Source organism: Acanthopagrus latus, chromosome 23, assembly GCF_904848185.1.
Source record: "Acanthopagrus latus isolate v.2019 chromosome 23, fAcaLat1.1, whole genome shotgun sequence".
Classification (NCBI taxonomy): Eukaryota; Metazoa; Chordata; class Actinopteri; order Spariformes; family Sparidae; genus Acanthopagrus; species Acanthopagrus latus.
Window position 1 is genome coordinate 19451461 of NC_051061.1, and position 144179 is coordinate 19595639.

The 144179-nt window shown below is 43.3% G+C and overlaps 1 protein-coding gene across 1 annotated transcript; it reads right to left on the minus strand.

Moving 5' to 3' along the window:
• Positions 1-27421: 27421 nt before the first annotated feature.
• hs3st4 (heparan sulfate (glucosamine) 3-O-sulfotransferase 4) lies at positions 27422-111382 on the minus strand. Its single transcript, XM_037087573.1, has 2 exons — positions 109933-111382; positions 27422-29654 (listed from the first exon to the last, which is right to left on the minus strand). Exons 1-2 carry the CDS (start codon positions 110535-110537, stop codon positions 29000-29002), a joined length of 1260 nt encoding a protein of 419 aa, XP_036943468.1. The 5' UTR covers positions 110538-111382; the 3' UTR covers positions 27422-28999.
• Positions 111383-144179: the final 32797 nt, after the last annotated feature.

Here is a 144179-nt window from a genome sequence, read left to right on the forward strand (position 1 = left end):
AAACCAACGTTATTAATATGAAAAGTACATCAATGCGACCGTGCAGCGTTTCGGATTTCGATGCGACAAATAAGCTTTGAGAAGGAATATAAAAGCCACAGCGACGATGTGAGGATTTCATTTCCCGTCTCCCCCCCAAAAAAACATTATCTTGTCAAAGCTGTGTTCGTACGAGACGAGAGGAAACCGCCAGCAAAGCACCTGAAATCGGGGATGTGTCCTTGAATAAGTGTCCTGATAAATCCCAACAGCATAAAAAGCGATTCACGCTGGGTTTACATGCAGGAAACCCCGCTGAGTTTCTGTTCTGGAGCTGCGCTACTGTAACTCCGAGACGCTGTCAACAGTCTGACGTTTTCAAAAGAGGGAAAAATCTCAGTGACTACAGCAAACATTAGCCGACTTTCAGGCCTGTCTTCTATTACTGGATGTGATCGCTGCTGCAGGGGTCACTGAAGTGTAGCAGTGCAGCATCACAACAAAACTCAAGAGGATCTGCTGGCAACTCTGCAAACCTCAACCACACTGTGAAAGGTTTCGATGTGCCAGATACACGTTGTGTTCATGTGTCTGTGTGCTGAACCCAATTAAAACTAAAAGACAAAATGTATTCAGATGTTGTGCATTCAGCATTTTCCTCCTCTTTTCTTCATTCTTTTGTATTTTGTCTTTTTTTTTGTGTGGCAACTCTTCAGTTGGTGGTGTTGCATGTGGAAATGAAACAACAAGCCTGCAGTCATGTGGAGGTACAGGCAGGAAAATACTTTTAAAAAAAAATCCTAAAAACCACATAATATTAAACAAAAGAAAATTATATGTATTTGTGGGGAATGGCGACACTCACCAATACTTAAATAATATTGAAATAACATCCTCTCTAGGGGATGATTAATCTGAAATATACATTTTACCACCTTTAAAGTCCCAAATGACAGAACAAACTGAAGATGTACAGAGGGGTTCAATTAAAAAGGTACAATATGTAAGAATGTTAGTTAAATTAATAACAGAATGTGAATAACAGCTCTGAAGCTAACCAGCTAGCCCAGCACTGTCCAAAGCTACTGTGGAAGCAGTTTAAACAACAGTTCACTGCTAGCTACACAGCTAACTGAGCTAAAAAGCACATGGCAGCTGCAGTTAGCATCCACACAGGTGGCCAATTCTTACATACTGCACCTTTAGACAAACACCAAAAGAAAACCTGCAGGTGTATTGAAAGACAAGTGAATGCAGGTAATCTAGTAGAACTGTGACTTCTGACGTTCACTCAGTTTCCCTCAACTAGAAAAAAAGAAGGCAGCAAGGAAATCTCAACAGAGGCCTAAAACAGAGCAGAGTTTCTGCCTGATGATCTAATGAGATGAAGTCTGCAGTGTATCAACGACAGAATGAGAAGGATGTGGGCGCGTCATTCCCCCACCTCTCTTAAGCGCTCACAACAGGGCGTCGTCACACCCTGATTGGCTGTGAGCTCAATGCCCCAAGCTGCTCTCACTCATTAACAAGGAGCCAGTCTTCACACCCCGATCACAGGTGATCTCAATCCACCTGAGGGATTTTGATCCGCTTAAATTAAAATAATTGCAAGTACTTTCTAGGTATAAAGTCGCGGTTTGGTTCATTAACAGGTTGAGGTCTCATGTCAGTGCATGTTGTGTTCAGTGGGTAGAAAACACAAATGCATGACGATCAGTTGCTTTTCATCTGTGCTGTAGTGCTGTTGGTAGAGCAACACTACAGCTCACAGCTCAGTTTTGTTCTCAAACAACTAAAAGGATGCAGGAAGGTCTTCATCTCTGGCCATCTGACACATTATTTTCATTTCACTGTTTCCTTGACTGCTAATTAAAAGTTGTAAAGACAACGGATAGTTTAATCTGGAGGGACATCAGACCATATCTCAAGATAAAACCACATAACAGATAACAGATTAGCTTCCATTAGACAACAGCAAATGTTTGCAGCTGAGGCTGATCGAAGCCTACTAATGAACCAAAGCATGGGAAAAACTACATTTTTGACCTGATGAAGATCGCCTTAGATGTAAAGTGAAAACGGTTCATCCTAACGGGACCATAAATCTGTGTAACAAATAGCTGCTGACACCCTTCATTCAAAAACCACGAGTATCAACCTCATGGTTCTAGAGAGAAAGTCAGAGAGGAACCAAACACAAGTTAAGACAATCATCTGGGGACCATGAACGTCTGAACAGAATTTCAAGGCGATCCGTCTTAAAGCTCTTGAGTTGTTTCAGCGCCACTGACACCGCTCTCTGTCTCTCTCTCAAAAGCGGCGCTGCTAGCATGGCTAAAGGGACTGTAATTCCTACTTGCGTCCCATCCATGTGTTTTTCTTTGTATTCTCAGAGAACATCTTCTAGAAAATATATATAAAATCAGCCGATATGTTTTTCATTTTGGTTTGAATTGCCACAGTAACAGATGGTGAAAATGCCCTTCACACTGAAAAACAATTTCCACCACTGAGCCTCAAACACCTCAGGTACATGCCCTTGTCAACAAAGGTTTGGAGCTCAATTGCCAACATTCCCTTTTTTTTTTACCCCCCTCACACAATATTAAAATCATTTACATTTTAAAAGACCATTGTGACACAGCGGAGTAGAAATATGAGGGGCAGAGCATGAAAGAAGGGCGAGGAAATGAGCTATTGTCGTCCGTTATCGGGGGAATATATTTTAATCCTACAGCGAAACACAGAACAGGCCTGTCAGTCCGCTCTGATTGTTTCTACGAAGCAGGAAATGCTCAGATTATGGAAAAAAAAAAAAAAAAAACACTTTTCATGACTGTGATTAAATCATTAGGACTTTAAACAGGAATAGCACTCTATGCCTCCAGTACAAAGCAGAACCCTCAATTTGTCAGCTGTGGGTTGACATGACCGGTGTGCAGCAGCGACTGTGCTCAGGGCCGATAATGCCACCTTTCACACTAATAGACAGAACAAAGGTCACATACGGCGGTTTTCTTCTGCTCGGTCTGAATATATGCTGCGGATTAGACTTCAAAAGGGTCGAAGTCAGCCACAAAACACTTCCCGTAATTGCCTGAGTCGTACTGGAATTACTGCTTTTTGATTGTTAACTGTTTTCATGCCGCAGCACGATAATAACAGTGTTCAGACTGTCGTAACTCTAAACACTTTGCGTTTTGTGTTGTGGCTTAGAAATCAAATATAATGTTTCCTTTATTCAACATGTATTTGCCCAGAGAAGACACACATGCATGCACCTGCCCTCCGCACACATCCTCCACTGAAGCTTCTGCTTGTGATATGAAATGCCGGCCTGTGATATTACAAGAAAACAACGTGTTACGACGCCGGAGCACAGACATTTAAAGGAATGCTTCTAGAAAACATATACGGTGCATGTAAAGAAGGTAAGCTATAATTGTTCGCTGGCTAAAGGAGAGAGGCAGAAGATTTATTGCAGGGTTTTAGCCGATTTACAACAAAGGGATGAATCATTCTACATTCTCTCCTGATTTAAAATTAGAACTATATAAATTGTACATAAAGAAGCTGTTGCATTTTGCTTATTATTGTGCGTCATCACTGTTTAAAACACCAGACCATTGGAGACAACATCTCTGAGACTCACATCTTTCTGCGAGAGGACTCCCAGTTTTAAAATCCTCCCTCCAGGTCAACCAACATGAGTAAACCTTCTGTTTTTCAGCCCAGTCACCAGGATATAATGTTAGCAGTTAGCATGTCTGATAATCACAGACAAGGTTGACATTCATAGCAGACGTGGCATATCGCTTTCACATTATATGCTTATTAGCTGACTGTGTCATCAGGAGGAGGGAGGGATGGAGGCGCCGTCATCACAAGCCAAAAAGACGAGAGTTTGAGTCACGCCGGAGGATATTTGTGAGGACACCTGGGGATATTTTCCAGCAGTTTATGTGGCCACCAGTATTTTAAGCTAAACCGTGATGTTTTCCTAACCCTGACCAAGTGTCAGGGTTAGGAAATGAACCTTCACGTCAAGTTGCAACATAAAGAAACGTAGAGTTTTAGCTTATCTGTGGTTTTACAGAAATGTACTTTGCTAACATTGATTCTGGAAACTGCGCTGCACAGCAGCTCCTCCTACATTTCTGATTTGAGGCCTTCTGGGCAGCTCGAGCGTCTTTCAGAGGAGATGAGCTCTCCTGTAACTCAAACTCTGAAAACATCAAGAGGAATGGCAGAACGTGGCCTGCTACATCGCTGGTTTCTCCCTGGACATATTAGAAAGAGAAATGATCATTAGATGTGAAATATGTGAAGTGTAAACCCGAGGAAATCCTTCATAAAACGTGTGATTTAATGCTACGTGATAAAACAAACCAAGCTTTATTTTCACTCATGTATTTGTCACATTGTTATGACAGAAGACACATATTTTTTTATCATTAGTAGTAAAACCAGGGAGTGCGACGATCACGGGCAGTGATGTATGGATCCAAGGCTGTTATGAAGTCCGGTGACCCGGGTGTCCAGAGGACGTAAAACCAAACACGGTCTTCGATACACTTTCACTGTATTGTTCCAGCGTTTATTGCCCTGTGTGCGCCGCTGCAACGAGCTCCGGTCACCCTTTTGCAATCTATTCATCAATACTTAAATGCTGCAATACAGAAATGGATTTTTTTAAGCAGAAAAATGTTCACTAGACCAATACATCATTACAAATAACAGTGGTGTAGCGGCGCGATGAAAAATGCTGCTCTGACCGACAACTGCCCAGCTTTGAATGTTAAACACAAACCTGGTCGCTGCTCTATAAAGCACGAGCCTCCCTCCAGCATACTGCCAGTCGCTTTTTTTTCCTTTTTTTTTTTTTTCTCCCTGACATTGTGGGTAAAATGCAGGTGCATTCATTATCCTGTAATTACCCTGCTGTTAGTCTCCTGGTATATTATTCATTACATGCATTCTCCACACGGCGTTTGTGACAGGAAAGGTAAAATGAACGAGCGGCTGTAGATAGGATCAACTACAGCTGCCTGCGCCGCCATCATTAATACTGCTGCAGCCAGGAAGGAACCCGCTCTCAAGGCCACCGCTAAGTGACCGCTCACACACACACACACACACACACACACACACACACACACACACACACACACTCAGCGAACCTTGGCAATCTAATACTGCAGGCACATGAATGCTTGTCTAATATTGGTCTGTGATAAAAAACAAATCTCAAAAATCTTTTTCTTCTCATCACGGCGAGACGATAAGATTTCAGTATATTACGGCGGGTACAGGTGGCACTCCATTCTTGGAAGTTTCTTCATTCCAGCGCAGGAAAAGCGCCAACAGCTGGAAAATGTAATGTTCCCGTAAATGATGCTCGGCGCTTGATGGCGAACACGACGCCTGCAGACTGATAATGTGTCGGGGGGTGTTGGTGGGTTGGTGGGTTGAGAGTGCACCATCTTATAGAAGGATTTGGGAGGATGTAGAAGAGAGAGATGGGGACATTGAATCACTCTGTGGGGATCACTGCACAAGAGGAGCAGCTCACCTAAAATGCAAGCAAAGCTGGGCAGGCTAGATCCCTGCGAGCGAGGCGAGCGTACACATCCACGTCGTATTGATCCGGTGGTGATCCCCGCAGTGAAACAAGCACAGAGAGAAGTCTCATGGAGAAGTGACACAACGCTCTATAGAAGGAGGGGGAGATCAAGGGTCCAATTGGAAAATGTTAAGAAACAGAGAGAGTATGGTATACAGCACATGTTACAACATCTGTACAGAGATTCTCATGAACCGGTCCTGATCACAACAAAGTAACAGACATAAGAGTGTGTGGTAGAATCCAAATTTCAAAATCAAGTGAATAAAAACAGATGAAATCATTTCATGAACAGAACCCAGGTGAACCAAGACACGACCTCAGCTGAGGGGTCTCTGCCTAAACCGAACGCTGAAAGTAAAACATAGAGCTGCAAGAAAAGAGAAACCCATAAAGCTTCAACAAGCAGACGTGACATTGTCAACATGTGCTGGCAGAAATAAACCATTTGGAGCTGAATGTTAGAAAATGGAATCCCAGGTTTTAGAGAATCATCCAGTATCAAGGTTTCTGACGGGTGATAGAAACAGTACAATGTGTGTCTGTTCCTTTTCTCACACTCCCTCCAACAAGAGACAGGCAGCATTCTCAGACCCTGGAGAAGCTCAGGCCGCTGTGTCTTTTCCTTGTTCCTCGACTCGAGTGTTCTGATATCGTCTTTGTCAGGCGTGTGACCTTCTTTCATGGTTGGACTACACCAGCTACAACACAGAGTGCGCCACTTTTTCATGGGCATGTCTTTGGTCTGACAAAGCAATCTTCTTCTTCTTCCGCTTTTTCTTTTTTTTTTTTTCCCCCTTCAATTTTCCAAACTTCACTAGTAATCTTTCCCCTTAATTTAAGAGACTGTTATAATTAACGAGATCAAAGTTTCTTGGTGTAAGCGCCTGTAGACGGCGGTCCACACGGAGCCTGTTTGCCCAGACAACACGTGCTCAGACGGCTCATCAGCGCGTCGCGGCAGCAACAAAATGATTACAACACATTTCCACATCTCAAATCTTTTTTTTTTTTTCTTTTACGAAGCGCTTGCTGTGCCTTTCATATCTTATCACTTACTTGGAATCTTTTTTTTTTTCGCTAAAGAAACATAATCTGAATGACAAAAAAAAAAATGGTTCGCGTAATGGCCAATTAAATGACCGTCGCTGTTTATCTGTTCCCAGCGTGTCTCGGGATGACATTCAAAATTGATTTCACTGCAGGTGATCCAGAACCGTCCTCCGCCGTACGATTTTTTTCTTTTTTCCCTTCCTCCAGCCTTTTGGTCCCACTTGAGGTTTGGCCCCGGCCCCCCTCGCCTCGTGCCTCGGCCTAGCAGAGTTTCTGCAACACAGCAACATTCATATTTCAGCGGCTGAATATGAATTATGCACAATAAGCAGTGAGAAGGAATTTAATGATGCCTCGCTGGTACAGTCTGCCTCAACAAACGAAGAGTGATTCCCCCTGTCTTAGCTGCGGGGATGGAGGTGCTGATTTGAACAAATCTTTGACCTCATCCCTCTTGTTGCTCCAGGTTTGCAGTCGATGCACAGGTTCGGAGAGAGGGAGCCGGGAACGAGGGTACCTCACCCTGTCAGAATATTGATCCCCGCTGACATCTAATGTAATGATTCTTTGTCAGCGGAGAAATGACTGGACAGGCTGAATTTGGGTCGTATCGCCAGCGACTTTTAATTAAGACTCCTCTGCCATCTCCTCTTGACCTCGTCATCCATATCACGCCGCAGCCAATGAGAGTTGATTTCTTTGTCATCCGAGGAGCGATCCCTCCCTCCACAGAAATTGGACGCGTTATCCTCTGTCGCTCAGGATAACCTTGATTCGTAAGGCAGATAAATTTCTCAATTTTTTTTTTTTTTTTGCGCCGGCGTAAACACGTTCTGGTATGCGTGCTGCGTTTTTTTCCCCGTTGGAAGTCTTGAAACGCTCCGTTCTTCACATCTCTGAGCCTCGTCAACAACAGACGGACTGTTTGAGCTTCCTGCGCAAACATCTGATTTAAGCTGCGGGATAGATTTAAACATTTACACCTCCACGTATGCCAACGCACACTTCCACCGGCAGCATTCGTCAAAGACACAGAGATGTTGTGCTCGAACAGATAAAATGACATATATATTCTATAATCAGATTATTGAGCACGATATATGATGTATCTCCTTATCTGTTCTTCAGCCGTATTCCTTAATCAGAGTTTATTGTAAAAAAAATAATAATTTGCCGTCTTCTGAAACCAAATGGGACTCTTCTTCATTTTCATAGACGCACATTTACATTTGATTCAACACAGAATGTAAAGGCTGCTCAGCCTCTCCGCTGTGTGTGAGCGCATTTATTTTTCCATCTATTAACGGTTTGACCCCTTTGACTCAATATTTGTGTGTATTACTGTCGGTTGGCAATGCTTCAAGTACAATTTATTTTTTTTATCTATCTATCTGGCAGGAGTTGATTTGAACCGAGAGAGTCCGGTCACAAGTACACGAGCAGTTCATCTACATATATCAGAAAATATAAATATGAAGTGTTATGTTGGTCCAGCAGCGGCTCGACAAGATCCAACCCCCAGTGATAAAATGCAACTAAGTGCATCATTTACTTCAGTGAGATCTCAAGGTACTTGTACTTTATTTTATTGAAAGGGCCTGAATGCTTTAATTAACTCTGCAGCGTTTTTCTGCAACTTTACACAACAACTTATGAGACGCACAGGGAAAATTCACCGTAGGTCCTTGAACATCACATTTTGGTGATTCTCCAAATTAAATTCCTTTAACGTTTTGACCATATTGAGATTTCGCTGAACAGCGTCAGTGTGTTGTGTTTTGTTGAGCATTGGGTTTTGGCATCGCTGCAGATTGTTCTCTCCACATTTATCAGATCAATATTTTCTAGATTCCATGTTGGGTAATTCTTCACCCCTCATCAGCATAAAAAAAAAAAAAAACGATTTTCTTACATTCAGCTTGAAGAGAGGCCAAAAAAACTCCACATCATTTATTCTGAGCTCATTTATCTTCTTTAAGAATATTATTCAACATCGGTGAGAAACCTGTTTTTAACGACCAGATGATGGACTTCTACAGGTTTACAGTACAGTGAGATACACGGCTCGTTTCAGAGTTCATCTCAAGTTACAGAATGTTAAGTACAATTGTGAGGCATTTCAAGTATTTCCAATTACCTTCCACATTTTAGAGGCAGAAGTTAGAACTTTATACACTGCTACATTTATTCCTTAACTTTATTTACTAGTTACTTTGCAGATTGTTGCATCATAGCCAAAGCAGTGCATTTTGAAATCCATTCATTTTATCAGCAATCAGATCTTTTTTAAAAAAGAGAATCTCCCCTGAGAGTCTGAATCCACTGGCCGGGCCGTATATACTGTGCACGTGACGTGATTGTAATTTTGATTGCAGGAAGCTGCTGTTTATTTTCAATATCATGTGTTGTAAGACTTTCCCTGAAGTATTGTTCGTATAGGTAAGTTTCAGTTTTACCAGACTGCTGTTATTCATGAACACGATATCTTTACTTATTCTCAATTATGGCATTTGAGCGCTACTACAACACTGCCGAGTCCACACAGACGTTTTACGTCAATAGGGCATGAAATGTCAAACAGTTTCAAAGTGCATTTATGAATCGATACACCAGGTAAACAGACCATTTATCGAATTGTGGCTGTTCACAGGTCAGATTATTTCTTCTTCTACACTTTGTTGATTTTCTCTCTGCTGAGGCGTTCGCTGCTGTGGTGTGGGAACACGTAATCTCCGGAAAGACTTTGTATGTTTCATGAGTGGTCTGCTGCCGACACTGACAGTAAATCACACACAGATTAAACAAACTTCTCCTCATCAGTCATCAATCGGGGGTTTAGAGAAGGTGAGCTCAGTCGCTCGGAGGCGAACACGAGATCATTCCTGCGTCAGCCGTTGTTGATATGCAATTATGAACTCTGACGACTCGGACGAGAAATATTAAGGGAGCCGACGGCAGGAAGTGGATGTCTGAAGGAGGATCCCCGGAGTTTGAGTCTCAGCCAAATCAAACACGTTTAAAATTAGACGCTGCTGCTGCCTGGGAGTCTGTCCTGAAATAGAAAGGTGAAAGGCTGCCTGTCGGCCTGGTGTCGTGTTTTTTGGGGGTGGATGTCTTTGCTAACCTGTGTTGCCACACTGATACTGAGTATTGTCTGTAACATAATACATAGAGCTGTGCTTATAATTATTCTAACACCCTACAGGGGTGAATAAATTCATAAAATGTGTTGCTCTGACGTGCTTCCTCATTGATTTCTTTGATGTGACGTACGGAACACCGCGTCGCGGGGCTGCAGCCATCAAGTCGTTTTGTTTTCGCTCAAATAGGTCGGGAAGTAAAATGCATCTGAAGGTGTGATGTTGAAGGGCTCTTCATATTTTAGTGTTTTTTTTCCGAATGTTTTCGTTTGCCTGCGCCTGGCCTCGGGCCTCCATTTGATTCAAGTCACAACACTGCGAATGCCTTTGGACATCCGGACATAGTGGCGAGCTATATTCAGCTCGCCGCAGATCGACTTTTTCTCTGAATGAATTTGTGTCTCGTTTTAGGGGCACGTTCTCCTCGCTGTGTGTCTGGTTTGCATATCACTGAAACAACTGTTTATGCTCTGGATGAGGATTTTTTTTTTGTTTCCTCTTTTTCTTTTTTTCCAGTCTGGTAGCCTACGCATAGCAAATCTCCTCCTGAAAACAGATCAGTGACTCAGACACTGAGAGCTGTGCATCTAATTATGATTGGGAGGTATGCATGCTGTAGTACTCTCTGCGAAAAACACTCGGTCGGCCGGTCTTTGGAATATTTCTGTAGCGAATGAATCTTTCCTCAGTGGAGTTTCCGCCAGCGATGGATCAAAAGAACGTATTCCTCCGCAATAAATCTAGACACATGAAGGTCTAAATTCCATTAGACCTCCATGGGATGCAGTTATTTTGCCTTCTGCCCAACTATCTTCTGTGATTCCATATGCTGTCAATTTCCCCTTCAATTAAATGATAAGCCTCTGTTTCCCCCCCCCTCCCACTATTCAAATGAAGGTAGAGTGTCGGAGCAGTTGTCAGGGAACAGAGGTTATTCTACTACAGTTTAAGGTCTTTTGTTCCAAAAGGAAAATATTTACCTCTGAACCCCCCCAGAAGTTTCTCCATCACTCTCACCTGTAAAAGACTTCATGTCTGCTCTCTCAAGAAAAAGAAAATATAATCAATATGTTTTGCAGAGTCTGTGTGCACCTCTGGTAATATGAATCCACTCCCCCCCCCCACACACACCTGCGATTGCAGACTTGGTCTTTGAGAGCCGGGTTTTTCTGCTCCACAAATTGGCAGTATTTCGCAGCAGACGGGAGATTGCCTTATTTGCTGGAGACATTAACATATCGCTTGTTGTTTGACAGCGCGGACAGCAGGCTGGGAATACCTGCGTACAGCAGCGTAATCCCAGGAAGGTTCATTACACTAAACCTGCTCAAACCTTATTCCCAGGAGGACTCGGCTCAAAAAAAACACACACACACAGCTGCTCGATATCTGAAGCTGTGCTGTCTTTACATTACTTTTGTGGATAGGAGTTTTTTTTCCCTCTCTCACTGTTATCCACCTCACATCCCAACTGTGACATATGACGCTAAATAATGGAGAGAATACCTTTAGTATAAGCCACTGTGTGTCTCAGAGACGTACGGGTCCCAGTTGAGACTAATGATGTTTTCATCCACCGGCTGTATTTTTTCACTTTAGCATCGGCACTGTTTTGCTCAGGAGTTGGATCGCTCGAGGCGAAAAAGCCGGACATGGCTTCGAGTCCTGCATCATTTATGCATTGTCAGCATCAGGATGCAACGGTTGCAACAGACTCAGTCCAGTGAACAAACATATTGACGTGTTGCCGCCCTCTAAAAGATTAAATCAGTGCAATTGTGTGCGCTCTGTAGCGTTCCAGTGAAAACAAATCAAATTTTTACTTAAAGTGCGTTTCACACTGAAGTCTGTCTGAACTGAAAACAAAGAAATTAATTAAACGGGGATGGGGGGGGAGTAGTGTTATTAAAAAGGGAGGATGGAGGTAGAAAAAAGGAACAGAAAAACAAACGCCACCTGCAGAAAATAGACGCAGAAAATAAGTGTTTGGGAACATCACGTCCTGCATAATAAGAAGCCGCACTCGTGTGTTTGTGAGCTGCGGGCCTCAAGATGAGAACTTCTCTTTGTAAAGTGGAGTGATTATGGCAGGTACTTACTACTTCGAGAGGCTTTTCTGGGGTTGGGGCATCGGTTAGGGGTTGAGGATAGAATTGGAGTTTGGGAAAAGGATTAAGTTAAAGGTTAGGCATGTAGTGCTGATTTTAAGTGCTTGAACTGTAATCCCCCTCTTCAGTTTCCCCTGAAGTGACAGGAAAGTTTGCGAAACCATTTTCCACACTGTCACATTGTATTATCTTTATGTGGTTGGCTCCGGTGCTTTAGTTTTGTAAGTGTATACAGAAGGAAATTAATCATTAAAGGGCAGTCAGTGTTATGTGTTATGCCTTAAGAGTGTGCTTACAGGTCTTACTGTTACACATGTGGAAGCTGCATGTGATCTGATAAACCGCCTCCAGTGATGTCAGCCAGTTGCACTGTGGGTAATGTAGGCAGCTGGAGCCGGCATTACCCACAATGCAACTTACCCACTTAGCGACGCCACTGGAGGCAATTCACCAGATCACATGCAGCTTCCTGCGGAGCTCTAAAAGGCTTTATATTACTTTATTCCCACATATGCAGTAGCACTCCCCCAAGGCCTGCAAACACACTTTAATGTGTAAAATTGGTGGAGTTACTCAAAGTTTAATGGAGTGAAATATTTGCTGTGGCTGCACCATTACAATCATTTTATACAAATTAGCTTGTAACTTAGCGCCTCCTCCTGCGTCTGGTGTCTCTGAAAAAACCTCAGAATATAGTAGAGAACTTAAATTAACTCTAAGTCTGTTTGCACTATACTTAATATAATAATGAGTGAGTTCCTAGATCAGCGATTCGTCCGCTGAGGGCCTTATGTTTCTGTGTGTGTCACTGGAAGTTAAGAGAACATTCCCTCGTTTGTGGATTGTGCAGAGTTAACTAAAGCCTTCACGATAAAATGTCTAAACCTTAAACTAACAGACTACAGCAAGTTTTTACTGTAGTCTTTGTGCACGACCCATAAACTACAAGTAATGTGGAAGAAACATCCTTGATCCTTTTGGTGACGTTGATAGCATCATGTGGCGAAAAGATGCTCAAGAAGTCTTTGGGCCGACCTCCAACAAACTTAATTTTTCGGACCAGAGAGCAGAATGGTTTTTCTGGGTTGAAAAACAGTGGAAGGTGCAGCGAGACCTAGTTTAAGACAGAGGAACACATTCAGTCTGAGGTCATCACTGCGGCCGTCGGGTGTGAAAAATACTACCGCTAGTCAGATGTGCAGGTTCTGCATCTCTTGCAGGCCTAAAAAAAAAAAAATCACGATCCGGCTCGTATTTGCATTCAGGTCCACAACACTTTTCATCATCCGAAGATTTATGCCTGCCACATGTCGGGTCAAGTGTACTCCTTCAAACTTTATCTGCGGGCTGACAGAGGCAGTGCCGGTGCAGGAGGGGATAGTTTATCATTCAGTAACATTTAGGGGGAAAAAATTTATGTTGATAGGAAATGTAAACCGTTGTCATGACCAGCTGGAAGAGGCAGCAATCAAACATGATGAAAAGATGCAGCTGTCAGCATTCCTGAGCAGCTCTGACTCAAGTTAGATTTAATATAGAGGGAAATAATAAGACGGCGTATTTCATTCAAGTATTCACCCGGCTGTGCTATAGGCTGCTTTGTTTTGTCCCTGCGTCATGTTATGTATCAGAAACATTATTGTCTTAAATCATTCCAGTGATGAACTTTATCGAGATTCAGGCAAACATTAACTTCATTTTAAGATAAAAACTTAAAAACTGGCCTCTGACAACTGACATTTTCCTGAATCCACACTTCATTTTCATAATGAACGACACCACAGACGGAGACGTAACGCTTTTTACACAAGGGAAGAGAAAACTTTACGTGTCACAGTTGCTGAATTTAAGAGAAGACTGAAATAATGAAGCGTTTGTCTTTTAAAGCATTTCACAAGTTTGTTACGTTCCACCTCACTCGAAAAATCGCAAAACTGAACAATTTCTTAAGGGAGTCTGGTGTTTTTCCTCGCACTTTTTATCCCTGTGTAGTCACCGTGGCTGTTTGTGTTCAAGTTTACTGTCTTGAATCGGAATTAACTGTTTAAAATTATCCCGGCCTATTTGATTATTAGAAACAAAACACAAATGTCACATACCATTTATGATGACATCATCGTATAGACTACCCTCTGAGCGCCCCTCGCTGTAACTCACATCCAGCGTCCCTGTAATGTACCGAGTCTTTTCTCAAATATTTCATCTTTTCACATTCCCGCATGTTTTAATGACAAAAGCTCAGTTTGGAGAAAAAAACACGTACACTTTTGACACTCTTCCCCCACACTTAGTACCCTCATTAGTGCCAGACAATGGGCCACAGGGTGTTGATTCCCTGAAGTGTGAAACTTTCTGCCTGCCTTTTAGTGCTGCGCTAAAGCAACACGTTCGTTTCTTTCCTCTACCTACGCAAAGTATTCAGCCTCTCTCAAACACTGTCGTCTGGTTCCTTTGAGCATTAAACTTCATTTTGATTTCAGCTGAGACGCATTCAGCATACAGCAGCTTCCATCTCCGCAGAACCTCCTGCAGTTTATAAGCACAAAGATGATACTTGTTATTACTTTGTGTTCTCATGTATGGAAAAACTCTATTTGCATGTAAGATATGATGCTCACATGTTAAAAATGTAAATGTTCTTAATTAATTTCTTTTTCAGTAACACCTTTTGGTAACTATCACTAATAAATGGTGATTTTATAGTTGATTAAGAGTTAATAGTAATTTGTTGATGACGACATGCTTCATAAATAATTTATCAATTTAGAAGTTGTAATTGATGTTTATAAACCTTTACAATTCCTTAACAAATGCTTAATAAAGCATGTTATTGTTAACAGTGAACTAAAGTTTGATTAACAAGACATATCATTTTTATCGACGGTTATTACAACGTGTTACTTTGCAGAATTGCAGGTAAAAAATGCGTAATTTACACGTGAAGAGGCAAATCTTATTGGCCATGATTTGTTCCTACAGCTGGAAATGCTGATCCAGATGTGAAAAAAAATATTCACTTGTAAAAATGTAATTTTCACATTTGGAAAAAAGGCAATAATGTGTGAAAATGTCTTATCGTCTTAACATTTGAGTTCACATATGAAAACCGACAATATGCAGTAAATATTCAGTTCCCATGTGAATTTATGATTTTTATGATGTGTTATTTTGATAATTGAGTGGAGATCTTCCAGCATGTTGCATCCACTGGTGCTCAACACAACTCGACTGCGGCGCATCAGGCCTCACCATTCTGATCACATACACTTTATGCACCTCTTTTCCAGTTGTCTTGCTCCTGTAAAACCCCCTGTTTGCTGGAGGATTTACTGGACTCCTGTTGTTGGTGTCTTTCAGTGCAGTCAGTAAAAATGAGTGAGTGTGACACTCCGACGTGGGAGCCTATAAACTGAAGTGAGGCTCGTGTGAGGAGGGGTGCTGAAACCAAAAACAGTGAATGTAAATCACAAACAGTATGAGGCGTATGAGCCAAAATTCAAAAGCGCGGCTGGGATACGAGGGAAGGAACACGGCACCGGCCTGTGTTTACTTTGCCAAGAACATCTTAACATTAGAGAGTGAACTGAGTTGTCAGGGAGAGACTGGAGGAGCCGATGTGGACTGGAGAGTCACTTTAGTAACTCTGGCAACTGTAATTACTATCACTTTAAAAGTCACTTGCAAGCTGGGCAGTGTGCTTATACAGACGTAGTGACAGGAAGTGCCAGTAATGGCGCAGTTTGACAGAACCTTGAATGCCGTTTTAGAGTAAAGGATTCTTTATGGGATTACTGCTGCTGGCGACTTCTCACGGAAACACAAACTTTGATGTGATGGTTTTTTTTTTTAAGTGTTGAAAGTGAGAGCTCAGTTAGTGATCGATGGGCCTCTAAAAAAAAATCCTCATCCCGCCTTTAAACTTGTTCTATGGCGGTTTCAGAAGATGACATGGATGTTTGAAGGACGGTCCTAACAATGATTCTGAAGGGGGGGATGAGGGAATAATGCGGGAAGATAAAAGGAAATCATCATTAAGTAGCACAAAGCCATATAACTCTATACAGACCATAAACACATATAGAAACTTCCCTAAAATCTATGACAGCCAATTAAATGGAGACACTACAGCTGAGAAAGGACACCATGAAACTTTACCAGTTGGATCAATCCATGCAGGTAAAAAATATCATTATTATTTTTTTTGTCTCACAAGCTTTCCGGAATAGTATGTGCTACTGTATATGCAAAAAATAAATACATTAATAAAAATATGACGTATGAACACCCGACCTTGAGAATACAGACAGAAAGAAAACTGAAAATGTCCTGCTGAAGCAGAGATTTATGTGAAAAAAATCCTTTTTAAAGATACAATATGGAGGAATTGGCCACGTCGGATTCAAATAAATGGGGGGCAACAGGAATGTCTAACAGCTGCTAGCTTTAGCTGCCCTTAGCTAGTTAGCACAGCTAGCAATGTGCTGATGAAATCGAACGATATGAACACCTACATGTGTTTTTAAAACTCTCCACTAGTTGTACATAGGCCACACAGTAATATAGATTTTGTTTAGTAAATCTAGAATCAGTAGAGCGTATACGTCACCCCCGAGGCCCATCATTCCCACTTTTGTACTCACTCATAGATACCAGCCGCCAAAATATGCCTGATTTGTTTTGATAAGGATCCATTCCAAAAATCATCGATAGGTAAGTCCTTTTATCTGGATCTGCACCAAAAGTTAATGGAGTCTATTCTGGGCCAAGACCCGTCCTCCATCTGAGTTTCGTGGAAATCCGGTGAGGAGTTTTTCTGAAATTCTGCTGACAAACCAACCAGCCAGCCAACGAACACACACGGGTGAAGACATAACCTCCTTGGCGCAGAAAAAAAAAAGCACAATAGCCGAAAATCTCAAATCTGACCAGCGCATGAAACTGCTCTTTTTCCTTGTTTTTACTTGAAAGTGTCTCCTCTTAAAACTTTGTAACCTTCAAATGATCAATAATCAGGCCGTTAGTGTCAGCAGACTTCAGCCTGAGGCAGGCTGGGAAACTGTGACCAGGTGCTGCTGTACTGTACACCCTGATTGCCTGCCTCCAAAGATATGAGTATTCAGAGCATGATAATTGTCCTTGTAATACATGCATGACTACACAAAACAACACAAATAATCCCCCGCGTCACTTCTGGGGCAAAACACACCCTGTGCGAGGTGAGGGACTGGAGCGGTTCCGGGGGGCGTTGGCGGTTGTTTGGGGGGAGTGGATCAATAAATCGATCATCTGAGCGTAAGAAGTCAGCTGGACATCGTGAAGGAGCTCGAACGTCTGGAGCCTATTAATTGTTTTGTTTATGCCGCTCCAATCACAACATACCACACCTCTCCCACAGAAAATTAATGATTACTGGCAAAAGGTTAATATCCACTCAGCTGAAAATGAATCAACAGTGAATTAATGAGATCATTACCTGCATGGATTGATAACGAAATTAGTCTTCTCTCAAAGCGGGAACTTTCTGGGATGTGGAGGTATTGATTTGAAAAGTAATGCATCTGCTGGCGAAGCCCTTGACCAGATGGCCTGTGCTGTGCGATCCTGACTGTGGGAGGATGCAGCCACCGAGGAGTTGTAGCGAAATGTCTTTTATACCTGGAGAGTTTTGTCTGTTTTCAACGTCTAACGCTCGATCGTATTTCAAATTTTGACCCCTGACCATTGTTATCGAGTGCCCCCCCCTTGCAGAATGACACGGGGCCAGTTGGTGAATTTTGTTATGGTTTTTTTTTGTTAAATATAAATTTGTTGAGTCTCATTCCAAGGTCGTCTGACGCGGACGTGCTGGGTTTCAGGGCCCGAACGCCGACCCAAAGCATCGTGTTTTGACGACCTGGGGATGACATTTGGTAATCAGCTGCCTGTCTCCAGACTTGAAGTGAGCAGACGCGACCTGATGTTTCTAACATGCCTGGATGCTCACAAGTGGTATCAATCAAGTCATCAAATAACAAGAGAAGCCTGCTTTATTACTTGGCCATTAGCGGCGGTTTACAGGCTAACATTCCTCTTACTCTATTCGGATATCAGAGGAGGGGAACCAGCTGCAACATCGCTGCTGGACTTCAGTTGGGTGTCACGTGCCATCAGAGGGGGGATGCAGCATTCAAATAGGTCAAAATGCAAAACTGTCACACACAAGTTAGCAATAAGAACGTAAGGTTGGGCTAGCTGGCCAGTTAGCTACTGAGATATTAGAAAACTAGTAGAACCTGCAGAGTTTTCATGACCCTCAGTTTAAAGTGTGCGATGTGGCCCACCCATCTGTCTCAACAAGAACCAGGACACCCTCCCGCTGTCGGCAAAATGAGCTGAGTGGTAAATGGGGACGTGTTGAGACTGATGTTAAGTTTCAGAAAAAAAGAAAAAAACCCAAAAAACGTTAAGAAGCGGCTGTTTTCTCCTAACAGCGTAGAAGTCAAATCATCAGACCGGCTTGAGAGACTCAAGGTTTCTCTAACACCACCGTGTTTTTTTGCAGTCTCGAGGAGCGAAACTATCAGCAGAGTCCCCACAGTGATTTCAAGAGTGATTCATACACATGAAATATGTCTCTGCAGAAAATTGTGCTGGGTTATTAATTGGCAGGGAGTCAGACAGTACTTAGAGAGGGCTCTAGAGATGGGTTGATTCATGTATCAATTCTTCATTTGAACAGCACTTCAAAGTTAACCAGTCAAACTGAATCCGCAGCAGAACTGGAATTTCAAATTAGCACCAGCCTGTTAGCTGGAGTGTGCTGAGCAGCTCCTCACAAGATCACAAACACAAACCAAATGTTTGTGAGAGACACAGAAAGAGCTTTCATTTCTCCATTTTCCATTAAATGTGCAACCTTTCTGTCCTTTTCAGATTTTTGTACAAATTTGTTTGTTTGTTTGTTTGTTTGTTTGTGAGACCTTCTGGAAGTGTAGACCTTCATATCGGTGATGCTTTATTTTTTGATTTCAATATTATTTTCCTTTTTAGTTTCCAGGGAAGAATTCATGTTATTAGCGACACATATTTACTGATGTATAGATTATAAAATGAAGGCTCTGGGTGACAGAAAACGTGTTCATGTAAAGCTGCCAAAAATAGGTGCTTGACCTATTTTCAATAAATTCAAAATACATGACAAGTTTACTTATTAGTTTACTTTACGTGGTCATTTTGAGGTAATCAGCTGACTCGAGTCACTCTGTCAGATTTCACAGTTTCTTTGATGAGGTTATTTCATTTCTTTTTCTCCAGGTAATTGTAATGCAATTTTAAAGTGAACGCATCAAACAGCAGGTAGCGATGAAGGCGAGCGCAGGTCTCCGCCCTCCTCTGCCCGCTGCATCTCACCCCATTGTGTGCATTTATGTAAATGACGTAACAGCGGCGCCGGCGGAGCGGCAGCCGAGCGACGCCGACTCTTTGAGACGAGCAGCCCACAGAGAGGAGTGAGGTGTGATGTGATCGCAACACACACACACACACACACACAAAATAAAAGCTTCTAAAGAAAGAAAAGCTAATGTGTTAAAAGGTGCCTCCATTCTGACAAAGTTCAGAACAAGGTTCAGCTTTCAGAAGCAGGAAACAGAGAGGAGGTGAGACAGAGGTGTGTTCAAGCTGCTGGGTGCGTTTCAGACACTTTTTCATTTAGCTTGTTATTTATTTAGTTGAACTGGTCTCAAAATTGGATTATAGATATTAAAACAATGCATTTTTGTGAAAAATCAACTGAATGAATGACTCAGTAACACAAACTTCAGACTAATTTCATTGTGTGAATCGTATTTTTTCAGCATTTATCAGGGGAAGAACAAGAGAGGAACAATTCTTAGAGGAACGGGGGAATAAAGTATTTTAGCACCAGGTGCCTGTTGGGTTCAGTAGAGTGAAACAGAAGTGATGTTTGGGGAAAACGTTGTCAACACTGACGTTGTGTATTACATAACTGCCATTAGCAGACGGAAAAGGCATCTGTTTGTACAGTAGTCAATACAAACACTGTGAACTGGTTGGCTAGACTGTCTATGCAGATGGGTTAGTGTACCCCAGCATTGGTGATGTGTCACCCACATGTTTAATATGCTCTTCACTAACAGAGTTTGCAGAGTTTTTACTCAAAAGCCCCTTTTGTCACCTCTTTGTATCTACATTATAATACTTTACTCCGTATTTGCTGCTTCTACTGTTGTTTTGAGCTCTAATCTCTGTCCGGCTCCCACATCTGGTTCATTTGAGGATTTATTTTGTTTCTCTTCACAACTCTGAATGATTCAATGAGCAATAATATCCAAGACGCCAAGAGGGCGACTAATCCTGTCCGAAAAGGGCTCAGAGGTTCACAAAGAACATGGCATGAACAAAAGTAAAAAGCACGTCTTAAATTCTCCGTGGCCGTCTGGCGTTCTCCAGAGTTTCTGCAGCGTTTGTCTTTTCTTGAACCTTGAAAAAACTAGACTACTACGCCTTTGCTTCTCCTTTGCTGTGTGGAGCGCCTCGATTCAAGGTGACTCAGGACCACCTTGGAGGAGCTTTTTTTCTGCCATTCGAGTGCTGAGCTCCATGTTTTGGCCTGCAGCCTAGACACTGAATTCTGCTCCTCAAGGGTTCGTGTCCTTCAGGTTTTCTGATCCTCCTTCCTGATAGTTATTGTGCTGCACTTTGTGCCAAGTAGATTCAGATCCAGGTGTGGCTTGTAAACTGTCAGGGTGGATCAAACACCTGCAGGACAGCGGTCCCAGAGGAGCAGAGCTGGGAAAACTGTGGCTAGAGCTGTAAAAACTGTGTGGCAGAAATAATAGTAACATGTCTTTTGCCAGCTCGTTTGGTCTATTTGCATATTCTTCTTCATGGGTGTAAAATGTGTACATATATACCCTAACTCTATATGTTGACTGAAGAACTGATCATCCTGCCTGATAAGTGGTTTTCTTAAATTGTTAAAGAAAACATTGTGTGGCTCGGTGAGGCCCTGCAAGGAAAATGTGTAACCTTCGTTCGGACTAAGTAACGATATATCTGCAAACACTTTTCCCCCCTCAAGTAATGTAGAAGACTTTTCCAAAACATTTGAGTAAATTACACTTTGTGAACATATTCAGAAGAAAGTTCTGTGCCCTTGTATTAAGTTATACACGTTTTGATCATTTTGTGCCTTCAATGAGACTGATAGACTGAAAATGTCCTTGGATTTCACCTTATTTTAAGTTTTTAATTATGCACCAAATTGTTTCAGGGGAAAGATATTTAGGGGAAACTGCAGCACACTGTTCGTAAAAGCAATGTGGAGCTGCTCCTGCACCTCCCTGTGCACCTGATCACCTGGATTAGTGTCGTCTCACAGCTGTTCCAGTGACATTTCTGACTTAATAATCATATTAAACGCAATAAATACATTTTATTGAGTCACAGTCACTAGCAGTATTATAAACAAACAAGCAAGCCACAGACTGGGCTCATCTGATTTGTATTCATGAAGCGTTTTCACTGTTCAACCAGGAGGCTTTTTCATTTTTCACCAGGCTTCTTTATTAGAAACAGGCAGCAACAGTATAACTTTTGGGGTGTTAAATTTTGTACCTCAGTGCAATTTTATTTTATTTTATTTTTTTTTACCTTTTTTTTCTACATTGATATTCCAGGACTAAAGATTATACTTCCCATTACTGAAAAGTAAAACCAAGCCAATAACTGCACTATTTTTCTGAAGAAGCACTTGGTACTTCTTGAAGCTGATCTTAGAGCCCCTCCAGTGAGTCTTGTCTTCTTGTTCCTGCGGTTGAATGTTTGAGCTTCACTGTGTAGGATGATGTCTGTGCAGATTTTGACATTTCAAGGCTGTTTTCACATTCATTGTTCAAAGTGTAAGTATATTTACAAAATATAACATTTGCATATTCATGAATTTTTACGAGGGCGAAGGAGTAGGCGCCATTAAATTTGGTAATTATACTTATGTGAGACTTCAAGTCGATTGCCAGAATAGATGTTGGCAATGTGCATTTATGCAAACCACAACCAGTCGAGCAAACAACACAAAGCTCACATGACTTTATGCTCACATATGAACGAATCAGTGGTTTGCAGAAATGTTTACAGCCAACATTTTACTCAGGGGTAACAGATGTACGTTAGTGAATGTTTGAAACACAGGAATCAGGTACCTACCGGTGAAAATCCAGCGTGTCCCAATTGTTAAGAGAATTGAGCGTGGAAATCACCACGCTGTCGCATTCAGGGATCTATGATGAAACGTCTTTTGCGTCTCTGATCGGCGCATTATGTTGAGAAACACTGTGTGAAGTCAGAGAAAAAGGCTGCAGAACACCTCAAATCGTCCGTGTTCTCCTTTTTTTTTCCTCTGGGTGGGAATGAAGACTGATTTCTTGGGGTGAGGTTTCAGGAGAAAAGAGCATTGAAACCCTGCGTGTTGAGGCAGAATGCAGCACTCAGAGAGAGATTTCCAACCAACCGTCTAGTTAACTGCACTCACCTGGCTCTCTCTGATTAGGACTGAAAAAAAAAAACCAGCTGGGTCCTTCAGACGGGGCCTGAGAGTGGGAGCTTTAACCAGCCATGCAAGAGAATCATCTAAAAGGCTGACTTACATCTTAAACTCAACGCAGCTGAATCCCTTCCTGTGGTGTTGTTGTTGCTGCTGTGAGCATTAATAAAGGAGGAGGGGTGCGCGGAGACGATACTGGGTTAATACTATTCAGTCGCGACTGGATTACTGCATATCATCACAGCACAGTTTGAGCAGCCAAAGTGATTTTCTGCTGATTTCATTAAACATACATTAATTATGTATGCCTAATTTATTGGTCTACATTATCAACAGGTTTATCTTTCACTGATTACTGTTTAATTGGTGATTAGGTGATAACTGTGAGCGCCGATGCTGAGTGGCATTTCAATTTTTTATTTAGTTTTAATTTTTTTTTGCTTTTGAAGTCATCTTTGCTCGAGCGGACCTTTTCAACATCCCACAATACCTGCACGGCGCCTCATTAATTAACAGGAGGGTGAGCTGAATTAATGGTAAACAACGCGAAGAGGGTAAAAATAGCGCTGTAACAAATCCTGAGTGCGCCGGACCATTTCTACGTCAGCTGTGAGAAGGAGCTGCCCTGTAATTTTTGCAATGGAACTGGTGCTTCGGTCACTTTCAAGCGGCTCTTCTTTGCGTCCGACGTCAACTCTAACTGTAATGCTTCTGATCAGAAAAACTCGCAGAGGTATTCTAAAAATCCTTCGGGCCGTGGCAAGGCATTCACAAGAAACACACAAGATTAAATTACAATTTTTTTTTGTCCCTGTGAAGGATTCATGCAGGCCTGTGTGTAGGCAGGCATCAGAGAGGGTGTGAAGGAGGAGGAGGGGGCTGCAGCACAGAGAGGTTTTCAGTCAAGATTCATACGGAGGACGGTTCGCCTCTCCTGAGGTGGCTGGAGAGGAAGTTCATGATTCAGGAAGCGGCAGCGGTTGTAATGAGGACTCCTGGTACCGACTGTGGTCTGCGGACAGCACAATCACCAGAATAAATGTTGGCAGGCTGCATCTTCTGCAAACCGAGGATACGTTGAGACTTTATATTCCTTAATGTTTGATTCTGAATTTTATTCAAAGGTCCACATGTAAGAGAGCTGATTCTTCAGAACAAAGGCGGCTGGAAATTGTCCGATTTTGCATTTAAAATTCAAAAAGACCAGCAAATTGTTTGGAGGACTCGTGGTTTATTGCAGCCGTCTCACCTGTCTGTCATCAATATGAAGTTAATCTGAATGTGAAATAACACCTATCTTCCAAATGTTGATGATGCAGACACATATTTGAATATTTAATATGTAAGAATTGAGCATTAAAATGTCTAAAAAAGACATCTGATGTATATTTTTGTGTTGTGTAGTTCATGATCCTAAATAATTCCAACAATATTTGAACCCAGAAAAATCCTCAAGTTTTACTCGAGGTGATGTTGTGAGGTGGCGTTTCATTTGATCGCCAGCCGCTACCTCGGGATAAGGAAGTTGGCGAAGGAGACTTAACTTAAATAATATATTAAAGCATTACCTCCTCTTTGAGTTTTTGAGCTTGAGTCACGTTAGATAGATGTTTTATCGGCAACAGTGCTGTATCGTCAGCATACAGCAGAAGTTCATGACGACTCTCACCAGAAACTCCGGTTCTCTCTCTTCTTGTTCCCCTCTCCTCTCTGTGATGAAGCTCATGACATGAAGTACTCTTCCCCTCCAGCTCCACCTGGCAGTCAACATCACAGTGTATGTACACCGACGAGGTAGGTGATCTCCTCCGATCACTGAGTCAGGCTGATACACCGGGGTGAAGATAATTACACTTTTAATCCCAAAAGTTGAAAAGTCAACTGTGAGCTCCCCTGTCCTCGGGAAGTGGTTTAAAATCAGAGAAGGATCTAATGTGTCTCAGAGCGTTAACATAATATATATAGTAATATATCTATAATATATTATATTATGCATTCAACATAAATCCGTCTGCAGGAACTAATAATGCCATCATTTATTCTGGAGACTGTATTGCTGTAGAAATGGCAGGATTCGGAGATCTGAGGATATGGTGATGTAAATTAAGATATTTAAAAATAAAGATTTTAGTCATGTTGTTTTGGACCTTTTAACAGTTGTGACAGCAACTTTTGTCCGCATGTCACCAACAGTTTCAGCTTGGAAATGGGGCAGTTTATCATTCATGCAAAAAGCAGGGCAGCACTTAAACACATTTAAGATTCATGGAAAATTTAGAGAGTGTGTAAATGAGCGGAGGGCTGTGGTTCTCCCTCCTGCTGAAGGAAACGGAGGAGATGCATGTGTTATGTTTTGGCTGCGAATCTCAATGTGTTCAGCCACCAACGTTCAGGTTGTCATTGGCAACCAGTGGATGCATTGTCCTCATTTTCCTGACACGCCGTCACCCCTCCACACACCTGAAGACAAAGATATTGAAAAACAGAGAAACAAAGATGAGTCTAGAGAGCGACGCCGGGATTTTGCTTAATCCTTAATTTGGTGATCAATACGATTCTGGTGCATGGGTAGCAGCTAAATTCAATGAGCGACTAAGCCACCTCGGGAACATTTCCATGCAGATACAATTGCAGTATGGGTAAATGAATGATTTTGTTTGGGGATAAAAAAAGATGAGCGCGTTGGGAGCGCGTATAGTTGCATCTCATTTTCGGCTTATTTATTTTCTGTGTGTGTTTGTTCTGCAGTTATTCGCAGCTGTTGGAAGAAGAAAAAAAACCCCTTCCCTGTTTGTTACCGTTTGACGAACACACATTGTTTTTCTGATGGGATTTCTTCATGCATTTGTCTTACTAGGGATTCGAATGTCAGCGGACATTAAAGGGACGATTCACCCCGCAATTAAAAGTACTTACTTGTCCTCTTTTTCTGTAGTGGTATCTATCCATTTTTTGGAGATGCTGGCTCTGGCAAAGTGTCTGCCTACTGTCAAATACAATCACACTCGAAGGACCCCAAATTAATTCATTTGAAACGCTATAATGCAACATCTCTTTCCACAAATCATGACCCGGTTACTCAAGATAATCCACGCCGCGTTGCGGGCAGCTTGAAATAGGCCCTCTTTTCCTTTCCCATCACTATGCATTTACACACATCCGAGCCAACGTTACGGCCGAGGAGGACACCATTCATGTTTACATCCCACACAGTCAAGAGCACAAATCCCTCATCTGCGAGTAGACGCATGTTTCCTATTGCACGGCGATACAGTGTTGTTTGGCTAAAGAGATTATCTCGAGTAACCGGGTCATGATTTCTGGAAAATAAAAAGACGCTGCTGTTCAGTATTTCTAAATGTTCCTTCTTCTAGTGGCACAAGCCGAGGTGCTGTCTAGTTCCATTTCATCTCCAGGGGCAAAATATCACAAACTCAGCGACTCACATCTAAACAACTGAGGTGGATAAATAGATCTACAGGTGGAGGTACAAAAAAACTAACGGCCTTCATGATTTTGGGATGAGCTGTCCCTTTATACGAAGGACATTTAGAGAGGATCAGTGCGAAGTTTTTCAGACACCATTGTGCCTCTTTGAGCAGATAGTAATCATTCACTCAAATGAAGTGAAAATCCAATTAGTTGGTAGTAATGGAGACTTCACTGAAGGTTTTCTCTTTTTTTTGTGCTACAAACATTCATTTCTCTACAACACAAACTACTCACAGTGCTTTGTTTGAATCCGAGCCTGCGGTAAACCTTCATTATGCCCCTCAGCAGTAAAGCATATAATCATAGATCATGAAACGAAAAAAACAAAACAAAAAAACTTTAAAGCACCTCTCGTACACAGATTACAGCCCTTCAACCAAACATAAACACGAGCAGGAAAACTGCAAATCACTTCATGCAGGTAGCTTTTTCACGCCACGAATTATCGCTTCAGCTCTTGCCAAATTGTCAGTAATGACTGACAAATATGAATTTGTACTTCATTTTGAAGTGGCTGCACTTTGGCGGTGACAGTTTGATGAGCGGGCGACGCTCATTCATCGCTACAGTCTTCTTGAGTCGTCGCTGGGAAAAAAAGCGCTGATGACCCCCCACTGGGAGGAACACATGAAGGACGTCTTAGCGTTTCTTTCATGCATCCTAATCCTCGCAGGATGCATCACAGCACTCTGCCCGTACCTGAGCACGAGCACGAGGTACAAGAGAGGAAGGTGTGCGTGTGTTTTGGTTAATGAGAGGTTGGATCCAAGTTTTGAGCGTTGGAGGGGAATTCCCTCACGCGTGTGATCCTGGAAATGCAAATGACAGCGCGAGTGCATATTCATAGATGGAAAATGGAGTCCTCATCTGTCCCGGTAACACTGTGGGGTGCCTCCTGTGGGTTTCTTTGAGCATCTCTACCCCGTGTAGGAGGGACCGTCTGGTTGTGAAGGTGGATTATACATGGCTCCGAAAGCTCGGGGGCGAAAACGTGCATTAATAAATAACGATAAAGGCTTTTTTTCTTAAATGTATGATTAGCATGTCTTGCTTGCGGTTATCTTTATACAGAGTGCCGCGCCTTTGTGAAACAGCCTCCTACAACAGCTCAGAGGAGGGTGAGGAGGGGAAGAGAGGGGAGGTAAAAGTGCAGAGAGACAGAAAAAAGAGAGAGAGAGAGATTGTCAAGAAAACACCGAGGGATGGCTGCAGAGAAAAGCCTCAAAGTGGAAGTTGTGACTCTGGGATAGCGAGACTCAGGGGTAAGTGTTCGGGCTTGGCGCTACAAAGGGCAGTATAGTGCTTACTTTGATTGAATCAATTGCTCTGTGTAAGTAGCTGCTGGTGCCGGCCTCCCCAGGGTGACAGAGAGGTCTGCAGAGAGTGAACCAATCCAGCCATCCATGGCCGGAGAACAGGGAGGATTAACAGAGCAATGCATCATAGCTGCAGCAACCAGTGATGTGTAGCAGACTGTATTTATTGACTCATTGACTGTATTGATTGTCTCAATTGATGAAAAGTCCAGAGACAACAGACAGACGCACAGCGAGTTATGCAAAATAAAATTAAATAAAAAATAAATAAGAACAATGGAAGAGAAAGATGATGGGTCATGTAAAGGAGCATTTCACAGCAAAGAAAAACACAACCCTGTTATGTTCAACACAAGCCGGCTCAGTCCCGCTCATCACAAGTGTTTGGTAGTATAAACCTCTGGTTACAGCACATTTCCCTGGCACACACATCATCATCACATTCAAGTTAAGAACACACAGTAATGGCTTGGTAGTTTACCTGGGCACGTATGTAGCTTTTTTTCCTTGACAGCAAACCCTCTCTGACATTGACATTGTTGCAGCGGCGGCGACTTATTTAACACGCCATTAATCTCCCAACGACAGAAGACCGTGCCGCCGCAGCAGATGTTTGTTAACAAACTCCTGCTCGGTCCTTTCCGCTGTTTGTTCTTCACCCTCGTTGACATGTATTACTGTGACTAGAAGGGGGTCCCCGGGGGGGGGGGGATAACAAAAGGCGCTCTGCAAGAGTTAACTCATATGATTTTGGCGACAGGAAAAGTTTTTTTTTTTTTTCTTTTTTTGTCAAGAAGCAGGATTGTTTGATCGGCGGCTCACCTTTGATATTTGTTACACGGATTCAGTAGTCAAATTATGCCAAAAAACCACTGATACTGCAGCACATCTGAGTGTGTGGTCATCAGTATGCTAATGTCCAGCTATGCAGTGAAACAATCCAATTATTGAATGATGGCCACCGTACGTCAGCTCCCTTATTGAATGCGTGTGCAATTAATGAGCGCAGAGCAACTAGAATACTGACACTGAGTAAATGAACACTTTGGTAAACTTAGACTGACAGAAACAAAAAAGAAAAAGAAAAAAAAAGGATTGTCTCCACTCAGAATACGGACAACTGAAAAAGGATGAGCACATGTCGAAGGATTACTCTACTATACTGCGTGTCTATCATTTCATTTTCTCGTTTTTGTCTTTTCTTGTAAAGCAGCGGGACAGCGTGTGAGAAAAGACATAATACAGAGCGCCGCGCGGCCTTAGCCACTGAAACAGAATATCTTCTTCTCGTTCCGGATGCTGGTGAGTGGGAGTGAGGGCAACAAACGGCAGGAAAGTAAAGGGAGAAGAAACAGGCAGAGTTTACCCTTAGGGCTCATGAGGTAAGGACACTTAACTCATCGCATGCATTGCCATAGTCAACATGATATTTTTTTTTTATATCAGCTCTATGCTTTGAAAACAAAATGGAATAAATCATCTCCTTTTCACAAATATAAATATATTTTTATGTTTAGTATATACAATAATGACTTGCCATCATCAACAACATTAGTATTGAAGGGGGGAGAGAGAGAGAAAAAAAGCATGTCAGTAAACTCTTGCTAATGGATACAGACACTGCAAAGACGGCCATGATTGACTGGCGTGCTCAAGCGCTCGCTCTGAAGACGAAAGCGGTAGACAGTAAGTAGTTCCATCGAGAAGGCTGGTGGTGTGGCTGCGCCGCGCCGTGCCGCAGTCTACTAGTCCTGAGAGCTACGGGTTACACTGTCCTCCTCCAGCTCCCACTCAAAGTTCTGGCCGGTCATTTGGTAGAACATCATGTTAAAGGGTTTGTAGAACTTGTGCAGCCGCCGAATCACGTCCGGGTCTATTTTGGGGTGAGTTCTCCCTTTGGACTTGCCGAGGCACCTGGGAGTGCTGCTGTCCTCGGGCTTCTTCAGACACGGAAATCCTTTAGTTTTGTTGAAGTAAAAGTGTTTGTCTGTGACGATCCGCTTGAGCCCCAGGAAGTCCTGCACTTTGGCCATCTCACCGGCGGGATCCACGATGAGCCTCTCTCCGCTGACGAAGTGCATCTGCGAAAGGGGGAAGTACTGCATCCAGCTCTCCAGGTGGAGCGCATATATTCCGATACGCAGCGCGCTCCACGAGGCGTCTATGAGCCCCAGCGTCCGGTTCTTAAAAGCCAGAACCTCAAAGGTGGGGATCTCGGGTTTCTTGGATAAAGTCTGCGTGTAGTCTGAAATGGCTCTGGTGACAGGATTACGCACCACGATAATAAGCTTGATGTCCCTGGCCATGGAGTGGATGCGCTTCGGGGCATGGTTAGTCACAAAGTAGCTGGGCGTCTTCTCCATGGTGATCTGCCCCTCCAGCGTCGAAGGCATCAGGTCTCTGGGAACACAAACAAGGAGAGGGAAAAGAGAAAAACAGCGGCTTAGCTCGGTATTATCCTCAACACCTCCTCGCAGTGCACACAAAATACCCAAGGACGCGGTGCGAGCAAATCTGGTACATTTATTAAGCAGTGCATTACTTGAAATTACAAGTGAAAATAACTGTTATTATCACTGGACATTATGTTGCGAGGGAGAAACATACAGCTAATTACATCCATGGAGTAATGTGCGGGAGATAAAAGAACGGAGATGAAACGGCAGGCAAGCAAGTATGCTCATTGCTTAATTGACTCCATCTGTGTTACTCCAGGAGCTGTTTTGGAACTTTAATAATGAGTTCGCTGCATATCATTAATACCGGGGCGCCTGGGGTATTGTTTTGTCATACATTTATTATGCATGCAAGGCTCACACTCTGTGTGTGTGCAGGCAGTTCTTATTTCTGAGGCACATGCACTTCCAATGCGACGGGGCGCGGGCAGCTCTTTTTCTTCTACCCCTTCGTCTGGTATGTTTAAGGTCGGGGGGGTTCATTTGAAGGGAGCGGTGATTAATTATGAGATTCAAGGTGATAATTTGTAGTACAATAGAAATGTCCCCCCCCCGCCCCGACTTGAGAAATTTATCCCCATGAATAGCGGGGAAGCCATTTGCCACCGTCACGAATATTATGTTCGACTTTGGTGCGTGTGAGAGAGAATGACTTGTGGGGATGTGACAGTGCAGAGGCAAGTATATCATAGGCGCACAGGAGCGAGGTCGTGTTTCTACGGGTGCTATTTTGGTATCAATAATAAAGCATAGCGCTCGCCTCCAGCAAATCCTTATCAAATGTTTACACTGACGTTCACTCCAATCCGTGCTGTTTCTTCTTTGTTTGTAGGCTATGTGATTCAGTGCTAAATTGGTACATTAAATCCTCGGTGAGACACGCCGTTTATTTAACTACTAACAAATACGAGCACAGCAGCCCCACAATACGAGGCAGGATCCAAGCGTGCATGCTGTTTTTCTTTTCTATTTTTTTTTTTTGCCTTCCCCCCAAATTAAGTAATATTTACTCAGGAATTAATGTATAAACAGCCCGACCGAAAAAAAAAAAAAAAAAAAAAAAATCCAGAATCATTCCAACCGGAGACCACAGAAAGACTCTCCATACGTTCCAGGATAAAAGCCATTTCCTGCTCCTTCCTGCGAGATTATTTTTTTTTTTTCCATTAGGCCGCCCGGCACCCCAAACCTACAGTTGTAACGATATAGTCACATCAATCATTTGCATCTTGGACATATTCTAAATTAACTGTTCTCCTGCAAAGAATCCAATTTACTCTGCAAAACATAAGAGCTGTTATGCACATATCGACCGGCCTCACACACACATGCACCCATGGATACTGGGCTGAAAGTCTCACAAGTGGCCTGGTAATTGCATCTCAGTAACAGTATTGCCTTCCTGATGGGTAATTTCCCTCCGGATTATGTTTGTCTCTTGACAGTATAGAACTGTGGTTACTTCTGGGCCTGTAATGGGATATTAAACATTTCTTCAGATAGCACAGTGACGAGACAGAGTATTAGTTTTCATTATTTTCCATCACTTTTTTTCCCCCCCACTTCCTCCCTTACAGTAATGAATGGCTAAAGATTTTTTCTTAACCTTTCAAGGACTTCGGCGCTGTCTGCCGTTCAACCCAACGCCGAGGTGCAGGTAGGTGGTCTGAGGGTGCGGCATCGCCACAGCTCAGATATACCACAAAAAAAAAAAAAAAAAAATCACCTTGAAACAACCGGCATCCTACTGTATATAGACACTGGCCCCGGCGTCTCCCCCGGTAATGTGCTGTGCATCTTTGGAGCATGTCCAATTGACAGGACAGATGTGCAAGCGTCCAAGGTTACCTTTCTGAAGGTGTGCACATAACAGGCTATTGTCCTCGACTGGGTCTCAACGCTAATCATCACACATTTAATTATGAAACAATGAAAACGGCACGAGCCAAATACATTACTCCGTTGGCGCCCGCTTGGTTTTGATTGGGAATCAGTCATGGATCATGTAGCCTACGTCTGAAATGTCAGCGGGATGGTGAGGCGGGACGGAAATCAAAATGCTGATAAACAAGCTAATTTCTCTGTGCATGGCAAATGACTCCTCTGGCCTTGCAATCTACTGGAACCGGAGTAAACAAGAGCAAACTGTTAACTCTCGCTTTTTTTTCTTTCTGTCTTTCTTTCTCTCTCCGCATCAGCTGCACAGCTCAGCGCGGGTCATTCAGGTGGGTAGGTAAATAAAATCCATAGCGCTAAAGAGGCCCTGCCAACCATCTGCTGTTTACTTCCTCACACCGAGGACACGCCGCACAACGTTCACTGATTCTCTCTCGCTTCTCAGCCACATGTCCACAAAGGGGAAAAGCAGGGGCGCACCTCGCAACCCCGGAAGCGTGGAGTAACTCCGGGCGATTCCTGCCAGGAGAGTAAAAAGTTCCAGCGTGCCTACAGGAGTGTTACCTTTGTTCCAGCGAGAGTGTAAATAATACAGACGGATTAATAGCAGCTCGAGCAGAATGTGACTCTGTGATACTTCACTGAACAGAAAAGTAGTTGAGGCCCATTAAGCGTCCCCCGGAAAAAAAAAGAAAAAGAAAAAAAAAGTCTCATTACTGTTCTGTAATTCAGAAAAAATGCTAACAAAATCCCCTCGTGAGCGGATCCGTTCGGTGTCGCTTAAAAAACATTATCAAAGTGAGACAAAATAAATAACACAGCAGAAAATCAACATCTCAAAAAACTAATTTCTCCGGTTTTATTGAGGTCGTGTTCTGTAACTTAGGGACGCCTCATCGTCCAGAACGCAGTGGTTCTTCAGAATCGCATCAAGAGCGTCGTGTTGCTAAGACACTAAAGTAATCTTCGCAGATAATCACAACTCTTCATGCCTAAACGCCCGCCGTGGAAGTGCTCTGGAACATGCCCAAGCGTTTCATTACGTTCTGTCAAATTAGCGCACAGGGAATATTTTGAGGCGTGATGAGGTGAGGGATCGTGCTCATTTAGATTCCCAGATACTAAATGGTTCCAAGCTGTTTTCTGGAGGAAAAAAAAGTGCTTTCTCCAGAGAAGCTAAGTTCTTCCTAATAAAGTTTGGCAGAGGAATAAAAGCTCCCACACACACACACACACTCTCATTTGGATTGATCATGGCCGCCGCCACTGAGTATCAATCCACCGAGCTTCCTCCATGTCATGTCAAATACAATCAATTATTCTAAAGGAGTCCGCTTATAATAAGCTCCCGAGTCCTCGGAAAGCACATTGTGGAGACAGCGGCGGCGTCGGCGGAGATGTGGGCGGATGACTGTAATCCTCAAAATAATACTTTAAAAAAAGAGTACTGAGGTAGAAATATAGAATGAAAAAGAAAGTAATTTAAATGTCAATTTTTTTTCCTGCCATCATAGGCCACCGGACTAATCCTGTCAGGAAGGGGTGGCAGGGAACATATTTTATTTCGAGCCAAGTCACCAGAATAACATGTCATTTTATCTGTCGGCAAACCGAGAATATGTTCAAATATCACACGTACCATGTTGACATTTCTACTATATGTGCTACGTTCACATCATCCATCGTCCGTGGGCCATCGTTGGGGTTGGAGCGGATGGCGGTAGCATTTAAGCTAGCCGAGTCAGCCGCCAAGCCAGAGACCACTGTTCCAGACTGCGTTTCAACATCCACTTTGCCTAAAACAGCGACCTGAAGTGTTTAAATTACATTCTCCATCTTATTTTATTACATAAGCTCCATGTGAGGTTTCTCATTTAGTTTTTCTATCACGTTGTATCAGTGTGTGCTAATTAAATAACTCAGTCTGATTAATTTAAATCTGTGTGGAACTGTGATAAAAAAAACAATTATGTGTTAAAGTGAAAAATAACTTCTACATAAACATAATGTGTTTTTCAAGTGTCTGTTACTCAGTTATTAATAATACAATTTGATGTCAACTCATATTATTCTGTCTCCTGCGATACATCCAATACTTTCTATCAGATGATTCTCTTAAGGCCTGAAAATGTTCATTTACTTGATTCTTCTGTGTTTGTCTCTGGAAAGAGTCTTAAAAAAATGCTGCCTGCTGTCTAAAGTTTTGATTTAGAACAATAAAGATCACTCCTCAAACTTCAATATACATTTAAATTCTTTTCTACCACATGCTCTCACTTATTTCTTTATTTTTTTATGGTTTCGTATTCATGCATGTGGAACAAATAAACCCAACCATGTGATTCTGACACTCAACGTGATGGGAAAACGATCATTTTCCTATTAGCATGAAACCATCGGGACAGTTTCCAGCTGTATTTGTGGGGACGGAACCAGATGATGCAAAAAAAAAACAAAAGAACATGCCGTTTTCAGAACCATCCAAGTGGTTCCTGTACACCTAAATCAAACAAGAGCATGTGAACACAGCAGTGTCACGACAGCAAGTTGAAAAACAAACACAGATAAATGGGAAGCTCCAACATAAAGATGTCAACATATTCATTGTTTGCCAGTATTTATTCTGGAGATGGGGTTGTTGATTCATTTCAAGTATCAGCCGCTTTCTGGCCTCAACAGACAATAGAAAGAATAAAACAAAAAAGGGTAATTGTGCGGCGTTGTGACTGAGTCCGACTGCAAACATCAACCGAGGGGTGTGAGCGACTATTCATCAGCAACAGCCAGTCAGGACATTTGAAGTGAGAGATACTGCGGTCAGCGCGCGATGAATAATCCCATCATTACACCCTGAGTGACATGTTTGTGATTGCAGCAGGGCAAAGAACAAAACGCATCGGTTCACTGGGAAGTGGAGAAAAAAAAGAGAGAAAGCAAGAGAGAGAGAGATTAAAAAAAAAAAAAAAGCCTTTGGTCAAATGAGTCATTCCTCACTCCTGCCCTCAACAAGTGGATGCGTACATGTTTGGCACACACGGAAAACAAGCCCACGGGCCACAGCGCAGGGTCTTAGCGGGGTCTGTTATGGAGTGGGAGGCATTGTTTTGTCACGGTTAAGGTGCAACTTTCAGGAGGAAAAACAAATACAGAGGATGCTGCTGTTCCCCGTGATCGGATCAGGCGCGGTAATGGTGGAGGGTTTTCTTTTTTGTTTTTGTTTTTCCTCAGTCTGACCTCCACCGCCGAGCACGCGGAGCGCTCCGCTTTGATGCTCCGCGGGATCTAATTATGTAACACACACTTACTCTCAAACACGTTGTGATTTTTGGGACTTTTTACTTATGTGTATTTACACATAAATGGCTCTAACTATAGCGGTGTAAGTAAGTTGTAGCTGCACTTCCGTCCTCGCGATCTCATTTTTATACGCCGCACCTGTAATGAAGCTCAAGCGGGAATTCGACCGCAGAGGCCGCCTCACCCCGACACTTCTCACTCAGGCTCCCTCCAATTAGTTTACTTCACATTCATCACACATTTATTCCCAAACCAGTCAGTCCATTTCTTTGCTTTCCCGTGCCTTCCTGCTGAATTATTTATCTGCCCATTTCCTCCAAAGTCCTCTAAACTAAATGGCAAAAAATGCTTTCCTGCTGCCAGTTTATTAGACGCACATACTGTATAGCAGGAACTGGTGCGACGTCCTGGAAGTGTTTGGTTCTTTGTTGACACCCGTCTGGATGGATAAGTGCTGAGGTCACTTTGAGAGTTCTGTGTCATGCTGAAAGGTGTTTCTGATATTTTGTCCACAAGATCACACAGTTTACACAAGTCTGTGTAAACGCATGAAAAACATACTTCCCCACTATTATAGTCTTTTTTTTTATTTGCTTGACTCTTCTCGCTGGTTTGAAGTAGATGAGCTCAAATGGACGAAGGTGACGTCACTTACAACTTTGCACCAATCAGGGTTTCGCAAATACATGAATCAGAATCCGATTAGTAATATGACAAATCTCACTTCCAAGTTGAATTGAGTTGAAACGGCAAGATACCCGTGTGCTGCAAAAAAGTGTCTTCAACTCGCTGAGGTCACTGAAACACCATTTTCTGATTACAATTCTGACATTGCCGAGGCGACTCGTTTCGCTCTTCCTCTACGTTTACCTCATCTGAGTTGCACATGTGGGTTGGAGTCCATTACAGGAAGCTCCCCTTCTGCAAAACATGCAGCGATGGATTGTCCATGTGGTGTTGTCATACCTAACCGTCTAAAATGGCCAATCCAGTGAATGGGGCTCAGATCGGCACGTGTTTAGCCATGTGGACAGTGTAAACCATCAACCCTTTGGCAAAACTCTGCTCTACTTGCTTGCTTGTTTGTCCATTGAGAACGCTTTTAACTTACATGTCCTTTCCATCATATGTGCCTTTCACAGGACTCTGCTTTCTGCTCCTTCTGGTGTCTTGTACCTTTATCGATCGCCGACTTTACACCTCAGAGTCGTCACCACCACCGACTCACACTAACCTACAGATCCGCCAGCGGTGAAATACAACACGTCCGAGCCCGACGCAGGGTTTTACTCCGCCCTGTCATAAACAATGTCATTAATCTACGTTATTGTTTCTGGTCTCTGCTGAGTGCATTTCGTTTTCAGCGACAGGTAAAGCACGTCTGTTGAATGCATGAAGCACAGCACAGTGAGACTAATTAAACAGCCTCCCCGCACTTTAAATGAGCCCCATTATTAGGTGCAGTTCTGCAGGACTGTGGGCTTCAACAGAATAGCTGAGGACAGAAGTGACAGCTGGTCCTGATCAAAACCTTATTCCCCGCTCTCTTCCCGCGATTCCCCAGAAGACTGTCCCACTTCCAACAGTGGGCGAGCCAGGTACTTCTCTCTCCCACATCGCCAGACTGCAGCGCCGAGATCTGAAGCTGCGTTCAGATGCCCTTTGGACATAAAACATCATGAAATAAAGCGTGGCGATGAGGGGAAACTATGAGGATGTTTGGACTCCCGCATCATTAGTCCATAACAGTGCATATAAGCCGGGAAAATTAGCCTATTTTTAACTGGTTTAAAGTCCGGGGAGAATATGGAGGCAATCTATTCTCAAATCAGAGACTCAAAAGGAGGATATTGCTTTTTTTTTTTTTTTCCTAACATCAGTGTCTCGTTTGAACTTTACCGGCTATAAAAAGGCTCCAATCTCTCTTCACAAACCTGGAGATAAATATATAGCACAAACCTTAAAAACCAAAAATAAAAGTCTTACATAATGGCTCATCTGTGATTCAATAAAGCAACAGCAGTCCGCCGCTCCTCTGACAGATGATTTCATTCTCTTATTGTTCTTTTCTCTTGTTTGTTTATTTCGCCGTTTGGATGAGCTGATGAGAGCACTTCAGGCCAAACTCGTTCAATTTGATCACAATTGCCCTCAATATTCCGCCACTGATGTTGCCACAACAAACACGAGCAGCAGTCGTGATGCGCCGGTCGCCGCCACAAAGCAGCAGCACACGCATCATCGACGAGATGAGCTCCTCGCCGGTGTGAGTGTCAGCTATTGACTCAGAACAGAGACAGAAAGTGCACACATGACATGCCGGTCGATCCCTGAGGAGGTAAATATCATGTCAGCTGTGTTTCAGGTAAAAGTGAGTCAGAGGTTCGACTCGAGTCCATGTTGAACCACATGTGATTCTGCAGTCTGATCTAGAGCAATTATTAAATTAGCAAATGTTATTTTCAAAATAAGAGCATTCCTGACATATGGCAAAAGTAACTGGCTTCTCTGAATTCAAGTTGTCCTCATGTGACATTTAGATTTTCACATGCGAGCTACAGACAGTCATCCGCGATTTTCTTCTTCTCACGATGTGGATGCGATTTTCAACATGTGGACACAAAACATGGCTGTTGAATTGTGTGAAGTTTGCTTCACATCACATTTTCACATGCAATTGGCTTTCTTCAGATGTGAACAAATTCCTTCATCATGTGATAATGGAATAACAGTCTAGAATATAGAGTAGAACAGAATTTGCTTCTTCACAGATGAATTCCACATTTTCTCATGTGTTTGCCAATTGTCACATTTTTCACAGGTGAATGAAATTACCACACGTGATATCACATCTCCACATGTGAATTACACGCGTCCACATGTGATTGGTCGTCTTCGCGTATAGAATTCCCACATGTGGAAAACACGGAGTGAAAACACCCTCAGAATGTGCGTCAGCTCCAAGTGAAGCACAAAAACTGCTGGCTGTAATTGGAAGTCACACCTGAATACGTCAGAGTCAAAGGCTAAAATTTACATCCTGGTAATGTTGCAGATCTGGCTCAGTTAAGCAGAACCAATTAACATGACAGTCTGAACATGATAGATTTCCTCGCAGGAGAAAAATGGCCGACGCTTCAGGATCTCGCCGAAGTCGGTCACAGACAGAACTCGGCCGATCAGAACATATGGGGCAACTTCTTACACGAGTTCTCCTTCAGCGGTCATCCACGCTCGCTCGTTACACGACATATCCACGAGGATCGATAAATCGCTCAAGAGGTCACATGAGGCAGCTGAAGTCAGACTGGATTTTGAAAATTATCAGATGTAATCTTCAAAATCGGAGCGTCTTCCTGGCATCCCGCATTTTTTTTTTTTTTTTGATTTGCAAGGACACAATGAGCACCAGGCCTGCAGTGATAGAGCATCTGACAAGATGACAAGATTGAGGAGGATCAATTACTGTGTGGATAAACAAGAGGCTACAGAAGACATCAACTGTTTTCCATCAGAGCAAAGCCATATGGCTGAAACCACCATCAGACACAAATGGAATAAAACCGGTCATTAAAGACACCAAATTAAGCAGCATCTGTGTCTGATTTCATTCTCTGCAGCCGAGTGCAACAATTGTTTACTTTGAATATGAGCTGCTGCGATACCCGCTCCTTCCTCCGTGCGGCCTTCGGGGTATGTTGATTTTCCTGGACAGGAAGCGTACAGGAAAACGAAGCCGTCTGTCCTTTTCTTATGTCCGAGAGGTTATTTTCTGGCAGCACTATCAGTTAAACACCTGAACATGAACCTTTCCAGGAAATTACCTATCACAGTCACTTTTTTCCTCCATTTTTCTTTTTCTTTTTTTCCTTTCTCCCAATTCATTACAAAGCTGTAGGTCAGCGTGACACCGCCGAGGAGGAGGCTGCACAAACTCCTTCCGCTCTCAGTGCGAGGCATTAGTTGCACATATCCAGTAATCCAGTAAAACCGTGATTCAGAGGATTTTTCTCCCTCTGTAGAAAATTTAAGGTAACTCACAAAATGTCAGGATGAATATCAGGGCGAGAAATGATGGCGGGTAAATGTGGAAACTGGTAATGTGTGTCATAAAACTGTTGGGAAATGTCAGCGTCAGTCTCTGTCTGCACGGAGAACAGGAACGCTGCTGCTGCTGGGTCGACATATTTTATCAACCTTTAGCTATTTGCACTTCCTATCGAGGTATTTTGTTCCTTGAATAGATTTTGTTAGCACGCTGGCTGTATTTTAAGCCGGCGATAATAGAAATATGTGCAAACAATGTAAAATGCAGCCGCAAGCTCCGGTAAACACGCCATCCCTGTGAAATTCCCACTATACGTGTATATTTAGTGATAAAAATACAAAAGTATACCAAAAAGCTGATAAATGGTTCAAAGCCAGTTTTGGATACCACAAGATGCTTTGGGGGAGTTTATTAGCAAAATGATAACGGGGAGTTCAAATGTAGTTCATCCTCAGTTCGCCGTCAACTCGAGTTTGTCTCAGCGCTGCCGTCAGAAGCTAAATAGCGTTGTACAGCGCGTGGAAGAGAACAAACCTCCATCGTCTGTGGCCGAGACAAGGCTCCACACCAGGCATGCCACGCTCTTTATACTGTGCGAACTTGAAAATCAGCGCAAAACATTCGCTAATATGCTGTTTTTTACTGTCGTGAAAGCACACATGGCCGGCCTCTTTAGTCTGAGAATCAAAGTCAAGACATTCCGAAGAGATTTATCACGTTTAACAAAACGAACAAGTCGAATTTATCATAGAAAAGATAAACAGAAAACGAAGAGGTTTTTTTTTTTTTTTTTTGCTGCGTTTTGCTCGATCACAGGCAATTTCCAAGCTCAGCGGGAGTTTCGCAGCGATAAATGGTGTGTGTCTCCTTCTATTGTGTAATGAATTAAAATCGGCAAGAAAATGAAGATGACAAAGAAGAAGTCTGGATTCACACTAATGTGGAATACATTATTATTCAACAGTGTCTGTCTGAATGCAGTTTTTGTTTAAAACACTTCAGTGGACTGACGGCTGTGGTGTCCAGTATCAACAGTGATGAGATCTGTTTTCTTTATTCCTGGGATGCCGACAGTGACACTCCCAAAGGGGGGCCAGGGGGGGACCCTTGATACAATTGCTGGCCACCCCACTTGCAAGTTTATTTATATACTGTTGATCAACAATGGGAATAAGATGAAAATTGGAAAAAGTTCAGCCAGCCAGTCGCTTTGGATCACCAACCTTTTGGTGGCCACCCCGAGATTTTCAGGGGCCCCCTTTTGAAAAGATTCTGGCGGCGCCCCTGGTCAGAGCCGAAGAGATCCGGTCTGTGTGGATCAGATGCAGCAGACTTTGTGACTGTGTGACTTTGTGACTGTGTCTGTGTCTCTCACTCATCCCCTGCTCCCTCGTCACTACATAGGGAGTCCAACATGGTGGACTATATCTGGAGCTCATCAGCAGAAAGGAAAAAAAAAAGCACTTTCAGACACGACTCAGACGCCACTTTTCTCTCAGTGTGATGACCTGATGGTGGATATTGTGTGACCATCGGTTGTACTCTACTTTTCGTGATGCATTGTGGAATACTTTGAGTCCACTATATAGGGTACAGTAATTCCCACTAGATGTCTGGACAGCACTACAAAATGGTGTACTTGCTAAGTAGTGCACTATACAGGGAGTAGTGAGTGATTGTGGACACAGCCTGTGTGAAGAACTTGTCTGTCGAAGAAACACAACTAAAATAAAACGTGTCAGATTCCTCGTTGGACGCTGCTGTGCATCCATTAACATAATCAACGCAACGGGCTCGGTCTCTTCTCACTCTTCTCTAATTCCAAAAGTGTTCAATTCTTTTCTGTTATCGTAATTTTTTTTTTTTCTAAATTGAATTTGCTAAATTGAATCATCGGGGTGATTTAATGAAGAACAGTAGCGAGGTAATAACTGAATGAAAATGTAATTGAATGTCCGCCGCGGTATCGCCTCGATCACCGTGACTCCTGTTTGACCCCCTCGCTGTACCGGCCAGAAAAAGAAATATCGGTGGAAACGTGTATCGATCCTGCCGTTTAAAAAGAGCTAAACGTTTGCCCGGCAGTTTGCGGTTGCATCTGGTCAGCAGCTCGATGTGACGGGCGCAGATGACTTTCTTCCACCGGGCAATCCGCCGTCACATTCATGATCCTGTGCTGCCTGTGGAAACTGTGTTCTTCATGTTGGAACACGGCGTGATGTTAGAAACTGTCTGTGAATTATCAGACTGTTGTTTCTGCTAATATCCCCCCTGAGCACCTCAGGTACGTGTTAATCCTTTTAAATATTACCAGAGCTCCTGGTTATTTAAATATAGCTCTTGACGACGAGGAATGTGTATGCTCGGGAATGTGTTTGGTCTTTGCATTTTGGAAAACCTCCAAGACAGACAAAACGAGGGGATGGGGAGGGGCGGGATACATCTATTACATTTTGCATGAGGGATTTATTCTTTACCCAAAAGATCTCTCATGTACGTTTAGTACATATGTGCGGCGTGCTGTAAAGGCACCTTAAATACCAATCAAACTCTGTGGCACAAGTTAAATTCTTTTCAGCTGCTGTGGCAGGTCATCTGGGCGGGTTGGCCTCAGCCCGGTGCTCACTGTGAAATATTAATGTGGTCTGTAGCCGAAGAGGAGAGGATAAGGATGGAGATGGCTCCTCGGTAGAGATGAGGAAAAGCTGAAACGTGGTGAATCTGACAATCGGCAGGAACAGAGATATAGATCTACGTCTAATTTTAGAATCCCCCCGGGAGCTCCTCGGATTCAGGATCAGTTAATGTTTCTAAACACCGCGACGGATCGACTGATCATCCGGTTTATTTATTTTTTGTTGTGTTTTGTTAAATGAGTTTGACATGAAACTCATCTGAGACGGCATTAAATATTCAAGCGTTTAAGCTTCAGACAGTGATGGGCCCCTTTCCCGAAGGTTTGAAAATAACACGTCTGCGCTAAAATAGTTACTGAGCCATCCTGATCGGATTGATGCTCAGTTTGATTCATTCTCAAAATGAAGTGTGTCACCCTCCGACATCAGACACTCTTTTTAATGAGTTCCTTATAGAGTCTAATGGTGATAACACTTCATGTGTAATGGCACCATAACTGAAAGAAGCCTCCATAAATCAGACAGCATGGCCTCCACCTTTCACAAAACAAGAGTAACAAAAGTCTTTGTTTCAAGAAGTGCAAAGAAATGAGAACGATACAGATAATCCTGATTAACTCGCGCAGGATAACCCGGCGTTCTGAGTCCCCCCCCAAAAAAGTACATTGTGCCTCGGCACGATTCTCATCTCGTTGCTTCCTCGATGTTGTTGTGCTTTCATAAAGCTGCGGGCCGCCCTGCAGCTATCTGCTGGAGAAGCGCTGCCGCCTGCGTGAGCCGCTCGTAAACTTTGTCTTTAATGTTTGCAGCTTGTAAATATGATGTGTTTGCAAAAGAGCCCTTTCGAAATAAATGAACTCGGAAACAAAAAATAGTTTGTTGATTCACTGACTAATGTGAAGACGGGGCGTTGATGAAAACAGTTTACAGTAGATGTTTTCATTTGGCGATACCTTCTGCTTTAATAGCATTAGGTGAAGATAAATATTAACACTTCTGTATTAAAAAGAGAAATCTGTAACTTTGAACAAGGTGTGTGTTTCATTTTGTCGTCTGTCACAATAACCTCCTGTGGAGAGTCCTTTGGATGAGCGTTCAGTCCGCCATGTTGTGCCGCCATGTTTCTACGGTAGCCCAGGACAGACAAACCAAACATGCAATGTTTTTATTGGCCACCAAAAGCAGAATGAGACTGCAGTGCTGCTAAATCCTGCACGCTGGACCTTTACAGTGTCTTCAGTGAGCCAGGCTGCACTTTGACAATGACTACACCACACAGCAAGGCACACTCACACTGTCATTTGCAAGAAAGAAAAAAAAGAAAACAACAATTGATTTTCCAGGTAATCTCCTTTTCAACTCATTTCCATCATTGACAACACCACTTATGAACCGTTAAAACCTTTAACCTCGCCTCGGCCCGTTGGACCTGCTCATTGATTGTTCCAAGAAAGCTGCTGAGAATCACTACGTATTATTATTATTAACAATACACCCTTGAATCCTCAGCGTAGGTGAGAACGCTGAGGTTTAAACACACACACACACACACTCCAGTATCAATGAGCTGAGGGACAATTCACTTTAGCATCAGCACGTTTCATCACAACAGCTGGAGGAGTCTACAGGGAGCGCTAATTTAAAGCGCAGCCACAAAGTGAACAGTTGGAAATAAATTACGAGGGAAAAAAAAAATATATATATATATTTATAAACACAAATTCATGGCAATTTAAAAGCGACGTGTGAACAAAATGACTGAGCCGCTAAATATCAATTAAGTGAAAGAGAGTCTTCATGCCAGAGGTGCCACAGACGCAAAAAAAAAGTGCAGGCGGAAGTGTTGACAAAGCCGAAGTTGTGACGCTTTGATTCCCCGCCGAACGGAAGAAAAACAGCAAAAAAGCATGTCCGAGATAATAACTTTTACGATAAATTAAACATGGCAAATAAATGAGAAATGACTGTCGAAGTCTTTCACAGCTACAGAAGATGATTTAGACGTCTTTTTTGGGGAAATCAGCAGCATCTCCAATTAGATAACTTGTCAAAACTGTGTCTTATATCCCAGGAAATGTTTCAACGTGCATCGTTTTCTGTCCCTGTGATCTATATTTTGCACCGGGCTGTTAAAAAAAAAAAAAAAAAAAGGCGAGGCACAGATGTGTGTTGATGTGTGTACTGTAACATCTGGATGCATCGAAATAGGCTGCAAAGAATGTTATAATCATGCAGACAAGGCCTAAGCTGCTCCATTACGGGCTAAGCTGACCTATCAGTGGGGCTTTTGCTAATCCAAATTGTGCTTTAGCTGGCAGAGATTGCTCAATTCAGACAGTCTGCTGGGAAAGAGAGAGAAGGAGAGAGAGAAAAAATGGTTCACCTGCCATGTGAGCTGCTATCATTTATAAGATATTTATCGGCCCGTTATCATATGTGCAGGAAAGCTGAGCTGTTTTTACATTCAGAAGCTCACATTCATGCTGGATATTCTATTTGCTTACCACATAAATGCCAGATATGACCAGATCGGAGTGCCTTAAGCGCACTTTTATTTGACGCGGGGCTTAATAGCCTCGGCTGCCACGCTCGCATCACGCTCAGACGCGCTGAGTGACAGCTGTATTTACGACTGCAGACGGCCGGAATGCACAGAAAAGAAGAGTTACATGGAAGCACGTATGAGTGTTTCTCTTCTAGGGTGGTTCTGTGTTTTTTGGGGGGGACGCTCGCACAAAGTTTGGCCTCCCTTTTAATTCTTGTTTGTGTTTTTAATGTGGCTTCTGCACAGAGGCCAGCCGCCGGGCTCGCTGTTTTTGTTTTTCCAAAGCTGGTGCGACGGCAGCTAATATCAGCAGCTCACAGTTGGCTCCACGGATCCACTGAGTAAGCCAGGCCGACATGACACTGGGGAAATTAATTTGCTACAGTCATATAATGGTTAGTTATTTAATCACTGTTAGATTGAATCTAACACCTCGATCTCGACGGGTTGCTCGTCCTCTTGGAGCTTCGTACCTGCAAAAGACTGAAGGGAATGAAGGCAGAGTCCAGTGAAGAGGACTTTGCTGTGCAGCGTGAAGGCAGCCAATCGCATCAAAGGTCTTTTTGCCGTTTAAAAATCATCAGGATCGAAGAGGTTTCGTCTTTCGCTCAGGCACAATATCAGGCGAGCACCAGAAAGCCTCTGCAGGACCTCCAAGCTGTTTTATTTAAGGCCGTTCCGCATTATTCCTGCTGGTTCCAGCCCCAAACCAGCAGGGAGATATTCTTTATCGTGGAGAACATGGACAGACAAACACCTCGGCTGTGAAATGGCCTGTTCCAAGTCATTGAACATCTCGCTGGTTTTCAATACTCAAGATAGGAGATATGAGGATGTAATCCTTGAATGGATCTCGGTATAGCCCTCAGCCGTTTGAGCAGCTTGTTTGAGGACTTCCAGTAAACCCCTGTACACACCCTTAATCTCCCCGGCAGAGGTAGTTTGACACAGTGAGTGAATCTGCCATAAACACGCATCGCAAATGCAGGATAATGTTTTAGAGATAACTTGTGTAATCCAGGCTGCCACAGGCAGAGCTTAAAGAGAAATGTGTCAAATGTTTATAGATAGAATAAAACCAAATATTAAACCTTAATCTCCCGAAGGCTTTTTCCTATTGTTGTCCTCACATGTTCTGCTCTATTCTGAGAGTATAGGGAACATCAGTTACAATTCAATTACATAGCAATGATGTAAGTAACCCGAACAAAGCCTTTCTTTTTTTTTTTTTTAAACCAAATCATGTTTTTTTGGGAATATTCCAGTTTAAATCAGCACACGAGACAAAATACTTCTTTGAATAAATGTCAACGATTAAAGACGATCCAGGGACTAAAACAAAAATGTGAATAATGTGAAGTCATCTACATCCAAATGGCTTCCCGAGTCATTTCAGGGAATGACTGAGTGCCTTCGTGTCACACAGCAATTTGCAATTAATTTAGAAGACAAGGGTGTTAAAGAAAGAAGAAAAAAAGAGAAAGATGTCCGCTGGCCTAAACATAAACAGGAGTCAGTCTGTCGGGAGATGTGCAGCCACTTTCAATATCCTCCGATGTTGTTTTTACTTCATAAGTGGAAAACAATGTCCGTTATATAAATGTTTAATGTGCATTCCTGGGATCCGGCATTCATAATAACACACTTTTATGAGTGCGAGGCTTGATGCTTTGGTATTCCGCATGGGCCATTTGGGAGAGAGACAAAATAAAGCAAATGATTAACTCCTTAGCCGGAGCAGTCACACTCCATCGCTCCCACAAACTGCTGCGAGCGTCACGAGGTCACATTTTGTCTGACGGCGCAGTCGGAGAAAATGAGACTGAGGCAACCCTGTGTGTCCTGTGATGTTGTGTCTGAATGATGTCTGGGAACAGACGCAACACTGCTTCCAAATGACAACAGTGAGTTTGTGCCACACGATGGCTCAGAAGTGACGCGGCTCCAACGCTTAAGAGGCATCAGGACTTTTTACGGTAAAAGTGAGTGCTGGACGGCAGATCGATATCAGTGTACTGTAGGTGTTGACTGTTCAGTAAATTAATGACATTTTCTGAACTTATTCTAGTACTGGTCTAATACTTGCCTGTCATTATAACCTCTTTACTGACTTATCAAACATCTCATTGTGTTAATATCGTGTGAAAGTACCAATAATCATGCCATCACATCAATCACGAGGTATTTATTTAGACAAATTGTGACATGTGATTTTTGTCGACCAGTCCTGGTATATATGGGAATAAAAAAATACTGAGATTTTTATATTGTATATAAAAGTGTCACCCAGCAGTGAGGCCCCAGTCGGAGGGTTTGGACAGCATCAAATAAAGCAGACAGCCCAGATAACAACTAACAGCTGAGAGCCGTACAGTATTTGGTGTGTGGCTCCAGCACCAGGGGACCCATTTGCTTTCGGGTAACATATGGTTGATGCTTTTGGATGCGGCGCAGCCTGCAGCAGCAGCACCGCTCGCACCTGAGGGAGGCCAGGATGTAGCCAGAGCCTCCAATCACTGTACCTCAACCTGCTGCTCAACAATGCGACTGGACGCCGACCAGTTTCCTCTGGTCGGAGGATGAAATGTAATTCTGAAGAAAGCCTCGTCGGACCGCTCGAGGGCTCGTTCGCTTACAGGTGCTGCTGGTTCGACTTGCGAACGCGGCGTCACTCCCCATCAGACGGGCTCGGCGAGCTTGGCTGTTTATTTTGCCCACATCTCTGCCAAAGAAAACTTGCTGACTGGATAATGCAGTAAGAGACACGCTGCGTGCCACACTATCCCCACACACATACTTCTCAACTGATACGGTAGCACTTCTTTATAGAGGTCCACACATTTCATGGTGAGTTGGTGGCAACTACCAACAGCGTTTCAGAGATTTATTTGCAATCACCCTCAAATAACCACGATAATGACCGCACTGTAAAACAACTGGTCATTTCTTCAATGCATGATCGGGAGACTTAAAACGACATTGTATTTAAATTCAGCACATTTCAAATTTCTTTTCATCTAACTTCCCCTCAGCAGGCCGCTGAACTGCAGAGAGTAGCTGCAGGTCAAGTCTCTGACCTGAACTCCTGCAGGTCGGCAAATTCAGTCTTATTTTTTATTTTCAACATTTACATTCTCACAATTTTCTTTTCCAGCAGGTTAGAGCGACTTTTAACAATTTTTCTGAAACTTTCCTTACTCGATTCTTTATTATAAGAAAAAAATAATAAAAAAAAAAACAACCCACGAGAACGAGATTGTTCCAAAGTCGGGCTGACCTGCTGGAATAGAAAATTGGTGGAATGTACTTCAGTTTCCTGACCGACAGACACTAGCTGGAGATTAAAAATGAGATGGTCAGCAGACTTTAAGCCTGTTGGAAGTTTGTATTAAAGAAGTTAGCCACTTACTTCCTACTTGGAATAGTAGATTATTATTATTAAACCATGTTAGGGTCATTTCTGTGGTAATTGTGGGACAAGCTGTACACTTCTGTCATTCATATTTGCATTGCAACGTGTGGACTACACTTATGTTGTCCTTGCGCCGTGTTTGCAATCATCTGCTGTGTCAAAAATGAAAATGAACTGGATTCCTTCTGCGCGTCTGCTGCCGAACACACTCCTGTACACGTGAGTTTCTTTTCTTTTAGCCAGAGGCGGATTTCTCTGATTACACTTTCTGATTGATCTCTAAGTCTCCCTGAAAAAAAAAAAAAAAAGCTAAATTATGAAGCTGAATATTAACTTCGTTAGCGTTCTATATGTTGACAGGTGTGCGTTGTTTTTTAGTTTTGTTTTTTTCCGGGGATGCAAACATATTGCTGACCGAGAAAATCCCTTATCAATAAACCAGCGCTTGGATCAGGTACACTCCCGGCACATAAATGAGTTAAAGCAAATTATCCATACGGGGCTGAGTAGCATGCTTTAATTACTTGTGAAACCTGCTCTGCTATCTCGAGCTGTCTGCAATTTCACATCAGTATTCAATTAGGCGCCGTGATCAGATGATTTGGCAGGACGAAACTGCATTGCGGCTTTTTTTTTTTCTTTGGTGCTGTAACGCGAGAGATTCCTGCACCAGAGGTATATTACAAAGGCAGCATCCTCCTCTAATGACCACGGCCGTCACGTGGACGCTTGTCTGTCGTTCTCAGAGTTTGCTGTTAGTCCAAGTGTTGTCTCTGCTAGTGTCCGAGGGCGGTGAGCTCTGTGTGACTGTGCATCACTAACCACTGTAGCTCTTTACTGATTTATAATCCAAAGAGAGAGAGTCTCTGTGTGTCCACCAGCAAAGCCGACGACTTCCTGAACCCCTCATGTCACGCTGCAGTGGATGCCGACCCTCCCCTTATATATGAGAGGAATGCCCCGGCCGCTAGAAGAATATGAGTTTAATATCAATCCGCTCCTCTCGTAAATCTAATTAGACACCGGGGTGTGTTAAGTTATACAATAAATTAATTGCCTAATGACTCTTGCACATACAAGCAATATATCCTCATGATAGCAGTGATAGAATAGAGGACTTCAGAAAAGGCTTGCGCCTCAGTTGAGGGCTGACAAAAGGCGGCGAACAAGAGCTTGTTTTGCAGACGCGTCCCGTAATCTGGTGATGGTATTTCAGATATCATTTCGCAGCACAATGCGGCTGCGTGTTTTCAGCATTAAGGCCTCGTTTAGGGAACGGATCCGGGTAACAGGGGAAGCTCAGAAACAACTTTGCCAATCAGCTCATTCAGATAAATGTTTAAGGGAAACAGTGTGATGTACGAGTATCTCCACCAGTCAGATAGTTTGAGTTGAAATGAGGCTCTGGAATGAAGCAGAAGAACATCAAGCTGCTCTTTCACTGAAGTGTAAAGTGGTACAACTATTTTATCTCAGGAAACTGACAGGAGGGGAGTTGTTTTGATTTATGTGTGTAGACTTTATGCTGCATCCAATTTTAAAGTCATATGCCAGATGATTCAAACACCGTATGATAAGTATACTTTTTGTCCGCGGTGTTTGCTCATGGTTTTGGCTACTTGGCTCCAATTACCAGGAACTGTGACACCACAGCATATAATTGCATTTTATTGTCATCAGTTATTAATATGGCTGATTTACCCCTAAATGTAGGTCTTTAGAAATAACAAATTAATACCAAAGGACGCTGTTCTGAGATCAGAGGGGAGGCCTCAGCAGGAATAAATATTATAAACATCTAGAAGAAAGGCAGTGGAAGAGCTATGATGATGTTGGAATATGAAATTAAAGGTAGTGATATTGTCAGGAATCAGGACTTCATGTCAACTTGTCAATTTCCCGTGTTTTGGTTGGTCCAGAACATCTCTGGGTTGATCTGGAACACCAACTGTGAACCGGACCTTGTGGCCCAACATCATGCTTTCATGGCCGATTGGAAGCAAAGCAGCCCAGTCGCAGGAATAAAATGTAAAATCTTACATTTCTGCAAGCTACAGATGCGTTCACTGGATGCAGCTGAGTACTTATCAACATTTCTAGATCACAGGCATGTGAGCTGGACCACTGGAGGCACGAAATCACTATTTTGAACGCGATGTTGGGACACGTTCCAGCTGTTTGTGTTTGTGGCAACAGAATCGGATGTTTTTTGACGCGACATCCGTACAAAAGCTGGTCGTTTCTGACAAGGCGTCAGGACAGCTTAACCCTGTTTGTGGCAACAGAGCTAAGCAAAGATTCGTAGAGGCTGTTATAAAAGCAGAACGAATGGGTGTGACGTCCATGTGTCCACATTCTTTTGGCCGTGTACTCTCAAAACACAAGCAATGTTTGGACTCATCCTCCGCCGTCATTATGCAGAGCGTGATGCGGTTGTTTCTTTTGTTCTGTTTTAGGCGGTTTGAATTCACGGTGCGTTCCCTTTTTGTCAGGTTCCTGCAGTTTCCCCGAGCAGATGTTGTCGTAATTAATATTACACACCACAGTCATCGCTCGCACAACAAGGATTTATGCCTTGCGCTTTAAACCGGAGCCGCTTGAAAACCGCTGGCCTCTCCCACCACTTGTGTCTTAAAGAAATTATGAAACCGAGAGCTGTTTGAAACAGGGATAATCTCAGATGAAGTGAAATGTGTACGGAGTTATTAATGCCTTTAATGGACAGTTTTTTCATATCGGGGCACAGCAGTTAAAAGCCTGTCGGGAGGAATTTCCCCTACAATTAATCCTCTGCTTAGTTGCTCACACGATCACGTTTCAAGATGCGCGTTTTCAAGTCAACAGGCGGCACTAGTCTTCACGAGCCCTAGCTGAGTGTCGTGTGCAAAAACCTTCAGCGGTTTGCGTGGCTCATGTTAATATTCGCGGATGCAGAAAGTCGCGTCATGTGTCGCCGAGTCTGTCCAGTTGTAACAAGCTCGGGAAGAGTTCTGCCGCCCGTCGGGAAGGGAGGGGGTTGGTGAGCCAGGAGAATTTTCAGGGCAACATTATGAGAAACAATATTATCGCGAGGTCCACCTGATGATTGGCTCATTATAAATGGTCTGCACATTGACTTTTACCTCAGCAAGACAGAAGGCTATTAAAAGATGCTTTATTCTCCTTCTGGATATTCATTATTTCTCACAGCTGAGGACGCTGACATCTCAAACAAAAACCCTGAAGTGACCAGCCACAGGCCTGTCAGAGGGAGCTGAGATAAGCCTCATATGTATGCAGTTTTTTTTCCCCCCTGTTAATATTTTGTTTACATGACCAAGAATGATGAGGTACCATCGCGATAACGACAGTTTTGCATATTTCTTTTACCCTCTGCATTTTTTAAAGCGGATCTGTGTCCAACCTGGGAGCAAAGAAGAAGGAAACGATTGTCTCTGTGTAGCCGGCGCAGACATTTCTGGGACAGAGTGATGAAGTCTGAGGGGAAGACTTATATTATTGATAAAGATACGGTACGAGCCCCGTTTGGACAGCTCTGTATTCATGACGACTTAATGTGCAGCTTGTGACAAGCACAGCCAATCTCATGACCACATTGTCAGACGTTCCCAGTAAAGCCTGTAATTATTCATGTTGCTTCAGTGCTCAAAGCTGAGAAAGTGTTGGGTTGGACTCACTTCACTAACAGAGGGAGCTTGCTAGAAAGTCGCTCGTTTGCTGTGTAACGCAGTTGGAAACCCGAGAGTCGTTTAAAGGGACGAGGCGTCGGCGTGCGGCGACTTCCGGTGTATGACGCCCTCTAATTGCTCCCGGCTAATTAAAATGTCAAACAAGTGTGTTCGCATACCTTAAAGGTTAATGTTGTTATCCTAGACTGTGCCTTTTGATGCCCCTGACATACCGGTAATCAAATCAGACACTTATGTTGATTTGATTAGTATTTAGCAACATAGTGCACCCATGATATCTCCCTGTTATTCTCAGAACAGATGTTCAGCACGATGTGATGGAGCACTGCGGGCATGTAAAAAAAAAAAAAAAAAAAAAAAAGCTGTTAAAACAAATATTAAGGGGCTATTACATATACGCTGCATGTTTACTGATGGAATATTCAGATACGTTGGGTACGATTAAAATAAATGAGCTCAAAAAGAGTGAATCTAAATAAAGAGGCAGAGTAATTGCCATAATAGCCCTTTTCTCTGCGTGCAGTTGGCTTAATTACAATTTCATCCCAACAGGCACAGTGGAAGACAACATAATATTAAGTATATCCCTGTAGAATTAAAGCTGTCAGTATTATATGGTCTCATACGAACACAACTGACCATTAACAGCTTGCCTTACTCAAAAGCTTGTCAACCTCTCCATTGTGACACAGCACTTGATGCTACTATGCTAATTGTAGCATATTCACAGTCACATTTGAAACAATGCTTCCACGATTTTACATGTAAACAAAAGCGTGATGCAGCATCCTCTCCAGCTGATGATCCCTGCAGAAGCACACCTCCTAAGAGCGACATTGCTCGTGTATTACAACTAAGAGATAGTAAGCCAGTGATTTTTAAGTTTAAGAAAATTATATGAGGATGAGGACGAGCTGATGTGTCTGACTGATGAAATGGAGTGTTGAAATAATGGTAGAGCTGCGATTATTAGGCTTCTCTGAACTCTGATATATTCTCCATTATCTTCCTCCATATCTTCTCCATTCTCCATGTGACCTCTTGTAAGCATAATAAGTAATGACGGGCACAAAAACAAGGAAGTCAGCTGATGCAGTATAAACAGCAAAGTCCATGATGGGATGAGGTCATGGTAAATGTGGATGGGTCCAAAGCCGAACTTTGACCCAGGAGACTACTTGAAGGCACCATTTGACACCAAAAGTCGACAGTGACTCGATTTAACCTACATACATGAGTAATTACTATTTAATTTTTGTCTCTAAACCTAGCCAAACTCTCTTGGATTGATACAAAAAAAAGATACAGATACTTAGGCAGCAGTTAATGTACCTTTGCAGACTGCCCAAGTTAAGATATATGTGTGGGAAACACTTTGTATCACAATGTGACAACGAGGGTCCGGTATGCCTTTTGCTGGTAGTCCTCGATATTCATATGTCATTTTGTTGGTAATAACAAACTGAATGTTCTGATCCTCCCTCAACCCATCGGACTGTCTTAACTAACTTCAATCCGTCATTTCACACGAGGCACTTCTTTCCTCCATCAAAATTTGATGTTTCCAGGCCTCTGGATCTCTTTCACTTGCAGCGAGAGTGGTTTGTGATGTTTTGACGATATGACACTCTCTCTCTCTCTCGCCCGTGTTTTCAGATGCGTGTTTCTTGGCCCCAGACAAGCCTCCACCTCCGCTGTGAGCTGAGTGACGGAGGGTCGCGTCTGGCTGTCATCCGGCCTGACCAGAGAAACGCGGCTTCGGGCTACGTACGCGCTCCTCCGCGCCCGAAATCTGCCTATGACACTGACACTCTGTCTCAGCCGGAATGAGCCGTGTTCAGACCCGGAGAGCCAATGTTACAGTCTGTAATAGAAGAAAAAAAGTTTGAGGACGCTCTGAATACCTGTCAAGACACGTCATTGTTGTTCCTTTAGGCAATTTTAACTTAAGCAGCGACACAATGGAGGCTCAGACAGCCCAGCGAGGACCCCTCTGCCCCACAGCTGACAGACTCATCAGCTGGTTGGTTGGTGGATTTTGTCATGCAGGAGCAGCAATCATCCTCCAGCCAATATATTCATATCTCCATGGTGGAGTATTATCCACATCCTACAATGTCTCCAATTCTATTATGATTAAACTTAAATTGAACCATCTTCCATTGGAGTTCATAGTAAGTACAAGAACTGATTTTTGTTTCAGTGTGACCAAACCACTGTTTGCCAAGTGCATGTTAACATTAATGAAATTGTTCTAGTGACCTCTGAATTTGAATTCAACTTGTCTTTTGGCAAGGCACTCACCACACCGTTTTTTTTTTGGCAACAAAGTAGAGCCGAGTTAGCCGTCGCCGTTTTGTTCAATTACCATAAGCTGTCCTAAATATGCTGAACACTGGTCTTCTTCAATACCACCCCAGGGGCAATGCCTTAGAGAGCAAAATAATTAACAGCTGTGCTGACACTTAAATCTGTGGCGTTTTACTGTTTTCATTATGTGTGTCAGAATCGTTTAGCTGTGTCATCTCCGCCGAGAACAAACAGGAAATTGTCGAGCCATTCTGAAATGGCACACGTTGGCTTCAAAGGGTTTGCACTTGATACCAAGTGAGCTGAACAATGACATCACAGCATGATCATATGGTCGGACATGGGCATAAAATAAAATACCCTCAACACCCACGGGGACATGTGAGCTGACACGATGCAGTCGCTCTGTGGCAACATCTGCCACAAACAATAAACCCAGATGGTAAAATTGTGCAACAACAGTTCAACATTTCAGGAAACGCGCTTATTATTTTCCTCGCGGAGAGGCAGATGAGAAGCTGTGATGAGAGTCTTATCAGTCCTTTCATCTAGATTTGGGCAATGAATCAAATATTTCAACAACTGAGGACTAATAAAGTTCACAAATGATGGCTGAAAACATAAAAGCTTATAAATCCTCTAGAAACAATTACAGTCCTTTGCTGATGGCAGATAATATATTGCAGTTCAGTCTTTAACCTGAGTCACACCTGATACAAAACCTTAAGTTTTAACTTAGCTTTAGTTTTGCAGAAACAACATTGCTAACGTATTCTGGTCATGGTTTGAGCTCGACAGCACTCGTCTTCTGAGGACGACCGGGAAACTACCATCACCTGATCTAAGAGGGCGCCCCGGGTCATAAGGAGTTAATAATTTATTGACTGTCATCATATAATTTAAAAATCTAACAAAAGAAAACCAATACCAGTGAGGCCAGGGTCTAGTTTTGTTGAATTGTTGATGATCCTGGCAGCAGGATTTTGAACAAGCTGAAGATGATGGCGTAACGAAGTCAGTGTGGACAGTGAGGGTCCCACATCATGTTGCACTGGATGCCCGATGCACTTAAGACTGGGTGGAAGTTGACAGAAATGTGACCCAACGGAATAAAGCTCACACGTTTCCTGCAGTCGGCTAAATATTCCATGACAGGGCTCCCAGGTCACGGACGAAACCACCAACCAATCAAGGCTAATCTGACCACACTAATAACCAGACTGAGACGACTAAATCAACCGGCTGCCTCACGCAGATTCTTCTCTCGGAGGTGAAGCTCGCCGTGCCAAAAGCTAAAAATTGTGCGAGTTGCCTTTCTTCCTACACCTAGTTATTTCAGTCGATCGATGTCGCGAGTCTCATCGTCATTAGAACAATAGTCAGCAGATAGTGATTAACAGCAGGATTTCTATAGGGAATAGCACTCCTTCACATAAAGAGAAGAAATAGCCTGCATTACTGTAGAATCGCACATCCAAGAGTATTTTTAAACCTGTCAAAGCGTGGCGAGAAAGAAAAGATCAACGCTTTTGTCTCTTACATATGCTCTCAGTGTATTGTCACTCTGCCTCTCCTGTACATCTGATTGCCACAGAGGAAATAAATCTGACTTCTCCGTCTTTATTTTCTCGAAGGTTACCCCACGTCTCCGCTCTCCCCTCCTGCGCGCGCCTGAACCACTTGTTGTACTTTCACCTTAGAATAAATCTCGTCTAAATGGCTGTCATTCCTCCGCAGTGGAGCCGTTTCAAAGGTTACACAAAAAGGAGAACGGCGAGGCTTTCACCCACAAAGGCAAGAGTGTTTTGATAGCTGTCTCCGATAGGATGGTCTCGTGAAGTCTTGTGAATAAAAAAATAAAAAAATAAAAAAATACTAAGGAAATGTCAGTCAGAGCAGTTAAATGTCGTCTAAAATACAGCGCAGATCGGGGCCTAAAACTTCATCGCAGCCAATTAAAGATAAATATGCCGCTGACTGATACAAGAGACGTTGGGTTATCAGGTCACTTCAATTTCATAGCAATTAGGCTGCCGTAGAGTCAGAGTTCTTGTGAAGGCTGAGCTGCTCAGCGCGGGGCGAGCAGCGCTGCACACCCCGGCACATGACATCAGTTAGCTCAAATCAAATTCGCTGACCTTTGCTGCCTCAAAGATCGCAGAGTCTTCTGTACAGCGCTTCCTACAGTCGTGGCGTGCGCGTTATCACGGCGAGGGCGGCTCCTTTGACCTCTGGGGCCACTTTTTTTTTTTTTTTTTTAACCCGCCGCTTGTTGATGCACACGTGACCTTTATAATGTAAAGAAAATACAGAAACACCTTCAACGACCTTTTTGAAAGCTCTGCCGTTGCCATTAAAATTAGCCTGTGGTTCCAGTTATTTGGCTTCCTTTGTCTTCGAGTGCACAGACGACCACAGAAAAACAAACAGTTTAAGGCTGTAAGAGTGTAATATAATATTAATCGAGTCAATTACCGCATCTGAACAGCAGCATCATTAGCACGGTGGCTGATTCACTGACCTCCTAATAAACTGTTTCTCGGACTTTAGCAGAAATATGACGCGTGGTTGTCGAAGATCAACGTGCAGAGCCGGGCGGGTTGTCCTGTTTCACCGCGCGCTGGTGCTCTCCTCCGCACTCCATTAACCTTTGCTCAGGTTAGAAATGCAACGCCAGCATCGCTAAAACAGACACAGCAACGGTGACTGGCCTTTTGCAACATGTGCCGTCTTGTTCCCTCCGCTGTGCCGTTCTGGAATAATGAGCACCACGGATGTGATCACATTTAGACTTCTGTGACATTATTACATTAGTGGCAGAGAGTCTTTGCTAATTTCATCAGGAGGGACTAATTGGGAGAAGCCTTATTGAATAAAACCATTTGAAGCTCGGCGTCAACGGCGCTCGAAGCTTTTTGGGGAGACAAGCGAAAAAAAAAAATGCAGCAGCGGCTGGAGCGACGGCGACAAACAGCTGATGGAAATAAAATAATTGGTTAGTCATTAATTCCCCCGGCGGTGGTGAGAGGAGCCAAACTGGCTGGATGCTGCCTCGATGAGATTGAAACTGATTTGATAATGAGTAGCAAAAGCACGGTAAGAGGCGTTAAAGAAGAAAACCTTGATTGATTGCGCGGGAGGGGATGTGTATTTAAATGAAGTGTTCCTATTGATCGGACTCATTTGACAGTTCTGCTGAACACGCGCGCTGCATCCGTGCCTGATTGCTTTGCTTTCTTAGCATTATTGTTGTAAATTATAAATGCGAGGGAAACGCCTGAATATTTTGCACGTGACGGTGTTTGTATTGACTCCAGTGTCCCTCCAGAGGCTGTTTTGTCATAAACCCTGTGCAATATCAGGGTTTATGTAGTGTGGTGGCGACGACTAAACAAACAATGCAACATTAATCTCCAGCCTGTAGCGTTCAGCACAGCAGATACTGAATTATTGATGCCTTTCTTTTGTTAGCGTTGTGGGGCAGTCAAACCACTCTGCCTGGAGTTGAACAGGTTAATCACTCAGCCACGATGAAGATTTTCAAAGAGTCGTGCAACTAAAAAAAAAACTAAAAAAAAACATGCTGCACATCAGCCGGGATGGAGGAAAAAAGAGAAAGAAACAATATCATTAAATATGGATGTTTGTCTTGTCTGCGAAAAACAGCGCATTTGACCAAGTAATGGATTGTTCACATAGCAACCGAGACACAAAGGCACAGGCTATTCAAGCAAAACAATCGGGCCCCTTTGAGAGGATATGATCGCTGTAAAAAAAACAAAACAAATATCTTAAACATTGCGGTCGAACAGTGGGAGGACACACACTTGGTTTTGGTCGTCTCGTCGACTGCTTCTCAGTTTGAACTTGTGATGAAAACTGATTTCTTTGATGTCACATTCTGACGTCCGATCCTCATCGAGTCCGCCGAAATCATCTTTTAAAGTTCTCGAGCTGCACTCCATTTGGCGCCTGAAGGGCCTCCTCCATTTCCCTCTCCTTCCACTAATTGGTGTGAGTGGGTAATCCAATGCACCGACGACACTAATAGACGTGAGGTTATTGATTTTTCAGTTACTGTGATGACAGCCAAAGGTGTGGACGTCCGCGGAAGATCTGCTGACTTGATTGAAAAGCAGAAACGACAACATATTGAATATGTGCCTTCTAATTAATCAGGTTTCCTTTGCGTGAGTGTCACAACTGAGGCATCCTTCAGTTCACTTAAGGCTTCAGAGTGTGAGACCAACAGGGTTAAAGGTCAATGACCTCAATATAGATTTATCTGCCATCATTTACTGCAACCATCGCTCTTGTTTATGAGCTCATTTGTCCTTCATGTTGCAATTTAATGTATGTTTACAGTTTAGCTGTCAAGATTATCCGCACATATTCTTACTCTTTAGACTTCAGAGGAAGAAAACATCCTGGGTCCTACATCGATATTTGCTGGTGTACTACTTGCAAGTGTTTCATATTTTGCCAAAGTTTTTGAATCTGTCTGATAGAGCGTGGCGTCCACTCAGTCCTTTGGGGCAACTCCAAAGTTGTGACCAGTAAAAGAGCTTGTTTTTCCAACTGGCATACTGAGGTTGTTACGAAGTTTAAGTTCTCAGTTTCAGTATCAGATAAATACTCAGCATTGACTTTAAAAATCAGTTCTTGTGGGCAGTCCCCAACTCAAGTTTCCCCCATCGTCCTGCGAGAACAGCTCTTCTCTTGTGAGATTTCGTAGCGAGGCTTCTTTAGCGTGAAATGTGTTTCTGGTAACAAAAAGGATCTTATTATTCAACAGAAAGGTCTCTCTCTGTAGAGATTGTTTCCAGAATATTGTCAGACACTAACAATAACAACCTCTGTCTGTCGTTGCTGTGGTTTTAGGTTACAGTTGAGTTATTTCCTGTTTTATTTTGTAATAAATACACTTCCTGTCTTTGTCTTTTCCCTCCCTGTTTTTCTGTCCTTGTGTATTCATGTCAGTGTTTCTCTTCATTCCTTGGTTAGTCTGTGTTTCCTTTTCTGTCCCTTTTTGTTCCTCATGCTTTTCCTGCATTTCAGGAAAAGCATGAGGCTTTGTTAAGTTCATGTTGTTGTCAGTTGTTTTTTGGACTTCTGCTTGCCTTGTTGTCATGCATTTGGGTCCTTTTTGACTGAACAGTCAGCTGCAAAAACAAGCACTGGCGTAACTTTTACAGTCGAAGTTGCCCCAGTTGATCACATCGCAGCCAATTCCACGTCCCAGCTGCCAGCTGTGGCAACGTCCTGGACTGATTTTAAAACATTGAAATAACAAGTAATTATAGGGCTCAGGTTTTTTTTTTCATGAGCAATGATGGAGGTTTTAAGCAGTATTTCTCCTCCGGTTTAAAACCGGAAGATGTCACCTCTGGTCGGTTTTACTTGGAGCCTCCGTCTGGAGTGTGTAAAGCCACAAAGCTCTATTTGCTTCCCCTTGTCCATCATCTGTGTGTCCAAAGCACTTTTAAACTCTTATCCCACCATCTGGGGACGGAGAAAATAAAATGGCACAGCGAAATGAAAAAGTGCACACGATAATGGCGGCCGCGATAAAAGTGCACGTGAAGGCGGTGACACGTCTACTGACAAGGGTGACCATCTTATAAAAAAAGGCAGCAATATATGTACATATCCGGCGTGTATATATGAGCCTGTTCCAGTCTCATATCCACAAAGACCGGGTGGGGGGGCAAGTTTGCACCTGCACGGCGTGGTTACCGTGGTAACAATAAGAAAAGGATCATACCAGGGCCATCTGTTTATCGAAGAAGAGAAGGAAAGAAACTGAACAGAATTAAATATACCTGTGTGTGTTTTTATGGGTGTGGATGTAAGGCCAAAACTGATTTCAAATTAAAGTAGCTAAAAATAAATGCTTAGATACTTAAACAACGAGTAATTTATGTGTTTGATGCTCTATTCACTTTGCATCTGGTGCCCTCATTATAAAGTGTTTATACACCTTATGTAGATATGAATGCATTTTAAAAACAGTCTTATTAAGTAGACATATACGAGCCTGAACCGGATCTTTCGGTCAGCTCTTTGTTTCATGAGACTGTCAGCTGAGGCTGACCTTCATATGGAGATACAGTGTATGAAATTACCTCCAGTGGGATCATAGGATGGTGTTAAAATGTGACCCTGAACAGTAAAAAGTGCTCCACCTCGAGCCAGCTCTCACAGAAACTTCCCATAATCCTTTCACTGGAGCCTGTCAACTGTTCAACTGTTTCCTTTTCTCGGTTTGGAGCCTCAACACAAAACAAATGCAAATCAGAGAGGGAAAAAACAGTGATTTAATTACTGATACACATACGCAACAAATTAGCCTGCTGAAATGAGAGAATATTACAGCTGTTTTGGGAACAGAACTGCTGTTTCATACGCCGTAATAAAGATGGCAGTAATGACCCACCGCACCTGAGCAACAGCAGACAGTAATAATTCACAAAACCATTAGATTCAGGGAGGAAACGATCCCTCTTCTCTCGGTTATGCAAGTCAACAGACCTCTGGAACTACAGTTTGATACACATGATACTTCAAACTTTCCTAACAAAAACACAACACAGTTATTTTTCTGTTAATAAGCAGCTCTGATCAATATGATAAATCGTTTATGTAGATGGGAGCACAAACAAAGAACGTCCATTGATCGGACTCACGCCACATATCATAGCGTTTACGCCCCGGGGCTAATTTGCAGCGTCTGTCCCGACATTGCCCTTAATTGCTAACTGCTGCTCAAATGCTAACACTATGAATTTTTCAGCAGCCATTAATGAGCAACAGCTTAGAGAAGGCATTTAATGGATCAGTGCTGAATTATAAACCTTCACGAGTTTATGTACGAGTGTGGGCCGTGACAGGTACAAAGTACATCGAGTATTATATGGAATGCATTTACATTTTCTCAGGGCGGGGTTTTATTGTGACAGCCAAAGAGAGAAACACTATCATTCCGAATTATTATGGAATTACTATGGAAGTTACCTTGAATATGTCGTGCAGCTGAGTCATGCAATGATGGCTGAACCCCTTTAAGGCCAAAATCACCGCTTGCTGTGAGAGTGTGTGTGTCTTATTTTTTTGTCCAGATGGAAATTACAAACACTGACTCTCCCCATCTACTTGTTACAGAACATGTTTTTGGGGAGTTTTATGCACAACCTGAATGGATTAACAGAAAAAAATAGCCACAGCTTTGGAAAAAAAAAAGGCTTGTAAATATCAATCATTACAAAATCTGGAAATTTTGGAGCAGCACTGAGCTGTGTGCTCGCTGCTAATCCTTTAAAACCCAACAAATTCAGGGAGTTTTGGGAAACTAATGCCATGCCTGACCGCTCGGATGTGCCTATGCTGCTTTAGCACAGCAGTGTGGAGTGAGTCCAGCCAGTTTTTTGACATCTAAATCACAGTTTGTCAGCACACGTGTGGGGAGACAGTTAGAATGTGCAGCTACGGCGGGCCTATCAGAAAATATTCCCCGCGGAGGTGATGCGATCGTCGGCGGGTTGTGCCGTGCAAGCCACCATTGTTTGATTTGAGAATGAAGCAGACAATAATCATTATTAAAATGAATGACAGCAAAAAAACAGACAAACTAATTGAGCGTGTTAAGTGTCCTCAAACCAAATGAGGTATGACTAAATGCATCCTCAGGAATATGAAGCTGCATTAGGTTTTTGGGAAGACAAAGAGTCACTGCGTTCCTCACCAAACGCGGCGGCGGCGGCGTGCAGAGGCATATAGTTCCGTGCCAGACACCCAAAATCCGCAATCAGCAGAAAACGTGCGTGCCAAACAACAACCCCATGATTTCTAAATGTGCTGTGACTGTGATGGAAATCCTAAATAAGCTGTGTGCAGTGTCGGCCTGTCTCTTCCATTAAACTGTGATGTGCTGTCTGTTGAGCTTCAAACCAGCGCTGAAGGCAGCGAGACAGGAAGAACAGATGAAAATACTATCACTAATTTACGGCGCTGATGTCAAACATGCGAGATGAGCCAGAGATTTCTTTTTTTCCCCCCTTTTCCTCCGGATTTCCATACTGCAAAATACTGGCCTCTTCACGTGTTCTATTAGTTTTACGTCTTGGTGACAATGAAAGACTGTAAAAATAGACGCGCTGATCAAAGGCACACGTGGGAACGGTGAGAAGAAAAAGAAATCATCAGCAGCGAGCGGCAGTCGGCAGAAAAAAAAAAAGTGGGTCTCGCTGCTCACGTCTGTCTAAAAGCAAACTTGCAGGAGAGGCACGGTGCGCAGCGTCTCCTCTGAGAGCCAGGTGCTCAAAATCACCTGAGGTCAACCGACGCTCCTCCCACGCGGGCCTCCGCGCCCTCAGCAGCCGCTATCAATGTTTAAAAGCTTTATAAGCGGGGAGAGTGAGAGGCAGCAGAGGGGTTTGTCATATAAAACTATAAAAGCAAGAGAAAAACTGTTAGAGAGAGAGGATCAGGGGGGAGAAAAAGGCTTGGGGAATAGTGAGGAGGTGGTCATTTCTGTTCTCTTTTTCCACCTACAGAGTGTCTTTAAAAGCGTAAATCATAGGCGTAAAATCCACAGGGGGGCTTGACCCCGACATGGTGAATTTAAAGGGGCAGAAGACACGCAAAATCAGTATATTTGTATTTATGGTTTTTGAGGTTATTATACAAACACAATGACATGTATTTTCCTCAAAACTGAATAAACAAGCTGTTCTCAGAGGAAAATAAGGTCCTCAGAACACCGTTTGAAGCTAGAAGGTGGCAGGGTCCGCCACCTATAAACAAAGTAGAACAGGATGAGATTGTGTTGTTGTTTGAGGTCAGTTTGTTTACTCAGTTTATCCAGTCATGAAGACAAAATGAGCTTCTGTCTTTAGTTTGTTTGTGCATTAAAAAAACCCCCAAAAAACAGTGAAAACCAGTCAGTGAAGATCTTTTGATTAAAGATTCAAATTTCTTCCTCTTTAAAAATATGTGTCTTTACTTCCCCCACTGAATACAAGAAAACAATTTTCACTGCACTGAGTTACAGATAACTCGTCATGATAGCCAGTGTTAGCCAACCAGCCACAGTGACATCAGGCAGTGTTTGTAACCTGTCGAAATGCAGTCTGGTTTTCCTTCGCTGGCAGGCTGATGACCTGTTTGTCATTTTGAACATTTTGGATTTCCGTCCCTGCCTGAAACCTCAGTTTGCATCAGGCTGATCTACGAAACCTAATTCATCACTTAGCTAAAAGAAGAATAGGACGCAAGCACGACAAAGTGATGATGTACTGAGACATCTACTTATCTGGACGGAGCGGCGCCTCTCGCTGTACAGGTGATTTAATTAAACGCTCGCTTCATATGCAGCAGGTCTAAATGCTCCCTGAGCTCTGAGAGCGACTCTTGTTATGTCTGGGCGATGTAGCACTTTTTTGAGCGTGACACTCGGCTTCATCGCTGGGCACAGTCACCAAGTAACACAGCGCGGTGTTATGCGCGTGCTTCATACGGAGTCACTTTTAGCAAAGCTGAGATCCAAAAAACCTGCGGCGTAAATTACAACCACCACAGCCGTCAGGTAGGAACTGGTCGAGTGAGAAAGCCATAACTGGAGATGCTACAATCCATTACTAAGTGCCAGGGTATTCTTGGTGGTGAGCAGCATGCGTGTAAATAAGCGCCTCTGATTTGGGAGAGCAGCGTGGAGACATGTGACGAGAGGGCTGCAGCGCGCTCTTTTATTTATTTATCTTTTGACAGTGTGAATCACGGCTTCGCTTCCACAAATAGCGTTTGATACACTGAGAGGACCTTTTTACCTCTGATGTCCATTCCTCAGATGTAAGCGTCGGGGAAATACTCGACAATATTTTGATCGGGTCTGAAGTCGGGAATATCAAACAGTCGCCGAGATTCAGAGCTGATGAACTTTCGTCCCGACGTGTGACATTACCGAACGCTCCCCAGACGCACTCGACACGGCGCCCAGCATCACTGAACACTGTGTCGAGTGTTGTTTGAAATTCTTCAAGGGCGGACGCCCTCCTCGACCCTCTGTTTGACTTAAAGGGAAAGTCTGAGGGTTTTTCCCTCCACCCAAAAGCCAGGGTGAAGTGCCTCAATGTGAACCGCTGGTGTGAAAGTCTCCTTTTAGCCCAGTGATGACCAGATTGATTCGTTCATGTCATTTCAACCAGTGCAGAGCAAAATATCTGATGCAGTTTGACAGGCGTGTGACGTGGTGCTGAGTGACACACGAGAAGTGCTTGGTCTATGTGAGAAGTGTCCAGCTGCGGACTAGAAGACCCTACAAACCAGGTCCAGAGGACCCAGTAGAGTGCACACCTCCTCCAAAGACCCAAGGTCCAACAATCCCTTTGATTTAATCAACTTAGATCTATTAGATTTAGATCTGTATCAAACTGTACACACTCACAGATACCAGCCATGTATGCTAGTTTTTGTTAGTTCAACAAAATCCATGCATACTTCCCTGAGAAGTTATCGATTCCTGGATCTGTCCCTTCATCTGCATCCTCACAACCATGGCAACACTGTCCTCTCCAGGCTGAGATTAATCCTCCATTCAAGTTTCATGGAAATCTGTCATGGTAGGTTTTGTGTTATTGACGGACAAACCAAGCGGACAGCAGGAGCTAACCGTAAATTACTTTCACCGAGATCGATGTGGTCTAATCAAAGAACAGATGCAAATAAATGGTGGCTTAGAGAAACTATGTAAACCCAACTGCTAAACCATACATATTGATATTGTGAAGTGTTTTATTGAGTGGGCCATTTTTTTTTAAACGGTTTGAGTGAATTTAAGTTCCTCCCTGATAAGCAGTTACGTAGCGGTATACTGATATGTCCGGGACTCTTATTGTGAAAGGCTGATGATATGGAATAAAGTTAGCTGTCTTGGTTCAGAACTACGTAGACTGTTGTAGTTTTCGTCTGTTCAGTGAACAGATTTGGAAGTTGGGCTTCCTTCACATTGTGGCTGCATCCGAACACACTCGGTGTGTTTGGAGCAACATCTAAAAATAACAGTGCTGACATACACGCCGCTGTAGGTTTAGCTCTGGAAGCTGCGTGTCGAGGAGCCTGTAAGCCTCATCACTTCCCGTACCAGCTCTCTGCATATTGTATGAGCCGCATGTGGACGTTAAATTGTGTGTCATCAACAGCAGCATCATTAGGGCTGAAAGCTGTGGGAGCAGGACTCAGCCGCCTGACAACAGTGTCAGGAAATGTGAGGTGCGGCCTTGATTAGTGGAAAAAAATAAGACTGCATCTCAAAACGAAGGCTTCTCTGGCAGGCAGGACGGAGCGCCGGCTCTCGCTGCGTTTTATGTACATTTCAAGTTGTCAGTGTTAGCCGCGTCACATTACTGGCCATTGCACTGTGAAAGAAACCCGCTGTGCTGTAAACGAGATGAGATGGGTCCTGTTGAGAAGGTGGCTGCACAATCTGTCTCCCTTTTTGTGCACCTCTGACCTTCTAACGATCGAGTCGTGGGCGCGGGAACGGCAACCCTGTCTGAAACCGCAACCCGAGCCAGAGTCTGAGGGGGGAGATACGAGCGGCTAAGACTGCGGCGGCGTGGAGACTCATTTCGTTTCATAGCACCTCGCAAAAGCCGATAACCAAATCCCTCTGACATTAGGGAGGTAGCTGCCCTCCCATTTTAATTACCAGGGAAACTGCAAGCCAAACAGTGTTACCACAGCCCTGCAGATTCTTTGATGGCATTTGTCATTTCGGAGAGATAGGAGGAAAAAAATAACTGTCAAGTAGGGCTAACCCCTCTCCAAACTGGCACATAGATTTCCAGCTAATCCGGGTGGGAGAGGGAGACTTGAATGGATAAACACTGAATGGAACTGAGCAAGCAAACAATTTTAGCCGCTGTTCAAAGCATGTCTCGAAGTTAACGCCCCCGTCAAAGAGAGACTCCTAAATTGGCATACCTCGAGACAGTGGATGTACTACAGGGTTTTTACTTCCGACTGGGGGGTAAACTGCAAACCAGTCCGAGGCTTTATTTATTTATCGCGCTGCTTCAGTTCAGGGAACATTTTTTTCTTTTTTTTGTGCTTTTTTTTACAGAAGACTCTTCATCTCAGAGCAGCTGAAAATATCCCTTGAATAAGAGCCGGACTGGAAAAAAGAAAAAAAACAGAAATGGTGTGTTCTGACATTGTAAGCAACATGCCCAGGGTGAAAAGGCGTTAAAAGCTGAGGTCCTGCTCAGAGCTCCCATCTGAAGGTCAGCACGGGTGTTTCTTTATGTTTGTCTTGTTAATGGCAGGGGCATCTCTACTTATATGTGCCTGAGTAATTAACGAGGTCGCCCAGATCAAAGTGCTTTTTACAGGTTTTCAGATTTCAAAATAAAATGACAATGGTGTCTTCCTACACCAACTCGGACTGTTAATGGGTCCAAATCATTCAAGTACTGGCAGAATCCTTGCAACCATCTGTATTTGGCTTTCCTATAATCCCCTTTATATAATATTTGGATATAATATTTTTTTCATATTTAAAAAATGTTATATAAATTATCTATGATTCACAAAAGTGGCACACAACAGAGAGCATACCTCAGCCAAGGCCCAGCAGTCCTCTTCTGTACTCACTCGTAGATACCAGACACCTACTTCATCTTGTTTTTGTTGGTCAAGATCCTGCATAATATATTATTTTATTATATTATATTCAAAAAACGTGTGTGATCCATGCCTTTATCTATATTTGTACCTAAAGTTGTATTATTAGTATCTGTTCCAGGCACAGACAAGCACTAGTCAGTGTTTTTTGTGTAATCCTGCGTACAAACCAACAAACAAACTAACAGACAAATGGGTGGAAATAAGACCGTCATGGTGGAGCTGATTGAATAACAAGCACTTATTTAATATATTACACGTTTTGATATAATTCCTCCGAAAATCCCCTCCACACGATGTGTAAAGGCACACTTAAAAATGATCTAAAATGCATCTGAAAGACTAAAAAAAAAAGGAAATAAAATCATCACCAGTAAAAGGCCACAAATCGTGATTCTAGATAAAGTCTATTCAAAGTTTCTGCACATACATCATCCTGCACAGCGGAGCTCAAACTGTCAGCCGCAGGATCGAGAACAAACACACATTGTTGCCTGGAGGTCGACTTTGAGCTTTCAAAATAAACCTGGATCTTATTTAAATGTACAGCGCTGTCTGGGCTGCGCACAGTGGCTGGATTCAAACAAAATACAAAATGCAATTTTTGACAATTTGTGTTTGGTTGATTATTCTGTTGTGGAGTTTTCTTCTTCATGTTCAAGAAGTGAGACTTCATTCAGGACGAGATTCAGTCCAAAGTTCATCATCTTGTCAGTTAAATGCCTGAGTGCGAGCAATAGCAAACAATATTTTGTTGTTTTCGGAGGAATTTCATCTCAGCGAGATGACACTGGGGCTTTACTCTTGTTTTTCCTTTTTATTTTATTTGAAAGACAAAGCAAAGGCACAGACAGAAAACATGGGATGTTGGTGTGGGACATGCAGCAAAGGTGTAAGGACGCCCGACGATACTGGATCGCTAGCAGAGCAGCAGCCTCTCGCACAATATGTAGTAAGTGTCTTTTATTAATTCTGATTACTTTACCGGAGAAATTAGAGAGATTTTAAAGTGGATAAAATGATTTAATTATTCTTGTTTCACGGAGAAAACACTGGTATTCATTTCCTTTATGGCCGTCTGGACTTTAAGTGGCACAGCGAGGTGATGATGAATAACTCTCAAGGAGGATCCCATTTTTCTCCTTGATCAATGTTATCTCCCCCTTTTCCTGCGACGTTTTCGGCGCTCCGTTCTTGCCCACTCGCAGTAAGTCTCACTTGAGATAGTGTCAGAGGAAGGGTACGCCGAGCACTTTAACATCCCCTCTGTTCTTGAGACACTCTTCGCCTCTCATCAAGTGCTCAACCAGACACGGACGAGCGTGCTCAAAGGTTATCTTTGGACATCGCGTTAACGATAACAGCCCGCGCACACTGCCGCGAATTTGAACGTCGGCGGCTGGGTTGACAGGCTGGCACTTTCACCAAATACAAAAGCAAAGTATGAACCCATCTAGCAGCAAAATGCAGCTTAAAACGTGTGTCTTCGTCTCACAACAGATTTCCACCCGAGCCGTGTTTTCCACTGGAGTAAACAACACCCTCAAACCCTGACTAAACTGTGTGATTTTCAGAAAAACTGAAACAAAATATGTCTCAGGAGAGGAGAGAAAGAGAAGTGTGCTCATTTGATTTACTGCAGAGACTGCAGAGAGGCAGACTTGAAAGACACAGGTTTACTAGAGTGAAGCAAGACTTCCCCCGGCACACACCGAATTATCTTTTTCACTTTGAAAGTTAGAAGCAGAACTAGAACTAGGAAAACAGCCTTTGGGGGAAAGATGGACATCTGTTAAGAGTGATATATTTTCTGGTAGAAGAAAAGTGTGTGTGTGTTTACATGTGGGATGGCCCTCAGATTTTATTTTGTACTGTATGTCCTTCAAATTGAGATAAAAATGGACTCTAATTTTTAATTTTTGACACGAACAACGTCTTCAGCTGTTGACCTCCCTGTTCTTTATTCATCCACTTATGTCCAAAATGCTTCTCAAGACTTCGGACTGTATTTCACGCCGACCGCTGCACTTTTTTAGTGACATTTGGGGAGTTCAAAAGCTCAGCGCTATTTTCCACAGGTCTGCCATTACATCCAGCGAGAGACACTCGAGTGAAGGGCCTGTGACTAAATTGTGCACTGAGCTGCGCCATCTGTGCTCAGATGCTAGTGCTGTAGAGTGTTTAAACCGGCTGGTTACCAATTTGGACAGCACAAATAAAGAACGCTGTGAGCGACGTTGAACGTTTCATCTCGTCCGAGAGAGAGAGGAAGATTTATATTCCGCCTACATTTCTGGTTATGGAGTACCAGCGCTTTAATACCCCTTCAGTGGCTGATAAAGAGGTGAAAGGGCTTTTCCTGTCATGAATTAAGATTCCTCTCTCCGCTCCCGGCATGTGGCGATGTGGCCAACCTTCTCCGCGCTTAGCACTTTACACGGACCGTGGCCTCCAATAGGTTCAGCAAGGAGTAAGAGGCATTTAGAATAAGGAGCGAGAAAAAGGAAGAAACCAGCCGAGCGTTCACCATGTAGAGCAAATGTCTTTATCCCTCACGACAGCAGCGAATGCATGTATGTATGTGGCAGATCGGCAAGTGAAGGCTTCTTTTTTGTTCCATCTCAGACTGATTCAAACTGAATGTATCCTTCAAAGGGAGACTAATGTGGGACGTTTTAACCTTAATTAGTTCTAACTGTCACAGAGCAGCTCAGTATCCTCGCTGCGCTAAGAAATGTTTCGTTGCCACAGTTTTGTCTTTATCTTGCGACCCAATGGCAACCCCACATTTCTATCTGTATGGCTGAAACACTTGTCGCCTATGGTAGAAATAAATTCTTCAGCTCTGGAGAAGAAAGTTCAACCATCTCACCTGTCCAGCCGGACCACAGAGGGAAGCCGCAGAGGAGGAGAGTCGACATGTCCATATGATCTTTTTTCAGGCCATGATTTCAGTTAGAGATGGAGTACTTATTAATCCCCAGTATATCTGACAGCTGAGGAAGACAGGGTTAAGTACTAAATCAGCATTTCCCACCATTTTGACTTGAGACCTCTTATAATAAAGTGTTGCATTTGAGGCTTCTTGTCATGTTTGAGTTGTTAAACAGTTCCTTCAGAAGTGCTACACTCCAGTAATTGCTTGAAAAAAGTATTTTGCACAAAGCACAGATAAGAAAAAAATCATTTAAATGTTGATTTTTTCCTTTCTTTTTTTTTTTTTTACTCTCTCCTCTCACACGCCACCACATTTATCTTGGACAATTAACTGCAGAAGTGCTCTTACTTTTGATTTTTGACATTTATTTTTTTCTGATAATACTTTAAGCAGGATTTCACATGTAGGACCGGTGCTGGTAGTTTAACTAATAAAGTAAAAGATGCTCGTACTGTTTGCATCACTGGGGCTCTCCAGACTTTTCCAATGTGCTCGTTGATTTAATGAGCAGCATGCGCATATAATTACTAATTGATAAGATGTTTTGACAAGATTTAATTGGATGCAATTCAACATAAATATTCAGTAAATGTTAATGTGCCTACACAAGCTAATTAGACGACTGCAGCGGGTTCTACTGGGTACAAATTGGGGTTCAGTGCCCAGACGGTGAAAAAATAGAGCCCACACAGATAATGAACAAGGATGCCGAGGAGAAAATCAATTCTCAGGGCCCATTTTTATAAAGTAGTCGACTTTTGACCAGCGAGAGAAAAAAAGGAGAATCAGATCAGCTGATGTTGTTTGCTGTAATTGTGGCTCGGCTGAGAGCAAAGCGGGGCGCAAAAGAACAATGATCGTGTGGCAGCGGCCTACTTCTCCTGTCGGACGCTTTAGTGGTTGTTTAAGGCTTTTGGTCATTTGGAGGAGAAAGCAGAGCTGGTTAATTTTTAACATATCTCTTCATTTATTTATTTTCTGCATGCGCGGTCCCTTTGTGCCGTCCATCCCGGGCTTGAAAGGGGCTCTCTCGGGCACCGCAATAGGGAGCCAGTCATGCGGTGTAATGTTAGAGCATGCAGCGACTGAAAGGCTCCTGCGACACACAATAACATGTTCCAGGAATAAGATCCTACACAGCGTCCCTGCTGACACACACGGCTTCTGGTTTAACAAACGTAGGCTTGTATGTAAAGCAGAGTGAGACTTTTTAATAACCAGCATTGTTATGGTTTAATTATCTTGTAGTTAACGGTCACTGTTCTCTGTTGATAAGCAATGGAATTCTTGATAAACCATTTATTTAAGTGTTTAATGTAAGTGATGTTTATAAACCCGTTCATTCCGTCAGCATAACATTTTCATGAAATCTTATTCTGAAAGCTATTTATAGCCCGCATGTTTTCATAATGTCCATTCAATTGCAGCTACATTCCGTTATGACCTGTCTGTGAAGTCCTTTTCACTGTTAGTGGCGGGGTACGCCATCCGCATGCTGGTTCCTCTGCTGTAGTGTGACCTACACAGCTATGTTTCCTCAACATATTGTGTGTGTTTGTGGCTGCAGTGCTACATCAGTTCAATCATTCTAGATGATTTTGCATAAATTATACAAATGTATCATCATCATATGTTCTTTGGATCATAATTTCAAGTAAGCAGGTAAGATGAGGAGGTTGATAAATGATTTTACAAGGCATCTCATCACAGTAAAATAACCATTTATTAACAGTGTTAGCATGCTGTGTATGGTACTGTATGTGTTTATGGTATGAACAGCAGGTGAGGCACTGTCTGGTCCTCCTTGTTAACCTGTCCTCCCCCTCAAACCCCCTGAGATCATTAACAGGTGGTCTGCTGTCCGGGTCCAGGCCCAGATGTGACCCTGTACGGGCCTGGACCCATAACTGTCAGAATGTAATCATTTTCAATAATGAATAAGGGCGTTTCTATTGCAATGTTCACAGCTTTCCAAGCCTTTACAGGACTAGCGGTCCGGGAAACTCACAAATCATTCGCGTGCGTTGTAAACCATTCACATCAAGTAAGACCTGTACACACACACACACACACACACACGCACACACACACACAAGAAACAACAGCAACAGGAAAGACAGCATGAACAGAGCTCTAATTCAGAATGGTCTCTTAAATGTTCATTCTTCCCACGGGCAGTTCAAAATTAGCATGACTCATGTCTGAATCCGTGAAGTGGCCCTATTAGACAGTGCAGGGAGCATGTTCTGAGCAAATCCAAACTGAAGGCGGAGGAAATGAAACATTTCATAACACGCAAGTTAGAAGCAGTGCACTTCTGAATCTCTGCTCGATGAAATTTTGGGTAATTGGACCTGAATTTGAGTCGCTGCCCCCCCCACCAACTGGGTTTAAATATGTGTGTGTGTGTACACTGTATGTGTCTGTTTACGTGTGGATGTTTCAGTTTGTATGCACTTTTTAAGCTGTTACTTAGTCTTCTTCTGCTGTCGTATGAAATGACGTGATAAATGATATACAACTACAGTTTGAATGTGGCATTATCTGCTTTCCTTCTTTCACCACACAGCAGATGCCCATAACTATTAAACTATTAGTCAAATCAGGCTAAAAGCCCGTGTTCAGCCCCGGATCCTACATATATTATACAGATGTGAGGAATCCATCTAAGTGACTGTTAACTGCATTTCAAAAGAGCGCCGTCAGGGAGGTAAAAGGGAGATAATTGTTAATGATTCTCGTGACTTGTCACATCGTAATGAAGAGATAATACTAATAAGCACAAGCTAATTGTACAGAAATGAGTAGTCTCGTGTCACAACGCCATCACGGCTCGATGTTTGTTTTACTTTAGTTGATCACCTCTTCATTTGGCTTCTTTTTTTTTTTTTTTAATCTAATGTGTCTGCATACGACGTGTCATTCCAGGCCACAGGAAGGAAAAAAAAACAAAAAACGTGCAGCATCAGTGCGGCTATTCAAAACAGAGAAACTAACTGAGGGAGAGAGAGAGAGAGAGAGGAGGCGCAAATGGCATAAAAATGCTTCAAAAACAGCTCATCTCGCTGTTATGAGGCAATATATTAGACTGCATGCTGTGTACGGCTGTAATGAATTGTCACAGAATACCAACTTGTGCGCCTTTGACTCAGGAAGAGAACAAAAGACAAAGGGATAACAGAGCTAGTTGTCTCCGATATTGGATATTACACACCATGCCCGCAGAATGGCTAATGAACTCCATCCAGTTTCATGCTAATGGTTATCGGGGTGATTTCATTCCCTCGGCCTTTGTGTGTAATTATTGATTGTCCCAAGAAAGGTGGGTCGCACAAAGCCCCGGTAAACAGCAGGCCATTAGTATTTTAGACCTTTTGGCGGGATAATGCCCTGCGTTTCTGTTATTCGCATGCGTGAAAGCAGAGGATGTACGAATTCTTTTCACGAGCCGCCGTCTGGGGCTTCATTCCATCTATTCCTCTAAACATGTTAACAATTAGAAACTAGTATAAGGGGGGACAAAATAAAAAATAAGTTTTCATTGAGCAGCAGTAAGATTAACAATCTACCAAGAATCAGAGTTTTCCATGACAATGGCGTACGGGAGGAATTCTCCCTTCGAGCCTCATTGTACCTGAGAAGGAGAACTATCACATGTCAGTCCTACATGCTGGCATTATTCCCCTTATCATGATTTATCTGAAGCTCTTTAAGAAAACGCATTGTGTGAGTCGTCCATCCACACCGCCCCCTCCCCAAGAGGATAAATAGCACAAATTAAGTATCATCTGGAAGGCCGGCTTTCATATTCATGTGGCGTCTCGGCTCGAGGACCCAGCGGTGGCTCGTGGAATAAGAAGGTGCAGGAGATTGCCTCGGGCAGCGGTGCATGGGGGACTGGGGGGGGTTCATGCAGGAGGTGAAGAAATGCTTCTCCCTCAGAGTCGCAACTCAGTCGAACCCGAATACACAGACAGGATTCACATAAACCCGGCAGTCCGCCTCGCAGACTGAGTGGTTTCTCCAGTGCCCATCGTGTGCAAACATCCATCAGTCCATTCAGAAATCTGAAAAGAAAGACGCTTCTCATGACATGAGATGTTGACTCATCATTATTATCATCATCATCATCACGACGAGCCGTTTCCTTCAGCCTGTTGAATGGATTGTTTTCATTATTGATGAATCATTTTCTCAGTTAAAAAAATAAATTAAAAAAATACCCAGGAGTCTAAAATGATCTTGTTTTGTCCAAACTGTTCACTTTACTCTACATGACGAGGAAGTGATTAAAGTCTGAAGCACAGAACTGATTCTCAGAATAGTTGCTGATTAGCTTTCTGCATCCACACTTACTTCTGGGCAGGAAGCCTCTGACTCCAGCTTACCAACAATTTTATTTTCCTGTTTTATAATTTTATTTGAAACTGAATCCACCTTATTCATCCAGACATCTCATTCACCACATTAATAACAGCACTGACATTCAGGGGGGAGACCTAATGTACCTGTTGGGCCACAGACAAACAGAAAATAACAGTTTGTCCAAAACTAGCTGCAGCAGTAAGTCTGACTGGTGATATATTGAGAGAAAGACGATTTCTCTCCAGGTTGAGCTGTCAGTGTGTTTGTTGCTGCTATATGAATCTCTTTAGTTCACCTCCTGCATCCTTATTCATACACCTTAACCAGGCCATCCCCGTTGAAGCGGAAATGCAAATCCGTGCCGTGCCGGGAGTCAAGCTGAGTCCAGCCGAGCCAGCACAGCGCCGTGCAATAACGTTAATGTGGGAGAAGTTAGCCTCAGGACGAGTGCTTTGCACTGATGACTAAAACTTAAACAACAATTTTCTCACTCTGTCTACTTCTATGGAGCTTTTGCAGCCCTAAAGCAGTTAAGGTCCAACTTTCTCTAAGCAGAGAGACTTTGCCAGTTGTTTCTTTAACTCCGATCCTTAAAGTCGTTAAGTGTCCTTTTCGTGATGGAGGGGGCACGACGACATCTCGCTTCATATTCTTCATTTAGTGGCTCCAGTTCCTCCCATCCTAAACACTGATCACCAGACACTCTGCAGGTGGGATGCACAGTGTTGACTTGGCACCAGCAGAGGATTACTGCACGATCGTGGTGACGTGAGACTACGGCCATGTGGTCGCTGCTCATGGAAGTGGAAGCATTATTTTGTATTTCCATTATGGCCGCTTATGTAGTGGACACATTTATTATTTTTTTTCAGATGGTGTGTTTCATGCAGAGCGAAATGGAAAGCTGATTTGTGCAGCTCGGTGGAGCATCACCTCTGCTGGCACGGACGGGCTGACCTGTGCCGGGCTGGAGGGATACGACGGACTTGCATGAAACACAACACACCATTAATGGACATTTGTTGTGGATCACTCACTCCAAAATGTCACCGCGGTTACTGGCTGCCACTGATTTTTTTGTTGTTTTTTTTCTTTCCCAGCCCAGGGAGTGAGGCGACGCGGGGTCACTATTAGAAAGCCCCCGCAGCTCCACGCGAGCATGCATCATTCATGGGCTGGCAACGAGACGCGCGCTGCGAAAACGACGCCAGGAAAAACAAGAAAATTATGGTTTGTGAAAAGGATGATTGTGAGTTTGAGATTTAAGGAACTCGCTGTTAAAAGTAGTATTTTGATCCGGCAGCCCTGCGTTACAGTCTGTCCCTGGACCTTCTATGTAGGCGCTCTTCCGAAACCCAAGAAAACTTTGGCCGTCTTAAGTTTTGGGAGCCGAGTGCCAGTTTTCAGAGGACATGTGCACAAACTCCCACTCGAGTCAAACCTCTTTTTGTCGACACAGGTGGTAGAAATTCATGCAGACGATGTTTTCGAAGGACTTTTCTGACTTTCTCTATTAAAGGCGGCATCCTAACCGCACAAAAGACGAGCACAGATGATGTGTTGGACATTTTATTCGGCATGAAAACATGTTTCTACTGAAAATCTTACACGCATTTTGGGCTATGAACAAACTGACTACTCACATATTTTAAAGCTCCGGTTGTCAGCGGATGGAAAGAAAACCGACTCAGACAAATGAGATTCCAAAATCCAGTGTGTCCTTTTTTTTTTTTTTTTTTTATGGAAATATCCATCTTGAATGTGTTCCAGCATGGCAGCGATACAGAATCAGAAAAGCATGAAAACAAATATTTTATTTTTTTTTTATTGCCTGTGTTTATTTCCTCAGCTGCGGCTACAAGATGTTGGTACGTGTTTATTCAATATGGACAAAAAACAAGAGAAAATTTTAATGGATTTTGGGTTTTTATAGTCTTGCCGTTGGGTGGGTTCGTAACAAACACCACCTGCAATGGCATATGTTGTCCTCCTGCTAGAATAAATCAAGTGCGATGATCTCAGAATAAACCCACAATGAGTGCACAACTTTCACTGCACTTCCTCTGTAGACCAAACCAGAAACTGCTGCATAGTTATAGTTTTTTTTTTTTTTTTTCATGGGGGGAAAACTATCACTGGAGAGGATATACGAGTTCATCTTTTATTTTTAATTCAGATTCTGAACTATTAATGCTCTTTAATTGCACCCCATTGGATAGCAGGCCCCTTCATAAGCTGATAGAACGGATGTCCTCATGAGTTTGCTGTGAAGCAGACTAAAACGGTTTTGATGTAAACTGTTAAATTTTTAAGGGGTATTTGCAAAAAAGAAAACCTCGGAGTGGGAGCATGAGAAAGCTCCTCTGCTCTGTGTACCTGCTGCATTATTAATCCACTTTCTAATGACACTAAGTGGTCTGCAAATTGAATAAACTTCAAGGATGCACCAACTAATTAAAACACTTTTAATGTATGCACATGTATGGAGGTGCATGGCGGAGGTGTAGCTGTCCCCTGCGCCCCCCCAGGGGACGTCTGCCACGCTCCCTGACGGACAGACAGCCGCTGGGCTCGGCTGTCTCCCCATGACACCCGATGACCTGATTGATTACGGCTACTGCCAATCTTCCCCGAGAGCTGCCGATATTCAACGTCTCGCCAAAATAAAGGCATCAAGCGTGCGTCTACGGTTACGAGGCCGAGACGCAGACTCGTCCCTGTCTGACGCCTGAAATTTCATACACTCCCACGGGCTCCATCTTTCTCTTGAATGTTTTTTTTTTTTTTTGCGCCTCGTTTCAGGGAAGATTAAAGTCATCAACAGCTCGGTGCTGCTTTTTTTTTTGGTGAAGTTGAAAGAGAGCGAGATAAGCTGGAAACACAGTGATAAGGAGCTATCCATAAAACGCAACAGGAAAAAAAAAACTCTTTTCAGCTGAAGAAGGTATAGGATAATTACTCCACAGTTTTTTTTTTTCCCTTTCCCTCCTTTTATCCACTGGGGTGTTAGATGTTGCCTCTGACAGAATATGGAGCCCGATGCATCATGAAAGGAAAAAAGGCAGAAGTCTTACCTGTGCCCCTTAACAAGTTTGAGTGTTACAGAGAAGTGAAAAACAGACTTCATTAAAAAGACAAACGCGAGGAGCAGCGAGATGTGCACAAAGAACAGCGGCGCGCATCGAGACAGCGCACCTCTTTTTCGTTAATTAATTCTGCCACGCGGCTCTCGCTATAGCGTCTCGGATTACACAAAGCAAATTGCGACGTAATTACATGCTAAAAGTTGGACAATTACAGCTGTGCTCCCTTTTTCTACAGTAACAGCTGCATAATCGCATGTAAATGAGTTCTGGGCGCCGTTATCACTTACCTATGTGAATGACGTGCTGAAATCACTGAGGGGCAATCTTACTCTCGAGTCACTTATTGTGCCATTAGGAATAACAAAGAGTCGTGCTCGGAGAATGATAAAGAGTTGGTTTTAAATGCACCAAATGCTTCTTAAGGTTAGGAAAACGTCTGGGGTGTGATTACGCCGACGGTAACATTGTGTTCCCTCAATAATGATAATGTGATAGTTGCAGCGATTTGGTTATTTGCTCAGTGAAGTTCCCCGGATGTCTCACACCGGAGACCAGGGCAAGACGCCGAGGCGGGCAATCATTTTTATTTATTTATCTACATTTTTCAAGTTATTTTAAAGTGATGGGATGCAGAGCCGGCCTGGCAAATTCAGGCAAGTCTTCTTCTTTTTTTTTTCCAGTTTCTCCACTTCCGTACCTCCTGGCAATCACTTATCAGCAGGCAAATCAGCTTAGTCATTGACCTTGTGCCCTCTGGCACTCATTAGTGCAGCGTATGACAGTGATGGAAGGGTGGGCTTGTCCTGCAGTGTGCTGCTCACGCAGGGAATACATAGGTCACAAATAGTGGGTGGTCAGATTAGTGTGTACCAGAGAGAGCTTTCTGGTGCGCTCTGCCCCGGGCGAGCTTCTGCCTCGCCGCGCCGGCCTCCCAAACTCTTATTCCACCTCTTTCTTTTTTTCTTTTTTTTCCCCCTCTCTTCTCCCACTTATTCTCTTCTTGTTACCCTGGATATCGGAGGAGAAAGTAGAATTGCAGAGTGGCTGAGCTGAGTGATGCCATGTAGCTCAGGCAAGCACTCAAGGCATTATGGGCCCAACGTGCTGAGTGCACCGAAATGAGAAAGGATCAGCCGCGGCTTTCCAGCTCCTTCTATAGCATCACGGGCCGCGCACAGCGTGGCATCTTCACTGAACCCCTGGGGTCACCGTGGCGAGCATATGTGGCGTGCTGATTCGTGACTAAAGCCAAGGTAATGGGACAGTGTACCTCAAAGGACACAGTGACAGCGGCAGCTTTAAATATGAAAGCCACTACTACATCCCATTTGTAAAGCCTCGAATGTTGTCTGTGTCAAACTCTTATAAAATATGTGACTTTGTGTTGTTATGGCTTTATTTTATATTGTAAACCAGCAATCCATAACCTAAACATTAGTTTCCTATTCTATGTAACCAGTGACTGATTATACCTCACTACAGTTACTCCATTTCTGTGCCTAAATACAATTTTGAGGTACTTGTACTTTGCATATTTCTAATTTCTGCTAATTTATACTTCCACTCCACAACATTTTTCATGCAAATTGTGTTTTGTTTTTACTCCATTTTATCATAACTTCAACACAAATTACTTTGCAGATTGCATCAGGGTCAAAGAAGCACAATTACATTTAAGGGTGGAAATGTAAGAATTTGGGTTAAAAACATCCATGATTTCTCTGATATTATCAACACAATGTGGAGGAACAACTGTTTTGATGTTCTGACATCTACATATCATTCTGCAATGTTTAGCATGCTAACCAGCTAGCCCCCAGCCCATCCAGGTTCACAGCTCCTGTGCTAGCGGTGTAAACACTAACACTGCTCCAAGCTTCGAGCCCAGACAACCAGCTGCACAGCTAATTGAGCTAATTAGCTAACGGCAGCAACAGTTAGCAGCACTTAGGGTTTGCTGACACATTACTAAAGTAATATTTTCAAACAATGTCCTCCCTTTTTACGCAACTATGACTTTTGGGTACATTTTACAATGTAGATAGTAAATGTTGCTAACTATAGCTCACCAATAATGTGATTTGGCGCAATGTACAAATGTTTATATAACATGTACATATTTTAACATTTCAGAGGTTTGCTGAATCTTTAAATGCTAATGGTAGCTGTAGCATACATACTAATATTGGTATAATACTAGTTATACCTTATGAAATGGAATTCAGGACCACTAGCTCCCAAATAAGTAAAGCATTTCTTTAGAGCTCAGGTTAAAAAAGGGAAGTATTTCACTGCTGGGCTGCTGTTGTACTGCAAACAATTATGCAATTGTGAGTGAAAAAGTTTACAGCTGTTACGCACTTCAAAGCTTACAGCAGCCTTTTTCCTTCATCAGATCATCACTAACATCAGTCCTGAGGAACGCTGGACAAATATAAACCCTCTGTCGCACACGCTCAAGATAAAAGTCAAACACTCTGATGTGAGCCCTTCACATTTGTTCAGACTGTCTTTTTACCCATCAGGGGATTTTATTTTCAGATCCACACATCCCCCCTCCCACTTTCTCTCAGTTCAATCTGGGGACCATTTTTATTATTTTTTTTTATTATTTTTTATTTTTTTAGAGCTGATACTAAAGGTGGCACATTTCTGCGATTTCCTCCTGCGTAGCTTCAGGTGTCGATTGGCTGCGCTTCTGCATTTGCGACTGACATACAGTAATTACTGTAAGAATGGAAATACATACAGAAATTGCGGAGAAAGAAAAGACCTGAGCACGTGGGATGTGTGGCTGATTTCATTCTTTGGTATAGGTGGGTGTGAACACTATGGAATAGTGTTCGCCCACATACTGTATTGTCCAGATTAAGCTGGCTGGAAAAAGGAGCTCCCATGGTATTTAATCAGCTTCCCCAGGCCATTACCCCAGTATGGGGGAGTGCAAACACCCAGTATTGTCTTTTCTCTAATTCTATGCTATCTCTTATTAAACCAGCATGACAAGAGCAGACGTGGCGGCAGCGGTGTGTGTTGGAGAGAGTGTGTGTGTGTGTGTTTAAAGCTTTAAGGAGTGACAAGAGCACAGAAAGTCCACAGAGAGAAGGTAAATAAAGGAATATCTCAACCTCTAACAAGGATTTTAATTGGCTATTCAACAATATAATTACACAGACTTGGAGTAACAATTACTCTGACTACATGACCTTCAGTGCTGTTAACAGTAACCAAATTGGCATTGCAGCTCTATGGCGGTGGTGTCCTCAGAAATAAATGATCCAATAATGAAATTATACTCCATTTACAATGATAAAGGGCAGAGTGTGAAGATGGAGGAAAAAGGGATTTTTTTTTGCTTTTCAATTTGCACCTCTTTGGCTTTGATTTCAGTGGCGCCGATATCGTGACATTGGTGGACTGGTTCACCTCAAAGAAGGTTTCAAGTTATCTTGCTGTTTTTTTTTGTTTTTTTTTTCCCCCCGTACTCTACCTTGAGATAGATCTCCAGCTTGTGAGTTCAAAAAGAGACAGAGAGAAATAAGCAAACGTTTGTGAAGCTGTTGGTTACAGAGCGAGCCGGCTGCTCTGAAACGGAGATGACTAACTGCAACACTTGGCACGAGTTTCTTAACCGGAAAATGTGTTAATATCATCATATCAAGAGCCACTTTAGGAACGGGCGTGAAGTGAGGCGATTGTGTACGCAGGTTCAAACGTTAACATTTAGCTTTCGGTGCGTTTGAAAGCGACAACATTGCTCAGATGAACGTTATCAAGAGACTCAGAAGGAGGCGTAATTCTGCTCATTTTCAGGTTCATACTTTTCTTTTGGGTCACTACCAGAAGAGTTTTACATACTTTAGTGCTCCAAAAAACACAGTGATTGTCTCATACTGTCCAGTCCTGCAGCACCTCGTCAATTCTAATTGTGTTGAACACTTTTATCTTACAGGGGCAGTTATAACCCATTTCTTTCCACTTTTCTTTCATCCCCCCTCCTCCCAAAGAAAATAAACAAGCTACAGAGCCGAGCTGCAGAGCAAGTCAGAGGCATTTTACGTTCTGGCGGAACTTGCTCAACAGATCAAAGTGTGAAGCTTTTGTCCGGTTTTTAGGATCAGCCTGTGGAAATGGGACCGAGGAGTGGCAGACTCAGCGCTTTCCCCTCAGTATTGGGTTAATGCAGTTGTGCCACTAAACCTGTCAGAGCCGGTAGCGGCGGGGCAGATGTACAGCTGCGGGCCGGAAGAAAAGAAAAATGCTATTACTGGCGCTACAGTCCACAGCAATGTGAATGTCATAAACCTGAAGTGTTTAAAAGAATCCAATTAACAATAAGACCATTATTCATCCTGGACAAGTCTTTTTAATAGCCCATGAATGGAAAATGTTGAAATCTGTCAATATTTGTTTTATCAGTTTCCGTGTGGTTATTTTCAAACCTCGCAGAGTTCTAAATGAATGATTATCACGAATGTAAAGTCCGGACAGCCCGAGCCGCGGGAACATAAAGAGCGTCAGCTTCACCGCAGACTTCAGACTTCTGCGTTGCCTCATGATGTGTCTTTGTTCTGAAGATGAGAAGATTTGAAAGCCGTGTCACGCTTTCATCTCAAACCCACTGACTTCACAGGCCCGGTTCTCCGTGAAGCGCCGCTGCCGCTTAAATTGAGTGTTCTGGTGTGCGGACCCGTCCTCGTGTCCAAAACAAGGACACACTAAGATAACATTATAATGCAGACGGAGGAGGACAACGTACCCGAGAGCATTTCTTTACCCCCCTCCCAGCCACAAAACCATTTCTTTGTGTATCCATTATGTTTCTGATTCAGAGGCCCGCAGAGGGAGAGACAAAGAAGATTTACTTTGTTCAATGCGATGTAGGCCATGAGCCTTAAAGCAAGGGTCAAGCCCCGCAGAGTATTCACAGACGAGCACCACCAAACCCAGCCTCTTGTTCACGCTCTGCAGGGTTATTACAAGCAACAGTAAAACAAAACAAAACCATGAGGACACAATAATTACATCTGGCCGTTATGTAAGAGATGATTTCTCTTCTTTCGGGTCTCTCTTTCCTGTGATCTGAAGTTGGCTGTCTCATTTCTTCTCCCTCAATGAAATAAAAAAAACCTTTTTTAAGTTATTTAAGCGCGATTAAGCGTTTTCTCTCCCACTAGCTCTGGGTTAAGCCCTGATTAAACAATTTAAACCACCACTACGTTTTGTAACGCCTTATTAGATGCTAATCATACTCAGAAAACCATCATTTCACACGGGGGTTTAGGGGCTCTTTTACACATAAAAGGCTCATTTTGAAGACAGATATCAAAAATTAATAATCACTCAGACAAAAAAGACAAAGTCAGAACATCGAACAGAGGCATAAACCTGCACGTTGCTTTAAATTTGATAACCACCTGCCTAAATTAGTTGCTGCGTTTCAATAAAACCCTCCATTACCCCCCGCCGTCTTAATCGATTAATTGATTTATTAAGCTATAACATGTTAATCAAAAGGGTGAATACTGAACGATTGGTTTATCAGTCGCTGTTCACACTTACACATCACTGCAATTATCATTTATTGCGAAAGTCACATTAAATCAACTGAGCACAAACCTGGAAATAAACCCCGAACACCAGCTTTTTTTTTTTCTTTCCTTTTTTTCCTCCCCCCCAGGATTTCTTGTAATGTTTGAGAAGCATTTAGTTTTATGTTCCTGTGAAACTTTAAAAAAAGCCAATGCAGTGTTAGACATTAAAACACAACACCTGAGATGCCTCGCCGCTATTTTCGAATATTGTTCGCAGGAAATTGTCAACTCTCTAGGTGAGCCTGCCGCACAGCTGCCGCCTGACATCTCATCTGCACACACGGCTTACCGAGTGCAGAAGCCGGAGCACGGCGCTTTACAGTAGGAAAGAAATGTGATTTATCTGCACTCCCAGTTCAAGGTTCACCTCTCAGCTTTCTTTATTTGTCACACACAGGGAGCTCACGACGGCGCTTGCAGCGAGATGCAATATGCAGCAGGACGTTTAAAGACGAGCTTGTAGCCGCCGAGATCAAACGAACAACAGTTACACGATAAAGAGATGAAAAGGAAGATCAAGGTTAGGATGAAGGTTAGGATGTTGCATTCTGTAACATTATGTCGCATAAATGACACAACCCTACAATTTAAAACACAACACGACTAAATAAATATTTATAGTCAAAGGGGGGGTGTAAAGCTGTGAGTATTAAGCTACAGACAGAAATATAAGGGAGGTGTTGGTGAGAAGTGGCGGATCAGCGGTGCCCAAACCAGAACTTACCAATCACCTGTTATGTTGTATTGTACTGTTACGATGACTTCCAGTGCAAAGTGTCACTCTGCCTGCCATGCACAGATTATTACGAACAACTAAAGGATTCAGTGTTAATGTTCAGCCGCTCAGTGTGGCGCTCCGTCTCCTCCCTGCCATCGAACATACATCACAACACCACCGTTTGAAGCATCCGCCCCCTTCCTCAAGTGGTCGCCATTTTCTCGCAGGTTTTTGCGGTTTTCTTGGGTAAGAAATCAGTTCAGGGATCGTCAGCGCGAGTGACTGATGTTGAGTCAAAGGTCCAATTCGTCTCAGCTCAACGCTGCGGGATGTCAGGTCGGTACATGACGAGTCGGCGATGAGACTTGACAATCAGATAGCTCGCAAATTGAGCTTTCACAATGTTAGGTTGTTGATTTGCACACTCGTGTTAATGTCAACCCAGTTGAGAGTGAGGCCGAGGAGATTCCTGGGATTTCACATGCAGCCCCTGTTTACGCTCCATCACAGGGAGGCAAATTACACGAGCATGCTCCGGCTGAATAACGTAGCGAGCGGTGAGACTCATTACTCCCCTTGATTCAAAGGCAGTTCTCTTACTTGTGTGTTGTGGTGCCGCGTCGAGAGCTGATTCTTGATTAGCCGGCTAGCGGAGGGAGGGAGTCAGTTTCCCGTTGCTATGGAAAACTGTGTTTAACGCGTTGATCATCTCGGCATTTCAAAAAGAGGATTTCGCTCAAGTGCAGTTCAAATAGTGCCGAATCAAAGTCAACACAGCGATCAACACAATTTAGAAGACAGAGGCCCCAGTCGTTGCAAAACAGTGCTTTCTTGTGGAGCTACTGGGCAATACCAACGGTATGGAGGTGAAGAACAGCGAGACAATTAAAAACCTCTTCATGAAGATCAGTGCTACTATAGGCAACACATTTGTGGGATTATACCTGGAGATTGAGCTTCCTATAGCCCCGCGCTTCTCTAAATAACACCAAGTGTGATATTAACACGTAAAAGCTCACTGCATTTCATTTGATTTAATTAACTGCTTCTTAAACGCCTCGTCAGGAGCCCCAGAAACAGAGGGAAAATTAGCATGTAGTGTTTCCTTTAAAACCCCGGGAGTTTCTAGTTTGAGCTGAGTCTGTAACCACTGACTCCTTGACTTGATATTTGCTGGTTACCTAATGAATGTATGAATTCTTTTCTTTTTATTCTTTATTTAGCCAGGAAGTTACAACTGAGATACAAGTCAATTGCTAAAGGAAAAAGAGGCATACATGACCAAACTATGATGTGTTCAAATCAAGGGTTATGTAAAACAGCAACTCATTGTTCAGGGCCATTTACAAAAGCCCTTGGAAAGGTGTTAAAAGGTAGAGAATGTATCTGGTAATGGAAACCAGCGAGGTATGCGGAGGGTTAAGTGCACCCGCCTCTGGCTCTGCCCCGACGGCATCGCCGCTAACAGCGAGCGGACAGGCCGGCCTCCATCAGGAGGTTGCGGCGGGCATTAGCACGGACAGGTATCACCACGGCCAGGATGCACGAGGACAAGAATGAAGGTGGATATTAACATATCCCCTCATTACCATATTAACAGTGTGCATGAAAATGTGGCCCAAGCACTTACCTCAATTAAACTACAGTTGAATCCCAAGGTCACCGCCACATTCACGCTCATCCTCTGCAGAGTCGAAATAAATCGGTTTTTCAAAGCGCAACATGTGATGTATATTCGGTCTGAAAGAGCGGGGTCAACAATGCGAGGGTGTTATTTTATCAGCTAAGTAAGTAAGTGTTTTTTTGTGTGTGTGTGAGAGAGAGCGAGGGCGTGTTTGTATTTTATAATTATTTGTCTCGTGCTCTGCTAAGAGCCGAGATCGCTCTGCTCAGATGGCGCACATCGCGGAGTGGAAGTCTTGTGAAAACGCTCCCCAAAACTAAGAAACACAGGCAGAACGATATCTTCAAAGTGACAAAGGTGTTGGCGGTGTCGTATTATTCGGGATGTTATGTTTGAGACGGCTGAGCGTTCAGTCAGTGTCAAGGGCGGGTTATTTGTCCCCTTCGCTGTTTTGAACAGCAGCGCCTGACAGATGGGGAGGACTGAACTGAGCGTAGGTTAACATACGCTGAGGCAGGATGCTAATTCCCATATCTGTGCAGAAGCACGCTGTTTACATAATATTCTAAGGGGAGTTGTGAACCTCATACTGCATGCTTTTTAATATCATGCACTCCGCAATTTCCACGTTGCCGAGCTTGCAAGCAGCTCGCCATAATCAGTGAGTCACACGGTATATAAATAGAGCATGAATGTAAAGCACACGGGCGGGGTTAAAAGGTTCGGCCCGCGCTCAGCGAAAAAAACGGCGGGACGTGTGATGGCAACTTTTAACAGCTGATCACCAGGGATTCTTGGCACGCTGCAGTGTTTATATTTGACTCAGAGTGGCGCGGTGCACTTAAACAAACACGCAGTCAGGCCGGCGTGATGAATGAAATGGTGCATGGACAGTTTTCTTAGCACAGTCGGGGTTCCCGGGCATCGACTGAAGATCTGAGCACCACAGCTTGGGCGAGATTGGTGCTATGAGAGAGCGAAAAAGCTGAGTTTTTATATGTATGACAGACGAGACAGTGAAACACTGACAGATTTATAAAAGCAAAAATTGCAAGGGACGCACGTGAGGAGGCAGGGAGGACTGCAGTCGCAGGCGCCTTGTCTAATTGTCGCATGCAAATACCTCGCCGCGACGCGTCTGATTTGTTTCAAATATTCAGTATAATTGCACGTTTGGTGATGCGTCGCCACAACGGGCTGTCAGTTTGAGGAGCGGTTCGTCATACTCGCGCCCATGGGCAGTGTGGATTGAGCCGCACAGCTGGAGTCATGTTAAACGTAAGGCGAAGTGACAGAAATGCTAATCAAGTATCAAAACTGACACTGCATTCCCATCGATGCACATCAGACCCTCAATGATTTATTAGTCAAAGTGAAAGCATGTGTCACTGTGTTGAGTGCTCATGGGTAAACACAGCTCTCGCCAAGGTGTACCACTTAGCAGCTCGCCCCCCGCCCCCTCCCTCCACCTCCCATCGAGCATGAACAGCACTCTGTGCGAGGGGCCGCCGATAGCGCGGCTGAAGAATAACTTTCAAAACAGGTAAGCCCCACGCGATACATCGAAGCGGGTCACTTAAGAGTGTACTAAAGGGCTATTATAAGAGCAGGAGGTAGAAGGGTGGATGTGTGTCCCCACTTCAAATGGCTTCTTCTGCTGAGTAAGCTCCGCCGCCCTCCCCTCCTCCCGACTCTTATTCCCCTCCCTGTCCCCCGATCAGAGAGAGGACGGAGCGCTGCGGCAGACCCCAATTATCCAACCGTCATTCACCATCCTTCATTTACCTCCTCAATTGCTGCTCCGCCACTGAATTCATTTTCAGGCAGTGTATTCCTGCCAGAGCCTCTGGGAGCCGGGGGTGGAGAGGTTAAAGACTCCACAGAGCAACCGACTTTTGGCTTAAGAACCGAGGGGACAACACATAAAAAAAAAAGCCGGCGAGCTCCTCCCTTCTCCTCTCCTCTCCTCTCTCCTCTCTCCTCTCTCCTCCTCTCCTCTCCTCTCCTCTCCTCCTCCCCTCTCCTCTCCTCCTCTCCTCTCCTCCTCTCCTCTCCTCCCCTCTCCTCTGGATGTGATTTGCATCATGGACAGACGAAGAAAGTTGTCTGTTTGCTGCGTCTCCACTTTGGTGTTGCCAATTAATTCAGAATCTCTTTGTGAGTGGATTCCTGGAACAGGGCCTGGTTTGATGGATAAACAATGCTCCAGTGCATAATTTAGTTGAGCATGGAAGTGAAAACATAAGATCCATTCACTCTCGCTCCCTCAGTTGTATTCTTAGCATCCACTTAAGCCGACTGCAGCGTCGTAATGAGATTATCGTTGAGTGAGCGGCTAAAAACAGATAATTGGACACCTTCGTTTGTCACTCGAAGGTGTGCAGCATCAGTTATGATTAACTGTAAAAACCCCCCCACCCCTTTTCCCCCCCATGCAATAAAGAATATCACATATAGTGATAAATATTAGAAAAGCTGCTCTCTGCATTATTCATACATCTTAACATCTGAGAGAATGCCCACCCCCGCTAAGACATTTCATTGGCTGCCATGCAAATCAAGACGAAGGCCCCGCTGCCAAGTTTTGCAGCTATAGTGGGTTTGTTCATTTTTAATAGCAAGGGGAGAAAAAATAGAATGGTTAATGATGTTGATTATTCGGCTGGGCAGACCAACATGTTTGTTTTTTGGGGTTTTTTTTGTTTTTTTCCTTGAGAAAATGCATGAATCATCCCAGAATCGTGGACTTCCCATATAGAGGATGCTGTCCTTGTGCCATCGAACACACACACACGCACACACACACACACACACACACACACACACGTTCATAATTATTTTCCAAGGATCACATCTGCATTATGTTCCTTCAGTAACTTTTAATGGTGTTTATAACCGATAACAAGATCCCCGTGTTTCGTCTGCATAATTAATGCAGAGTCTTTGATTGCCTCAGAAGCGGAGAGCTGCAAATTTTCTCCTCCAGGCAAAATTTATTTACACAAAATCGTAATTTTGTATAATAAAAGCCCTGGAGCCATGAACAGCGGTGTCCTATGCATTTTTTTTTCCTTCTTCCCTTCACTCCGGGGGAGCGCTTATGTGAATATGATGCCTGCTTTTCTCTCTTACTGCACGGACGAGCTGCTGTTGCATGAGAGTAGCCAGGAGCAATTTATGCTTTCATGTGAAAAGCGAAGGGGAGAATGCTGTAGGAGATTAATGGTACATAAACAATATAAATGACTGTGTAAGCATAGAACCACTGTCCCGTGTACGCTGCTTTTTTCTCCTTTTTTTCCTTTTAATCTTTATGCATTTATTCATTCATTTAGACGAGGAGATATTTGGCATAATTCGAAGTTTAATCTCAAAAGACACGCGAGGCACATTTGCACTTGAATGAAACGAAAAAAAGAAGGTGCTCGCTGGGTGAGGTTGATTATACGCGTCCAAATCAAGATAAACACATGCTGACAACAATAATAATTCCTCTGTCCGACCACATCCGTATCATCGGGTGATGAAACGAAATCTGATATGTATGTGCAGAAAACAGGCTGCTGCAAAAGGCGCCGCGGATCTCTTGGCACCGTACTGCTCGCCGAGAGTGACTCACTTTACCCTTTGTTCCATTTCAAACAGGTTCGGATCTGAATGCCGCACACTAGTCTTCAAAGTGGTAGTAAATTTACTACGATGTTAGTTTATTTTACAGGCCAAAGCTTTCATGGCACGCACGAGAGTCTGTACTCTTTTGTGATAAATCTTGAAACGCAGGAAAGCAGTTTAATTTTTTTAAGGGAAGGAATCATTTGTCAAAGAGTTTGCCGACTGAGTGAGCATTAAATGGTCTTATGAATCTTCCGCACATCAATTTGTGGCCCTCAGAGGATTTCTAATGCAGTGCAAATGATAGTTACCCACAGGGGAATAGCACCTTTAATTAATCTGGACATGGACCACACGCTCAGGACTTGCAATTGAGGTGTAAACAGATGTTTGGCAATATACCTCCTCTGCAATAAAGATGTCCCCACTGCGCTCCCAAATAGCTGCAATATGCAAGTGAGGAAATTCAGCGTGCCCTGATTTATTTGCTGTTATTAATGGGGCGGCGTTGAAGGAAGGAAGTGGTCTGTGGCTGCCAGCGCAATATCTGACCTCTGAGAGTGCATTAAATCAGGACATTAGGGAATGCAGTAATAAAGAGGCCGGCTAAGGCTCTGAACCTGCTCCAAAACAAACAAACCACAACAGAAGAGGCTGAGATCACACCCAGAGGACTGAAGCGTACAGAGGAGGGCCGACATGGAGTCCACCACCATGTCCTAACACACCGGGCGTCAGCAGTCCACTCTCAGATGTTAAAGGGTCAGGCAGCATCATGTAGCGCTGCACAGCCACACCTGCACACAGAAGTCTGGGCTGCATCATTTCTCATTCTGGGAGAAAAACACTCTGGCTTGTTTGTTTTTTTAAATTTTTTTTATTAATTTATTTCTTCTGACCATTAATTCTTCCTGGCATGAAAATAAATGGTGACACCCCCCAAAAAAGGGAGGAGCTGCTGGATTGTTTATGTTCGTACCTTTCACCACCCTGATCTGAGCAGCTCATTCCATCTCGCAGCGACATGTTCATATTGTTCTTTTCAATCTACTGTACAAAAACTGTGCTTTTGTGCTTTGGCAATATTGTTCCTCAAACGTCCATGCTAATAAAACCCCGCAACCACGCACCACCATCTGATATAGTCATTATCAAATGAATTAAAAGACAATGATATGATGAATGATGAATTTTTCTGCGGTTCTGTGGGTGGTTTGTCCAAGTGGTGTTGACATAGCTAACATAACTGCCAAAGGAGGCCTACGTATGTGACAGCACCGTTAGCCGGCCAGGGTAAGGGGGGTTAGCATACCATTTTCAGCGTGTAGGTTGCTAGCTCAAAAGTTGTTGTTGTATCCACAAACCTCTTTTGTTTCCTTTCAGTGGTAAAGATGAAATAAAACTGCAGCTATAAGACAAGCTGTTTTCTTTACTGTAACAGCTGAACTGAATTTTGCGTTCTTTCATCAAACGGGGTAAAAGTGCAAATTCAGATTAATGTAAATCAGTCAGTTTGTTTTCAACAAATCTGGAGGACCACCAGTCCAGACCATGAATGTCGTTTTATTTATTATGTTTTTTATTCCTCTTAATTTGATCTTACTCATTAATGTTGCTCCATGCTCATATAAAGTACTCGGACTTTACATTTCATCTGTAGTTTCTGGTTTTATTTTCTTATATAAAAAAGTGCTGTATAAATTAAGCTTACTTTTATTGTGACTATTAACTGGAAACACTATTGGCTACAGAAAGTTGGACTGCTGGTTATTCAGGCGTTGAATGTGAAACTGTGTCACTGTGCAGAGCAACCGCTCCCGTCCTGAAATATTGTGCTTGTTAAGACCGTTGGAAAGTTTTATTCTGGTAGCAGCGGCAGCGATATCTTAGAGGTAAAATCACACCAATTACAGTTTAGCATAACAAGGAAGAAAACTCTTCAGAGCATCCTAACAACGTACAAATCTCATGACATCAGATGTCAAAATCTGGCAACCCTAGTAAGTTAACATAACTGTATTTTCAAAACAAACTCCCAAACACTTCCCCCCCGAATATCACAAAAACTGCCTCCAGATTAATCCCTCACTTGTTAAGATTTTACAGTGAAGTTTTGCTCATTTGGTCAATTGCCAACAGTAGTGCGCACACACACCCGGCAACCATCTGCTCCACGACTTTTTCCTCTCACAGACTTAGTATTTCATTATGGCCAAGACTGTGCGTCACCTCACATCCTGTGCGTCCCCAGAGCCGTGGTTATATGCAAACAAGAGTCTTAAGACGCGGCCCCCACATCACCAAACGGTCTCCTGACTCCTACTCACATTTACTTGATCTATCTGTCAACTAACAATGTTTGCAGAAGCCTTCACACTTAAATTAACTCACACGCTCTGCCAACGCTGTACGAAGCTCATATATACTCTGTGCGCTCAGTACATTTGAGTTAATGTGCTTCAGCAGTAATTGTCTCGGCTACTTGTAGCACTGACACCGATTTTCTTTCAGTTAACGGTGGATTCATGCTGCCCTGCCATTGACCTCTCCGAGTATCCAAAATGTACACTGTGTGATGCCTGTTGTAGGAAATTCAGATAAACTGTATGTTTGCTTCAGTGAAAATAAAGTCGGTCTTCTTAGACAAAATCTCAGTGCAAATATGGAGCGGCTGGATCAAGATTAACACGGACTACATTTGTTAAATACGCATGCAGTGTTTGTTTTTTTCAGCCATTTTGCAGTCATGTTTAAGGATGCCATTGCCAACAACCTTTTGATGCATGATGGTCGAACACTGACTTTCCTGAAATTGTATAGAATTATAGGCTATTATAGAGGCTGTGTGGAACGTAGAACATTTCTAACTCGTTCTCATTTACAACTTGTCGAATACAACAGCTTTGTAGTTTGCTTTAAGCTTCAAACTATGACCCTCAACTGATCCCTCTAGTGTTTGCACACTCCGGAGATTAAAATAAATACGCTTCCATTTTGGTTTGATTAGATTTGGCCACCAAGACTACTTCGTTTGGTTCAGTCAACAAAATTTCTTGGTCAGGTCTAGACAAAAAGACCGCTTGGTTAGGTTTAGGTACCAACACTAATACGTTCAGATACGAAATTAATATACGTATGAAATAACTTAAAATGAAATCAGTCTTTGGAAACGGGAGTCAAACCGCAGTCTCCCGGGGGGGAAAGTCGTGTGTGTGACTCAGATTTGTCTCGCTCTTTATACTTGTGCACCAAAGGGGAACTACAGCTGCAAACTTGAAAGGGAAGTAGCAAAGGGCCACCGATCTGACTGCTGTATTTGACACGTCGGGAGTGAAAACAGGCTCACATTTTATAGAGATTCAATCAAATTTTGCAGAGAAAAATAGTGAGAAATTAGTTTTTGTGCTTGAGTGTCACATGACGTCAAACAAAATATTTCCATTGAAGTGATAAGAGGCAGTTAGCCTTGTGTCTGAATTCACATTTAATACATGAGCTAGCCTTTGATGTGCTGGTATAATATGAACCATGTGTGGCCAATGTCAAATCAGCAATGTGACTGTGTAGTGTACAGAACAGTGAGGTTTCGTACTACTGCGAACTTCACTTCATGATATAAACATATAGCAAACACTTCACTCCTGTTAAAATGTTAGGATTAGGATCTGATATATCCTCCAGATATTAGACCATGTACTGTACTGTAGTTAGTGGTGCGGGATCTTTCCCTGTTTTACATGCGCAAAGCTTCAAGACCTGGCTTTTGTTTTTTTTGTTTTTTTTTGGTGAGTGCGTCAGATCGACGGGAGGTTGGGTGATTACATTAATTTTCACTGCACGATTTCCCAGGCGACTCTCAGAAATTGACAGAACGTGAAGTGGACATTGTTTTGCTATTCAGATTTTGAAGCTTACAGAAAAAGGTAAAAAAAAAAAAAAAAATGAGAGAGCGACAGGAAACAAAAAGCAATGAAGTCACGGAGGAAAAGAGCCATGTTTGACTCCGTGGGTTAGCACTTATCCAGGGCAGGGGGCATAGCCTTTCTGATGTCAAAGTGTCTGAGCAACCCACCGCCTCATTATAAGCCAGAACAATTTGCCAGCGCACCTCTGACATTCCTTATGTGAACTAAAGAATGGCAGGCCGCAGAAAGGCTAAGAAAAGTACATATTCTTAATTGACATCTTTCCGGCTGCATTTAGGAAGAAATTACAACTGAAAGGTTTTGAAAAGAAAGAAAACTGTTGCTGAATTGCAATTAGGGCAGATTTGGTTGGAGCCAGATGAATCTTAAAGGCAGTGGTTCTTGAATCTGAGCCCTCCGGACCTACAGGCCTGCTGGTTTTCAACATGTAATCAGGAAGCGGTTCACACCTGGGATGCCAGGTGAAGGCAATTACTTGCAATCAGCTGCCTGGAAAGCTGGAGGGAAGCAGTGCCCTAGGTGCTTAGAACCAAAGCAGCAAATGAACTAAGCAAACAAAGTCGTGTTGAACATCTTGTTACTGTGGTTTATAATGTCACATTTTCACATCACGGCATTAGTTTACAAAAGAACAAGTGAGGATACCCTGCAGGCGTCACACACAAGTTGCTGTTCCTGGAGCTCCATGATGCTCGTTGAAACCAACCAATCATGTTTTGTTAATGTCGTAGCATGACACTTGAGAGAAGACTGGAAAAATACAGAGAGAGAAGTCATCCCTTTAAACACCTGTTTACCACTGTGAAAGGGGCTGTTTTAACACAAACCTTTCCTGAAACTAACCACATATTTCAGTTCCCTAAACCTAATCAAACACTGTCAGAAAATCAAAAAGTAAACTGCAATGAGTTAATATTACAATAGTATGTTTCAAATCAAGTGAGACTCCTGTTCTTAACCCATTCAGCTGGTTTGTGTTACAGTTTTGTACTGAACTGATGGTCCTGGAACATCTAACACAGCGATATCAGACACCTACCAACATCCTATAAAAATTCCAAAATATGTATGTTTCCTGTAGTACAATTTATCCATCCAGAAGTGAGGAAGGACGGGTGTGTCTACTTAAAGATGAGACGTGTGCTCATGTAAACGTAATTGGCGTTTTCTCCTGCTGAACTGCATCATTAGCTAGTTAAGTTGGCTCAGTTAATGAGCCTCTCAGCCATGAGTACACTAGACGCTCGCTTGCGGTGAGACCGTTCGAGGGAGGTCTGTGAATTTCCCGACTAACTGGGTCATGATTTCTGGAAAGAGACATTGATGTTGAGTTTTCTTTTTTTTCAGATGTATTTATTGATGCTCTGAACGCCACAAGCCAAGTGCCATCTAGTTCCTTTACGTTGAAGAGAAGGCAGACATCTCCCCAGCTCACACCAAAACAATCTAGACGGGTAAAAAGCGCTACAGTTAGGAGGGAAAATATAGGTTTTTGATTTTGGGGGTAAATATCCTCATAAATAAATGGGTTTGGAAATAGCTGGCACTTTGTCAGCACGTGATGATCCATCTGCTCAGAAGTGATGATATAACAGCAGGACCATGAAATAACATGAAGAAGCATATGCACATTACAACCAAGGCAAATGATGCTATTTATTATTAAACCCAAGGTGTGAAATTCCTTCCCGTGGCGTTCCTTAACTAATTATCATGGCACATTAGTTTTCAAAACCCCGAAGCCTTTGTTGAGTTTACCCAATGTGCACCGCGTACGTGTTTATTCCTGTAAGAATGAGGTGTGCGACAAAACAAACTTCAGAGAAAGCCATTCGCTCCGAGCCGAGACGACGCGGAGCCGGCAGCCGCTGGGACGGCTTCATTTGTATTCCACAGATCGTATCGGGAAAAATTTGGAAAATGTTAATTGGAGACAATGTGTTAAGAGGCAGATATGGTGTGACACGTAGCCAACATAATGGTATTAAGGACGAATTAATTATCACAAGATGCTGAGGGTGAAAAATGAATGTCATTCTCGATCCGTAGAAATACATAATAGATGGAAAAAGATGGCAGTGAATGCTAAACATCTTTGCTCGGACACGGGCGCCCCGAGTGCCTCTCGGGGGGACACGTTGAAAATCAAAAGACGCAGCTCCCCTGCATCCAACAGTGGACATGTTGACAAAGCCTTCATTTATTACAGATTCCCAGGCCGGCGAGCGTGGCCCCAGCGTGACGCTGATTAGAAGGCTTGTACGAAATAAGCCTGGGAGCCCCATTTCACCACAAACCTATATTCATTTAGTTCTGCAGATTTATACATCCAGCTATCTAGGCACAGAAATCCAGCATGACATGAGAGTGTATTCTGCCCTTCTCAGGAAAAAAAGAAAAGAAAAGAGGGGTTAATCTCTCTTTCTTTCATGAAGAAGCCTCAATCTCACAGTGACCAGCATGTCTCCTATGATGCAGCGGCTGAGGCAATAAATTGAATTAAATAAACCCATTAGTTACAGCAGCTACCTACTCACCTCGGCCCAGATACACTTTCATGGTAAGTTGGTCCTTTATAGAGACCAGAGGACACAGCTTAAGGGCTGTGATGGCGGAGCGACCTTGAGTCAAAAGACAGAGAGCGCGTCCTTGTTCATTACTCAAATCAATTAAGACAGCCCGTTCGCCGCGCAGCACAGTCCCAGTGTGTTCCGCGGGTGTTTAAAAAGTAAATGTATGCTCATTCAAAAATCAATTCATACTTAGGATTCTGCCTCCTCCTGTCTTGTAGACATGAAACAAACCAGAGGTCGATTAGAGTAGAGAGCGACTATTGGGAGATTCGCCATGGAGCGTACTTAAAATGCATGGAATGACTAACTGAGTGCAGTTCACATCAGCTTCTCTACAAAAAAAAAAAAAAACGAGCCAGAGAGAAAGTCAGGGATCCTAATCTGCAGCAGCTTGAAAGCAAACTAGAATGTTTTTGCAGTTTTGTCCCTGACAGACTCCGCCAACAAAAGACAGCTGAATTCAGGCCTGTGGTTTTTTATATCAATGGTGATGAGGCCGTTGCTTACAGACGGGGGTTAACTACTGACTACTACCCAAAGACAGAGAGAGTTTAAAGACTGTTTTGGCTCTACGTCACCTTAAGCAAATAGTCTAGAAGTGAAAATAGGCAGGTGTAAAGCAGAATCAGAGTTGTTCAGGGGTTCGTCCATCTTAGTAGGCTGGCCCAGTGACACTACGGTTAATGTCCCTTGCTGGTTTAAAGGGCGTGAAAATGGCAGAATTTGAAATATCCCGGGTAGCTATCTGAAACTTTTACCATCACCAACTCAAAGCACACTCGCCGACCTGGGAACGAGACTGAACAATGATCAATCTGCTTTTTGTAACTGTGCTTCTGTTGGAAGCTGTTAGCATTATATATTAAAAGGAAAAACAGATTTCATGAGAACAAAATGAACAGAGTCTGTGAAGGCAGCGCTAAATCTCTCTCCATTAGCGCCGACTATTATTAGCACTATTTCCAGTAAAAAGTGTTCCCATTTCATCTCTTTGGCTCATTCACAGAGTCATCGTGGATTTTGTCGCGTGTGTGTGGTTGTGCTCTGCTTTATACACACAACACAATATATCACCCATGTCAAAGCCCCCCTCCCAGCCCCACCCAAGGGAACCGTTGGCTTCATGGTCGAGGGCAGGTAACACCCTTTAGTAGAGAGGCAGAACACGTCGACTTCTCTCCCAAATCTCTAACGCCAATAATCCAAATTATCCGGGGAAAACAATCACCTCCTGATACAGCCATTAGCAATTAGCATAATCCCTAAAAGCGTCCTTTTGAATTTCACTGGCTTAATCCAGGTCTCGGTGGAGTTTGGCACATGCCGTGGCTTGTGTTAATGACTTCCAACATACTGACACACAAAGTGCTGCTGGTGGCAGAGACGTGAGCGAGACTGTTTGTTACAAAATCTGATTTTTGTTTTATTTTTTTACACCGATCGATTTTTCACTTTAGTCGATCCAGCACGGCAGCGTCTCCACTGTACGTAAGGAGCATGTTGGGTGCAGTTTACACATCTAATACCCAGCTCATACATTGTTTCACACTGTGCTAAAATTATTCCAACGGAATACCCCATGGTGATTTGAGGGAGAGAAAGAGCATGAATAAGTAAACAACATAAAGCGATGAGAAACTTCAAAGGCGACGGGACAATCACAGCAAACAAGATCCTGGAAGCCAATGAATGTGTTTGTCTTTGTTTGTGACAGTGACTCAGGGGTGTAAACAGAGGAATTAGCTCGCACCTCCGGAGTCTCAACACATCACGCAGCCATAATTGAATTAAGTCTGTCAGGTTGTTGCTGAAGCTGTAGATGATGTGAGGAGCACCAGATGCTTTTTGGCTTCAAAGAGCAGCACAATAAGTCACCTTTACGTTTCCATCGGGTCCCTGACGAAGACATATATGTTTATGTTTCTCCGTGACTTAATCTTTGCTTCTGTTCTGGTCAAGGTTGGGAACATATCGTGCTTTATCCCACCAGGTTCTGTCGCTACCAGATGTGGCTGGAATTTGTGCTGATGTCTCGCTAAAAATATCTGGTTTTGTTAACAAGGTTGGAAAGCGTCCTAGAATCGCTTTAAAAATATCCACTTTGTTGCCACTAACGCTTCTTGACAGTGTCCCAGCATCTTGTTATTAATGCACTATACGGTGGTTTTGCGCTTACAAATGTTGAGCCACCGTCCTGAACAGTGGTCTCCGGCTTGGCAGCCATCTTGCCTTTCAGCAGTCGAGCCATCACCATCCCGTCCTCCCTCCTGACATGAAAGTCAGCTCGAATGTGAATGTGATATGACACGTATTGTAGAAGCTCTGATACAATATGTATGACACATACACATTTAATACATATCAGGGATTTGCAGAATTGTACTATGCAAACATTTTATTCTGGTGACTGGGCTGGGAGGAAAAAAAAAAAAAAAAAAAACATAATGAGAATCTCGAAAAACGTCTGAAATGGTATCTATATTTAGCAGCCGGCCTTTGATGCTAATTTGTTTGCTTTCACAAAAATTGCCAAGCTTTTCCTGATGGAAAAAAAGAAAGAAAAAATAAAACTGCCATACGCTGCACATTGCTGCATACGTCTACTGTGTAATGGTCATATGATAATGCCGCCTATACTACTGGGAGAAGCCAATATTTTCACCCCCCCTTCCATCCCTCAGCATAACACACTACAGAGGCACCTATCAGCTCATGGACACACATTTGAAACATACTCCCAGCAGTCCCCGTATCTTGGCTTCATGACCATTCCTGTCAGGGTTTTTCCCTTTGACTGAACAAATGCATCAGCTCGTGTCATGAGACCACATCCCTCGCAGCCAATAAGGAGCGTGAACGGCGCAAGTGCTCCAGGAGATGTGGAAGGAAAATTGGAATCTTGACAAGTATGATTGACACGCGTATTTGTCCCAAGGTAGTCTTATTTGCAGAGATTTAAAGACGTTTGTAAACCCCGGCATTCTGCAGAGCACAATCATTGTTCCTCCAGACTAGAGGCATATCACGGCAAATTCTGTTGCATGCAAATCATCTTTTGGGAGAGAGGAATCCCTTTGAGCATAAAATGACTTCAGCTTATACTTTATTTTGGGTCCAAAATAAATAATTTAGCAGATGAAGCCATGTCTTTCATTTTCAGACAATCTGTCCATGTCGCGGAAACAAAAACACACGCCTAAGTCCTCACTTCCATTTCGGCGACGGCGCAGGAGAAGGCTGCTCTGAATTTATCTCTTCTCTTTTTGATGGACACAAAAATAAAGTGGATATGAGCCTTGATGGTGGACCGTAACCCACAGCCACTTCACAGCAATGGAAGGGTGGAGAAAAAAAAAGAAAAAGAAAACGGCGAATTAAATTCTAACCATAAGTAAAATAGACTTCCACTTGAAAGCATCGGAGTGTAGCTACAGCAGAGCAGGAGAAAGAGATGAATGTGTGTGTGTGTGTGAGAGGGAGAGAGGAGGAACGCACATGAATTCTGAACAGGACCAAAGGCAGGATGAAATTGGCTATACCCATTAACTGCTCAAGAGGATTTTTTTTTTCCCCTCTCTCTCTCTCCATATGCAAAAAGGGATGGAGCGGCGTTACTTCTTCCATGATCCCCATGTTACAATAGAGATCGCGAGAATCAGATCAAACCAATCTGAAATCCTGGAATGAAATGAAGAAAGGAGCCGCTATTCAGCCAAAACAAAACACAGCAGAAAAGGGGAGAAAAAAAAAGTTCCTGAAAGATAATTCAACACGGCGCTCTGCACTGTGTTGATCCACAGTGTTGGGATCTCTGCTGCAGGAAATGTAAGAACCTGGAGAACGCCGTTGTAATGGTTGTACTAATCAGCCGCGGTGAAATGTTGCAGGCCGTACTTGTTGCAATTCAAATCTGCAGCGTTTTCACCTGAGATTTCAATTATTCAAAAACCAGATGATGCAAATGCAGCCTGTAACAAAATCTGCAGACAGTGTTATTTAACTGGGGGAAGTGCTTCCAGTCTAACCCCGTCTCAGGAAACACATTTACGTGGTGCCGAATGGCCCATTTCATATATTTAGCGAAATGTTTTCATGGTTTAAGTGGCAAAATGTTCATGTTGTCATGTCATTTCCCTCCGATATCGACTCACAGCATGACTTATATTTGAGGTTTTGCTGAAATTTTGGAAATTAAATCACAAGTTCTGAGCCAAAACAGTCTTTAGCCATTTCCCCAGCTTATCGTTAGCCTTTCCCTAACTAACTTTAACAGAAATTTTCAAAAAAATGCTTACATGCATCATCTCGGAGTTGGATGAGATTGTTTTAAAACACTCACGTGTCTTTACGCTTGATATTTATCTGGAGTGAGGTGCTACTAAGCGCAGCACTGAGGCAAAAAAATTGTGGTGTAACAGTCGTCCCGTTTCTGTCAAAATATGGTGAAATTCAGCCAACTGCACCTGTGAAGCTCAATAATTAACACATCACGTCTCACTTCTTCATCATCCAGAAGCCGGAGACAGCTCGACACACAACCTCTTGTGAAATGGGGATTTGTTATGTTTACACAGGTGTCTGTGTGTATCAACACAACCAGATGCAATGAGCGACAAGGTGAGCTTTACAGGTTATTAGGTGAGTAAACTGCTTCCAGTCATTGTGCTAAGCTAAGCTAAGTGGCTCCTGACGGTTGGCTTTACATTTAAGCATGCAGACATGAGAGTGATGTTCGGTTTTTTTCCCCTTTTCATTTAACTCTTGGCAGGAAAGCAAATAAGCATATTCAGCATGATGTTGCCTTCACTGCTGTCCCCAGAGTGTAGGTTAGAACTGATGTGGCACGGGTTGGGATCGGTCATGTCAATTGACGCGGTGCCTTCGAGTTCTCCGGTGTAAATAAAAAGGGATGAGTGGTTACTGCCTGGATGTGACCTGGATGTTCTGTATACGTAAGTGCATGTGTGATTTGTATGTATTAAATCTAATGCATTTGAGTTAAGTTATGTGAGCGGAACGATGTCTGTTCAAGGCCACCTTCACCGTACATATCTGTAATCGGGGTAAACAGGTAAGCTGTAACCATGGTAACAGCCGAGTGACGCAGAAGCTCAGTGCAAAAGGTAGGGAAGGCAATTCTGGAGAAAGATAGTTTATCGTTGAGTCTCTTTCCCTGGTTGTCGAGTGCCGACGCTATGGGTAGGTACTCAGCCTGGAATCCTGAGGCGTCATATTAAATGGGGATGAAAGTCAACAGTACACTGTGTTTGGAAAAAAAGAGAAGAAGGCTGGATGACGTAACACAACGTAGACAAAAGCTGTGTCAGGTGCTCCTAGAGACTGAGAGAAAAGGGTAAATACAAAGGCAGTCGAGGCACTGCAAAAAAGAAACGTCAAGAAATAAGGAAGGAAACACTAAAAAGCTGTTCTCGCAGCTAAAACGTTAAAAGGGCAAACATGTTTCGAGCGTCAGGTCCAAGAGTCTTCGCCTTTGTAATCAACTATATTTCTCCAGAATCACCCTCCTTACCTTTTACTGCGCCGGGCTCGAGTCCAGTTCAGATTTAAAACAAAAAAAAAGAAAATGTTTGTCTAGTTCAGGTCTGGTCCAGTTTTATATTGTATTCCATAATCCTGACTGAAACCAAGATCAGACATTTGACATGCACACTAGCCCGTCTAGATTCTGTCTGATGGCATAACACTGACCAGAGGCTGAGTCAAGTTTTCTTCTTTAAAATAAAAATCTGTTTTAAATTATTTTGAGTCTTATAAGATATAATTTAAAAGATGAAGCCTCTCAGGGCTTCTGGTGGACGTACAGAAACAGCCCTGAACATGAAAGACACTGAACAGACTCGCACTGAATCCATAACACACGATACATACACATCACACATGCAGAGCATTAATGATTGATGTAAGCGGACACAGCCATGTATGCATTTGACCGCATGAGGCACCGTTGACAATGTAAAATACGTGGATGGGCGTCTTTCAGCTTTGAGATCAGACACTCAGCGGTGCTCCATCGTTACACTTGACAATCAGCCGCACGTCTGATCATCGCCGAGGAGAGCCTTGTTACGGGAAGAAGTCACTTCTTCCTCGCAGGGAAGATGATTTCATCATATCGTTGATTCCACAGTTGGCTTAGTGTTCGATAGATTGATTTATAAAGTGCTGCGTGCGAGCTAAAGCAGATGAAACACGCCGCCCTTTCTGGCTGGAGGATATAATGAGTAATTTTCTTGTGCTACGCTGCATCTAAAGAGACGCTCCAACAAGAAATAAACACGATTGCTCCTGTGGTAACCAGAACCTCAGAGCTCCACCGTGCTCGGGAGTTTAATCAAGTGGAAAGAGGACGGGCAATGAGAAGAGACTGTACTGGAGCGGTCCACTCTCTTGACAGTGCATGGGGCTATGCTGCTAATTAAAAAGTTTAATTCCACAACTGCAGCACTGGCATCAGAGCACTCAGAGGTGCGTCCTTGTGAGTCTTGGCGCCGTCTTATCAGGCGTAGGCAGATTCTGCCATGTTGGGGAAGGCGCAGGACAGGGAGGCACTGCGGCAGCACACAGGCCCAGCTGGAAGGGATGGCATCGTGCCTACTCGGGGATCTGGCCCACCTTGCTCTTTCCCATCTCCCCACTGAGTGGAGTCACGGGCTCCCAGTCAGGTGGCAAGAGTCAGGCGCTAAGCTGCCCATGGAGCAAGCCGAGAAACGGAAAGCAGGGCTAAACAAGGGATAAACGCTGGATTTAGACTTTCTGGTTCTGGCCCCGGCACCGGATCCATGTCTCCATTACACACCCTCTGTCACCAGGTCCTGTCCGAGCGACCGGAGGTTGCAGGTACAGCAAAGCCTGAGCTGCAGCACACACTGTTCCTTCAGAGCCCCACAGAGGCTGCTTCAGATGTGATACACACCTCCTCCGTGAATGGGAAAAGGAAGTAGTGAATTCTTTATAATACAGAGCAAAGACGGGATGTGTTTCTTTGGTAAGGTGATGAACGAGCGCGCTCCATTGTGCGGCTCTGAGCTAAAAGTTTTAAAGCCGTGTAGGATCTATTGATTAGAGCACATTACAACACGCACAAAGGCGGAAAGGCCTTGGAAATGACAACACTCGGTGTGTGACATGCTTTTAAAAAAAAGGGCCACATCGCACGAAGCAGCAGGAAAAGATGATTGGAAAAAAAAAAAAGTCGACAGTGAAAGCGAAATCGCTTCAGAGCACGAGGAATAACAACGGTGTGTTCAGGGACTAATCACCGCGGAGCTGCAAGCCATCGCCGACTCGTTTGTCAGCAGCACGGGGCCGCAGCCCTGCAAGAATAAGAATACCACTCTAAAGATTTATAGGCGCTCCCTCTCAAATTTTATTGCGTAGGGGTTAAAGTGTCATTTTAATAACACAGAGATATTAGAGCTCGCAAACCTCAGTACAACTTTTGTTCTTGTTCTCAGCAAGCTGATTTATCAATGTATAAACACTTTACAGAGGAGACAAAGGAAACGCCGGGTGCATTATGATTTGCTCACGTGATTTCTTTGACCAGAGACACCGCGGTTTCATCTTCGTGGATTTTTAAAAACATCTCGCATGCATTCAAGCTGGTAAATCAGCGCAGCGCCGTGAAACTCCTCCAACACAAAGTTGTTTGGATCACGACCCGCTGTTGCTTTTCACCTTTTTTTTTTTCCCACTCCTTTAAAAATATGCTTTTAATTCAGTGCAGCCAAGCCGCCGACTGTGGCGCTAGGAGTTTGATAGATGATGTATTCGCCTCATAAACAGGTGAGCCTGGCAATAAATCCTTTAACACTGGGTCAGATCCATAGAGTGGTGAGACGGTGGTGTTTCAGGAGGTGGCGGCTGAAGTGTGTTGGCGGTGAGCTGACAGAGTGATAAGTTATTCAGGATATGCAGGACACACTCCTGTTACCGAGTATTGTCTTTTCTTCCGGCTCCAGCAGTACAGTCTTAGTGGCAGTTATCTGATGAAGTACAGTGTGTAAATCAGTTTTATACCCTGTTAAGTCTTATACTGAGAAACTTTATGAGAGAAGTCTAATTTATGACTTTTGGCCAATTATTGTGAGGACTGGATGTGAGCGTGAGAACTCTGTTCATACACAGATTAAAAGGACGGACAATTCATTTTTTAGTGGATTGTATTTCAGCTCGCAAAGTAGTAAAGCTGTTAAAATGCAAAATGTGCATTTCTTTCCATAGTTCATGTGGAGTAGATGTTAAGGGTGTGTGTGTGTGTGTGTGTGTGTGTGTGTGTGTGTGTGTGTGTGTGTGTGTGTGTGTGTGTGTGTGTGTGTGTGTGTGTGTGTGTGTGTGTGTGTGTGTGTGTGTGAGACCATCTTCCATACTTCAATTTGTGTTCCTGCAATCGACTCTGAAGTAATCACGAGTATTTATGGGCTCCAGCTCCGACACATGTATATTTGACCCACCTGGCAATGTGAAAGATGTCAGTCATTATTTTTAGAGGGTTTCTCTGCCTTTACAAAAACATATAAACACTATTGTTGGTGTAATAGCAGTTTTAGCTACCGCAGGTAATGTTAGCTGCCACATTAGCATTCTGGCTTTAATTCTCCCAAACGACGTTGGTTGAATAGAATAGATTATTGCTGGTCTCTGTGGGTGCATCTAGCATCTGGGTCCCTTCTCCCCCCTTATGGACAGTCCTGTCCATGCTGTCCACACAATGTGCTCCAATAGGAACACACTCACAGTGATTCAACAGGATTCAGGTAAACGGTAACGCCGTCATCATTCACATTATCGTTGAATGTTCTGTGTAACACAGTTCTGAGATTCCAGCCAGTGTTGTACAAAGAGGAGTCAGACTCTCCTCCATGTAGCATCGTTTTCAGGAAGTGGATGTCTCACAGTATGTTCTGAATATTACAGGCCATCCAAACACACACACACACACACACACACACACACACACACACACACACACACACACACACACACACACACACACACGACAAGGGCACAGAGACAGAGTTACTTGAAATTTTAAGATCTGTGTTTCATGGTCGTATTGATTTTTGATGAATTTCACACATAATTCAGTTCAGATCTATGGCTGTGTGTTGATGTAGCTTTATTTATGACTCCTGTAATGATTTTCCCGGAAAAGCATCAGTTCAGGTTCGCACCTCTAGAAGACACTGATCCCGATCATCAGACTGAGGCCTAAAGTTAGAATACCAACACACGCAGCGTGAGGTGCACTTTGTTACCTCGAATCTTTCACATCAGAAATTATTAACACGGCGGCTCCGTGGCAGGTTCTCTCAGAGTGAAGAAAGCCGTTGAGGAGACTGCTCCCACTCTGCTGACTGTCCAGTTCGCACATCAATGCAGAGCAGAATCCCATCGAGCCTCAGCAGATGAGAAACCTCGGGCCTCCCGCTGTATTATTTGATCCGGCCACACACGCTTTTCAGCTGGAATTAATCTAAAAATCGGACAGTCTGACACTCCTCAAAATGCCTTTTTACAACGTGTAAAGGCGGCTCACTCTGCCACTGTTAATCTGCGAGTTGGCCCAAATGTCAAGGGCTTCGACATTTTACGTGTGAGGTACCAGATTTGACCAATTTGGGGAAAATAACAGCTCTGTCAACGAGGTTTTCTTGTAATTGATCACGCCGTGTTTGTCTCCCTCAGCCAGCAACAGTTCTGTGAGTATTCTGTGCTCTTTTTTCAGTTTTTTTATTTTCTCTCTGGCAGTTGCTCCTCTCCAACCCCGTTCATTAACACTAATATAAATTCTATTTGTTTGGCATTTTGCAAAAAAAAAAAAAAAACATTCCCAGCATTCAACCTCACTAATAAGCCCTCATTAGCCCGGTCCCCTAACTAAGTGTGAATTCCTGCTGAGAACGCTCGCCCACAGCGCACATAAATCTTCATGTATGATCGATAATCAATGGCGTTGCTTAGCACAATTTATGAGGCACATTATGATTCCACTAAAGTACACAAATACTGGCAGGGAGCTGGGGTAACATTTGCCGGATTGGTCATCGCGCATCCAAACGGCTCCCAGTTCCAGGTTGAGGCATGCTCAAGAGAACAGATAAGTTAAATCCTCGCGGTGGCTCATCCTCCTTACTCAGAAATAGAGGCGACATTAGGAGCGCCAACTGGCTGTTGAAAGCCCTCTGTGTACGGTAATGATGGCTCTAGATTGCTAATTGCTTGTTCAAGTAAGCCCAAAACACACTGGAGAAACTGTCCAAGAGCACTAAAAACAGGAAAGCAGGACCGATCACCAGTCTGGGCCCCCGCCGATGGAGGTTCACACCAGACGCGCAACAAACAAGAATCCTGATGTGAGTATTAGACGTGTGCCGAGCTAAAAACAATCTTTGTGCCACATTCTGAGGCGTTTCATGATGTAAGAGTTGCTCAGCATTGTATTTTTCCTCCGCCTCCACAATCGGAGTTAATCCCTGATCCGGTAATGTGTCAGGAGCGGGTCAGATGCTTAGTACTGCATTAAACAGAACAAATGTGAAAGTACAACAAACAACAACAAAGTTGTATTAGATATGTTGAAAATGAATGATTCTTAGATGCATTTTGATGCTGAGAGATGAACATGCAGCAGAAACACGCGTCTGGGAAGGACCCCTGTCTCAGAGGTGATGTGTGAAAGTGTATTTTTCGTAGATTTAAGCTCACTCGCAGCTAGTGTCATCACAGAGATCAACATATCGGCTGCTTCAGGCCTCATTCTTCGCAGTATCGATACACTCCGGCTGCATTATTTCACCAACAGCGAGACGCCACATTGCTCCGCCTCCATAAAATACATTCATCCAGATGCCCTCGCTGGTTACACGCAGCACAAAAGCTTCGTTGTGTTTCTCTTTGAATAGAAATCACAGTTGTGTGCCCTTTCTGTCAGTTTTCACCCGCCTAATCAAACGTAGTATTGAACATCGATATTTCTAAAGGCAGTGTACCGAAGCGAGAAATTCCAGCATTGTGACAACACTAGAGTACCTGTGAAGCTCTCACAGAAAGATTTTTATTGTGTTTTTCTAATGAGGTGGGTCACACAGATACTGGTATTGACAAAGATGCCTCTTTTTATATTGTAGACTGACTCTCTAAATGAAAAGGGAGTTTAGATTAACCAGAGTTCTTGCATTGATTGATGAAAAGGAAGCACGTGCAGTAACATAGACGGTGAAGGATGCGTTATTAAAATGCAGTCGAGAAGGTGAATCGTAATCGAAAGAGGCCAGTGAAGATTCCCATGAAGTTACGTGTCGCACGGTGGCAAAGTTGGACAATGTGCTCGTTTAAAAAAAAAAAAAGAAGAAAGAAAGAGAGATTCACTGTTCAGTGTCGAGCGGTTTCCAAAACGGTTTCTGGAGGCAGTTTTATGAACACATGGATCAAAAACCATCTCTTACTGCTGATAACATGGACACACGCCAGAAAGAAAAATGTAATGCGTTTCATTTGAAGTTTCAACAGATACATCGAAACACTAACGAGCAGTAATCGCACGAGCGCAGTGCAGATCTCACCGCTGCTGCAGACGCATGCGCTCCATTTATTTCTAAATGTGATTTGAGTCCTTTTCTCCCCGGCCTATATCTCTATCTATCTCTCTCTCTATCTCTCTATAAATAAAAGTTAATCTGAGTCTGTGTAATATAGAGACTCATTTAGCCTGAATCCTCTCACACCACAACAACAACAACAACAACAACAACAACAACAACAACAACAACAACAACACCACAAAGACCCAGAGCTCCAAGAAAATGCTTCAGTTGCAAAATAAACAAGTTACCTTTTTTTAAAAAAATGAATTATTTAATGTGATTATTACAAAGTGCAGTGTTTAAAGCCGATTCCTGTCTACAACTCATGTACTGTACGTGCAGCCGCTACACAATACAAGCTGACAAGTTGTGCTGCCTGCCTTCACTTCAGCAGGAGAACACAGCGGCTGTGGAAATAGAGGGGGCGTTCGCTGCTGCCTACATAAAAGAGAACATATTTCCTTTTATTCCACCGCTGTCACTGAGGTTTGACCACGTCAAACATTTGCTGGGATAATGATAACGTCCTTGGAGGAAGCGATGCTTCATGATACTTTACCCAAGTCAGAGGAAAGTGGCAACAAAAGCCTTTACTGGACGGAGATGTATTTTTTTCTAAATGAGGCGTCTGAGGCCGAACGTTGAAGTAGCACAAACACGTTTACAGCCTCATTCAGCCGGACTCACCCTGCTGCATGACCGGCCAAGTCGCCAGGACGAGATTTTAACGTTTCTGCAAACCACCGACGTTCACTATTCTATGTGTTAAAAAGCTTCGTAACACAGGGACGTTTCTACCACGTGTGTCAGAATACATTCACGCTACATTTATGACCTGACCTGCATGTGAGGAACTCGTGTAGGTTGCAGATAAGAAGACCACCGATCAAGTTCAAATCATGACACCACCGGATATCTTAAAGAAAACCTCTGCATGATTTCCAGTCGTGTACCAGTCGAGGAGACCAAAACAGGTATTTCAAGCAGAACATGAACATTTTCTAACCCTAACTCAGATGATTTATTTATTTATTTATTCATTTTTTGGCCTAAAGCTAAAAAGCCCACGAGCACAAGTCTTACCTCAACAGAATATAGAAAATTGAACCTAAAGAAATCTGAAGTTTCACCGCGGTTTCTAGAAATGTACATTTACCCAGGGGATCAGGTCGCGTCTCACCCCAGCTGGACTGCAGTGGGACAGGCTCCAGGCCCGCCTGAATGAATCCACCATGTTTCCTCACCATGCGGCAGCTTCTTTAATTCACACAACACAAAGAAACTCAATGGAACTTTCCTTCATCCTCTTTTCTTTCCTCTGGAGCGTCGCACAAGGCATCAGGAGAGTATTCAGACACACAACCCCGTGCTAAAGATCACTACACCCAAATATGTGTCGGATAAACTGTAACCGGCAAAAAGCATCAGCAGTCGATACGAGCTCCCGCAGATATCATTGGATCCGCCGAGACTTAGCGAGCATCTGAGCACACGTAAGCCCTGACGAGACGCCTCAGGATTACCTCTCCCCGCAAGTTTGTCGTCGGTATCCAACACGTGGAGCAGCTGTTGCCGAGACAGGCCCGAATTTATGAATCGCATTTTACGAGATTACTGGTCTCGTTCTACTACGCCAATGTCAAACGCACGCAAACATCTGTAACTGATCATGATTTTCGCTTCCATTAAGTGCACATTAGCCGCAGCATCAACAGGCAGAGGGGAGAGCGATGCAGTAAAACGCACTGTGCAGGAAACAAAGCGGACAAACGTGGCCTGAATGTGTGGCGCAACTCGTCGTTATTCTATAACCATTAAACCATCAACTTCACACCCCACCCGTGTAAAAATGTGGCCCTGTGTGTTCACCTGCTCCCTGAACGCACCACTCAGAGGTGAACGTTCCACACAGGAGCAGCGACGGATATAACATTAAGGCTCCCGTGGGGGATTCTTTTTGGCTCAGGGGCCCCTAAAACACACAAGCGCACTTCTTATTATTTATGTAAGCATGTCATCCTCCTCTCTAATGAGCCTTTCACCGGAAGCTCAGTGAAACAGCTTGCATTAACACAGGCTAAATGAACAGCCGAGAGCTCCCGTGTCTATGCAGCAAGATGAAAGCAGATGCTCCACAACCCAAACACCGGCGCGGCAGACCTCGAGTCAGCGTCACTGTCGTCAGCTCATTGACTCCATTAGAAAGTCTTGAATTCCCCCCAACCCCCCCTCCACTCCCAGGTCAAACATCATTATGTGAGAAGAACGCCGGGCGGAGCCATGACCAACTGAGCCCCCCCCCCCCCCCCCACACACACACACACACACACACAAACACGGGAATGATAAACAGGAAGCACACCGGCTAATAAAGCTGGGCTCAAAGTGAATGTCAGCCAGCACACACCAGCTAAAAACTGATGCTCAGAGCTCAGACATGGAAAAAAAAAGAAAAAAAGGAATCCAACACTCTCACGTGTTGGACTGAAGCAGAGGAGGTGCTCCGGTAAGTGATGGGTTGAGGAGGAGGAGGAGGAGAAAATACTGACTGACTTCAAGATGAAAGCAGAGTCAAGCAAAGGGAAGAAAAAAGAAAAATCACTGCTTCACCTTTAAATACTTGCAGTCTGATACGTATCACATGAAAACCTGCTTCTATAGAAAAGAACCCCCCTCTCTGTAAATCTGTGAGCATGACTGTGTGTGTGTGTGTGTGTGTGTGTGTGTGTGTGTGTGGAATAATGAACTGAATAATGAGCCGATTCCTCTTGATTAGCGTAAGAAAAATAATATGACAACACATGATGGACCCTGTTTGTCATCACGTGTTTCATTGTCACCAGCTGATACAGGATCAGACTGAAGCGGCACACGATGGCCACCTCGCCAAAAAAAAAAAAAAAAAGAGGGAGAGAAATTAAACGAGATGTTGAACCAAATCGTCGCCCGTGGCTCTCATCCCTGTGTGTGCTGGTCTGCCACTACGCCTGGTGAAGTGCAATTCTGCTGTTTAAGACCACCCTGGATCTGCAACAGTGGAGCTCACTACAACACACACACACGCACACACACACACACACACACACACACACCATGGTTCAGAAGCAAAGTGGAAACTCCTCTGTGAGCAGTATAAATATATACTCTCAGCAGGAGATTACAGACCTCACCTCCCTGAGGTGCTCTCACACTCTGTTAAAGGACCATTTTATCAATTTATACAAATCAACCACTTTACAATCCACTTTGTTTCCTCTATATTTCCAGGCAGCCTTTGCTTTTTTTTTTTTATTTTATTTTTTTATTGGTGTCACTCAAAATGCCAGGATTTGAGAACTCACTGGAGTGAGATAATCCAGTCCACAGTGACTGACAGAAGGGTTTATTTCCTATGGGAATAAAAAAGACATAAAAAGAAAAAACTAGCTTGTGGATCTGATGGGAAGTTTGAGACGTGATTAATCCCTCCGTGTCTGACCTCCTGCAGGTTGTTGAGTCTGTTTCCAACTGAAATACCTACAAACCAAAATTATTAATTGGAAGTGGGAAAAAACAGCACAGAGGAGGCTGGAGTGTGCGTGATTAGCGGCGGATCTGGCTCAACACAGACAGACAGACAGACAGACAACAACACCGGCTGCTACGATCAGAACCGAGGCTGTAACTCACCGGTACCAGTCCAGCCCCCTCTCGTAGTTCCTGTCAAAGAAATGGGGCTCGTTCCCCACGGCTCTGACGTCCGGGTGCACCCTGAGCGCCTCCAGCAGGGCTCTGGTCCCCCCTTTCTTCACCCCGATGATGATGGCTTGGGGAAGTTTCTTCTCTCCGTAATCCATGGTGCAGTTCACCCTGAGCTCGCTGTCCGTGGTGCTGAACTCCTGGTGCTCCCTCTCCAGCGCGGTGGTTCGGTACGCCGCCGCCGCCGCCGCCGTCGCCGATCTGGTCGGAGCCGCCTGCGTCCTAATCCACTCCACCGTCCTCTGCTCGGCCTCGGCATGATCCTTCACGGTGGAGACCGCGGTGGTCCTCTCGGCCTCCGTGAATTCGCCCTGCGAAGCGGAGTAAAGTTTCTCCCTCAATGTCACAAAAGTTGTCTCCTCCGTCACCAGCCTCCCCTGGTACGCGTAGTTCTCTTGCAGGGGGAACTGCAGCGAGTTGTAGCAGCTCATCAAGCTGTAGAACAAGTATGTGACAGAGAGGGAGAGGGTGAACATGAATAAGATTTTCCGGGGCACTTTAGAGGTGAAAACCGAAGTGCTGGACCAAAATGCCATCTCTGATAGCAGTGATCCTCTCAAAGAAGTGGCCAGACATGTTTCCACCCCGAGTCTTGCATGGACGAACTAAACAAAAAAAAAAAACAAAAAGAACAAAAACCCAAAACAGCAAATAAGCAGTCACTATCAGCGCCGCTCCAGCTGGAAACGCGTGAACCTGGACCGAACCGAGCTGATCCAACCTGACCGCATATTGATGAAGGCTCGCCGGGGAAAACGGGTCGTTAAAATTCCGGGAGAATACCGAGTCCCAACCCCCCCACCCCCCTTTTTTATCCCCCCTTCTTGAGTGTCGATTTGTTTTATTCCGAGGCTGACAGATAATGTCACAATTTATTGGAGTGAACTTGCGGATCTGAGAGGCTGGAGGTCTGGCGTCCTTCCAGATGAGCAGCCCGGCTTGAACTGGACTGAGTGCGATGCGCGAAATGTAGACATTTTATAAAAAAAAAAAAAAAAGGAAAGAAAAAAAAAAGAGCAGCAGGGTTTAAAGTAGGATTCCTCCTCTTCTTCCTCTCCTGCTCCTCACCAGCAGCAGCAGCCCGAAGTCCGGTCCAGTCTGCGATACAGGAGTGGATTCACATCCATCTCGGAGCACAATCCACTCAATCTGTTCCCAACAGGAGACGACCGGGGCGCACGATCCCCTCCGCTTCCCTCTGCTCTCTCCTCCTCTCTCCTCACTTTTGTAGTAGAAAGTCGGCAGCCTGCTGCACAAAGGCGTCCACTCTTCTCTTCTCTCCTCTCCTCTTTCTCTCTCTCTCTCTCGCTCTCTGAGGCTGCTGCTCGCCGTCCCTGCCGCCTTGCGCCTTCTTCACGTTGGTAGGATCCTACGATGTGCGCATCGGCTGGGTGAGCTCATCTCAAGTGAAGCGCCGTGGAGCCACACAGCACAACTAGTGTGTACACCCACTTTCTCTCTCTCTCTCTCTCTCTCCCTCTATCCGTGCACAAGTAGGGCTGTGAACGTCAGATGTCCTTATCTGAAAATCACCAGAACCAAAAAAAAAAAAAAAGGTGGACAGACCCGCACGGTCCCGCTCCTCCTCCACATGGACAGAATCAGAGGCGGGAATATGCGGGATGTCATGTCACAGTGGTGCGTCTGTCGCCTCGTGCTGCATTTATAAAAGTTGCCCAAACTCCATCCTCCAAAATAATAATTGTGACGGAGATTACATTTTTTTTTCTCCCTCTACAGAAAGCTCATGTCTGCACCCTGCTGGTTTTTCCGTGGAGCGGTTGCATAAGTTAATTAACAACAACAAAAAAGACACAGAAAAGAAGTTGATCTTGCAGAATGTGCTGGAAAACAAGCTGCAGTACACGATGAATTTATGATGCAGACATTATGTAATTACTGATGAGAATATCCAGCAGAACTTAACTCATACACTTTGTTTGCACCAAATAATTGCATGCCACTGAAACGTCTCCCTGTGTTAGAGGATCTCATTCATCACGCCCCTCCAAATGCAAGCTCCACACTCTGTACTGGGTCAAAAATAGTTTGCAATGCCTGGCTCTCAGAACAGAACAGAACAGAACAGAACAGCAAGCCGCCTTTATATATAAAGATCTGTGGGGGGGAGGGGGAATATTCATTTGTGCATGTTGGCTTGGCTAAATTGTGTCTCCTCTAAATGCAATCCAGGGGTGACACCAAGTCGTTTTAGCAAAGTGTTGTGTAGAAGTGGTGCAGTGGTGCCAAAGGACAACGAAGTCGCAGGGGAGCTCTTCAGATTTGCATTCGAGACCCGGCGCGCTCCCACCAAATCACAAAATCTGTCATCCGTTGAGCGCCGCGAGCACAGATGGGAATATATATCTCCTCACATTGCTGAGTTCCCCAACACAGAGTCAGGATTTTCAAAAACTTAAAAATCTATTTTTTTTTTTTTTTACAATGACAGAATATTAAATGATTAAAAATGAAACAGGTGAGAAGAGACAAGCCAGCCCTGTGTGAGTGAGGAGGAGATGGTGGTGGTTGTGCCAGCTGCGTAAGGTGGCCAAGTTTCCGAGACAGTGTTTCATCTATACAGCAAGTGCAAAATTTAGCCAGTCGCTAGGTTAAACCAGCTACGTTGTTCAGCAGTCAGTGGTTTCTGTGTCTGAACCTAACCAGACCCTTAAAACAACGTTGTCACGACATAACAATTAAAATTGAACCTAAAGAAACGTGTTGCTACAGTGTCAGGGGTATTCTGGCGATTTGGGTTGCATAAGCACTTGATATTTTCATGAGTCGTGGGACTTTTTCCAGCCATGTTAGAGAGGCCATTTTTTTTCTGGCAACTGCGCGGGCTAGCTGGTGAACAAAGTGGACTGTTTAGTTGCTAAAGATGTCAGGCATTTTCTCAGATGTCACATTACAAAATGCCAAAGTGAAGGTTGGACGACACACGACTGCAGAGGAGCAGCAGATGAATGTAAGTGTCGTTTTGCAAATTAAATTCAACTTTAAAAAGTGACAATATATCAACGGTGTGTTTCCAACTTGTTTTTTCTGCCCCCTGGTGGCCAAAAAAATATGTAGGCAAAAGAAACGCTGAAATTCATTTTTCTTTAAAGTTGCTCTTATGACTTGTACTTTATTACAGTGATTTCATGAAATGGCGATCTTTCCAAGTCATAGATTAAGTTAGTCATCTATATGTTAACGGCTGAATAAATCTGTGTGAGATTGTATCCAGTAAACCACATCACTACTTGTCACGTAGCCGTCTGTGTGTCCTCTTTGGTGAAACCTTGATTCAAAAACACTGTTGCCAGATTCTTTTTTTTTTTTTTCTTTCTCAGCAAGATGAAACAGCAAGTTATTTACAAACCAGAGCGGTCCATAAGCAATGCAGGTGATTGGGCGAGGGGGAGGGAAGCGTGGACAAGTGTTTGGAGCACAATGGTTACTGGGTGTTTGGCAGTCAAGAGAGCGTAGGAGAGCTCAATGAGTTTGCTGAAAATGTTGTATTCGTAAATTGCCACTCGGAGAAGCGGAGAGCTCTCTACTGCGAACTGCCCTGTTTGTAAATTCCCACTGTTATCAGACTTCCTGTCACCCCGTCAGAGAGCTCGGAGCATGCTCAGACACTTCGGGACGTGTCAGTGTTAACGACAGCCAGTGAAGTGGTACGAAGACGGCTGCCGCCACTTAATGCTGATGATAAATTATTATCACAGCGGCGGGAAGAAAATATATTGACCCGCTCCATCTTCCCCTTTGTTGTGTCTGTTATCTGAGCCATTCATAAAATCACTCAGACACTGTCTGTCCCTGTGGAGGCAGAGTGCTCCGATTGTCTCCATTTGCATTTGCAAACAAGTAGTCGCTCAGGAAAAATGGAGTTTCTCGACTTCCGTGCGGGTCCAGACAGCTTCTTCCAAGAGGAGGATTTAACGTTTGTGTCTCAAGGCCAACAACAAATGAACATTTTCTAGCTCACCTACAGGCAACAGGTTTTTAACAAGATCTAAGTGAAGATAAGGGGGTTTTAAAATCAACTCTATACTCACTATAAATACAGCACAAGCTACCCTTCGGTCCGCCAGCGGACGCTCAGCGCTCATCACAATGAGACTGTGAGGCACACGGAGCACGGCGGCCCGCAGCCCGCATTAACATTCACCTCGCGCCTAGATTGTATTCAGATATGAATTATCCATATTACATTTATACCTGGAATTAAAAATGGGCCTCGGCTACCCAGTGTGTCTGCAGCTCCACCGCAATTATGGTTTTCAATCCTGCCAATATCCACTCACTGTTAATGCAAAATTATTCATCTGACTCGTTATAAATATCATCTCGCAGGCTTCAGAGGAGGCTGGAGCCGACTTTATTCTAGCGCGGTACATGTGTATCTCTTTCAGTGCCACCTTTTTTTTTTTTTTCCCTTCCCCTCCTCTCTGTGTTTGAATATTTATACATCACAAAGAAAAGATGGATTCAGTCCAAAGTATTTGATGGTGCGACAGCCAAACGGGCCATATTAAAGCTGCTTATCTTTAGCATCAATATAAAAAAAAGGCATCTTTCGTCAGGTGTGGTGTACATCATCAGCGGCAGGTAATGAGAGTTTTCTGACGCAGACAGCTTTACATCGCTGTGTGGCAGTCAGCGCATTGTTCTCTGTGTAGGTGTGCTGAAGATGCAGCCTGGAAGCAGTCTGCACAGATTTCTTTAAGGTGTTACTGATAACGTTCCAGCTCGTCCTTTCATTGCATTCGCACCACAACGCCGCTGTGCCCAATCGTCCGCCCCCCCTCAGTTGGATGCCGCTTTGTTGCACGTGCTAATGTTGCTAATGCTAGCTAGTCCCGCTAGCACCGTTTATACTGTCAGCTCACAAACCCCAGTGGGAGCCGGAACCAACTGTCCCAATTCTTACAGAGATAAACAAATCAATACATTTGGACCCGACAACATTTCAAAAAGCGTTAATCAAGCGTCATCAATGATGTTTTTAAAGGAAAAGAGATACTTCTGTTCTGCACTTTTCTGCAAACTGTGTGGATGAATTATTTAAAGAAATGATTTCCCCACATTAATATGTTATTAATACGACCTTTAAGGATTAAACTGCATCTGCCACCGCTTCTATTATTAACTAATGTGGCGACAGAGCTCCTTCAGCGTCTGATTATCATCAAAAAGGTGGAACACAAAAAGGGACTCTGGAGACTCGTTTTAAGCCCGAAATCTAAAAAGACTCACGTTTTTTGAGATGCACCCAGGTGGAGGTTCCCTGTGCTGTCAATGCAAAATACATCAGGGCCGCCGGCACTTTTTCCTCAGTATAGCTACAGATCAGGAGCTGCTGCAGCACCATGAGATTTGGGTCTTCTAATGTTAAATGACCTGATTCTGAACTCTGCCACAGTCTGAGCCTGTACTGCTGGAGTCCCGAGATGAACGGCCATTGTGGGGGGATCTTGGCAGGTCCGAGCTGCTACAGCGCTCAGTGGAAATTAAGTCGGAGTGCTGGGGCCGGTTCCCGCGCCCCGTCGCTCCACTGTGGGATGACAGCAGAGACGGGTTTTGGCTGCAATTAGACCGAAAATGACAGGCTGGAGACGGGTGACCATCCCTGCATCAGCTCAAATGTACCGTTAAGTGACAAAAGGGTAAAGAAAGAAAAGGACTTCCATAGGCTCCAGATGCAGTTAAAGCCACACATGAGAAATACATAAAGTGGAAGACACAGCTTAGATACATGAACCGGCGGTGCTGTGTGCTGTGTGCTGCTGGCCCAGGTTCACTAGAGTCTACACTCTTGTTGTCGTCTTTTAATGGAGATAACAAAAATCCATGAGGAAAATGCCTTTGAGTGACACTTGGAGGCATTTTCCTCATGAATTTATTTCAAGAGTTTCTGAAACAGAAGCAGAGGGACCGTTAAAGAGCTGTGATGTGATTTTCTTAAACAATCTCAGAACGACCTCATGGTGCTCATTGCATCCAACTTTTAAAATACTGACAGGAATCAAGCTTTGTTGTTGTTGTTGCTGCAGCAAACCACCTTTATATTCAGCCGCCCAATTAGGGATGTGAGAATCCCATGCTTTTATATCTGGGCCCGGAAAATGCATTTGGATCAGAATCACACAGAGCTCTGAGGGGAAAGCATGTGATTTACGTTTGCACGCCAAAAATAATCAGAAACCTGGTTCATGCTTGTGTGAAGGCAGGCTGTGCAAAAAAATGGCAACCGAAAGCCTCGGGGCCACACACATTAACCTAAACTGGGACGTATACGTACACACACACACACACACATACACACACACACACACACACACACACACACACACACACACACACACACACTGTGAAAATGTGTGTTCCACCTCACAGCTGTGCATCCTGGGTATGTACTGCAGTCTTAAATGAGAGTGTGCTGGATGACTGAAATGCTTTAAAAGCGGCTATGCTAACATGCTGAAATTGAGTTTTTTGGGTGATTAAATAGTTACACAGTCACTCAGTGACAAAGTGAAAGAGTGCGCTCCACACGTCTCTCATGTATAATCATAGTATTTTGTGTTGGTATTTTTACATTGCTTGGACAAACTGGTACAAAATAACAGAGCTGTTGACTCCTGCAGATGAATCCCTTACTGAATCGGTTTTTCCAGCAGATTTGGGGTTGAAGTGTGGAGATGATGTCCAGGCCAGTTATTGTGCAGTCATTGACTTTTTAACAAACGTACAGGGGTGCTTGGGTTGTTGCTGAACAGCGCAGCGAGTGACCGACGGTGACTTTGAGGGAACGGGAGCAAAAATGGAGGCGGACTGGAGCTACACTCGGTGTTTTGAGCCCGCGACTCGATGCTTACAACCCCGGATCGAGCAGCCGGCAGAGTCCACCGCCATGTTGGAACACAAGACGGCGACCTGGTCTGAAGCTGAAGATGTGCCAGCTATCATCGGGACACAACCACATGTACGAGTTTTAATTCAGAGTGAGAATACACTGGAGAAGATAGCAGAATGAAACTGAACAAGACAATCGTTCAACATGTCGCTGTTTATGTTTTGCATGCCTGCACATGTTGCACACCCAAGCTGCAAGAAGTTATGGAAGGTTTTACCACAATAATGATCATAGTAATAAAAGGAACTGTTTGGCACAATAATCGGCTCTCTTAAACAATGGAGGAATTTGGCAAGAAGGTGGATTTATAACACAATGTTGGTGTTTTTTTTGTTTTTTTTTTTTGTTGCTCTCGGTCCAACAGATTTCATTTTGCAGCCTTCCACAAAAATTGTTTTGCTTTGACAAATTCTAGACACATCACAGCAAAATTAATATGCTGAAAAATTAATATCCTCTTTTTGTGAGGGCCCACATCGAACCCACATTATGGGCGCGCTTCTATTCAGTTATGCACATTCCGTCGAGGTGGGAGAGAAACTGAATGCCGAGCAGAGGGAGAAACTGTGGCTTTTTTTTTTTTTTTAAATAACAACAAATTATGGCTAATTGTACGAGCTGACAGTTATTGATTTAGTTTGCTATTAAGCGTGTCCCTGCGCAATGTACGATTGCCTGCGATTGTGATTTATTGCAACAATCGCTTGTACTGATGACATCGTTCCGTAAATTAAGAAAAAGTGTCTGATGTGAGCGCCGGACCTCATTGGTCATTCCTCACAAACATCCACACCCTCGCAGCTCCTCTGATCCTGCATTAAATAAAAAACGTTTTCAGCACAGTTTTGCAGAACACGCACATATTCAACACTCACGCCGGATAGTTACTCTGTCCACTGTCCTCTCTCGCTGGGATTCTTGCATAGCTGCAAAAAAAAAAACGTAATTCCTGCGTGGGCTGTTTGAAACCAGATAAGTTATCTGTCACTTTGGCCTATTATTGTTGCTGGAAAGCTGCTTTTAAAGTGCTGAACTCGCCTGCACAACTCAGCAGGGTCAGCTGTCAGAATGACTAATTGATGCAGGGATTGACACCATCGATTTGTTTGTTTGAACATTACAGACCTCAGCGGGGACGTCTGTAGCCGTGTGCTAATTCAAGAGCTGTCGGCATCGGAAAAATTCGCATTTTTTTTTTTTTCTTCCCAAAATCAAATGCATCATACCCCGTCGACAAGGCCTGTCCAATTTCAAAGGCCGCTCTCCAAACGTGGCGGAGAGATGCAGCCTTGTTCGGCTGGATTTGAAGGACACATCTTTTCAGTATGCAGCGATCCATTTCAGCTCAGCCAGCTGTTTCCCAGTGCACCAAGGCGGTTCTTCTATAGTCAGGAAATAACAAGTCGGCGTGTCCTATTTACCAGGTATGTGGTAGAAAACGCTCAGTTCTACGCTCAGGATAACTTGACCATGTACCCATTTCCTGTTTCATCGAGAGCAGCTTTTTCACGAGCCATGTTTCAGTATTGTCCTGATTAGCAGCAAAGAATTAAGTCAACCGACGGAGTATGAAGAACAACACAGTCCACATAGGGTGGAGGTGGGTGGTTGGATTAAACAAGATTCTTTTCTCTCCTGCTTCCTCCATGATCCCCTTGTTCACCCTCTCGGTCTAACCAACCAGATCACGGCTCGATCTTCCTAAACCAAATCATATTCTCCTCTCTGCTGCTGTCAGTTGTCATTTAAGTGCAAAATTTTGCAACCTGCCCTTCACCCCATTCACCTCCAGCACCCACTCCTCTTCACATCCATTCAGTCACCACCACCACCACCACAGTGAGGACTCCATCAGAGCGGCACCCTGCACCACGCACAGCTTCATCGCCCTTCAAAATACGACAATGTCACAATGGAGTCTAATACCAGAGATTCATGTCGATAAATGCCTGCATACCCATTTCAAGTCTCCCCTGAACGAAGCAGTATCACACATATAAAGTGATTTAAGGGTTATTTAAGTGCCTTAACCTCACCGAACTGCAATCATACAATGAACACCGACACACCTGTTGCTGGTGTGCTGCGGTGGCCATGTTGTTTTGGATAACGGGAATGTATCGTTGTTGGAGTCAACGGCAATTGACCTTTTCTGTGGTTTAGGCACGAGGACTTATCATACAGATCGCATCTATTGTGTAAATTCATTTCCCAATGTGAGTCAATTAATCAAAAAAACAAAAAACGATATGTAGTAGAGCCGCAGTGAACAATTAGTCTTCTTTGGTTGATCTGTTGATTATTTTCTCAATAATGCATATGTTGTTTGATGTACAAGATGTCAGAAACTGTTTTGGTTTTCCCCAAGATGAAGCACACACGTCTTGTTTTGCTGCCAACCCAAAGTTGTTCAGTTTACTGTCATAAAGGAGTAAAGAAACAAGAACATACTCAGTTAATATAGTTGCTGTTTAGTTTAATTGCTGAAAAACTAATCCCGCCAAACTCAATCAAAAGAAAAAGTTTTTTTCCAGGTGTTTCCAGGTATTTTTGAGCGGTTAATAATCGGAACGACAATTTTTAATCTCATGGGGTTGCTTCCATAAACGTGTCCGTCTGTTTGATATAGAATAATGAAAAGTCTCTTATTTATGGGTGTAATAAAATATATATTTCTTCTCCACAAAAAATGATTAGTAATAAATATCAGCAAGAATTTTTAATGTTTAACTATGATCCATATGAGTTATGAGTTGGCCCCACTCAAGATTGAATGCACTCAAAGTGATATTACTTCTCTGTACAGTGCACCAGAACTTGTTAGACACCCTGTAATTATCAAGAGCTGCAGCGTTTTATCTCGCATTATGATTTTTGAATACAATTTGCCATTTTTACTCGTGGTTCTAGTGTTTATTTTGTCAAACGGTTGTTGCGCTGCAGAGTCAGTACAACGGGTCCATTAGTGGACGGGCTCGCTGCTTTCCTGATTCTCATCGCACTCCGCCGCGGTCGTATTGTCTTCCCCTGTCTTCAGCTGGCTGCGGTGTCGATGGCGAGGTGAAATGATAGATACTATCCTTTACCTGATCAATAATTCTGCTTCTCTCCAATGTTGTCCGGGCTGCCACACCGGACTAATTAGATGATAAAAAGTGATGGATGTGTATGAAATTCTGCTGGCCCTTAAGAGAACTCCTTTGGGCTTTTCTCCCATTTCCCGCTGACCTTTTGGATCCCAACTTTATTGTACGTGGACACCGTTACGTCAATTTGTTGGATGTTTGTGATGCAGCAATTGGCTTCTGTTGCATTGATTCACTCTCATACACGCACACAAAGACGGAAGAAAAGGATATTTTTTTCTAGATACACAGATGAAGAAGTCGGACATAAAGGTGTATTGATCCTCATTCCAACACACGAGATAATGAGATTTCCACAAATTTTCTCCCGGATAAGTCACGGTGGCTTTGCTGTGGCAGAGAGAGAGAGAAAGAGGGGGGCAAATTATTCCTACTGGAGTTTGTTGTGCTGTAGAATCCAATAACCTCTATGAACATGTCAAATGTGCAATGGCCTCCTTTGAGGATGTGAGGACCAGGTGACCATTACCGGAGTGAAAATGAAGAAATCAAGGCAGCTCCGAGCTTACATGGATCGGATATTCCCAACAGGATCAGCGAGAGGCCACTAGAGCGCCCTGAATATTTTAATATGACCCATTTTACCATCAAGGTGTAAATGTTTCAAGTAACATGTGTCTTTGGGCCAAAAAATTGTTTATATGTCAGAGGTGCAAAAGGCATGATTTCTTTCGCCAACAGCACAAAATGACCGAAACTCTGTAGAGGAAAAATGAATTTCTAGAGTCGTCCAACCTCCTCCTCTCATGTGCTGCACAGTCTCAGCTGCTGAGAGACAAAAGCTAAAAACACCTTGTTCTAAAGCAACAGAGGAGATCCCAAAATAATTCTGACATTGCAGTATTCCTCAAAGATAACGAGCTCCGTTAGCTGGGTGTCCCCCACCCTTAAATCTGAAGATACCAGATATCTTAATCTGACCTTGGAGGTTTCCTAAAAGAAAATAAGAGATTTCATAGATGTTGCCAGCGTTTGAGGAGATGGTTTCCATGTCTTCCCTTTGTGATGCCTAATCAAACAGTTTGCAGAGGATTTTGGTGTTTTCTCCTTTTCCTCACATTATTTGCTCATGCGTTTTGATCACACTTTCCCTTTTACTCATCCTCCCATTGTGCCGCCGCCTGCACTATCTTTGGGGGTGTTGATGTTAGACTGATGCAACACTTGGCCCGCTGTGCCTTCCCTCTTCTAACATGTCAGAGCACAGACAAAATAATGGGGTACAATTAGAGCAGTGGTGAAAATGTTCTCTTGGAAGCATCATCATAGCAAAAGCAAAGTCTTGAATGAGTTTCTTTAGGAGCTGGCCTAAAAATCACTTCCCTCTAATGACCTATCAGTGGAAAATGTCCCGAATTGATGACATCCATTTGCCCTTTCCACAAATTGTGCTTTGGAAGTCACTCCCTGCAGTAATGTCCTCTGTGGAGTTGCTGTAAAGGCTCCCTTTTCCCAAGGCGCTACAGTGACTCAGGACTGGAGCCGCTCGGAGCGAGCTGCCGGTGGACTGCAGGCGCTCTCTGGAGCCGCTGCTCCTGAGTTAGCAAGACGTCCCTCCGGTGCCTCCCAGGTGTGGCTCCCTCAGCATAATTAAGGTGGGATCTGCCAGGGCTTCTGGGCCAGGGTCATTCATCAACTGGATCACCCGCAAGATTAATGTGCACTTGCTGCAGCGCTCCAATGGATTGCTGCCACTTGCTGAGATCATTAGCGTTGGCCTCCGTATGACTGCAGAGGGCTCCGCTCAGTGGATGGGGAGATTTGCAGCTTTGCATACTAAATGAATAGTCCATCATTGCCTAATTAAGGGATTACTGGAGACACTTGTGTCCAGTCCCCCGGACAGTAAACCATAACTGAAGGGCAAACTAGATAGATTAGCTCCACCTGCTTAGTAGCAAAGTGCAAAGTAATGAAACTGCTGACAAAAGTAAGCTCAAAGGAGAACGAGGAGGGAGTGCGTCATTACACAGCATGTGAATCCCAAAGGGACTCCGATTCACTGTTTAATGACTCATGGTTTTTACAGCGGGAGGAGATGAGATTGCAACATTTCCCCGTTCACACAGTTTTGAAAAAGTTGCTGATAAGAATCGCAGAGAGCTGCAACTTAAAAAATAAGAAAAAAAAAATACAGAGTTTAACATGGGAGTCATTGTGGAGAGTTACTGCCGCAACATTTAAATGTTCTGATCTAATTCTAATTCCACTCACCTGGCCCAACAAGAAGACACTGTGGTTCTGTGATCTCATGTTTAAACCCGCAATACTAGATTTTTGAAACGGTTTGAAACACAACATGGACATCATTCAGTTTGGAGTGCTGTCTAATACCCACCTGCTTTTAGTTCTGCTTTGGTCTTTACCAACCGGAGAGATATATCTGAGTATATCAGCTAAACGCTCCGTTGTGTTCACCAACTTGTGGTTAACTTTCCTGTCAAGTGGTGCTCAGGGGTTTCAAGCTGCAGTCGTGAAGACTACACTTTAGCACCCTACACGCCCCCATGAGATCATTTCCTCACCCTAACCGAGACATTTTCCATTTGGGGCTTGTGTTGTAGCTGTGTGTCTGCAGATGGTTTATCAGATATGGTGTTGTGCCTTGAACATTGTAACTGATGTTGTTCCAGGACGATCATTTTCTAACTAACAATACCGTACAGTTAACATACTAGTCTGCTTCTGGAGCAAGCTGTGGTGGCTGAATGGCCCAAGTATAGGACACTTGCCTAGGTGACCAAACTTCCTCTCCTGTGTGGAACATACAGGATTTTTGCCTCTGTTTGGACAGTTTTAGGCTACTAGAATACTTGGTTAGTTTAAGAAGGAGACACACACACACACACACACACACACACACACACACACACACACACACACACACACACACACACACACACAGTAAAGAAATGATATTACAAGATAAGTGCTCAAAGACAAACAGAACTGCTCCAGGAACCAGATTGTGAGTCTGCAGACAGCCCTGCTTGGCTCAGCGGGTAGAGTACCAGACAACAATAAGCTGAAATGAGCTCACTATAAGGCTCCGTAAAGCTGCTGCGACGCTGCAGGTTTGAATGATTATTCTATTTAACTTCATCACCAAGAGCCAACAACTCAATCTATTATGTCTAATTTGGTCTGTTTCAGCTGCTAAAGAGCATATCTGGATGTTTGGATTGCCAGATTTCTTCGACGGCCATTTAATCACCTCTCTATATCTCTGTGGCATCGTGCAGGGCAACACCACGAAGTTTGATTTTGTGCTGGAAACAGCTGCCTATGGCTTTATGTCGCGGATTTAACGAGAGCGCGGAGACTCAGAGCTGCCTGTGTGCAAACTTGGAGGCCAAAACATTAAAAGCATCTCCATGAAAAAAAAATAATAATAAAAACCTGCACAATGCTGCTTGGCCTTTAAATGGTTTAAAAAAAAAAAAAAAAAAAAGTGCATTGAATGACAATTATTTAGCAGATGCTTTGATTGCACATCAACCGCATTCAACCTCCTCAGCAACAGTCAGATGTCATCGAAAACATCAAGAGATTATTATTTTTCCACAACAACGCAAATTGAAACGTGTCAGACTGAGCAGAGAACAGGAGGAGCCTCCACTTGTTGTGTAAACCATTATACAGCTTCACACTGAGAGGAGAGGGGAGGGCTGAGCGCGGCTTCTCCGGCTGTAAGCCTCCCTGTATATGAGGCTTGTTTTTCATTGACTGTGTCAGGAATCAAGAGGGCTAATCCCTCAGAGACTTCAGATGAAAGTTTCAAAAGAAATAATGAAAGGCATACTGCCTGAGGGTGCATATCGGGGTGAACGTACAGCAAGCTGGAGAGAACAGCAGCGGCGCACGACAAGCAGCAAAGGAAGAACATAACAGCTTCCCTCGCTGCCACCCCCACCAGTCTAACTATAAATCACATATTCTGTCTCTGAGACATAAACAAATACGCAGCAGAGCACATCAGAAACTTGGCACGGCATGAATACTTTTAAAACGTAACATTTTGCGGCTTGTACTTTTAAAATATCTGAATGATCCGTAAAAATGACTAGAGACTTTACAAAAAGGGAACAAGAGAGCACCATTTTTTTTTTTTTTTCCTCTGTCTGCCGGCTTTGAATCAAAATGTATTCTTCTTACAGTATTAGAAAATCTTTCAACATGGAGCTTTTGCATATTTTGTGACTGCAATATATGTAATTAAAAAGATGTGCTCTATATGACACAAAGCCATTGAATCAGAGTCTGGCAGAAGCGTTTTGGAAAAGGTCCTCTTTGTGTGGTTCTGTGCTCCAGTGTGATTTTCTGTGTGTGTGTGTTTGCATTTATATTTCTCTTTGCCTGTGTGGGTGCATGGGTGAGTGCCATGTGGAATCTGTCCACATTGTTAGGTAGGTAGATATAAAATTCAAAGACACTTGGCTTCACACTTTGGGATAAAAATAAATAAATAAGACGATGTACAGAAATGTAACAGGATTATACCTGATATATAATTTCCCTTATTAAAAACATCAAAGCTCGCTGTTAGATAATAAGAGGGATTAAAAAAAAAGAAGGGGGAATAGTTGGATGTGCTGGACCAAGTTCTCTAGGCTCTGCTCAGACCTCACAGGAATATGGCCGTCTCTCTGTTACGCCTGTTTGCCACCAGGGTAAAAAAGGTTTCTGCGAACCACGGCGGGATTTGCCATAGGCTTCGTACCTCAGTGAGATGTCGTATCACATTCGCAGTACATGTTTATTACCTGACTTTCATGTCGGGAGACAGAGGAAATGGTTGTGCAGTTAGAGGGGAAAAGGCTGCCGAGCCAGTGACCACTGTTCAAGTCTGTGTTTCAATGTTTTTGTGATGTTTCAAGGAGACCATGGAACAATTTCCAGCCGTGTTTGTGGCAATAAAACAAGTATCTTGAGCCAAAACACACTGGTGGACTCTGCAATAGCGCCCTCTCTGGTGCTTCACTGTAAATGTATCATGACGTTCTGTGAGCTGGTGCCAAGACACGATGTGATCCAAACCCTTTTGTGCCTCAACCCAACCAGAGCAGAAACACAGGAGTTGTGAAATGTAAAGTTTTCACTCGTCTGTGGTTTTGCAGCAGCGACGTAGTTTGCCAACAATTATTCTGGGTTGACCCTCGCTTCAATTTTAGGTTCCAGCAATTGGCAACGACACCGACTGTTTCTATCTGTCCGTTGGGTCGGGAGATAAATCGGCCCACCAAGAGGTACCAATTTCCTGTTTCCATTACTTCCAGTTGCTTTTATGGTTTCACAAACAAATCAGTCTCATGCCCTCAACTCCTGCGGCAGATGAGACATGTAGACTCTGACCTGGAGGCTTGAGCTGCATAGACTGCGCACCATACCTCTAAAGTGAGAAAATTAGAATGCCACACTGTTTGCAGACTGTGTGCGGTGAATGGAGAACAACCCCTAATAGTGCTGGCAGAGAAATGCATCTGCATTCTGCTGGTCATGCATATGTAGATGTGCCCCCCCCCCACATCCCTTATCCACATAGTGATGATTTGTAGGTAGGGCCAAGCGACTTGGCCAGTAACCCTCGCAATTATTAATGTGCAAATATGTTTTTTTTTTTTTTCGGAAGATGCTCTAAAGTCAGACATCTTTATACAGTCAGATCAGTTTGGCTGTGGTCGGTATCACTGCTGCCAGACACACAGGCAGAGAAGGCCCGCCAGAGTTTCACAGAGGCTTAAAAGCACTGCTTATAATCGACCTTATTATAAAAACATCCACTCGGCTTGGTTCAGATTACTGTGTCCACAATAATTAAAAAATAATTTAATGAGGGGTAAAGCCTCTGCCCAGTTACTCCCACGTTGCGACCAATTTTCGACTTATAGCTCAGTTTTTTTTTATGGCAACAGAGATGAACACTGTGCATTCGGCTCACTCCATATAATTTACCTCCTCGCCCAGAACTCAGCACACAGCCAGCTTGTAAAGTACGACGGTAATATGCTTTCTGCTGGGAAACAGGTGTAGTGTGACTGCTCCAATCAGCTGCTTCCAATCGAATACTTGAAGAATTGCAGGCTGTGGAGCTTTATGAATGCTCATTTTCCCGAAAATGGTCCTGGTGTAAGGACTCTTAACCTTCGGATGATCATTTTCTTAACTACCGAGCTCCCCACTGCTGACGCGGTTTAACACCCGGCAGGATAGAGCACATTAGATGTAAGAGGCTGTTTGTAGACGGTGTACCATTTTTGCTGGTGACCTAAAGATGCTCTAAAGATATTCTGAGCCGTATGCTGGCAGTGTCAGTGTCTGTCAGTCGGTCGGTCCAGACAGAATTATCTCAACAGCTTTTGGATGGATTTCAGTTTTAAAAAATTCACTGCAAACTATTCACGGCGGTCAGAGGGTGAATCCAAACGATCCCCACTTGATGGATTGGCACAGTGTTTACCGCAGACATTCATGGTTCTGAGACAATAGATCCGTAATGACTCTGGTGATCAACTCCTCCTCGAGCGCAGGTCGAGTTTGGCAGACCGTCCGACTTTTGGTTCCAAGCGTTGGATAAGCTGATAAAACATTTAGTGCAGACATTTGTCTTCCCCACTGCGTTAAATCTAATTACTTTGGTCGTCCCCGGATTTTTCATCTAGCACTGCGATCTCGTTCCAAATACTTTGGATTGTGACTAGAAAAGCTGCAAAACTAATGACATCCCCTTCCCACGCTCTAGTTTGCATGCAGTGATAATTAGTAATTGATAGCGTTCTACACCAAAATTAACCTAGTAGACGTATCAGCTAGATATGCTGATGTTTCTGGTGTTTTGGCAGCGCTCGAGAACCAAAACTCTACAGTAAGCTTCTTTATTGAGTTGAAAAATTGTGAGATTCATAGCACAAATGAAAACGTGATCACAAATTGTATTAGTCTCTCCGAGTCTCTCTCTCAGTCTTCTACCATACTAGTTTATTCAAGTAAAGGTTCTCTGAAGTCCACTGGAAGATGGAAAAAGGCCCCTTGCTTGTTTGTTCATTCTTTAAACCAATCACAGTCTCCATGGGCGGGGCTGGACGCAGGATGAAGCGAGGGTGCCCCTGCAAAATAGTGTTGGGGTGAACTAGCTTTGCACGTTGGAGGCCAGTTCTGACAGAGGGATTTTAAGAGAACAGGGATTTAGTAAATAGTACCGCACAGATTGAAATACGCACCCGATGGCAGACAAAAGTTTCAACAGTCATTTAATAGTCTTTTTTTGGGTCTTGTGCCATCTTAGTCATTCAGTTCATTTACTTTTCCGATTAAATACTGGTAAACAATAAACAAATCATATTCATAATACGGAGTTTAACAACTGTTTACACAGTTCAAACAAAAAAATCAGGCTGCGGCTGTCACAGAAATCACACGTCTCCTGAATAAATCTGTCTAAACATCGGCGTGACGGCGTCTTCTGATAGACGGAGGCCCAGATCATCTGCGAGGAGGGCTGCACATTTCCACACACAGAAAGAATAGCCGAGGCAGCTGTCTCTGATTCTCCACCTGATTTACCAATAACTGACATGCAGAGCCGGTTTCCACAATCGCTCTGCTCCGCTGGGCCGGGATTTATAGTTTCACACATTGCATCAGATGTCAGGAAAAAAAAACAAAAAAAAAAAAAACAAAACACACACACACAAGAGGGTCAGTGTTTATTGCCGGCATCAGAAGAAATTCAGACTCAAGTCTCCCCTCGGGTGCCTCCATCGCCAAAAACTGAATCTTGTCTTCCTCAACACCTCCTCTTCCCTTTCCGCTTTATGAAATAGTGTTTTGGGACGTGAGATACACAGAGCCCAGAGATACTTCCTCCATGTTCACATCTTTTGTTAATGAGGGTTGAAAGTTCAAACCGGTGCAATCTGAACTGCTCCGGTTCAGACTGACAGGGGGTGAAGCTTTAACTGTGGCAGGTTTGAGACTGTAGAGCCATCCCTGAAGTATCAGACCAGCCAATGGTTAAACTGTTCCCTAAAACCCATCGTAATTCATTAGGTTTTCACCTTGTCTGACATGTTCTTTTTCCCCCCCCGACGTACCTTTTTAAGCTCTTAACCACACGAGTTTAAGCCTCGTGTCTTAATTACGCTGTTGGCATTTGAAATCCAGTTTCCTCTCCTTCTGATAGTGCCTTCAAAGTAGACATTTTCCTGATTTGAGTACCTCATTACAAGATCTAAATTTTTAATTTTGGTGAATGTTTTTTTTTTTTTTTTCTCTTTTGTTGGGGGGGGGGGTAATTAAAAGAGACCCTTTAGATGCACATTGCTGTTTTGGAGGCATGTTGTAGGAGAACCGTGAGTCGGAACGGTATGTTTCTTCCCTGTGAGCGAGCACGGAGCAATTTAAAGGATTTATTATAGGCAAGGCACGCCGAGTGCAATGGGAACATTTGTCCAGAGAGATTCAGGATATACAGTAGCTCTCCATTCAGAGACGACCAGAGGGTAAATGTTCACATGGACAAGAAATATGTTCCTGCTCACTGGGGTTTGATAACACCCAGACAGAGGTTAAGTTTATCCACTATGTCGAGAGATAAAGATTCTGGTTAGGTTTTTCCATTTCTTCCAGGATATACCGAGTTCTTATCACCAAAGTGTGACATGGTGGAAAAACAGAAAGACGGCAGCTGTCGGTTGTTGCACTCTGAAGGCAGAGCAGTCGTGACTGCATGTTGTGATGGTTGTTATTCGACTATGGCTCGTCTACAGCTGGTATTCTATAGCCTAAATCATGTGAATGCATTTAAAACTTGTGCCAAAATCTCAAATGCTATTTTTCAAGGTCATTTGGGGAAAATTAGAGACAATTTTCATTTTATGTAATTGTCCCTTTAATTCTAAAACATGTCTCATTTCAAATCAGAACAGGTAGCCTTCAGTTCAGATACATACAGCTAGAAAACATCCCTTTATTTGTACCTCCACTGAATTGCTGTCTGCACACTGAAGGTCATGAGCACAAAAAAAGCAAAGAAATACATCACAAAGAAATACCTGAGACCTTTATTTTTTTTTGCATGATATTGAAAATGTTGGCATGTTGAGCCTCACAAATGCCCCGAGGTTCAAACAGTCGTCCTGGTGCCTTAAAAACATTTTCCACACCACGAAAAGCTTTCAGAGATGCACCGGTTGTTAACAGCTCCAAATCATGTGGTAATTAGATCATAAGAGTGCCGGTTTATGTTTGGATTTGCTCTCATTAACTATTGGCCTTTGGAAAATCTATCTGGATGAGGTCTGCAGCACGTCAGGGACAGAATCGGAATGAGAATGACCTGGGAGAGTCGTTCCCCCACCTCTCTTAAGCCCTCACATGAGGGCGTCGTCACACCCTGATTGGCTGTGAGCTCAATGCCCCAAGCTGCTCTCACTCGTTAATTATGAGTCAGTCTTCACACCCTGATCACAGGTGATCTGAATCCACTGGAATCAGTCCAGAGGCATTTTAAAATTCAGCCAAAAGGGTCTAACAGTCCCCTTTTATTTCATGTTAAAATCAGGCTTGATTAAATCAAACATATCTAAATATCTGTATATCTAAGATCCAGATTTTTATACAGATCTAGATCGTCTTGTACTCACTTATAGATACTAGTAACCTAAATAGACCAGATTTTTGTGTGTGTGTGTGTATAATCTGGCTAACAAACCAGTGAACCAAGAAATGGAATGGAACGAATGCTCATGCAGATGTTTATTTTGTGGCATAATGTTGATATTGGATCAGGTATTATTGTAGTAGTAGTAGTAGTAGTAGTAGTAGTAGTAGTAGTAGTAGTAGTAGTAGTAGTAGTAGTAGTAGTAGTAGTAGTAGTAGTAGTAGTAGTAGTAGTAGTAGTAGTAGTAGTAGTAGTAGTAGTAGTAGTACCAGTACCCCATAGCAAAAGCAACCCAAATACAACTGAATGTCTCTCTAGATAAACATTATAGCTTGGAAATGCTACTGTATAATATAAGAAAATACAATATTTGTCCACTGTCTCAATATTTTCTCCTTCCATGTGCGACAGAAGTGACCCGAGTAGTTTCTGAACGGCTCGACAAATTAAAAGGAACCAAGAGAAGCAAAATAAAAACATTACTCTGCGGCTGGCTGAAGGTCAGGGGGAGCTCGCGCCAGCTGCAGAGGGACCTTTACCGATTCATGCCACGTTTTGAATGAAAAGCAACTCAAGCCATACCATCAATTCATGGGACTCAGCTGTCCAATTAGTCTTATCTGTGCTTTGCAAGAACAAAAATGTGTCACTTAATGGAAAAATGTGATAGAAATGTTTGAATGTAACTGTCCGAAGAATCAAGAACAGAATATATCACCAGTTTAATACCTAATTATATGATCGTTTCAAAGCTCGGCTGGTGTCAGCGGCTGTTTTGTGGGGTGCCATGGGTGATTGTACCCAAAATGACAAACGCAGATTTCAATTAAAGATGGCTTTGAAGACGGAAAATTATACTGGTCTGTCTTATAGACAGTGTTTCACAGCCAGTAGGTGTGTTATCTAATCCTTAATGGCGCATCAAACTGCGGGAGAAAGTCGTATGAGTGAAACGCAGCGATGAATCAACCTCCTAATGGGCAGCACAACAATTTCGGGAGGAGGACTGAGGAGGTTTTTTTTTTTTTTTTTGTGAGTTTGAGTGATTTTCTTCTTCCTAGTTCAACCACAGCAGAAACTCACAACGCTGTAATCCTGCATCGTCTGTGCCAGCAGAGCTGTACGAGGCCCCTCTGAACTTTTCCACATATTCAGTGCGCTGTCATGTTTTCACGAGAGTGATGGCACTGTGACTGCAATAAAAAGTGACTGGAGTGTACAGTCTGAATGAATGAACAGTTGTAAATGGGACAGCTTCTTTATCAGATGATAGACGTGTCTGAAACGCATCCCCGGGAAATGTTTGCACAGTTTTCCAGCTGTTGAATTTCAGACATCAAACGGTGTCATTACGTCTGCTGGCATCAAGGACACCTCTCGCTTGAAACAATTCCGCACTCCTCCGCGGGCGAGTTGTTACTTCCTCGGCAGGTGCCTGTTGCGATTGGAAGTGTATAAATCATCGAGCGGGGAAGGCTGTCAGCCATGATGACACTCCTCATAAACACTGCTGACCGCTGGCCATGGCATTGTACTTCTTCATCAGCTCTCCTCATCACAGACGAGTGCTGAGGGCGCCGTCCACATCCTCACTCGAGGGGGGAGCACCAAACCGTCCGGCTGACAGAAAACCGCCCCACACTCCGGAGTGCAGGGCTTTGAATTGCAGTGATGTTTCCTTGGCAAAATGTAGGTCCAAGTGCCCGCGGCAGCGCTGATGTAGGAAAAAACAAATTTTGATTGCAGCGAGTTTACATCACACTGCAATGTGGCACAGGCTTTTATCAACATAAGCAGGCAGGGCCACTATGATTGGATGTTTGGTTCACATTAATATTTCTCCCAAGGCTATTATATTAATGAATATGGAGGAAAAACCCAGAGCGGGACTGTATGTGGTTTTACACAGCTAATGCAGGCTGACGATAATTCAGCGAGACAGCAGCAAATTTGACGTAATGGTTCTCAGAGACGTTCTCCCGCGCTCCGCGATGCACTGGAGGTTTTACTCGCGTGCTTTAGGTTATTTGTTTCTTCTTACAATGAAATGCTGGTACTCAGATAAAGTGCAGTAATAACGGCAGAGGTAGAATACTGTGAAAGCAACATCATTTCTCGGGAGAGATTTTCTGAGAAGCTGTGATGTCAGAGGCAGATGCTGAGTATGATGATACCATTGTGTTTGGATTCATGCTTCTGTTCAAATGATACTGTGTTTATCCACGTGTCAATCCATGCAGATTCCAACGAGTGCCACCATTTTTTGAGAAATATCTCAACAACGACTGGATGAAATTCCCTGTTGGCTGATTTGGTTCAGAGTCTTCAGAGGATAAATCGGATGATCTCCTCTCCTTGTCCATTTATGACTCTGATTTATGACCATTTGTTGATATACCTCTAATTTGTTTTGCCGATTACGTTTAGTAGGAACAATTTTGAAGTTTTATTATGCAGAGTTAATATGTCAGTGAACAATCTGCTGATAGGTTCAGGTTGAACAGTTTGTGTAATACGGCAGATGTGTTAATTAACATAATTTTGTCGTTGTCAATGGGGAAACATAGCGAATCTGTCTGGCGCTACATGTTTTCACATAATATATGAGTCTATGCAAATAAGTAGCACATACACATCATATCTTGGAGACAGGGGGTGTCATGTGTTACCATCAGGTATTAAAGAAAACCCTCTGGATCTTCTTGATGGATTGGGACAATATTTGTCGCGGTCATTTACAATTCCGAGCTGATGAATCCTAATCAGCACCACAATTAGGCTGACGTGTTTGTTTCAGTAAACTCTAGTAGCCAAAGTCTGCCGACATATACACAGACGCCATCGCAGCAGGTTCGGACGCAAGTAGTGAATAATTACTTTTTTTCCATCAATGTTCTACTTTATGTAGTGCTGTAGTGCTTGAGGATGTATCAGGACCCGATTTCTCCTGTGTTTGTTTGAGTGCCCAGAACTGTTCAATCAGTTGCTGTAGTTGCTTGTGAAGTTGCGATGTTTGTTTTTCGAGAAAATGCACTCGAACCCTTTTAGATACTGACCTCCTGAGGCCAAAAAAACCTATCATCTGTCTATTATGATCTGTGACTTCATTGCCATGTGAAGTCAATGTGCTGAGCAGAAACTCACATATATTCAGCATACGGTGTAGTCAGGAAGTCGACCCGGAAGCTTAAAACTTTTTGACGATTGCGCTCCAGACGAGTGACTCGCATGGGGCTGATCTGTCGACTCAAGTCTGTTTATACCGCCTATAATCATGTTTCCTCAGTGAGCTTTACAATGAGTGATGTACAGTTGCTCTTTTATAAATGTATGACTCATCTGCGACAGTAGATGATCCATTCATATCGTTACGTTTCAACACAGAGGTTTGACTGCCGTGTTTTCTTTTGCTGCCTTTGGTACATTTCAAGAATGGACCTCATCTGAACCGACTGCATGGATGAGACTGTTTCTGTGAAGCTTTCAGAGTAAAATAGGTGAATAAATCCTTTTTTTGTATTATTATTATGTCCGTAGGTTAGTCGTAAATCTCTGTTTCCTGATTGAAAGCCTTTTTCTCTGATACCGAGGCTACGACATTCATTATGTTCATGTTTTCCTTCTCGCACCAACAGTTTGATTTCAAGTATATTCTTTAATAACTTTCCATAAAATAAATGAGATGTGGATTGTGTTGGCAGTAGCCGCCTTTTCCTCGGGGGTATCAGGGACAAAATGGTCGCGATTAATAATTCATGTGATCTGTTTGATCCCCATCATCGTAGGAACAGTTTCCTCCAGCTTAATGCCCATCAGTCCGAAATTAAATAATTTTATGAATCAGATGACTGCAGTCTCTGGAGGACAGCACACCTTGCCTTCTCCTCTAATGTCCCTGATACACTCACCACTTTGATATGTGCTGCATTTCTAAAGACCATGTGTTGTTAGGCGGAGGAGGGAATATCATTTCAGGGCAGACCTCAAGTAGCTGGATTAGATTTTAGCTGGCAGGGCTGTTAACAGAAGTACCCTTCTGGAGGCACAGAAAGGAACCGGCTGCGAAATGAACGCAAGCCTAACCAGGTTTCTGCACGACATTTATTCACTCTGGGGGAACATTTCATCTAGCGCACCTCAAGGACCCGGGACATTGTGGAGGGGTGAAGATGAAATGGACTGTAGAATGAAAAGTAAAGTTTCATTACGAGGTGTGAGCATCATGTCGCAGCCCGCCTTTCATGCCAGACACTGCTGTTCCCATTAGATCATGGCTTCTATTCCCATCCCCGCGCTATTGCGAGAGAATCAATCTTTTTTTATCCCATTGAAAAGATAGCGTCATTATTTCCTGTTAATCAATTCAGTGCTATTTATTTATGCAGTAAAAAGGCGTGACACATGCCAGTTCTTGATATTGAACTGCTGCAGGCTTAATGTCCACGTTTCTCGGGCTTAATGGAAAGGCATTAGGCGAGAGGCGGCGACACAGGATTAAAACAAATAGGCACGTTTATAAAAACAGTCCAAATAAGGTCTGCGGCACATTGGTCATCTGGCAATAATGTCGAGCGTGCGTCTATAAACAAAGGAGGAAATTATGTGCCAGATTTGGTGATCTCAATTCTTAAAACAGCAAAGCGTGACCATATTGATTGGTGTTGTGTACACTTAATCAGAGCACAGAGGAATTTAAACTGCCTGGCAACATGTTTAATAGCATGCAGCGTGTCCGATACGTGCATCTATAAGGAGGTCTGGTGAGTTAGAGCGCTGCGCTAATCAATGTCCATTAATATTCTCATGGCTGAATATTGTTCAGCTCTTCATATTACACACCAACATATCTGACCTTGTAATGGATGAGGATTTAAAGCAGCTCAGAGGATATTTGTTTATCGTAGTCAGCGAGGTATCTTTTTGATTGCGATGGTTTGCAGCGTATGAAATAGAAGATGAAATATGAAAAGTGGCACTAAAAAGGCCAGAGGCTTCTGGTGTCGCTCCCCCGGAACAATATCGAATCTGATCATCACAACAGCATTATATTTCAGGAGCAGAAAAACAGTGAGCAATCAGCCGCTCATCTCTACAAAACCCCAATATGTAATTTTGTTCAAAATATAGAAATGCACAGTGGACGATAAAGAGTTTGACATGTTTTTTTGAACGTTCGAAAAGCCAGGACCCTGCAGTCATCCCACGAAATATAATCCTAACAGATCTCATCTGTAGTTAGTAAATATTTATTAAAGAAGACCCAGTGTGCCTTTTATTTTTTTTCCTTTCCTCCAGTGTTTTATAGAAGTCAAAAGTCAGAAGCTCCTCTCTCCGACAGAAAACACTGCTCCTGCAACGCCTCATCAATAGTCTCGCCTTTAACTCTGTGACTTTGTGACATCACAATGTCATGGATTTGCAAAATGTATGCAAAGCAGCTAGTTTAGCATGTAAGAATTTCTTTAGCACAGCTGCATTGGTGTTGCTGGCTCAGGCGTGTGAGAGCTGACCAATCAGAGGAGACTGTTGTTTCATAAAGAGACAGGAGCGTTTCAGAAGGAGCGCTGTTTCTAAACCTATTCTTGTACTGACCCAAAGTAAAATTATAAACCTGAAAATGAGAATAACATGTCTCCTTTGATTACTTCATATTCATCATATTTACAATATACATCATAACATTTGTTTAACATCAACAATTGGTCATTAAACATTCATTTCTAATTCTGCTTACCTTGTAACTGGGAGAAATGGTCTCGGGGGAATCTGAGATTACCCAGAGGCAAGAACAAGACACTCCACATGACCAATACTAGACTATTGATCAGCTGAGAAGCAAAGCTTTCTTAAATGGTATTTCATTACCTTGACATGTATGGAGGGGGCAGATATTCCAGTAATAACTGTTTTATAACTGTCTCTACTTTGTGCACTCACCTCAGCTTCAGTGCAGCAGTCATGTGGGTGAATCTGTATTATGTATGTATCATGTTTTGTCAGTAGTCCTTATGTTATATGTAATCTTAGGCTAAATCATATGTATGTGAATTTAGTATAGATTCACCAATTTCTTACTTTTGAGTGAAAGTTACTTATTTTGATGTCACTTAGATATATGATGTATTACGTGTGTTAATTCTAATCCACATGAGAAAAAAAGCCAATCACACGCGAACGTATGTGATTCTCATGTAAATTCCTTATTTGGACATTTTCATTCATATTCAGAAAAATGACAGTTAAGTATGAAAATTGCCCATCACATGTAAAAAGGCAAATCTCCCACGTCGCATTTTCATCAGCCAATATTCAAGACGGCAGTCAGATTATTAATGTTATGGTAACATCTTAGTTCATTTTCACATCAAGACACAGGGCGAAAATAAACGACATGCAGAATTTTGGATGTTCGAGTGAGACAGAATCTAATCTCGTGGAAGTATAAAGAATAACACTGCGAGCTTTAGATGTTAAGGTCAAATAAACCGCCGCGTACATGAAAGTGCGTCGTACTGAATGAGGTGTTGATGTTTCCCAGGATTATCAATTGCTGCGTCGCCTCTAAAAACACCCTGAACCCTCTGATTGAGGTCGCCACCTTCACTGATGAGAACGCATGAAATAATATAACGGTTGTAAACACAATTATTGCCCAGCCATCGGTCCTTGAGAGCAGTAAATACTCTGCACTCGCTGACTGACCTATTGTGCATTGAGTGTCTAACTGTTTGTTTGTTTGTTTTTTTTATATTTTCAAAAGGTTTGCAGCTTGAATGCAACACAAGGGCTTCTTTCGTGTCCCAAAGGATCACAGGGAGGTCATCACGGCTGCATGCAGTGAAATTAAATTATGAGTCCGGTAATCTCCGGCAGTTACTGATTTATTTAATCGCTCACAAGATGATAAAGACTTGTTGGGTGGGTGTTGGGTCCTCCTTTAGAGAAGTATCAGCACCGTTCTGCAATTTCCTTTTGCTTAATATGTGGCAATTGCAGCTCTTGTGCTGAACCCCGGTGTGATTGAATGGCTTATCCTTCATAAAAATGACTCAGCCAACAGCCACCTACACATCCAATCGAGAGCAAACATAAGCCTGTGTCACTAATGGGGGAAAAATATCCCCTGATGTTGTAATCTAGGTCAAACAGAAATGACTTCCAAGTGGTTGTTAGGCCTGAATGAAGTTATCGTTTGGCTTTAATGCCATAAGAACACCACAGAGTAAGACAGTGTCTGTCTATTTCAGGCGAGATTAATAGCAGAGTCTTCCGAGCAGTCAAGCTGATTGGGGATTTAAACTCAGGCATATATAATCTCCTATAGTAAGATAAAGATTGCCGAGTTACACAGTCGGCACTGCATAAATAAGGCTGTAGATCTGCAGGAACGTCAAGGTATTTATGTAAGTACTTCTGAGTGTTAAAAAGCCTGTGCACTGGAAGCAGCCCCTCACCATATATACATTACATTAGCAGGCAGACAGTGATGCTGGTATTGCTATGGCTACAGTGTCGGGGGCTGTGAAGGCTCCTGATCCTCTGTGTATGGATTCTGCAGGGACTGGATGCAGTTGAGCAGCAGAGAGGAGCTGACATGCACCTTTATCACATGGCTTAAGGAGACTGAGGCTGAGGGAGAAGACAGGGCTGATGATGAATGGGCTGCAGGCCTTGCCTTCCCGTCTCCCTTTGACAGAGCTGCTGTAATCTGTTACAGAGCCACCGTTGCCTCTATTAACTTCTGACACATGCACACCTGCACACTCACTACCACTGACCTTCCACTCCTCCGCGTTCAATCCAGTTCTTTTCCGACTCCGAGGCGGAGCGAACGAGACGGAGCACGGCTAAATATTTGAATGTGTTTATAGTGGGATCCTCTTTCCGTGCCGGCAAGTCACAGACGTGGAACCAGTTTTTTTTTTTTTTTACCTCTAAGAAAACCGTTCCATTGTTCTTGTCAGGGGTGTTGCACTTTTGCTGCGAGGCGGTGATGACATCATTTCAGTCTGATTAAACCTGCGGGGTTAAAGAGCTGAAAACTGTGAGGTGTCTGTCTCTACAATCAAGGCTGAACAGTACTGTAGCCTGCACTCAGGGGAGGCTGCCACTGTTTTGTTTTCATTGTTTTTTTTCTCCTTGAGTTTTTGGTGTCTGAAAATAACGTGTCCACATCTCCCTCAGGAAATACATCAGCGTGCTATGAGATCTGGAGTAAAAACTCAAAAAAAAAAAAAAGGCTGTTATGGTATGTGTCCAAGCATTGAAAAAGAGGTATTAACAACTTGGAAGCAACATTAATCTGCTGAGGGAAGTTTGAAAAAGAAATTGTTGATGATGGAGCACAGTGTGTGTTTTCTCATTGTTAACTGAGTCTATTTTAGAGATTCCAAAGGGAAAAAAACAAACAATCACCTCCTGGCTCTTTTTTAGGATCCATAAAAGAGGCTTCATCAGAGCATCCGACTTCCCTTTTGACTTCTATAATAAGACAAAACAAAAGTGTTTTTTCAGTTTTTTTGTAGATCAGTCAGGGAGTTTTCTGACCTCCAACCGAAGCCAAATAATCTCTCAGGGAATCATCTATTCCTTCATCCATCCTGTAATGATCCACTGGAGACATATTCATTTGTTTTGTGATGAATCTTTTGACATAATTGCTCCTCAAGACGGATTATTGAAAAATGGCCTCTTCTTTTATACTGTAAAACAAATAACTATTTCATTTTTGCGATCATTTAATGCATTTTAAGTGATAAAGATACAACGAGACAGGATACATCCCAGATTCAACTTATGAAGTACTTACTGCCTATTAAAAGTCTTTTAATCTGTCCTCTTCCGTTAGTGCGCCTGACGTGTAGCTACCTTACAATAAATGGAGGAGAGGATTAAAATCTGATAGCAGTCGACACTCAGTGGCATTTAAGTACCTTATCTACAGTCTTAATGGGATTGAGAGCGTATCCATTACTCATATAGAATTGTGAAAGGGTCAAGGAGACGACTATCAAAAAGATCTGTGTAATGAATCTACAGAAACCACAAAATTATTGTGCAGGGGTGCACTTTTACTCAGACCTTCACCTTCACTGCCTTCACTGCATGACACAATGTGATACTGATTGATTATAAAGCATTGTTAGGTTATACTCTGAATGTCTGTGTGGACTTTAAACCTTCATAAAGAACTGGCAGATTTCTGAGGCTTCAAGTTAAACTCTCTTTGTAAGCTGAAACTACCAGGAATAAACTCTGTAACCAATAATGCTAACATTCATTATTTCTTAAAAAAATATATCTAAAAGGAGAAAAAAAAAGAAAAATCAGGCGATTACAATTTTAGGGAAAGTACAAACAAACAAAAATATTTTCAATACAAAGTGCAGCTTTATTAGGATTTAAAGGGTAATTTCACCAATTTTACACATCAAAGTGTGTTGACAGGTCTTGACAGGGGAGACCTACTGCATGTGAAAAAAAATAGTAAAAAGCTTTCTGAAGAAGCTGCATGTAATCTGATTTCCCTCGATGATGTCATTCAGTGCCTGAGTTGCATTGTGGGTAATATACAGTAGATCTGTCCACTGGTCTGCATGCAACACTTATGGGTTTATTATGGAAAATGGATCACATGTTTTATTCAACGCACTCTTTTTTTAAAACTGGACATGTAGATTACCCACAATGCACCTTGACCACTAAGTAACATCACAGGCAGCTTCCTCTGAAGCCACAAAAGCCTTTAAACTACTTTTGTCACATATGCAGTTATACTCCTCCAGTTATAAGACCTGCAAACACACGACAATGTGTAAACTTAGGAGGATTTACCCTTTAAAAGCATATTTATAACCTTTTGATTCTTGTGTTGTTTAGTTTTGTATCCGTGTTATGTAACCCTGCGCAATGAAACAGTTCCATTATACTTATACCTATATTTTTATACCAATTCAGTAGATTGAACTTTACAGGTGCAATCATCCTTCCTGGTCAATATCTGTGAGTGAACGGTGAATAGAATGTATGTGGTCATGTTTTCATCACTTTATTCTTGTTTTGTCTTGCTTGTCATTGTGTTTTCCTCTGCTTGTGTCTCTGCAGCTACTGAAAGAAGTGAAGTACCTCCGGTGAGGGAATTATAAAGCCTTTTTAGAGATTTCATATGAATATAACAGTAGTTTTTGATTTATATGCTAAAAAAAACTCAACCAGGGTCATTTTGACCCCGATATGAGACAATCAAAATAAAACCCACAGTCGCTTAAATGTACTTTTTAATCCGTGCCCATCTCTTTTAAAATGACAGAATTGTTGTGTAGTGCATGTACTGATCTAAGTGAATGGCAAATGTTTTCTATTGATAAACCCTTTGATTGCCTGTCATAAAAAAGACAATCTAAGATGCTTGTTGTGGTCTGTGGGCAGGAAAATGTAATTTGGCAGAACAAAACAGGACGTGACAGCGGGGCCTGCCGGAGAGAAAAGAAGTCAGGTCATTTAATCGCTGCATAAAATTATGACAACATTGAGGTGTTGAATAAATTGAGCCGCGATGTTCACCCCGTAATTACACCACCAAAGTGCAGAGTAGCAGCTCGACTAGCAGGTCAACCTAATCCCACAAAGCCTACAGAGGAAGTCGATCACGGCGAGTAGGTGCAGCAGCTGCAGGTTACAGAGGCGACTACCTGCATTTATTTACCGACGCAGACATAATTAACCTGAATATGAACCGGGGGTTATTGAACACGTTCACTTCCAGACAGCGCTGAGACAAGCCCCGGCCGACTTGCTGATTGAAATCAGTCACAGACTTTAATCTGAAAATCTGGATGGAAGTATCGACACATTAAGCCCCGTGTTGACCTTCCAGTAACTTCTGAATTGTTGACCATAAGTCACATAAGCCTCATCGCATCAGAATACACAACAGATCAATGTGGAGGCAAAATGTTGAAGGAAGTTTATTGTAACTTATTTTTCATAGGTTTGGACATGATCTCCAGCAGTAATTATACTATTAGCAGCTACTGGGATCATTGATTTAACTGAATAAGGGATTATATATATATAGTTTAAACATGCAGAACATATAATTAGCATTATTTAATTTGTGTCTACAATGTCTTAATTCTAGTTGAAGAAATAACACTGTGCAAATATGTACTTATGTTTAAAAGGGGAAACACATGTGGTGTTAGCAATAAAACACACCTAGTCAATTCAATAGTGCTTTAAATAAACATACTCAAAGTAGTTTTAGGTTTACGTCAACAGTAAAGAGTTTCCAGCGTCCCACCGGTTGTGTTTTTGTCAAGTAGTCTTAAAGATATAACATGTAACTACACCTACATGTATTATACACTTTGTTGGGCTGTGAACTGACATTATCCTTAATGTTTAAAACAATGTTCAAACTCAGAGAAATCTGTAATTGCATTCAGTTTGACAGTGAGTTTCATTTGATTGTGTCAGTGCTTTCATCACGTTAGCTGCTTTGATTCTTAATTACTTCTTGTTAGTCACCAAAACAGCAACAACAGAACTGAAGAAATCATTGTAGTCCCTAAGTTCACTGCTCAATTCTGGGATTATTGTGACTTTCCTTTAAATTCTAACAACTAGAAACACAAAGGTTAATTCACGCTCCTAGTTCACGTGCTCTCACATGCCTGGTTCAGATGATCCGGTGCCATGTTTACAGTCTGTGTGATCATGTTTTAAAATTCAGGATCAAATTAATGATCATTATTCAACAAAATGATACTTGTATTACATTTATCTTTACATTTGTCTCTTCATATCCTTTAATACTAAAAATGAGTTACCTGATTTTTTACGTTGTGTTTCTTCACTGTCCAAACAATCACTCTGGTGAGTACGATATAAGACCACAGCAGTCCACAGCTATGGGTAATAAAACCAAAGGTTTGATAAACTGGGGTTATACTTTACACAACAAAGCCTTTGTATCTTTAGCCCCACATACAGTATCAGTATATTGATTGCACTATATTGTGCTGTGGGTGAACTTGAAGAGAGATCTCTTCTAAATCACCGTTGTAAATGAGGAAAACACACAAATATAAGAGACATTTTTACTCAGGTGACATGAATAGATAGATGAGGCTCCGACCCTCGTCGTTTCTCCTGGGCTCTGTAAATGTTCACATAAAGATGACAGACATGTCTATCCAGCGGTGTTCGGCCACCGGCCACATGGAAACACTGATAAAGACTGTGAAATCAATAGGCCACCCAGTGCTTTATGATCGTTGTGCAGCAGGAGTGCTTATGCAGCACCTGGCCTCCGACCCTCAGGTAAATTTCCAACACTCGCTTTCTGTTACTGTCCTGAATGTAACCCACAAACCCCCGAAGGCCTAACATCACTGGACATCAGAGGTCACTAAGTATCATTCACTTCTTCTTCCCTCTCTCTCTCTCTCTCTCTCTCTCTCTCTCTCTCTCTCTCTCTCTCTCTTCACCTCATCCAATTTCAGTGGAATCCAATCACAAGTTTAGAGCGGTCTGGATCTGACCCCCCTAAGGGAGCGGTACTCAACAACCTCGGCATCCTACAATGAATTGTAGCCTCTAACAATGTTGCACGCTTCCTGGCTGTAGCAACAAAGGTGAGAGTTCATTTGTTTTCATGAGGTGTGTCCAGAGGAGGAGGAAGACAAATTGCAGAGCCGCGTGCCGTGCCGTGCCGTGCCGTGCCGTGCCGTGCCGTGCCGTTGCTATTTGGCTGAAAGCCTCGTCCTGCTGAATCCTCCCCAGAGTGTCCTGCTGCTGGCGTCAGGTTCCACGAGGGGAGGGCAGTGAGGGTATCAGCTCCTGCCCACACAATCAAAATATAACATGCAGCATGCCTCTCAGCGGCTGACTCAAGTAACTCGGTAATCCAAGCCCCTCAATGTTGCATGGATCATTAAGGTCACGCTCTGATCTTTGAGACGCAGCAAACAATTGGTCTTGGCGGTACGGTGCGGCCATGTTTCGCCGTGACGGATTTAGCCGTGCCGCGTTTGACAGGATGGACAAACTTTGAGTCGAGACAAGATTGTAAATCTTCGGCGCGGTCCCCCCGGATAAACCTTTCATGCTCCGGCTCCTCTAACGCTTTTAAGAATGTGTTCTTTTTATTTAGGTTGACCCCTCATTTGTGGCTGATTGGCTCCTCGTTTCTTCTTCCCTTCCCTTAGAAATACACGCTTAATTGGCTTTGCCCCGCTTTGCAGCCCTGCTGTGATTTACTGCATGTGGTTGGATGTTTTTCATGGAAAGTGTCCTTATGCAGCACGTTAATGCACGAATGGGTATGTCATGTGTAACCTCATAGGAGTGTCTGCAGGATAAGGGCATGATGCAATATTCTTCATGCTTTGTGTTCTCTTGAAGCTGCAGCAAGTGTTTTTTTTTTTCTTTTTTTCTCCTCTCTCTCGTCTTGTCAGATGAAGGCCTAGACTTTTATGGAAATGAGGAACCAAGCCACAGGGTGTACATGTTGAATGAGGCACTAGATAGAGTCAATCTATTTTGGCTGTTCATCATCTTTTTTTTTTTTCCTTCCCCTTGCCCTGTTTTAAGTTCCAATTTGAACTTTCTTCAGCTCCTGCCTTTCATCTCTCCGAGAGTTGCCGCAATTTACACTTTGTCTTTCAGTTCCTTCCTGTCTGATGTAGTGCTTGGTTATCGGTTCACCTCGTGCTCTCTTAGTCAGACTTTTTAAAAGGTTGAGGGATGAATCACATGGGGCACTCACTCCGGTGTGTATGAGGCAAACCCACTTCTTTTTTTTTAAATATATATATATTCTATCACCCACCAAACACCCTCCTCTTTATTTAATGTCTGCACACATTCCATTTCATCTCAGACAAGCAGCGAGGGAGAATTTTCCCTCTGTTGACATCATAAATCTGAACTAGATTAAAAGTACTACTACACTGTTGGGGAAGCTCTGCATTCTCATCTGTCACCTGTGGAGGAGTTAACATTCAAGAAAAAAAAAAAAGAAAAAGAAGGAATGCACGGCTCACCTGCGTTTGCCTGTTCAACTACTGCCATCTGCAGTACGCCACGGTCACAGCCGGCCCTCTCTGTTCTCTCTCTCCCCACCACTATTCAATTACAGCTCCAGGAAATGTGCAGTGGCTCAGTGATTAGTGTCTATTGTATGCAGAACCAACAGGCATGAAATATAGAACAGAGTAATTACGGCCCAAACGAAGCAGACCTCAGGCGCAGTCTGCAGAGAAATACCTTATAGCTACAACAAACATTTAGCAGCCGTGACTTTGTCTGGGAGAGGACGCTGAAAAACAAACAGCCCTTATTATGTCTATTTACTGTGTCAGAGCCGGTGTAATTTGTTAGTGTGAACAGAATGAGAAGAGACGCGACCTGTAATGGCGTAAGAAGGGCAGCTCATCGGGCATTGACTTTGCTGCCT

Coding starts and splice junctions, on each gene's coding strand:
- hs3st4 (XM_037087573.1), bottom strand. CDS start 110,537: ATGGCATTTTGGTCCAGCACTTCGGTTTTCACCTCTAAAGTGCCCCGG. Junction 29,655..109,932: donor AGGGGGCTGGACTGGTACCG/GTGAGTTACAGC, acceptor TTGTGTTCCCAG/AGACCTGATGCCTTCGACGC.